Source organism: Somniosus microcephalus, chromosome 34 (genome assembly GCF_052327205.1).
Source record: "Somniosus microcephalus isolate GS21.2 chromosome 34, FLI_Smic_1.0, whole genome shotgun sequence".
NCBI classification, from domain to species: Eukaryota; Metazoa; Chordata; class Chondrichthyes; order Squaliformes; family Somniosidae; genus Somniosus; species Somniosus microcephalus.
In genome coordinates this window covers 5849054-5989959 of record NC_141020.1, presented here as the reverse complement: position 1 = coordinate 5989959, position 140906 = coordinate 5849054, and the positions used below count along the sequence as shown (strand labels likewise).

The window sequence follows — 140906 nt, the reverse complement described above, 5'->3', positions numbered from 1 at the left end:
AATTTGCGCACAGCAAGCTCCCACAAACAGCAATGTGATAAATGACCAAATCATCTGTTTTAGTGATGTTGGTTGAGGGATAAATATCACCAGGAATAACACTCCTGCTCTTCTTCAAATAGTGACGTGGGATCTTTTACATAGATACATAGAAACATAGAAGATAGGAGCAGGAGTAGGCCATTCGGCCCCTCGAGCCTGCTCCGCCATTCAATGAGATCATGGCTGATCATCCAAACTCAGTACCCTGTCCCTGCCTTCTCCCCATATCCCTTGATCCCTTTAGCCTTAAGAAATATATCTAACTCCTTCTTGAATATATTTAATGAATTGGCCTCCACTGCCTTCTGTGGTAGAGAATTCCACAGGTTCACCACTCTCTGGGTGAAGAAATTCCTCCTCATCTCTGTCCTAAATGGCTTACCCCTTATCCTTAGACTGTGACCCCAGATTCTGGATCCCCCGCCATCGGGAACATCCTTCCTGCATCTAGTCTGTCTAGTCCTATTAGAATTTTATAAGTTTCGATGAGATCCCCTCTCATTCTTCTAAACTATAGCGAATATAAGCCCAATCGACCCAATCTCTCCTCATACGTCATTCCTGCCATCCCAGGTATCAGTCTGGTGAATCTTCGCTGCACTCCCTCCATGGCAAGAACATCCTTCCTCAGATAAGGTGACCAAAACTGCACACAATACTCAAGGTGTGGTCTCACCAAGGCCCTGTAAAACTGCAGCAAGACATCCTTGTTCCTGTACTCGAACCCTCTCGCTACGAAGGCCAACATACCATTTGCCTTCTTAACCGCCTGCTGCACCTGCATGCTTACCTTCAGCGACTGGTGCACAAGGACACCCAGGTCTCGTTGCACTTCCCCTTTTCCCAATCTATTGCCGTTCAGATAATAATCTGCCTTCCTGTTTTTGCCACCAAAGTGGATAACCTCGCATTTATCCACATTATACTGCATCTGCCATGCTTCTGCCCAATCACCCAACCTGTCCAAATCTGAGACATCCACCTGAGAGAGCAGACGGGGGTTTTGGTTTAACGTCTCATCCGAAAGACGGCACCTCCGACAGTGCGGCACTCCCTCAGCACTGCACTGGGAGTGTCAGCCTAGTTTTAAGTGCTCAGGCCCCTGGAGTGGGGACTATGAACCCACAACCTCCTGACTCGGAGGCAAGAGAGGGAGAGACCCACTGAGCCACGGCTGACGCATGTTAACAGCATTTAACGATTACGTTAATACACTGAATCATTGAGCGAACTGGGGCGGGGGCCACAGCATGTTCACTCTATACTTTCGCCTCTTGTTGAGAAAATTAAGTATGAAGTGTTACTTCTCGGATATTAAGTTCTCACAGTGGATCAAAGTGATCTCCCATTGCTAAACACAAATAGCTGGCAGTGTCTGTGTGGGACAAGGAAAGCAGGTTTGTTGAGCACATGTGTAAGAGATTTCAAAGCTCTCGAGTATTTAAACTTGGAATTGTTTCCAAAGAGCGAGACGCAGAGAAAGAGGCTGCATACTTTCAAATGGAAACAAGGAAGCGAGCAGGTAAAGAGTGAGCTATGGCAGGTCTGAGCCTGTGTCCCAGACACAGCAGTCGTATCAATTAAAATTGAGTGGGCTCCCCCAGACATCATGTTACCAGACTATCAGACACGGGGTCAGAAATTGGTGTGCGTTGCAACTGTTTTGCGGGCGTGACACGTACCCATTTAGCAGTGGGATGCCCGGCACTCAATCTGCGCAGGCGTTCGTAGGACAGATAGGAAATCAGCAGGAGACTCATCACAGGTGCCAGGCAATGACCATCTCCAACAAGCGAGTGTCTAACCACCTCCCCATGACATTCAATGGCATTACCATCACCGAACCCCCCACCATCAACATCCCGGGGGTCATCTCTGACCAGAAACTTAACTGGACCAGCCACATAAATACTGTGGCTATAAGAGCAGGTCAGAGGCTGGGTATTCTGCGGCGAGTGTCTCACCTCCCGACTCCCCAAAGCCTTTCCACCATCTACAAGGCACAAGTAAGGAGTGTGATGGAATACTCTCCACTTGCCTGGATGAGTGCAGCTCCAACAACACTCAAGAAGCTCGACACCATCCAGGACAAAGCAGCCCGCTTGATTGGCACCCCATCCACCACCTTAAACATTCACTCCCTCCACCACCGGCGCACCATGGCTGCAGTGTGTACCACCTACAAGATGCACTGCAGCAACTCACCAAGGCTTCTTCGGCAGCACCTCCCAAACCCACAACCTCTTCCACCTAGAAGGACAAGGGCAGCAGGCGCATGGGAACACCACCACCTCCAAATTCCCCTCCAAGTCACACATCATCCTGACTTAGAATTATATCAGCCGATCCTTCATCGTCGCTGGGTCAAAATCCTGGAACTCCCTCCCTAACAGCACTGTGGGAGCATCTTCACCACACGGACTGCAGCGGTTCAAGAAGGCGGCTCATCACCACCTTCTCAAGGGGCAACTAGGGATGGGCAATAAATGCCGGCCTTGCCAGCGACACCCACATCCCATGAACGAATATAAAAAAAGGTCCAGAGATAATCGAGCCCCCACAAACCCTCCGAGATATGTGTAAGTCATACGTAACTACAACATGGTTGTAATTCTGAGATGCTGCATTAAGGAGGATGTCACACGTCACCAATGTTCCCTCTTACATTTTTTTTCGGTGGCGGGCCCTTTAAGGGGCTGCGCAGCCCATTTAGATTTCCGCGCATACGCGGGTTTTCTCGTACAAAAGCCGGTGAACGGCCTGCGCGGGATCTCAAGACCGCCGCGCAGCCACGCAGCTTAACGAGAACGTTGCACGGAACTACACAATGGTTGCAGTTTTGGGAGGCTCCATTAAGCGGGAGAAGACAAGTTGCAAAAATCAGCCCGGCCGCGTTGCAGCAACATTTCCAACCGCGCTCCCATCGAGCCTCACACTACCCTTTCAGTGTATCAGCACCAGCGCCGGCCTGCGCAACACAAAGGCTCAGCTTTTACCCAGCAGTGAATTCGACACCCAGGGGTGAGGTGACACTGCCGGCTCCGAGCCTTTAAATAATAGAGAAACCAGAGACTGTCGTGGAGAGCGCTGCCCCGCTTCTCCTTTCCACTTCTGCTCACATCGGGAAGTTTTTCTCTCGTCATTCAACACAACTGTGAAAGGTTTCGATGGGCTAGACGTAGAGAGGATGTTTCCACTTTCGGATGAGACCAGAACTAGGGGCCATCAATATAAGACAGTCACTAATAAATCCAAAAGGGAATTCAGGAGAAACGTCTTTACCCAGAGAGTGGTGAGAATGTGGAACTCGCTACCACAGGGAGTGGTTGAGGTGAATAGTGTCGATGCATTTAAGGGGAAGCTGGATAAACACATGAGGGAGAAAGGAATGGACGGATATGTTGATGGGGTGAGATGAAGAGGGGTGGGAGGAGGCTCGTGTGGAGCATAAACAGTGGCCTGTTTTCTGTGCTGTGAATACTGTGTAACGCAAGGCAGAAGGAAGGAGCTGAGCTGAGCTGCCTTGAATTCTGGTCACAAGTTGCAGAGCAAAAGAATTTGTTTCTCACAGGTTGTCTTTCCAACACTTCACGCCTACAAAAACCACAAGGTGCAACCTGTTGCATCCCAGAACAGCAGAACCAGAGGATAGGGCCAGCGCCTGAAGAGGAGGGTCAATTCAAAACGAATCAAGGTAAAAGCCATGGCTCAGTGGGCAGCACTCTCTCGCCCCTGAGTCAGAAGGTTGTGGGTTCAAATCCCACTCCAGAGACTTGAGCACAAAAATCCAGGCTGACACTCCCAGTGCAGTACTGAGGGAGTGCTGCACTGTCAGGGGCGCCGTCTTTCAGATGAGACGTTAAACGGAGGCCCCGTCTGCTCTCTCAGGTGAACATAAAAGATCCCATGGCCACTATTTTGAAGAAGAGCAGGGGGAGTTCTCCCCGGTGTCCTGAGGCCAATATTTATCCCTCAACCAACATCACTAAAACAGATGATCTGGTCATTATTACAATGCTGTTTGTGAGAGCTTGCTGTGCGCAAATTGGCTGCCGCGTTTCCCACATTACAACAGTGACTACACTTCAAAAAAAGTACTTCATTGGCTGTAAAGCGCTTTGGGACGTCCTGAGGTCGTGCAAGGCTTTCCTTTCTTTTTAGATTAATCACGGTATGAAGAGTGCAGCATTCAGCCATCACCTTCCGTGGTAACTTTGAACATGCTGTGGTTAGTCATACCATGACTGGGTAGAGCGCCCCTGAACCACATGCAGGATGGATGGAGTGTCTTGTGATTCTGTTTGGGGAAAACTCCCATTAACAACACAAACCGTTCCTGGTGTCGCATGACATACTGCCCTCTGGTGGTTCCTGTGCTCATTACTGCCTCATTTTCCACATTTGTGCTGAAGCAACATGTTTATTAAGGTCAATAAAATCATCTAAAAGTTCAACTTTCACAGTAAGTCTTACATTCTCAGACGGGGCAGCAGAATGTGTAACAACATTGCTGCAGTTACTGATCACTGTCGTTCATAAAACACCTTTAACATAGACAAACACCCAGGAACAGGAGGAGGCCATTCAGCCCCTCGAGCCTGTTCCGCCAATCAATTAGATCAGGGCTGATCCGCATCTTAACTCCATCCACCTGCCTTGGTTCCGTAACCCTTAATACCCTTACCCAACAAAAATCTATCAATCTCAGTTTTGAAATTTCCAATTGGCCCCTCCAGCCTCAACAGCTTTTTGGGGAAGAGTTCCAGATTTCCACTACCCTCTGTGTGAAGAAGTGCTTCCTGACATCACCCCTGAACGGCCTGGCTCGAATTTTAAGGTGATGCCCCCTTGTTCTGGACTCCCCCCCACCAGAGGAAATAGTTTCTCTCTCTCGACCCGATCGAATCTTTTAATCATCTTAAACACCTCAATTAGATCGCCCCTTAATCTTCTATACTCGAGGGAATACAAGCCTAGTCTACGGAACCTGCCAATTGTGAAAGAACAAACATTTCTGTTTGAAAAGTACCAAAAGGGCAAGAGCAGCCATCACCGTCACCTCCGAGTCAAACACCATCCCTGTGGCTGGGTCCAAATCCTGGAACTCCCTCCCTAACAGCACTGTGGGAGCACCTTCACCACACGGACTGCAGCGGCTCACCACCACCTTCTCAAGGGGCATCTAAAGATGCCCACATCCCGAGAAAGTATTTTTTAAAAACACAGCAGAGTGGGACCGGCTCGATGGACTGTCTTGCCTTTTTGTACATTGGCATTACTGCTGGGAAGCTCCTTTAAATGGCGCTGGTGGTGGGAGAGGAGGTGAAGACTTGCACCAGACACTCCACGTGTTGGGTAGGAGTGAGAATTTCCACCGTGCAGATGGAGAACCAAACGGGCATTTTTGCGAATCATCCTTTTTGAGTGAGAGTTATTTGTACGCGAGTCATTTCTCAGTCCCATGATCTACTGAACGTGGAGTGGCTGCAAAGTGTTTGCAGTTGAATCTGTTGGGAACTCCTTCTCTCTTGTGGCGATGTTCTAATGTGTAACATTGACATTAACTGAAGGAAATCAACCCAGTAATGAAGGAAACGGGAATATTGCGCAGTTTTAATGATGTTGCAATTAGTTCCCCAGATGGGTTGCTGGGTAAACGCATTGTGTTGAGTAGAGACTTGAAATCTCTCCTTTCACATAACTACATCGCCCCTGAGTCAGAAGGTCGTGAGGTTCAAGTTCCCACTCCAGAGACTTGAGCACAAAATCTAGGCTGACGCTCCCAGTGCAGTCCTGAGGGAGTGCTGCACTGTCAGAGTGGCCGTATTTCAGATGAGACGTTAAACCGAGGCCCCATCTGTAATGATCAATAACATGTCATTCTATAGTGGACACTAGGTGGAGCTGTAGAGCTGTATATAGCTGTATGTATAAGACTACACTACCCAGCTGTATAGATATTAAGACTACATTACCCATGAGGCACTAGGCTACCCACAAGGCAGCAGTCAAGATGGCAGCCTCTACAGATACTGTACCTAGTCCACATGTGCTCAATAAAAGTGTCTAGCAAAAGCTAGCTGTGTTCATAATAAGAACGTCTATTTATTAATGAACATAAGACCGTCTGCTCTCTCAGGAGGACGTAAAAGATCCCACGGCCACTATTTCGAAGAAGAGCAGGGGGAGTTCTCCCCGGCGTCCTGGCCAATATTTATCCCCCAGTTGATGTCCTTGTTTCAGTCGTCATAGACCCTCTTTTTGCCAGTTCTATTAATAAGGTCCCAATAGTTCTGGAACAGAGGAGTAGAGATTGTTCTAGGCCAGAGGGGCCTCGGCAACAAAGCTTCTGTGACAAATTTCTGAAGCTTTTCGGTGCATTGTATGCGGCTGGATTGAGTTGCAGAAATAAGGATAAGGGGTAAGCCATTTAGGACAGAGATGAGGAGGAATTTCTTCACCCAGAGAGTGGTGAACCTGTGGAATTCTCTAACTCAGAAGGCGGTAGAGGCCAATTCATTAAATATATTCAAGAAGGAGTTAGATATATTTCTTAAGGCTAAAGGGATCAAGGGGTATGGGGAGAAAGCAGGGACAGGGTACTGAATTTGGATGATCAGCCATGATCTCATTGAATGGCGGAACAGGCTCGAGGGGCCGAATGGCCTACTCCTGCTCCTATCTTCTAAATCCTGCGAGGAGGTCAATGGACCTGCTGCCTGTCGCTCCCATCCCCGGACTGTGACCAACCATCTGAGGCATCCCAGCTGGGTGTAGGGTGGTGGGGCGGAGGGGGGGGTGTAGGGCGGAGGTGGTCAGCGTATGGGGTGGAGGGATGGGATGGGGTGGAGGGTGAGGTTTGGCTCCAGCTTGAATCTCAATGTGCATTCTGATCGTGGCCGCTGCTCACATTCTGCAATCCTGCAATGTTCTGAACAGCAGTAATTTGATGTTGGAGGTACTCCGGCAACACTGACACACTGACCACCACAATCCCCCCATCCCCAGGCAGGTAGCTACAATCCTTGGGGACTCACCTCTAACCCTGGGGCCTCACCTCTAACCCTGGGGCCTCACCTCTAACCCTGGGGCCTCACCTCTAACCTTGGGGCCTCACCTCTAACCTTGGGGCCTCACCTCTAACTCTGGGGCCTCACCTCTAACCCTGGGGCCTCACCTCTAACCCCGAGGACTCACCTCTAACCCTGGGGCCTCACCTCTAACCCTGGGGACTCACCTCTAACCCTGGGGACTCACCTCTAACCCTGGGGCCTCACCTCTAACCCTGGGGCCTCACCTCTAACCCTGGGGCCTCACCTCTAACCCCAAGGACTCACCTCTAACCCCGAGGACTCACCTCTAACCCCGAGGACTCACCTCTAACCCTGAGGACTCACCTCTAACCTTGGGGACTCACCTCTAACCCTGGGGACTCACCTTTAACCCCGAGGACTCACCGCTAACCCTGGAGCCTCACCTCTAACCCTGGGGCCTCACCTCTAACCCTGGGGCCTCACCTCTAACCCTGTGGAATCCTATATAACCACAGGTGGGCAGTGATGTGCCTTCACTATAATAGCCATCTCCTTTGACACTGTCGGCACATTTTCCCCTCCGGCTCCCCCCAGTCTCACCAGGCCATCGCCCTCACTGTAGTTGAGGGGCAGAGACTGCGATGTTACAAGGCCTCTGATTTTTCTCTGGCTTTGACTCCTCCCCTATTGTTGTGTCACCAAATGTGCAAACATCTCGAAAGCAAGGAAAACATCCAACTAGCACAGCCTGGCTGTGAATCTTCTGTTCAGATCCCCTCTGCTTTAATGCTGGAACAGAACCAGAAGTATTGCATGAGCAACGAGTGGGTATAATGTGGGATTCTGATGTCGAGACTCCCCCTTTTCCTAAAGATTTACCCTCAATCCCCGAGTGTTGGTCGATGTCTGTCAGTCATGCCGTGTAACCGTGGCTACGCTGATGACAGGTGCTTTGTGTAGGACTCGCTCAGCCCCAGTGATATCGTGGATGGGAGTGGTGGGCGCGGGTTGGCTGCGATCTCCTGGACTGGTTCCCGTCGCCTGAGGGGGTCGCAGAGGAACTTTCCAGGGTATTTTTCCTGGGATTTTGTGGGCTCTCCCAGGAGATCACATGGCTGCAGAGCGCAGGAGAGAGGAAGTGTTTAGTCAGGATGCTCTGGCCATCACGGTGTGGGCAGGCTTGATGGACCAGTGGGTCTGTTCCTGCCCATCCATTTCATATGTATGTTCGTATAGTCCCCCCAGGTAACAGCTTATGCAGAAAGTCCTTCCTTTTATTAGACCCTAAAACAACACAGGCCTGAAACCATTTGTGCTTACAGTGTGATATTGGAAAATGGAATGTGCTGCATACATACATTATTTAAAATGGACTCATCTATGTCTTCTTTCCTCCTTCTAAGTTAAACTAGATCAAGGCATTCAAAAGAAGGCACCCATTGACAAGGATATAGAATTGCCTGCAGGCCAAGGGTTGAAGAGGTCTTCTAATGCAACTCCTACAAAAAAATCTTTTTCAACTCCAAAATTGTCATCTGTGGAGAGTCTAAAAGAGAGTTCAAGGATTGGTCTAAAGGAGAGATCAATGGATGGTCTAAAGGACATTTCAATGGATGGTCTAAAGGACATTTCAATGGATGGTCTAAAGGACAATTCAAGGGATGGTCTGAGGGACATTTCAAGGGATGGTCTAAAGGACATTTCAAGGGATGGTCTAAGGGAGAGTTCAAGGGATGGTCTAAGGGAGAGTTCAAGGGATGGTCTAAGGGAGAGTTCAAGGCATGGTCTAAAGGACATTTCAAGGGATGGTCTAAGGGAGAGTTCAAGGGATGGTCTAAAGGACATTTCAAGGGATGGTCTAAGGGAGAGTTCAAGAGATGGTCTAAGGGAGAGTTCAAGGGATGGTCTAAAGGACATTTCAAGGGATGGTCTAAGGGAGAGTTCAGGGGATGGTCTAAGGGAGAGTTCAAGGGATGGTCTAAAGGACATTTCAAGGGATGGTCTAAGGGAGAGTTCAAGAGATGGTCTAAGGGAGAGTTCAAGGGATGGTCTAAAGGACATTTCAAGGGATGGTCTAAAGGACATTTCAAGGGATGGTCTAAAGGACATTTCAAGGGATGGTCTAAGGGAGAGTTCAAGGGATGGCCTAAAGGACATTTCAAGGGATGGTCTAAGGGAGAGTTCAATGGATGGTCTAAGGGAGAGTTCAATGGATGGTCTAAAGGACTTCAAGGGATGGTCTAAGGGAGAGTTCAAGGGATGGTCTAAAGGACATTTCAAGGGATGGTCTAAGGGAGAGTTCAAGAGATGGTCTAAGGGAGAGTTCAAGGGATGGTCTAAAGGACATTTCAAGGGATGGTCTAAAGGACATTTCAAGGGATGGTCTAAAGGACATTTCAAGGGATGGTCTAAGGGAGAGTTCAAGGGATGGTCTAAAGGACATTTCAAGGGATGGTCTAAGGGAGAGTTCAATGGATGGTCTAAAGGACTTCAAGGGATGGTCTAAGGGAGAGTTCAAGGGATGGTCTAAGGGAGAGTTCAAGGGATGGTCTAAGGGAGAGTTCAAGGGATGGTCGAAGGGAGAGTTCAAGGGATGGTCTAAGGGAGAGTTCAATGGATGGTCTAAAGGACTTCAAGGGATGGTCTAAGGGAGAGTTCAATGGATGGTCTAAAGGACTTCAAGGGATGGTCTAAGGGAGAGTTCAAGGGATGGTCTAAGGGAGAGTTCAAGGGATGGTCGAAGGGAGAGTTCAAGGGATGGTCTAAGGGAGAGTACAAGGGATGGTCTAAGGGAGAGTTCAAGGGATGGTCTAAGGGAGAGTTCAAGGGATGGTCTAAGGGAGAGTTCAAGGGATGGTCTAAGGGAGAGTTCAAGGGATGGTCTAAGGGAGAGTTCAAGGGATGGTCTAAGGGAGAGTTCAAGGGATGGTCTAAGGGAGAGTTCAAGGGATGGTCTAAGGGAGAGTTCAAGGGATGGTCTAAGGGAGAGTTCAAGGGATGGTCTAAGGGAGAGTTTGATGGAGAGAAGAAAACACCAAAGCATGAGAGGGAACCAGGTGCATTTTTACCTGAGAAAGTCAAATTGCCTCATATGGTTAGCCCAGTTGATCCAATCAGTTCAGAGAACCAAAATAATACTATTAGTGGAAAATATGGGATTCCGAGTAGCACAAGTCAGGACATCGGTGATCCTGGCTTTGACATTTTAAGCAGCTGTGACCTGGTTAGACAACCTCTTTCCGACGGATATCAAGAACAGGTGTCAGTCACTGTAGATGCCCTGGGTAACACTGAGGAGGGCTCCGTTTGTTGTCTGATAAATCCTAACATATATTATGGTGGAAACCAAGACAACTGGAGAGAGAGTCTCCATACCCTGATCCGATTTTATGGATTCAGGTAGCCCAAAGAAACTAATGTTGCAGAGGACAGGGCTGCCACGAGACCCTTAGTACTGTTCAAAAGGTCCATTATTAGCCGAGCCCATCAGCTGTCGCATGGGCAGAGAGTCCTAAACAAGATTTCTTTGAGGAGCGCCAGGAAACGACCAGATACAAAGTTCTGGCATGTGTTCCCAATGCCCTGGCAACAGAGCTTCCTCACCGTGACCCAAGGTGGCATCAGTCAGTTTGGTGCTTTAGAACTGAACTGGTTGTCGGTTGAATTGGATGACGGAAGCCTCAGCCCCAAGCACTGCAATCATCAAATTCCTTGTCACAGCCGCAGAGGACGTGGTGAAAGACAAAAATATCATGAATAAAACGTGTACATTTAAACCGCCGGGGGATTGTTAGAATCATTGCATGCAGGTAAGCATGCAGGTGCAGCAGGTGGTTAAGAAGGCAAATGGTATGTTGACCTTCATAGCGAGAGGGTTCGAGTACAGGAGCAAGGATGTCTTGCTGCAGTTGTACAGGGCCTTGGTGAGACCACACCTTGAGTATTGTGTGCAGTTTTGGTCGCCTTATCTGAGGAAGGATGTTCTTGCCATGGAAGGAGTGCAGCGAAGATTCACCAGACTGATACCTGGGATGGCAGGAATGACATATGAGGAGAGATTGGGTCGATTGGGCTTATACTCGCTGGAGTTTAGAAGAATGAGAGGGGATCTCATTGAAACTTATAAAATTCTAACAGGGCTAGACAGACTAGATGCAAGAAGGATGTTCCCGATGGCGGGGGAGTCCAGAACCAGGGGTCACAGTCTAAGGATAAGGGGTAGGCCATTTAGGACAGAGATGAGGAGGAATTTCTTCACCCAGAGAGTGGTGAACCTGTGGAATTCTCTACCACAGAAGGCAGTTGAGGCCAATTCATTAAATATATTCAAGAAGGAGTTGGATATATTTCTTAAGGCTAAAGGGATCAAGGGATATGGGGAGAAGGCAGGGACAGGGTACTGAATTGGGATGATCAGCCATGATCTCATTGAATGGCGGAGCAGGCTCGAGGGGCCGAATGGCCGACTCCTGCTCCTATCTTCTATGTTTCTATTGTCCCGGTTCAAATACGTGATGCTTGCACCCGCAGGAGTTGCAGTTCGGAGAATTGAGGCTCCAGTGTGGGAGCCCTCCCTCTTGGAGTTACACTGTCAACTTGGTGCTCAAGTGCTTCATTCACCATGTCTTCTACCCTACTGTTTCAACAACAACACATTGCATTTATATAGCACCTTTAACACAGTAAAATATCCCAAGGCGTCATCAGGAGCGACTATCAGACAACGTTTGACACCGAGCCACATCAGGAGGCATTAGTACCATAGCAAAATACTGCGGATGCTGGAAATCTGAAATAACAACAGAAAAAGCTGGAAAAACTCAGCAGTGACTGAGAACTGTTCTGACAAAGGGTTTCGACCTGAAACGTTGACTCTATTTCTCTCTCCACGGATGTTGCCTGGCCTGCTGAGTTTTTCCAGCTTTTTCTGTTGTTATTTAAGGAAACATTAGGGCAGGTGACCAAAAGCTTGGTCAAAGAGGTCGGTTTTAAGGAGCCTCTTAAAGGAGGAGAGAGAGGCGGAGAGGTTTAGGGAGGGAATTCCAGAGCTCGGGGCCCAGGCAGCTGAAGGCACGGCTGCCAATGGTGGGGCGATGGAAATCGGGGATGCGTAACAGGCCAGAATTGGAGGAGCGCAGAGATCTCAGAGGGCTGGAGGAGGTTACAGAGATAGGGAGGGGGGCGAGAGGCCATGGAGGGATTTGAACACAAGGATGAGAATTTTTAAATCGAGGCGTTGCCGGACCGGGAGCCAATGTCGGTCAGCGAGCTCAGCGGTGATATGATGATGTCTGACACCATGGGCTTTGTCTCCTCACACGGGCTTAAAAAAAGAGTAAGGTTCTCAATGTGCAATGATTTGCCTTGCAGCCTGACAATCACCAGAAACTAGGTATTACATTTCATTTCACATCCTCATAGCTGACAGACAGAAGAGATTCTCGTCCATTTAATATGCGTTGGATTCACATCTAGTCCTACAGGTGAAGGAACGCAGCGACGATGCGCTCTGCCACCTAGTCTCAGATGTCCAGCCTATAAAGATTGGAGAGGCTGGGGTTGTTTTCTTTGGAACGGAGGAGGTTGGCGATTTAATTGAGGTGTATAAAATGATGACGGGCCCTAGATAGAGTGGATAGGAAGGACCTATTTCCCTTAGCAGAGAGATCAATAACCAGGGGCAGAGATTTAAAGTAATTGGAGAGGAGTTGAGGAGATTTTTTTTTGCCCAGAGAGTGGTGGGGGTCTGGAACTCACTGCCTGAAAGGGTGGTAGAGGCAGAGACCCTCACCGCATTTAAGAAGTGCTTGGATATGCACTTGAAGTGTTGTAACCCACAGGGCTACGGACCAAGAGCTGGAAAGTGGGATTAGGCTGGAGAGCTCTTTGTCGGCCGGCACGGACACGATGGGCTGAATGGCCTCCTGTGCCATAAATCTCTATGATTCTATGACACTGCGTCAAGTACCAGATGTGCAATTTATTGACTTCAATGGAAAGTGATATCAGGCGGGGAGTATATCAGGTCTTTCACAATCTCAGGATGTCCCAAAATGCTTTACAGCCAATGAAATACTTTTTGAAGTGTAGTCACTGTTGTAATGTGGGAAACACAGCAGCCAATTTGTGCACAGCAAGCTCCCACAAGCAGCAATGTGATAATGACCGGATAATCTGTTTCAGAATTATTGATTGAGGGATAAATATTGACCAGGACACCGGGGAGAACTCCCCCCTGCTCTTCTTCGAAATAGTGGCCGCGGGATCTTTACATTCACCTGAGAGAGCAGACAGGGCCTCGGTTTAACGTCTCATCCGAAAGACAGTGTGGCGCTCCCTCAGTGCCGCACTGGGAGTGTCAGCCTAGATTTTTGTGCTCAAGTCTCTGGAGTGGGACTATGAACCCACGACCTTTCTGACTCAGAGGTGAGGGTGCTACCCACTGAGCCATGGCTGACACAGACAGGGGGAGAGAGAGAGGACAGAACCAGAGGTACACACATCTTCAGCACCTCGGCCGAAAGACGGCATTCCCAACAATACAGAACCTCTGCAGTCCTGCACTGGGCTCGGATTCTTCACCCGAGTCTTGGAATGCAGCCTGAACCCACAACCTTCTGGCTCCAAGGCAAAGGGAGGCTATGGACCGAGCCAAGCTACCACTGCGTCCATCAGTCCCCAGCAACCCTACAACATTGGCCATTGTTGATTTAGTTGGAGGACAAGGCTGACCTCTGTTACCAGGCCTGCGATGCGACTGAATACTTTGCATAGTGATGGCTGGGGGCAGTTTCGTCCATCAGTGGAACGCTTGTGTCGAACCACATGAATGCACTGATGCGACGTCAGGGTCGCTGCTTAAAAGTGAAGAGGATTTCGACTGTTTGGACAATCTGGCTCCTATTACAGAAACAATAATCTGTACTGTGTGTCTCTGAAATGTTGGACACATGTTAAATATGTCTGCCAATAATTCATGGAACAATTCATGGGCTGGCCACAAGGCGGGGCTGTTTATCACATTCTGCTTTAGCCACAGAATACATTTTTGTGATGTTTTAGGAGCATTTAAAAAATACATTTATTAACCTCGGGGGAGGTGGAACGTTTTTTTTCTATATCTACAGTTTTACACCTTCCAACCACGAAGACTGGGATTCCATTCCAGCAGCACCTCACCCAATGGTCCTTCTCCCTGTGAGAGTGTCAGCGGGCTATCCAACTGTGGAAGGCAACACAGCCACACTCAGATCTGAACTCACCCTCCGTCTACACACGTACGGCAGGGACCAGCACACTGGGGAGGAACCTGGCAGGGGTGCTGAGGCCAATTACAACAAGCAACCGATACCTGGATGAAATTAAGAGAACTGTGTATCTCTGTCTCTCGCTCCCTCTCTGTCTCCCTGTGCCTCTCTCTCTCTCTCTCTCTCTCTGTCTGTCTCTGTCTCTCTCTTTGTCTCTCTCTGTCTGTCTTTCTCTCTCTCTCTCTCTGTCTCTCTCTCTGTCTCTCTCTGTCTCTCTCTTGCTCTCTGTCTCTCTCGCTCTCTCTTGCTCTCTGTCTCTCTCTCTGTCTCTCTATCTCTGTCTCTCTCTGTGTCTCTCACTCTGTCTCTCTCTCCCTCTCTATCTCTCTGTCTCTCTCTCCCTCTCTCTCTGTCTCTCTCTCTCTTTGTCTCTTGGTCTCTCTCTGTCTCCCTCTCTTTGTCTGTCTCTCTCTCTCTGTCTCGGTCTCTCTCTGTCTCTCTCTCTGTCTCCCTCTCTCTGTCTGTCTCTCTCTCTCTCTCTCTCGGTCTCTCTCTCCCTCTGTCTATCTCTCTCTCTATCTCAGTCTGTCTCTCTCTCTGTCTCTCTGTCTCTCTCTCTGTCCCTCTCTCTCTCTCTCTCTCTCTCTCTCTCTGTCCCTCTCTCTGTCTCTCCCTCTCTCTCTCCCCCTCTGCCTCTCTCTGTCTCTTTGTCTCTCTGTCTCTCTCTCTGTCTCCCTCTCTCTGTCTCTCTCTGTCTCCCTCTCTCTGTCTCTCTCTCTCTGTCTCTCTCTGCCTCCCTCTCTCTGTCTCCCTCTCTCTGTCTCTCTCTGTCTCCCTCTCTCTGTCTCTCTCTCCCTCTCTCTCGCTCTGTCTCTCTCTCTCTCTCTGTCTGTCTCTCTGTTCTTGTCTCTCTGTCTCTCTCTCCCTGTCTCTCTCTCTCTCCCTCTCTCTGTCTCTCCCTCTCTCTGTCTATCTCTCTGTCTCTGTCTCTCTGGCTCTCTCTCTCTCTCCCTCTCTCTGTCTCTTCCTCTCTCTGTCTCTTCCTCTCTCTGTCTCTCCCTCTCTCTCTGTATATCTCTCTGTCTCTCTCCCTGTGTATCTAAATTGGTACTTTGGGCTCCAGAGAGTTTGCATCAGACAAAATTGATGGCTTACTTGGCTCCTGAAATCAAGACTCCTGTCTATGTCCCACCCTCATCTACAGCTCAATATTCTGTGCATATCTCAGGGCCCAAACATTCCAAAACCGGGTTCAATATAGAATAACAAGCCTTACTGCCGCTCTCCACTCAGCTGAATCTTTTGACCAAACACATTAATCTCCTGCAATGTTTTCTTGCTGACTGTTCACTTTCTGCTCCTTGTTATTAGTTTTGGAGGATCTCTTTCTGTTTACCCAGACGTGTTCGAAACTCAATAACAGGCAATTAATTTACAAAAGTGATGATGATTAATGAAGACAATAAATCCAGCTTTGTTATATTCTGTAATATATTCACCAACAATTATTCAGTGTGTTGTTTCGCTATTCAAATTCCAGATTCCCAATCCATTGATTTCCTGTCGTGTTCTTATATTTCTGCTTCCTATTTGACCCAGTTGTTCATCGTCTTGGGATCTTCCTACGTGATTCATTAAATTTTTTATTTCCCTTCACTGGTTCCTGTCGTTCAGTCGCTCCCCTTTCCTCATCCAATCTCCTCAACTGTGTTTCGGTTTATCCCCATACCCATCCCGTAATATTCCCAGTCTCCTGTTCAGCAATTTTTTTTAAAGGCAACGCTGGCAAGGTCACATTTATTGCCAATCTCCTTGAACCACTGCAGTCCTTGTGGTGATAGTGCTTCCACAATGGTTTTAGCTGGGAAATTCTAGGAATTGACCCAGTGACGATTCAGGAATGGAGCTATACAGAAGGGAATTCTGGAAGTGATGGCGTTCCCATAATTTTGCTGCTTTTGTACCTCTTGGCAGTGGAGGTCACAGGGGAGGGAGGTGCTGTCGAAGAAGCCTTGGCGAGTTGCTGCAGTGCATCCTGTAGATGGTGCACACTGCAGCCACGGTGCGCCGGTGGTGGAGGGAGTGGGCATTGAGTCCATTGGCAGGGGCGCCGATCAAGCGAACTGCTCAGTCCTGGATGTTGTTGAGCTTCTTGAGTGTTTTGGTGGCCGTACCATCCAGGTGTGTGGTGAGTCTTCCAGCACACTCCTGACTTGAGATCTGTAGATGGTGGAGAGGCTTTGAGGGGTCAGGAGGTGAGCCTGTACCCAGCCTCTGACCTGCTCTTGTAGCCACAGTGTTGATGTGGCTGGTCCAGTTCAGCTTCTGGTCAATGGTGAGCCCCAAGATGTTGATGGTCGAGGACTCGGTGATGACAGTGCTGTTGAAACTCATGGGAAGGTGGCTGGACTTTCTCCTGTTTGAGGTGTTCATTACTTAACATTTATGTGGTGTGAATGTTGTCCACTCAAGTCTAGATGTTGTCTAGATCCTGCTGTAGGCTGGCATGGGCTGCTTCATTATTGGAGGAGTTATGAGTGGAACTGAAAACTGTGGCATCATCAGCAAGCAGCCCTATCCCTGACATGATGGAGGGAAGGTCATAGAGTCATAACGGCACAGAAGGAGGCCATTTGGCCCATCGAGTCCGTGCTGGCTCTCTGTAGAGCAATCCAGTCAGTCCCATTCCCCCGCTCTATCCCCGTAGCCCTGCAAGTTTATTTCCCTCAAGTGCCTATCCAGCCTCCCCTTGAAAACATTGAGTGTCTCCGCTTCCACCACTTCCGTCGGCAGCGAGTTCCAGGTCCTCACCACTCGCTGCGTAAAAAGGTTTTTCTTCACCTTCCCCCCCCGTATCTCTTGCCCAAAACCTTAAATCTGTGTCTCCTAGTCCTTGTACCATCAACTAGTGGGAACAGCCTTTCCCCGTCCAGCCTATCCATACCCGTCATAATTGTACAGGGCCTTGGTGAGACCACACCTGGAGTACTGTGCACAGTTTTGGTCTCCTTATCTAAGGAAGGATATACTTGCCTTGGAGGCAGTGCAACAAAGGCTCACTAGCTTGATTCCTGGGGTGAGAGGGCTGTCCTATGATGAGAGATTGTGTAGAATGGGCCGATACTCTCTGGAGTTTAGAAGAATGAGAGGTGATCTCATTGAAACATACAAGATTCTGAAGGGGATTGACCGGGTAGATGCTGAGAGGCTGTTTCCCCCTGGCTGGAGAGTCTAGAACCAGGGGGCATAGTCTCAGGATAAGGGGTCGGCCATTTAAGACTGAGATGAGGAGGAATTTCTTCACTGATAGGGTTGTGAATCTTTGGAATTCTCTGCCCCAGAGGGCTGTGAATGCTGAGTCGTTGAGTATATTCAAGGCTGAGATCGATAGATTTTTGGACTCTAGGGGAATCGAGGGATATGGGGATCGGGCGGGAAAGTGGAGTTGAGGTCAAAGATCAGCCATGATCTTATTGAATGGCGGAGCAGGCTCGAGGGGCCGTATGGCCGACTTCTCTTATTTCTTATGTTCTTATAAGCTTGTACACCTCTATCAAATCACCCCTCAACCTCCTTTGCTCTAATGAAAACAAATCCAGCTTCTCCAACCTGTCCCTGTAGCTAAGATCCCCCATCCCCGGAACCATTCTGGTAAATCTCCTCTGCACCCTCTCAAGGGCCTTCACACCCTTCCTAAAGTGTGGTGACCAGAACTGGAAGCAATACTCCAGTTGTGGCCTAACCAGCGCTTTATAAAGGTTCAGCATAACTTCTCTACTTTTGTACTCAATACCTCTATTTATGAAGCCTAAGATCCCATATGCTTTGTTAACCACTCTCTCAATATGTCCCGCCACCTTCAGGGACCGATGCACATTAGCTCCCAGGACCCTCTGTCCCTGCACGCGCTGTAAAACTGTGCTATTAAGTGTATATTGTCTCTCCCTGTTCCTTCTGCCAGAATGCATCACCTCATACTTCTCTATATTAAATTCCATTCTGCCACTTGTCTGCCCATTCCGCTAGCCTTTCTATGCCCTGTTGCAGTGGATTGGTATCGTTGATGAAGGGGCTGAAATGGTTGGGCCTAGAATGTTTCTCTGAGGGAGTCCTGCATCGATGTCCTGGAGCCAGATGATTGGCCTCCAACACCCACGACCATCTTCCTTTGCCTCAGGTATGACTCCAACCCCTGGAGCGTTTTCCCTTTGACCCCCGTTGACTTGGCGCCATGCTCAGCTGCCTTGACATCAAGGGGCGGCTACTCTCACCTCAGTTCCTACATTACAACAGTGACTACACTCCAAATGTACTTTGGGACGACTGGTGGTCATGAAAGGCGCTGCAGAAAGGCAAGTGTTTCTTTCTTTCTTTCTCTCCTCTGGCATCCAGGTCTTGGTTCCACATCTAGATCAAGGCTGGGATGAGGTCTGGAGCTGAGTGGTTCTGGCAGAACCCAAACTGAGCATCGGTGATCAGGCTTTTGGTGAGTAGGTGTCACTTGATTCTGTCACTGACTCCTTCCATCACTTTGATGATTGGGAAGAAGCTGATAACTGTCGGGTTAGATTTATCCTGTTTTTCTAAGGATCAGACATCATTGAGCAATTCCCACAATGTTGGGTCCCCATTGTAATACGATCTGAAACAGTAACTTGCATTGCTAAGAGCACCATTAGCATCGAAAATGTCCCATGGTATTCTTGGTAGTCCAGAACCAGGGGTCGCAGTCTAAGGATAAGGGGTAAGCCATTTAGGACAGAGATGAGGAGGAATTTCTTCACCCAGAGAGTGGTGAACCTGTGGAATTCTCTACCACAGAGGGCAGCGGAGGCCAGTTCATTAAATATATTCAAGAAGGAGTTAGATATATTTCTTAAGGCTAAAGGGATCAAGGGATATGGGGAGAAAGCAGGGACAGGGTACTGAGATTGGGTGATCAGCCATGATCTCATTAAATGGTGGAGCAGGCTCGAGGGGCCGAATGGCCTACTCCTGCTCCTATCTTCTGTGTTTCTATGTTTTTACGGTGGGGGGGGGCGCTCAATAAATGCAACTTGTTGTATCTTTCCTGCTCGGTAGTGTCTTATTCCCTTCTGTAAATTTTGCCTCTCACATCCTCAGGACGTCCCAGAGCCATTCACAGGCAATGAAATACTCTTCGAAACGCGGTCACTCTGCAAACACGGCAGCTGAGCGGGAGTTACAGGCTCTGGTGAGTTCTGAGCCAGATCCCACAACGAGTTCACCTGTTTCTGGTGGTGTTGACCGAGAAACCGGGAGAATTCCCCGTCTTCTCTGATGGGGCACTTTACGCCTGCCTGACCAGGCAAGTCGGGGCCTCGCTTTAACGTTCCATCCGAAAGACAGCACTCCCTCAGTACTGCGCTGAAGCGTCAGCCTAGATTATGCGCTCAAATTCCTACACTGGGAGTGGAACCTACAGCCTTCTGGCTCCGAGGTGAGAGAGCTACCCACTGAGCGAATCCTCTGTCTGCAGCTGCTCCACTCTCTCGTTCCCTCAGTTAGAATTCTCACTTGCGCCACAACACTCTCGAGTCACCGTACAGCCTATTTTCCTTCCTCTCTCTTCGGGCATGCTTTAAAAAAAAATAATAATCACAGATGGAGCAGGGTGCTAGCCCACCTGGGTTTGCCACTCGATCTGGGCGATCACAAGTGTTTGGGGCGGCACTTGTTAAGTGAAAGACGGTTGGCATTTTGGGCTACATTGGTGGGTGGGCACAGAAACAAACTGCAGTCAGCACAGGCTGGAGGATTGGGAGAGAGCGTTGGTCATCAGACAGGGAACTGCAGGCTGTGGGAGCTGGGATTACAGACTGTCATGAGTTTCACAAGGTTTAGGCTTTGGGCCCAAGGGACTGCCCCCCCTCCCCCCCAGGAGCAGGGGTGTGGATTATACGTGGCGATCGAGCTGTTTAAATATTGGGTATCTCACATTCATGCTCCCGAGGGATTGAGAATTCCAGAGATTGACCATTTTATGTAAACTATCATGTTTTACGAAATGCCAAAATTCCCATTTTTTTATTGTGCGATCTGCAACTGGATGCCCAAACCTGTGAGAACATCTGGTCTGTGTGAGCTAGTACTCTGCTGGGAGTGTCTCTACCCAGTCAGCCACCGAGGGAATGCAGCAAAGATTTGTTACCCCCCACCTTTATCTCTGTTTCGCCGGTTTCCCTTTTAGCCTCAGCATCAGCCATGGCACTCTCTCTCGCACCTCTGAGTCAGAAGGTTGTGGGTTCGAGTTCCACTCCAGAGACTTGAGCATAAAATCTAGGCTGACACTCCCAGTGCAGTGCTGAGGGAGTGCCGCACTGTCTGAGGTGCCGTCTTTCGGATGAGACGTTAAACCGAGGCCCCGTCTGCTCTCTCAGGTGGACGTAAAAGATCCCACGGCCAGTGTTTTGAAGAAGAGCAGGGGGAGTTCTCCCCAGTGTCCTGGGGCCAATATTTATCCCTCAACCAACATCACTAAAACAGATGATCCGGTCATTATCACATTGCTGTTTGTGGGAGCTTGCTGTGCGCAATTTGGTTGCCGTGTTTCCCACATTACAACAGCGACTACACTTCAAAAAGTACTTCATTGGCTGTAAAGCGCTTTGGGACGTCCTGAAATTGTGAAAGGCGCTATAGAAATGCAAATTCTTTTTTTCAGTTCTGATGAAGGATTACAGGCCTGAAACATCAGGATCCTCTCTTTTCTCTTTACAGATGCTGACTTACTTGCTGCATATTTCCTACATTTTCTGTTTTTATTTCAACATTAGGGAATTTTTCTGACAAGATTCCTGTCCCGGAGCAGCTAATTCCACCAGGAAGGGAAAGATGAGGTGGGGGGGCGACCTGTTAATAATAATAATTCAACTTTATTGTTATTGTACAATGCACAACGAAATGTGATCTTGCAAGCTCCCATGAGTCCAGTACAAATAACATTAACGTAAATAGCACCGTCCTGGGAGAAGCAAAGCCGCTGCGTCTGTGCGCGCCGCCATTCCATTTCCACCATTCCTCCTGTCCGACACTCTTCAGCCCAACGCCCGGGCCTGCTCACCAGCCGCCCCTCCCGGGGCTCCTTCCGTGACCTTCTCACCAACCGCCCCTCCTCGGGGCTCCTTCCGTGACCTTCTGCACCTGGTCTTCCCTGGTGGTCACCCCTCCAGATACTAACCAGACCTGGCTCTGCTTGCCAGTGACCCTGTCCCTAGTCCCAGGAACAGGTTCTTTATTTCTTTAAAATTATGAAGGGGTTTGATAGGGTAGACGTAGAGATGTTTCCACTTGTAGGAGAACCTAAAATGAGGGGCCATCAATATAAGACAGTCACTAATAAATCCAATAGGGAATTCAGGAGAAACTTCTTTCCCCAGAGAGTGGTGAGAATGTGGAACTCGCTACCACAGGGAGTGGTTGAGGTGAATAGTATCGATGCATTTAAGGGGAAGCTGGATAAACACATGAGGGAGAAAGGAATAGAAGGAATGGTGATGGGATGAGATGAAGAGGGGGTGGGAGGAGGCGGCTCCTGTGGAGCATAAACACCGGGCACTGACCAGTTGGGCCGAATGGCCTGTTTCTGTGATGTAAAGTCGATGTAATTTTTGCCACAAGTGCTGCGATGCGATTTTTGCAGTGTTGTGCTATTGTTGTGGACACTTCAGAATGGCCCCCTCAACAAGCCTACACCAAGGTCTGTGTTGTGTGCAGGGTAACCCGCTGCCAAACGCCCTTTCACTGTCGACAGCACAACTTTAAATTGCAAATGTTGCGAAGGGGAGACATTCCGAGGCCAGCCCACATCACCCTGGGGGTGAGGAGACAGGGCAGATACTTCAAACACGCTTTTGCAAAATGCAGCATTGATGAATCTTTGCAAGTTTAGAAATATTAAATCCGCGTCAGCTGCATTTCCTCCCCCCCCCCTCCTTATATATTAACTGCATGCACAACAAATATGTCTTAATAACTTAAGTTTTTTTGCAATACAGCAGCAGAGATTTGTTTGATTGGGCAGCCTGGCACGTCAATCAAGCTGATGCGGCGGCCGCCGCCGTCGGCCCCGGGCAGCTGAAGCGCGGCGCGCGCGGCCCTCTGGGGGATGTAGTCTCTCCCGTGTCGCTGCCAGCGGCGGGGGTGGGGGCGGGGACTACAACTCCCGGCGGGCGCCGCGCGGCCGGGCTCCCTGCGCATGTATCGGCTTTGCCTTGAACAGCTGAGAGCCCGGGCTGTGACAATCCAGGCTGGAGCCCTTGTTTATTTCAACACGGAAGTGGTGGCCCTTTAATCAAGAATTTTGTAATTTTTTTTTTAAAAGGAGGGGGGGGGATGCTGTTTTAGGAAATAATGCAAACCGAAGCAAAGATTGAAATTGCAATTCAATAAAATAATTGCCCATTGCACTGGGCTCTGATCCATGGAGATGAGGCGAGAGACCGCTGGTTAAGCAGCCCAGCGCTCAATGGCAAGCCCGGTATATGGATGCACAATCCAGGATTTTCTGCAATGGAGCCGTCGGGAATGAGTTGCACCCAGTCCCCTGCAGCGCAGGCTGCCACTTGCAATGGGGACCACCAGGAATCTGGCTACATCCCGTCCCCTGCCGAGTGCAAGCTCCTTCTCCAGCCTCCCCCCGGCGCCCACAGCTTCTGGACGGCGGTGTTCGACTACGAGTCCACGGCAGACGAGGAGCTGACCCTGCGGCGGGGCGACCTGGTGGAGCTGCTGTCCAAGGACGCCAACGTTTCCGGAGACGAAGGCTGGTGGACCGGCAAGATCAAGGACAAAGTGGGCATCTTCCCCAGCAACTATGTCAGCAGCCACCCGGATTACAGTCGGCTCCAAGGCAGCGAGGACTACCCCCTACCCCCGGCCATTGACTTCAGGGAGCTGCTGCTGGAGGAGATCATCGGGGTGGGCGGCTTCGGCAAGGTCTACAAGGGCATCTGGAGAAGGGACGAGGTGGCGGTCAAAGCGGCCAGGCAGGATCCCGACGAGGATATCAGCGTGACAGCCGACAACGTGCGGAAGGAAGCCAAGCTCTTCGGCATGTTGAGGCATCCCAACATCATTTTGCTGAAGGGGGTGTGCCTGAAGGAGCCCAATCTGTGCCTGGTGATGGAGTATGCCCGAGGTGGGGCTTTGAACAGAGCCCTCTCTGGGAGGAAGGTTCCTCCTCATGTTCTGGTCAACTGGGCTGTGCAGATTGCGAGAGGGATGAACTACCTCCACAATGAAGCTGTTGTCCCGGTCATCCATCGGGACCTTAAATCCAGCAACAGTAAGTAAAGAAAGCAGCATTACCCTTACTGGCCGATGGGCGAAGCTGCAATTTTAACTACATAGACAAGGCACTTCTACCAGAAGGACTTATTTCCCTTAGCAGAGAGGTCAATAACCAAAGGGCATAGATTTAAAGTAATTGGTCGAAGGATTAGAGGGGAGTTGAGGAGAATTTTTTCACCCAGAGGGTTGTGGGGGTCTGGAACTCATTGCCTGAAAGGGTGGTAGAGGCAGAAACCCTCATTTAAAAAGTACTTGGATGTGCACTTGAAGCGCCGTAACCCACAGGGCTACGGACCAAGAGCTGGAAAGTGGGATTAGGCTGGATAGCTCTTTCTGGGCCGGCACGGACACGATGGGCCGAATGGCCTCCTTCCGTGCAGTAAATTTCTATGATTCTATACCAATGTCCTTCAGGCATTTCAAAAGAGGCAACTCGAATACACCCAACTAACGCCACTCGAGAAATCACATATAAACTACCCGGACACAAAACCTTTCCCCTTGTAGGTATTCAGGCCATGTAGGACTGACTGAGGAGAAATTTCTTCACTCAGATGGTTGTGAATCTTTGGAATTCTCCACCCCAAGGCTGAGATCGATAGATTTTTGGACTCTAGGTGAATCGAGGGATATGGGGATTGGGCAGGAAAGTGGAGTTGAGGTAGAAGATCAGCCATGATCTTATTGAATGGCGGAGCAGGCTCGAGGGGCCGAATGGCCTCTTTCTACTCCTAATTATGTTCTTTTAAAAAATAAAAAATAAATGTTTTTGGTGCATTGGAGCAAAGCCAGCATTTAATTCCCCTCCAAAGTTGCCCGGAATACAACTGAGTGTCTTGCTGGGCAACATCAGAGGGCACTGAGATTAAACCATGTAGTGTTAACTTGTCACATGTAAATCAGATGGGTAAGAGTGCCAGCGTCCCTTCGTTGGGTCCGGGACTGACAACTTTAGTGCTCGTGTTCCCTGGTGCTCGGCCACAGGTTACCAGGGATGAGCGACTTCAGTTACGTGGCGGGACCGGAGAAGTTGGGATTGTTCTCCTTCGAGCAGAGATTTAATCGAGGTGCTCACAATTCTGAGGGGTTTTGATATAGACAGGGAGAAACTGTTTCCAGTGGCAGGAGGGTCGGTAACCAGAGGGCACGGATTGAAGATAATCGGCAAAAGAACCAGGGGAGGGAGCAAGTTGTTGTGATCTGGAACACGCTGCCTGAAAGGGTGGAAGCAGATTCAATAACAACTTTCAAAAGGGAATTGGATACATACTTAAAAAGGAAAAATTTGCAGGGCTTTGGGGAAAGAGCAGGGGGGAGTGGGACTAACTGGAGAGCTCGTTCAAAGAGCCGGCACAGGCACGATGGGCCGAATGGCCTCCTTCTGTGCTGTATCATTCATAAGAACATAAGATGTAGGAGCAGGAGGATGTCTTGCTGCAGTTGTACAGGGCCTTGGTGAGACCACACCTTGAGTATTGTGTGCAGTTTTGGTTGCCTTATCTGAGGAAGGATGTTCTTGCCATGGAAGGAGTGCAGCGAAGATTCACCAGACTGATACCTGGGATGGCAGGAATGACGTATGAGGAGAGATTGTGTCGATTGGGCTTATACTCGCTGGAGTTTAGAAGAATGAGAGGGGATCTCATTGAAACTTATAAAATTCTAACAGGACTAGACAGACTAGATGCAGGAAGGATGTTCCCGATGGTCGGGGAGTCCAGAACCAGGGGTCACAGTCTAAGGATAAGGGGTAAGCCATTTAGGACAGAGATGAGGAGAAATTTCTTCACCCAGAGAGTGGTGAACCTGTGGAATTCTCTACCACAGAAGGCAGTTGAGGCCAATTCATTAAATATATTCAAGAAGGAGTTAGATATATTTCTTAAGGCTAAAGGGATCAAGGGGTATGGGGAGAAGGCAGGGACAGGGTACTGAGTTTGGATGATCAGCCATGATCTCATTGAATGGCGGAGCAGGCTCGAGGGGCCGAATGGCCTACTCCTGCTCCTATCTTCTATGCTTCACGTGGCCCCTCGAGCCTGCCCCGCCATTCAACAAGATCATATCTAATCTTGGTCTCAACTCCACTTCCTTGCCCGCTCCCCATAACCCTTGACTCCCTTATCGTTCAAAAATCTGTCTCTCTCCACCTGGAATATATTCAATGACTCCGCCTCCACAGCTCCCTGGGGAAGAGAATTCCAAAGATTCACGACCCTCTGAGAGAAGAAATTCCTCCTCATTTCCGATTTAAATGGGCGACCCCTTTATTCTGAAATTATGCCCCCTAGTTCTCGATTCCCCCACAAGGGGAAACATCCTCTCTGCATCCACCCTGTCAAGCCCCTTCAGAATCTTCTATGTTTCAGTAAGATCCCATGATATGTTGAATTCATTTTCAAAACTTTGCCCTGATGGCATTTGAACTCCAGACCTTTGCATTGCTAATCCACTGCCATAGGCACTTCACGACTACATCTATCCTATTCCTCCCGCTGTAACTATTCTGTCTCATCGCAGTCGAGGAAAGCTGGAGATCTCCCAGGCTCCGCCAAGGCCACGCTATAACTCTCCAGTTACGTGGCAGAGTGCCCTAGAATGATCACCCTTCCCTGTGGGGAAATACTTGACCTCCATCCCGAGCATCTTACGTGAGACCAGGAAATAAACCCACATCCGAGCAAGCGGTGGCATGTCGGAGTCCTATGTAACTAACAATTTAAAGGAGTTTCACAAAAGTAAATGAAGGTTCACTAGATTTAGGCGGTTGGGTATCTCGGTGCGATGAGCGAGGGACTCTAGGCCTGAAAGACCAGGGTTCCAATCAATCCTGGTTTGGTTCCCCCAGTGCTTCATGGCTCCCAAGGTGGTGAAAATAATTTCAACAACAACTACTTGCATTTATATAGCGCCTTTAACGTAGTAAAATATCCCAAGGTGTTGCACAGGATCTTAAGACAAAAAATTTGACACCGAGCCACATAAGGAGATATTAGGACAGGTGACCAAACGCTTGGTCAAAGAGGTAGGTTTTAAGGAGCATCTTCAAGGAGGAGAGAGAGGTAGCGAGGCGGACAGGTTTAGGCAGGGAATTCCAGAGCTTAGGGCCCAGGCAACAGAAGGCACGGCCACCAATGGTGGAGCGATTATAATCAGGGATGCTCAAGAGGGCAGAATTAGAGGAGCGCAGATATCTCGGGTGGGGCTGGGTTGTGGGGCTGGAGGAGGTTAGAGATAAGGAGGGGCGAGGCCATGGAGGGATTTGAAAACAAGGATGAGAATTTTTAAATCGAGGCGCTGCTTAACTGGGAGCCAATGTAGGTCAGCGAGCACAGGGGTGATGGGCGAACGGGACTTGGTGCAAATATAGGTTACGGAGTGATTCGATTGAAGTTTTTAGGATTTGAAAGGAATTGATAGGGTAGATATAAACTTCTTCCGCTGGTGGGGGAGTCCAGGATAAGGGGACATAACTTTAAAATCAGAGCCAGGCCATTCAGGAGAGATGTTAGGAAGCACTTCTTCACACAAAGGGTGCTGGAAGTGTGGAACTTTCTCCCACCAAAAGCAGTCGATGCCAGCTCAATTAATCATGTTAAATCTGAGCTAGATCAAATTTGTTTTTTTACTCTAGACCAGGATATGGAGCCAAGGCGGGTGGATGGAGTTAGGTTATCAATCAGCCATGATCTCATTGAATGGCAGAACAGGCTCGAGGGGCTGAATGGCCTCCTCCTGTTCCTATGTGGGGTGAAAGCAGGAGACGAAAGGGATTTTGCCCATTGACACTCTTGACTTCAATAGAAATGGGAATCAGCACTGCACATTGAGACCGACGTCTGCTGGTACCAGTGGGCATTCAGACAGACGTCTGCCGGTACTAGTGGGCATTCAGACAGACGTCTGCTGGTAGTCTACTGCTTTCTCTGTAGTTTTCCTTCAACACATTAGAATTTGCTTTGAAACACTGACAGAAGGGCTTCACAATTTGCTGCCCTGTTGGATATAAAACCGACAGGCTGTGTCACCTCGTGTTTGCATCAAGCACTCCCAGGTCAGATAGAGCAGGGTAGAGCTCCTTGTTCCGATCACGAGCCTTAATCCCGACCTTAGCAGAGTGCCTCTACTTATACCACTGTCATGTTTCTGCTCTTTGCACAATCTCCCGGTTGCCAAATCCTGTGCTTTGGGTGACGGACATGAGGCACTGGGCTAACACTGTCCCAAACTCACTTCACACAGGATCCCGAGACAAGACGTTCATCCTACCCGTCTGAGCGGGATTCAAATGCAGGTCCTAAAAGAAAAAAACAATATATAATATTCCTCTGTGTATATATTTTCTAATATTACACTCTCTGAATTATAATCAGATTGCATTGTATGTACCCAAATTAAGAAATTCCTGCACATTATATCAAGGCATAGGCTCCCCTCACTTCAGTGTACGATGTCTAAGATATTTTGAATCACAACACAGGTTGAGTGTTGCCTTTGTAAGCCTCATCCTTCTTCTGTACGGGAGATGTCTGTTCCGACAGGGGGAAAAAAACTCGGATTGGTCGCGCAAATTATTACATCAACAACTAGCACTTATAGAGCACATTTACCAAGTATTACACAGTATTCACTGCACAGAAACAGGCCATTCGGCCCAACTGGCTAGTGCCGGTGTTTATTCTCCACATGAGCCCCCTCCCACCCCTCTTCATCCCACCCCATCACCGTATCCTTCTATTCCTTTCTCCCTCGTGTGTTTATCGAGCTTCCCCTTAAATACATCGATACTATTCACCTCAACCACTCCCTGTGGTAGCGAGTTCCACATTCTCACCACTCTCTGGGGAAAGAAGTTTCTCCTGAATTCCCGATTGGATTTATTAGCGACTGTCTTATATTTATGGCCCCTAGTTTTGAACTCTCTTCACAAGTGGAACAGAGCGGGATTAAAACGGAGTGTACTTAAACAGTGTTTTATTTGGGAATTCGGAGAAGAGGGGGAAGGAGTTGCTGCTTTTTGCCTACACTACTTGTAGTGCTTTGTGTTACAGGTAGATATTTAATTTCAGTACCCATAACTTAATCTAGATCAAGTAAGTCATCAAGAAACTACACTGTAAACTAGCTTACCTAATTACAAATTTATTTAGATGTAATTTATAAAACAAGGTCATATAGTGATGGCAGTGCAGGCAGTGTGCCGCACCTGCAGCATGTGGGAGTTTGTGGAGAGCATTGTGATCCCGGACAACCACGTTTGCAGTAAGTGCCTGCATCTTGAGGAACTTCATCTTGGAGTTTTTGAGCTGGAGTCTGAGGTGCAGACATGGGGAGAGTTACCTGGACACATCAAGGATGGGGAGTGTTACTGGGACACTTTGATCCAGGAGGCAGTCACACCTCTTGAGTTAGGTAGTGGTACAGGTCTGGTTAGTGGTCAGGGACAGGAGGGTGTGACTGCAACTCAGGCAGGTAAGGGGGCCCCAGGTGCAGTGCTGGAGGAGCCTCAGCCTTTGCCCTTGTCCAACAGGTATGAGGTTCTTGCTGCCTGTGTGGATGAGGGAAAAGCCTGCAGGATGGATGAGCAAGCTGACCATGGCACCATGGTGCAGGAGGCCATTTAAGTGGGGAGAGTGAAAAGGAATGTAGTTGTGGTAGGGGGATAGATACTGTTCTCTGCAGCCGTGAGTGAGAGTTCCGAAGGTTGTGTTGCCTGCCCAGTGACAGGGTTAAAGACATCTCCTCGCGGCTGGAGAAGAATTTGGAGTGGGAGTGGGAGGGGGAGGACCCAGTTGCCGTGGTCCACATAGGAACCAACAACATAGGTAGAACTAGGAATGAGGTTCTGCTGAGGGAGTTTGAGGAGCTGGGATCCAAATTAAAAAGCAGAACCTCAAAGGTAATCATCTCTGAATTGTTACTTGAGTCACGCGCAAATTGGCATAGGGACAAACAGATTAGCGGTTTAAATGCGTGGCTCAAAGAGTGGTGTGGGAGGAAGGGGTTTCGGTTCACGGGGCACTGGCACCAGTACTGGGGAAAGAGGGAGCTGTTCCGTTGGGACGGGCTCCACTTAAACCAGGCTGGGACCTATCCTGGCGAACCAAATAACTAGGGCAGTAGACAGGGCTTTAAGCTAATGAAAGGTGGTTGGGAGGATTCAGGAAAGAGTGAATTTAAAAGCAGCGAGAGAAATGTCAAGGCTCTAGAGCAGAGCAGAGTTTTGGGTAAAAATAAGCAGAGTGGGTCAGGAAGGGACAGAGAGAGTAACAAAGGTAATAGGGCATCAGTGACTACAGTGACATCAGGGAAAAAGAGAAATAAGTCAAAGCTAAAGGCACGAAGCATTCGCAACAAAATAGATGAATTAATAGCGCAGATAGAAATTCATAGCTTTGATCTAATAGCCATTATGGAGACGTGGTTGCAATGTGGCCAAGGTTGGGGACTAAATATTCCAGGATACTTAACTTTTAGAAGAGATAGGCAAAATGGAAAAGGAGGAGGGGTAGTCCTGATAATAAAGGATGGGATAAAGACAGTGGAGAGAAAGGATCTTAGCTCCGAAAACCAAGAAGTAGAATCAGTTTGGGTGGAGCTAAGAAACCGCAAGGGGCAGAAACCATTGGTGGGAGTTGTTTATAGGCCCCCATACAGCAGTTGTAATGTAGGGCAGAGTATAAATCAGGAAATTAGAGGCACATGTAACAAGGGTAATACAGTGATCATGGGGGACTTTAATCTACATATAGACTGGGCAAACCAAATTTACAGTAATAGTGTGGAGGATGAATTCATGGAATGTATGCAAGATAGTTTTCTAGATCAGTATGTTGAGGAACCAACTAGGGAACAGGCTATTTTAGATCTAGTATTGTGCAATGATAAAGGGTTAATTAATAACCTTGTAGTAAAGGGGCCTTTAGGGAAGTGTGACCATAATATGATAGAATTTCATATTGATTTTGAAAGTGATTTAGTTAAATCCGAAACTATGGTCTTAAATCTAAAACGTAGGTATGAGGGGCGAGTTGGCTAAGGTAGATTTGGGAAACTACATTAAAAGGTATGACGGTAGATAAGCATTTAAAGAATTAATTCATAATTTACAACAAATATACATTCCTTTAAGGCACAAAAACCCCACAGGAAAAGTGGTCCAACTGTGGCCAGCAAGAGAAGTTAAAGATAGTATTAGATGAAAGGAAGAGGCTTATAATGTTGCCAAAAAGAGTAGTAAGCCTGAGGATTGGGAGGATTTTAGAATTCAGCAAAGGAGGGCCAAGAAATTGATAAAGGGAAAATAGAATATAAGAGTAAACTAGCGAAAGACATTAAAAACAGACTGTAAAAGCATATAAGTATGTAAAAAGGAAAAGATTAGTGAAAGTAAATGTGGGTCCTTTACAGGCTGAGACAGGACAAATTATAATGGGGAATAAGGAAATGGCAGAGAAATTAAACAAATACTTTGGGCTCGAATTTCCAAGCCCCGTGGAGGCGGGTTTGGAGATGAGAGTGGGGGGAAAATTGCAGAATCGGGGGCACGAACCCTTCCCGCCCCCAACCCGCCTCCATGCCCATTTCCCAGGAGGCGGGTACCCGACCTGTGTTGGGAGCCACCTCCCCGAGGCAGGAAGGGGATTAGTGCCAATTAACTGCCTGTTAACAGTTAGTTAACAGGCAGTTTTTGGCCTAATCCCTATTTTTATCCCTGAAGTGTGGGATTCCCGACGGCTCCAAACCACGCCAAGTTAGCGAGGCGGACCGTCGGGCTGGAGGGCTTGGAGGGGTCGAGATGTCCGGTGTTCAGGTGAGTGATGGGTGCATGAGTGCAGAGGTAAGTGTGTTTGGTGTGTGTAAAGTGTTTAAATAAGTTTTACTTACCTTTACTTACTAATGCAGGCTTCCTTCCTTCAGGTCTCGGAGTCCCTCATCTCACTGGCACAGAAAGCAGAATGGCCGCGAGCTGTCAAAAGTTGCAGCATTCAGCTTTCTGTTCTGGAGAGATTTCTAACTGAGTCTGTGGAGAAGGACGCAAGTTAGAAGTCAGATTGTCAGTGTTTGATGGCTTCACAGAGCTGTCAAACGCTGATATTTCATCTGTCAAAAGCTCTTGACAGATGAAATGTCAATCCCTGACATCACCTGTAACCGAGTGTCCCTTAATTGGCCTGCTGAGCCTGCTGGGCGGGCTCAACAAGGTCAATCAAGGGAAAATCGCATGGGTTGGCCACAAATCGATGGAGGCGGGACTACAACCCAAAAAGTGGGAGTCCCGCCTCCATCACGTCTCCATTGACAAAATCCAGCCCTTTGTGTCTGTCTTCACAGAAGAAGATGCAAAAAAATTCCCGTAAATAGTGGAGAACCAAGGGTCTAGCGAGAATGAGGAACTGAAAGATATTATTATTAGTTAAAAATTAGTACTGGAGAAATTAATGGGACTGAAAGCTGATAAATCTCCATGACCCGATGACCTACATCGTAGGGTTTTGAAAGAGGTGGCTATAGAGATAATGGATGCATTGGTTGTCATTTTCCAAAATTCCATAGATTCTAGAACGGTTCCCACAGATTGGAAGGTAGCAAATGTAACCCCACTATTTAAAAAAAAGGAGGGAGAGAGAAAACGGGGTCCAGTTAGCCTGACATCAGTAGCAGGGAAAATGCTAGAATCTGTTATTAAGGACGTGGTAACAGGGCACTTAGAAAATAATAATAGGATTGGGCAGAGTCAACACAGATTCATGAAAGGGAAATCGTGTTTGACGAATCTGTTAAGTTTTTTGAGGTTGTAACTAGCAGAATAGATAAGGGCAAACCAGTGGATGTGGTGTATTTGGATTTTCAGAAGGCATTCGATAAGGTGCCACACAAGAGGTTATTAAACAAAATGAGGGCTCATGGGATTGGGGTAATATACTAGCATGGATTGAGGATTGGTTAACGGACAGAGAACAGAGAGTAGGAATAAACGAGTCATTTTCGGGTTGGCAGGCTGTAACTAGTGGGGTACCGCAAGGATCAGTGCTTGGGCCTCAGCTATTCACAATCTACATCAATGATATGGATGAGGGGACCAAATGTAATATATCCAAGTTTGCTGATGATACAAAGCTGGGTGGGAATGTAAGTTGTGAGGAGGATGCAAAGAGACTTCAAGGGGATATAGACAAGCTAAGTGAGTGGGCAAGAACATGGCAAATGGAATATAATGTAGAGAAATGTGAAGTTATCCATTTTGGTAGGAAAAATAGAAAAGCAGAGTATTTTTTAAATGGTGAGAGATTGGGAAATGTTGGTGTTCAGAGGGACCTGGGTGTCCTTGTACACGAATCACTGAACGTTAACATGCAGGTACAGCAAGCAATTAGGAAAGCAAATGGTATGTTGGCCTTTATTACAAGAGGATTTGAGTATAAGAGTAAAGATGTCTTACTGCAGTTATATAGGACCCTGGTGAGACCACACCTGGAGTATTGTGTACAGTTTTGGTCTCCTTACCTAAGGAAGGATATACTTGCCATAGAGGGAGTGCAGCGAAGGTTCACCAGACTGGTTCCTGGGATGGGGGGATTGTCCTATGAGGAGAGATTGAGTAGACGAGGCCTATATTCTCTCGAGTTTAGAAGAATGAGAGGTGATCTCATTGAAACATACAACATTCTTACAGGGTAGATGCAGGGAGGATGTTTCCCCCTGGCTGGGGAGTCTAGAACCAGGGGCCACAGTTTCAGAATAAGGGGTCGGCCATTTAGGACTGAGATGAGGAGGAATTTCTTCACTCAGAGGGCGGTGAATCTTTGGAATTCTCTACCCCAGAGGGCTGTGGAGGCTCAGTCGTTGAGTATATTCAAGACAGAGATCGATAGATTTTTGAATATTAAGGGAATCAAGGAATATGGAGATTGGGCGGGAGAGTGGAGATGAGGTCGAAGATCAGCCATGATCTTATTGAATGGCGGAGCAGGCTCGAGGGGCCGAATGGCCGACTCCTGCCCCTATTTCATATGTTCTTATGTTCTCTATGTCTACCCCTCAGCCTTCTCTTTTCTAGAGAAAAGAGCCCCAGCCTGTTCAATCTTTCCTGATAAGTTATAACCTCTCAGTTCTGGTATTATTCTCGTAGAAACTTTTTTGCACCGTCTCCAGTGCTCCTATATCCTTTTTTATAATATGGAGACCAGAACTGTTCACGGTAATGTAGACAAACATCTCCAGGGGCTTTACAGTGGCTCCTGAATAAAATGGATGCTGAGCAAAAACCTGGTGAAAGAGGTGAATTTTGAGTAGAGAGAAGGATAGAGGAACTGGAGAGGTTTAGGGAGGGAATTCCAGGGAGTGGGACCCAGGTGGCTGAAGGCACGGCCGCCAACGGAGAGGGTGAAGAGAGGAGGGGATACACAAGAGGCCAGAGTCGGTGGAATGGAGAGTTGTTGGGCTGGAGGAGGTTAAAGAGGGGGCCTGGGGTGGGGGCAAGGCCACGGAACGGTTTAATGACGAGGATATTAAACCAACCTTAGAATTGACAGATTTTAGTGGGGCTCGAATGCACTGAATGGAAAATAGATTTTTCAAGTGAAACCTACGCAGGAATATATTAACCAGATGTAATATTGCACAATAAAATATTAACTCAGTAAAAGTTGAATTTTTATATAATACAGAAATGTAACTCAATAAATCAACAACTTTCATTTTAACAGCGCCAATAACATAGTAAAACGCCCCACGCTGCTTCACAGGAGCGATTATCAGACAATTTGACACCGAGCCCCACAAGGAGATATTAGGACAGGTGACCAAAAGCTTGGTAGGTTTTAAGGAGCGTCTTAAACATGAGAACATAAGAAACAGGAGCAGGAGTCATAGAAATATAGAAACATAGAAGATAGGAGCAGGAGGAGGCCATTCGGCCCTTCGAGCCTGCTCCGCCATTTAATGAGATCATGGCTGATCCAATCTTGGCCTCAACTCCACTTTCCCACTCTCTCCCCGTACCCCTCGACTCCCTTGTAGTTCAAGTGTCTGTCAATCTTCACCTTAAATATATTCAATGACTCCGCCTCCACAGCTCTCTGGGATAGAGAATTCCAAAGATTCACGACCCTCTGAGAGAAGAAATTTCCTCCTCATCTCCGTCTTAAATGGGCGACCCCTTATTCTGAAACTATGCCCCCTAGTTCTAGATTCCCCCACGAGGGGAAACATCCTCTCTGCATCCACCCTGTAATCCCCCTCAGAATCTTATATGTTTCAATAAGATCACCTCTCATTCTTCTAAACTCCAATGAGTACAGGCCCAACCTGTTTAACCTTTTGTCATACGTCAACCCCTTCATCCCAGGAATTAACCTTCATCCCAGGAATTAACCTAGTGAACCTTCTCTGCACTGCCTCCAATGCAAGTATATCCTTCCTTAAATATGGAGACCAAAACTGTACGCAGTACTCCAGGTGTGGTCTCACCAACGTCCTGTACAGTTGTAGCAGGACTTCCCTACTTTTATACTCCATCCCCCTTGCAATAAAGACCAACATTCCATTAGCCTTCCTAATGACTTGCTGTACCTACACGCTAACTTTTTGTGTTTCATGTACAAGGACCCCCAGATCCCTTTTAAAGGAGGAGAGAAAGGTAGAGAGGCGGCGAGGTTTAGGGAGGGAATTCCAGAGTTTGGAACCCAGGCAGCTGAAGGCAGGGCCGCCAACGGAGGGGGGCGAAGGAAATCGGGGATGTGCCAGAATTAGAGGAGCGCAGATATCTCGGGGCGGTGGGGGCAGGGGGGTCGGTTTCTGGGGCTGGAGGAGATTACAGAGATAGGAAGGGGCGAGGCCATGGAGGGATTTGAACACAAGGATGCCGGACGTAGGTCAGCGAGCACAGGGGTCATGGGTGAACAGGAATTGGTGCGAGTGTATAAAATTGTAAGAATTCCCAGAAGAATTAACACCCCAGTTAATGAGTGTGTTTTCAGTGACTATGTCCTGTCTATCAGCTGTTGGCATTAGTTGAGTTTCACCCCCTCCATCCTAGACCCTCCAGTGTGGAATCCAAGCTGGTGTTTGGGACAAGAGTAGAGTTTTCTGTTGTAGAACAGCACATCACTTGATTTTGCTGGCTTGGGAATCTCGAGTGCTTGTCCCAGTGGTGCTGGTGAATATCAGGACTTGGAACCGTACAGAATAGAAGGAGGCCATTCGGCCCATCGTGCCTGTGCCGGCTCTTTGAAAGAGCTCTCCAATTCGTCCCACTCCTCCGCTTTTTCACCGTAGCCCTGTAAAATTTTCCTTTTCAAGTATTTATCCAATTCCCTTTGGAAAGTAACTATTGAATCTGCTTCCACCGCCCTTTCAGGCAGCGCGTTCCAGATCACAACTCGCTGCGTTTATAAAAAAAAAAAAAAAAAATTCTCATCTCCCCCTCTGGTTCTTTTGCCAATTATCTTCAATCTGTGTCCTCTGGTTACCGACGCTACCGCCACTGGAAACGGTTTCTTTAATTTCTTTAACACCCTAATTAAAATTGGATAATTGAGGTACTCTACTTCCTGGCAAATCTCAGTGCCAATACCGTCTTAGTTACAAGAGTGAAGGGTGGCAGGGACTGAGGGTATATAACTCCAATATCTAAACTGACGTGATCAAAATCTCAGAACCCGGCTAACCGTGTACCTATATTAGAAAACAAATTGTCTAGCAATATGTTCAATGTTTGTACACCGTCTTCACTTGAAATGGGCCCTCGTGGAGTCTCCGACCCCTTTAGCTGCATGACGTTCACCTTTATTCTCAATGCAACAGCCCCGAGCTACCCATTTCTCAGTTTCCTCCTCTTCTTTTAGTAAGCTTGCGTCATTTGCAGGCACCTACAGAATGTCTCGGGGGAGCTGTGTTTGGGCCTGTATGGATGTTTAACTCCACGGTTAATTTAAAAAAAAAAAAAAAGATTTTTTTAATGGAACATTTGACAGCCAGCTCCATCTCGCACTGCTTGAAACACGAGATCGCAAATGTTTACACACAAGCAACTGTCGCCTGCCAAATGTCCCAAGCTACAACACTTGCTCATCGCCATCTCATTCATCGGTCCGCATTGCTGCTGCTGCTGCTGTTTCTTGCAGCGCTCACCGCGTCTGACAACATCACTCGATTTGTGATGCTTGCCACAGTTCATTATTACGGGATGGCCGGACTGTCGTGTGAGGAGAGATTGGGTCGACTAGGCCTGTATTCACTAGAGTTTAGACGAATGAGAGGGGATCTCATTGAAACGTATAAAATTCTGACAGGGCTAGACAGACTGGATGCAGGGAGGATGTTTCCCCTGGCTGGGGGTGTCTAGAACGAGGGGTCACAGTCTCAGGATACGGGGTAGGACATTTAGGACTGAGATGAGGAGAAATTTCTTCACTCAGAGGGTGGTGGACCTGTGGAATTCTCTACCACAGAAGGCTATGGAGGCCAAGTCACTGAATATATTTAAGAAGGAGATAGATAGATTTCTAGACACAAAAGGCATCAAGGGGTATGGGGAGAGAGCGGGAATATGGTATTGAGATAGAGGATCAGCCATGATCGTATTGAATGGCGGAGCAGGCTCGTAGGGGCCAATGGCCGACTCCTGCTCCTATTTTTCTATGTTTCATTGGCTGATGTAGGGAAAACCTTCTACCTGCCGCACTTGTCACCCGATTGGCTTAAATGTCTTTCAGAAAACAGCAACAAACCACAACTGAGCTTCCCACAGCAGCAGTAATTAATGTCTAATTGCTAATTAGCCGAGGTGCCGTCTCCCCCAAGGAATGCAAGAGTTGAAGGTTGGGTTAAACACTTCCCCTTAGTGCTGGACAGTTTTACTTAAGACAGTTCCTTTATTTATTTATTTTTTAATTCGTTTATGGGATGTGAGCGTCGCTGGCAAGGCCGGCATTTATTGCCCATCCCTAATTGCCCCTTGAGAAGGTGGCGGTGAGTCGCCTTCTTGAACCACTGCAGTCCGTGTGGTGAAGGTGCTCCCACAGTGCTGTTAGGGAGGGAATTCCAGGATTTTGATCCAGCGACGATGAAGGAGCGGCCGATATACTTCTAAGTCAGGATGGTGTGTGACTTGGAGGGGAACTTGGAGGTGGTGGTGTTCCCATGCGCCTGCTGCCCTTGTCCTTCTAGGTGGAAGAGGTCGCGGGTTTGGGAGGTGCTGCCGAAGAAGCCTTGGCGAGTTGCTGCAGTGCATCTTGTAGATGGTACACACTGCAGCCACGGTGCGCCAGTGGTGGAGGGAGTGAATGTTTAAGGTGGTGGATGGGGTGCCAATCAAGTGGGCTGCTTTGTCCTGGATGGTGTCGAGCTTCTTGAGTGTTGTTGGAGCTGCACTTATCCAGGCAAGTGGAGAGTATTCCATCACACTCCTGACTTGTGCTTTGTAGATGGTGGAAAGGCTTTGGGGAGTCAGGAGGTGAGACACTCGCCGCAGAATACCCAGCCTCTGACCTGCTCTTGTAGCCACAATATTTATGTGGCTGGTCCAGTTAAGTTTCTGGTCAGTGGTGACCCCCAGGATGTAGATGGTGGGGGATTCAGCGATGGTAATGCCGTAGGAATGTCAAGGGGCAGTGGTTAGACTCTCGCTTGTTGGAGATAGTCATTGCCTGGCACTTCTGTGGCGCGAATGTTACCTGCCACTTATCAGCCCAAGCCTGAAGGTTGTCTGGGTCTTGTTGCATGTGGGCATGGACTGCTTCATTATCTGAGGAGTTGCGACTGGTGCTGAACACTGTGCAGTCATCAGCGAACATCCCCATTTCTGACCTTATGTTGGAGGGAAGGTCATTGATGAAGCAGCTGAAGATGGTTGGGCCTAGGACATTGCCCTGAGGAACACCTTAATACTTCCCTCGTTATTATACTACATTGTGCGTTACATGGTATATAATGGCATATTCTCTGACTTACCACCAGCAAAACGTGTTGGCCGTGGCTCAGTGGGCAGCACCCTTGCCTGTGAGTCAGAAGGTTGTGGGTTCACAGTCCCGTTCCAGAGACTTGAGCACAAATTCCTGGTTAGCACGCCCCGGTGCAGCGCTGAGGGAGCGCCGCACTGTCGGAGGTGCCGTCTTTCAGATGAGAAGTTAAACCGAGGCTCCGTCTGCTCTCTCAGGTGGACGTACAAGATCCCACGGCCGCTATTCGAAGCAGAGGGAGGGGGAGTTCTCCCCGGTGCCCTGGACCAATATTTATCCCTCAACCAACACCGCTAAAAAAAGTAGATTATTGCTGTATGTGGGAGCTTGCTGTGCGCAAATTGGCTGCTGCGTTCCCTACGTTACAACAGTGACTATACTTCAAAAAGTACTTCATTGGCTGTAAATACCTTGGGACGTCCTGAGGTGGTGAAAGGCGCTATAGAAATGCAAGTCTGTCTTTCTAGGTTGTATTTGCAGGACGATTCGCTACAAAACAAAGCACGTCATTTTGTCCTTGTACCAGACCCTGGTTCGGCCTCTGTTGGAGCACTGTGTCAAGTTTTGGTTTCCTCACATGGCGGGGAATGCAGGTACAGCAAGTAATCAAAAAGGCAAATGGAATGTTGGCCTTTATTGCAAGGGGGTTGGAGTATAAAAGCAGGGAAGTCCTGCTCCAACTGTACAGGGTGTTGGTGAGACCACACCTGGAGCACTGCGTACAGTTTTGGTCTCCTTATTTAAGGGAGGATATACTTGCATTGGAGGCAGTTCAGAGACGATTCACTCGGTTGATTCCGGAGATGAAGGGGGTTGACTTATGAGGAAATGTTGAGCAGGTTGGGCCTCTACTCATTGGAATTTAGAAGAACGAGAGGTGATCTTATTGAAACATAAGATACTGAGGGGGCTTGACAAGGTAGATGCAGAGAGGATGTTTCCCCTCGTGGGGAAATCTAGAACTCGGGGGCATAGTTTCAGAATAAAGGGGTCGCCCTTTTAGAACTGAGATGAGGAGGAATTTCTTCTCAGAGGGTCGTAAATCTGTGGAATTCTCTGCCCCAGAGAGCCGTGGAGGCTGGGTCATTGAATACATTGAAGGTGGAGATAGACAGATTTTTGCAAGATAAGGGAGGGAAGGGTTATGGGGAGCGGGCAGGGAAGTGGCTTTGAGCCCAAGATCAGCCATGATCTTATTGAATGGCGGAGCAGGCTCGAGGGGCCAAGTGGCTTATTCCTGCTCCTATTTCCTATGTTCTTATGGAATATTGAGGCTTTGGAAAGGGTGCAGGGGGAGGGGCAACAAAGATGAATTCCCAGATTAAAACATCTTCGTTGCCCAGATGGGCTCCAAGAGCTGGGTTTGTACACCTGAGAAAACTGCAGACTCTGAGGCGATTTGATTGAGGTTCATAAAATAACAAAGGGGACTTGATTTGTGTTTATGTGGATCAACCGGCTGGGTTAGGGAGGACCAGGCATCACTCTTACAGGTAATGTAAGGGCAGGACTAGGTTAGATGTCAGGAGGTGGTTCTTTGCCCAGAGAACAGTGGACCTCCGGAACAGGCTGTCGGCTATTGCGGCAGATGCCAATTCACTGAATTCCTTCAAGTGAGAGCTGGACTGGTTTCTGGGCGGGGCGGAGCTCACCCCGTACAAGAGGGAGGCGTCTGGTAATGTTCATCAGGGTCAATGTGATGATCTGGACTAGATTCCAGCACCTAAGGGGGTCGGAGAGGGATTTTTCCAGATATTTCTCCCCACCCCCAGGCCCAATTGGTCCCACTCCAGAGACTTGAGCACAAAATTCTAGGCCGACACTCCCAGTACAACGCTGAGGGAGCGCCGCACTGTCGGAGGGGCCGTCTTTCGGATGAGACGCTAAACCGGGGCGCCTCTCGGGTGGATGTAGAAGATCTCAGGGCAACTATTTCGAAGAAGAACAGGGGGGGGGGGGGGAGTTCTCCCCGGTGCCCTGGGCCAATGTTTATCCCTCAATCAACATCACTTTAAAAAAAAAAAAACAGATGATCTGGTCATTATTACATCGCTGTTTGGGGGATCTTGCTGTGTGCAAATTGGCTGCCGCGTTTCCTACTTTACAACAGTGACCACACTTTGAAAAGTACTTAATTGGCTGTAAAGCGCTTTGGGACGTCTGGTGGTCGTGAAAGGCGCTATAGAAATGCAAGTCTTTCTTTCCTTTCCTTCTTTCTGATATTTTGCCTCTCCCAGGAGATTGCACGTGTGGGTTAGAAGTGCCTGTATTTTGATGCACAACACACCACAAGTATATGGGACAGTGGCGGGACCAGTAGGTTTACTTTAACTGCCCATCATTTTCATGTTCATATGCCACAGGAGGTGGGCTGCTAATGAGACAAATGTCTGTGGAGAGTTATAAATGACAGCTACAGAATGTAAACTAGCCATGCAATGGGTTTGGTCAGTCACAGGGGAACGTGCCCTCAGTATAATACTGGCCCCTCATCTGGCAATACAGGAAACTCTTTATTATCCGGCACCGACGGGACCGGCGTGGTGCCGGTTTATCAAAAAGTCCGGATTACAGAGAGGTATAGTAAAAGGTACGAGAGCCCCGCACACGGCCACAGATCCAGGCTTCCCTGTTGCTTGGCAACAGGTGCAGGAACCCCGGCCACAAGATCCAAGCGTCCCTGTTGCATAGCAACAGGTGCAGGAACCCCGGTTACACGGCCACAGATCCAGGAACGGCCATTAATATGAAGTAAAACTTACCCGAACCTGCTCCTGAATTTTGCCGGTTAACAGAGATTTCCGGTTATTTAGATGCCGGTAAATCGAGAGTTTCCTGTAAATGGGTCTTGACGGAGTTGATGGCGAGGAATTGTTTCCACTGGCAGGAGGGTCGGTAACCAGAGGACACAGATTTAAGGTGATCGGCAAAAGAGCTAGAGGGGAGATGAGGAGAATTTTTTTTATGCAGTGAGTTGTTGTGATCTGGAACGCGCTGCCTGAAAGGGCGGTGGAAGCAGATTCAATAGTAACTTTCAAAAGGGAATCTGATAAATAATTGAAAAGGAGAAATTTACAGGGCTCTGGGGAAAAGGCAGGGGGGAGTGGAACCAATCGGAGAGCTCTTTCAAAGAGCCGGCACAGGCACGATGGGCCGAATGGCCTCCTTCTGCGCTGTATGATTCTATGAATTAGCAATCTCATTCAGGGAGGTCACAGCGTGGCTGGTGTCCGAAATGAAAAATTGTCACAATGGTGTCTCAAAGGGGATTGATTCTCTTCAGCTTGGGACTGACGCGCACTATTGAAGCATCTAACCAAACTATACCTGGCCCAGGTGTGCTCAGTGCTGACACTGGTTAGATAAAAAGAAAGACTTGCATTTCTATAGCGCCTTTTACAACCTCAGGACATCCCAAAGCGCTTTACAGTCAATGAAGCTCTTTTGCAGTGTGGTCACTGTTGTAACGTAGGAAGCCCAGCAGACAATTTGCGCACAGCAAGCTCCCACAAACAGCAATGTGATCATAACCAGATAAACTGTTTCAGTGATGTTGGTTGCGGGATAAACATTGGCCCCAGGACACCGGGGAGAACTCCCCCCCTGCTCTTCTTCGAAATAGTGGCCGTGGGATCTTTTACATCCACCCGAGAGAGCAGACGGGGCCTCGGTTTAACGTCACATCCGATAGACGTGATCTTGGCCAGAATTCTCTGCAGGAGCGATGAGCAACGGTGACTCTCCCTCGGCACCAACAATTACCACATCTCGAGCTGGAGTTCTGTACAGCAACACGCACGCTATGAGGTCCGAGACCTGTGAGGCTTGCCATTATTTTTCCTCGGAGCATTCTGTTCAATTATTCCATTTTTGAAGAGATTGGAGTTACGCGCAAAGTGACAAGTCGATTCAATTCCATGGGGGCGAGTGAGAATTTCACAGGCTGGCATTCACGGCAGTTAAATTAAAACTGATAATTCAATGAATCATCAGTTAATAGTCACCCCCCCCACCCCCCCAGAAAGTGAAGACAGTGTGAGGCTGAACCTCCACCCAGAGTAAACAACATTACAGCTGTGTTCATGTGAAACGTACTCCTACCTGTGAGACAAGGTTTTCACACCTGTGATGGAAGTGTCCAAACACACGCAGTGTCTCTGCAGTTCATGAATATCTGGTGCAGCCTCTTGTGTGATTCACAGATTCAGGAAGGTTGTTGTGCCTCTCTCTTTAATTTTCCTCTTCTGTCTCTCCCCCGCACGGCTGGGGTGGAGCCGTCGCCCTGATTTACAGACGCGACCTGTAATCCCACCACTCAGTCACAACAGGTAGAACAGCACCACGTGAAAGCAGGTTTGCTGCACGCTTAGTTAGTGAGGGACTGCGTGTGTCTGTGTCTGTCTGTGTCTGTGTCTGTCTGTGTCTGTGTGCGTGTGTCTGTGTCTGTGCGTGTGTGTCTGTGTCTGTGTCTGTGTGCGTGTGTCTGTGTCTGTGCGCGTGTGTCTGTGCCTGTCAGTGAGTGTTTGTGTCTGTGCGCGTGTGCCTGTGTCTGTGTGCCTGTGTCTGTGTCTGTGTGCCTGTGTCTGTGTGCCTGTGCCTGTGCCTGTGTGTCTGTGTCTGCGTCTGTGTCTGTGTCTGTGCGTGCGTGTGTGTGTCTGTGCGTGCGTGTGTCTGCGCATGTGTGTGTCTGCGTGCGTGTGCAGGGGAAAAATGTGAGGTTATCCACTTTGGTAGGAAAAATAAAAAAGCGAAATATTATTTAAATGGAGAGAGACTACAGAATGCTGCGGTACAGAGGGATCTGAGGGTCCTCATACATGAAACACAAAAAGTTAGTATGCAGGTACAGCAAGTAATTAGGAAGGCGAATGGAATGTTGGCCTTTATTACAAGGGGGATGGAGTATAAAAGTAGGGAAGTCTGACTACAACTGTACAGGGTGTTGGTGAGACCACACCTGGAGTACTGCGTACAGTTTTGGTCTCCTTATTTAAGGAGGGATATACTTGCATTGGAGGCAGTTCAGAGAAGGTTCACGAGGTTGATTCCTGGGATTGTCTTATGACGAAAGGTTGAGCAGGTTGGGCCTATACTCAGAGGTTTAGAAGAATGAGAGGGGATCTTATTGAAACATATAAGATGCTGAGGGGGCTTGACAGTGTAGATGTTTCCCCTCGGTGGGGGGGGGAGGGGGAATCTAGAACAAGGGGTCATACTTTCAGAATACATACTTTCAGAGTGTAAAGGCTCGGGACAATTTGGCAGAATTCTGTTAAGTCTGTGTGTTATAGTGAGAATTACTACACAGACCACAAGAGTAAATTCAACAGGTCTTTACTGGTTGGAGGTCGGACTATACTGAATACAATATTATTACACTGTGCTTATATACCGGTGTGGTCACCACCGGTATTACGTATACAGCAGCCAAAGAAAGTAGTACCTTTCTTAAGGTGGACCAGGCTTAAGTTCTCTTAAGGTGGAACAGGTTACATACACCACAATCCTCCCTTTTTAGCTTAACAGTCATATCCCCAAATAAACATAACATATATACATATATAACTTCAGGTATAACAGTTCAAAGGTTCAGTCTCTCAGGAGGCTTTCTGATTCGGCTTGGATAACGCCTTTCAGTGGTCTCTGATTCTTGTTGTTGAGGTGCCTCCTCTAGTTGGTTGCCAATGTATTGGGTGTCATCATCATCAAATACATTCTCGGCCGAGGTAGATGCTTCAGGTTCATGAACGTCTTCCACAGCTGTCTCTGTCACAACCATGGGTTCGACCCTTGCTCTCGACTCTACCAGTTGATCCGCATGACGCCTTATCACATTATGACCAATATCTATGGTGTACATCAGAGGTCCTTGTCTGGCCCGGATTGTTCCGGACTGCCATTTGTCGTTTCCATAGCCCCTTGCCATCACTGGTTGTCCTACGTCGAAAGTTCGAGTGGGCTTGCTGTTAATATGCCGAAACTGTTTGTTTTCCACTTCCCTCCGCACATTTGGTTTTAACAAGTCCAACTTGGACCGCAACCTCCTGTTCTAAAACATCATAGCAGGACTTTGGTTAGTCACGGCATGATCGGCGTTTCTATATGACATCAGGAACTTATCGACCTTGTGTTGCAGCGGAATCTGATCATCATTCATGGCCTTAATAGCCTTTTTGAATGTCTGGACAAATCTTTCAGCCAACCCGTTTGTCGCCGGATGATATGGGGCAGAGGTATAATGTTTAACTCCAATCTTCTTTAAGAATTGTTGGAATTCTTCCGATACAAACTGTGGTCCGTTGTCCGAACAGATCTGTTCTGGCAATCCGTTCCTTGCGAATATTGTTCTTAACACCGCAATTGTCTTTTCTGAAGTAGTGGTATTCATCTTGATGACTTCTGGCCATTTGGAATGTGCGTCCACCGCAATTAGGAACATGGAGTCCATGAATGGACCAGCAAAGTCAATGTGTACGCGTTGCCATGGGGCTGAAGGCCATTCCCATGGGTGTAGCGGTGCTATCGGAGGTGCATTTTGCACTTTTTGACACCCAGCGCAGCTTTTCGTTAACTCCTCAATCTGTTGGTCAATACCCGGCCACCATACGTAAGCCCTAGCAAGACTTTTCATTTTAACTCCCCCCCAGATGACCTTCATGTAGTTCTTTTAAAACTCTTTCCCTTAACTTGGGAGGAATAATCACTCTTGTCCCGTACATCAAAGTACCATGGCAGACGGACAGCTGGTCTCGCCTTGCCGAGAATGCCGGTAACAGAGGATCACCCCGTGTTGGCCATCCTTTCACTGTCACCTCGTAGACTCTGGACAGTGTCGGGTCGTTCCTGGTTTCTCTTTCAATACTTGCGTTGGTGACAGGTAAACACTCGATAATGGTCGAATGAAATAACTCAACAGGGTCAACTTTCGTCGTGTCTTCATCTTCAGGTAGTGGCAGGCGCGACAGGCCATCAGCATTGCCATGCTGTTTCGTACCTTTGAATTCTATCTGATATTGATGTGCCCCTAAGAAAAGAGACCATCTCTGGAGACGCTGTGCTGTCATCACCGAAACACCCTTCTTAGGGTTAAAAATGGACACCAACGGTTGATGGTCCGTCAGAAGTGTGAATTTTTGGCCCTGTAGGTAATGATTAAACTTCTTCACTCCCCATACAAGGCTAAGGGCCTCCCTATCGATCTGCGCATAGTTGCGCTCAGCGGAGGTCAATGATCTGGATGCAAACGCGACTGGCCTTTCCGTGCCATTTGGCAATTTATGTGAGAGTACTGCCCCAATACCATATGGAGAAGCATCACAAGCCAACCGAATAGGCAGTGTCGGGTTGAAGTGAGCCAACACTTCCTCTGAGGTGATCAATTCTTTGCTTTTGCGAAATGCCTTCTTACAGTTTTCGCCCCAGTCCCATGGTACCCCTTTCTGTAAAAGAGCGTTCAACGGATGCAGCACCATGGATAGATTTGGCAGAAATTTATGGTAGTAGTTAATTAATCCTAGAAACGACCTCAACTGAGAGACATTCTCCGGAGCGGGAGCCTTTACAGCTGCTGCTATCTTGTCAGGAGACTTATGAAGCCCCTCCCGGTCAATGACATGACCACAGTACGAGATCCACTTCTGGAAGAACTCCCATTTCTGCCGATTTACCCTAAGTCCATACTCTTTCAGTCTGTTGAGCACCAGTTCCAAGTTAGCGAGATGCTGTTCATCACCATCACCTGTGATCAGAATGTCGTCCAGGTAACATTGTGTGCCTGGAATTCCCTGTAATACCTGCTCCATGGCCCTCTGCCAAATTGCTGGAGCCAATGCCACACCAAAAACCAGCCTATTGTACCGGTACAACCCTCGATGCGTGTTGATCGTGAGGTATTGGCGTGACTCTTCTTCAACCTCCATCTGCAAGTACGCCTGCGCCAGGTCTATCTTGGTGAAGTGTTTCCCGCCAGACAGTGAAGCGAAAATATCCTCAATCCGTGGAAGCGGATACTGCGCCGTGTGAAGCATCGGATTAACGGTGATCTTGAAATCTCCACAGATGCGAACCTTCCCTGGATCTCCTGGCTTATTGTTCGCAGGACGTTTCATAACGGGAACAATGGGCGTAGCCCACTCCAATCTACTTTAGACAGTACCCCTGAACGTTCTAGTGCTTCCAGCTCCGCTTCAACCGCAGGTCGTATTGCATAGGGTACCGATCTGGCTTTAAAAAATTTTGGTTGTGCATGTTCATCAATCTTGATGTTTGCCGTAATTCCTCTGTGTTCCCAGTCCCGGCTGGAACACCTCTTTAGCCTCATCCAATATTCTGGACAATCGTTTAGGTTTGACAGCTGTTTCCCCGGAATCTACCGTTAGTGCTTTCAAGGAGTGCCAGTCCATATTCATTTTCCTAATCCACTCCCGTCCTAGTAGTGGTGGACCTCCTTCAGGTAGCACATATAAGTCCATTACTTGGCTTCCTTCGCCCTTGTGGACCACTTCTACCTCTATTTTTCCGATGGGGTACACTCTTTGCCCCGTGTACGTTTTCAATATAATCTCCGTATCCCGTAAGGGAATATGTTGGAATAACCTTCTGTAATCTTTCTTATTCATGACCGTCAATGCCGATCCAGTGTCCAATTCCATTTTTACTTGGACTCCTGCTATCTTAAGAGTGACCCAAATTGTCTGGAGGTCTGTATCCTTACCAACGTTGTGTATTCTTAAGCTATCCAGTTCATTACTGCTAGCGTCTGAATCTGACTTCTGTTCAGTCAAACTGTTCTTTGTCACCTTGTGTACCTTTGCATATTTTCCTTGCGGTGACTTTTTATTGCTGGTCTTCTTTCCTGACCGGCATACTTTAGCTATGTGGCCAAACCTGCCACACGTTCTGCATTCTTGGTTTTTAAACCAACACTGGTTCTGATCATGCGTTGTCTTTCCACAACGATAACATTTGACAGAACTCAAACCCAATTTGTTTGTACCGAGTTCCGGTGGCCGTAGCTGCATTACTGCCGTGCCTCTCGCTGCGGCCTCGTGTGCTGCTGCCATAGTGACCGCCTTCTCGAGAGACAGCTCATTCTCCTCGAGCAGTCGCCTTTGTGTATCCTGTTTAAATAAACCACACATAAATCTATCTCGAAGTGCCTCTGTCAGTCCCGTTCCAAACTGACAATATTTTGCTAGCTTACGTAATTCCATCAAATATTCAGCATTGCTTTCATTTTGCCGCTGTCTTCTATCGTAAAATTTAAATCGTTCCGCTAGCATCAGCGGCGTGGGGCTAAGATGATTTTTTAGGACAGTAACAATCTGTTCGAACATCTTATCCACCGGTTCATCTGGTGATAACAGGTGTTTCAATTGCCCGTATGTCTTCGCACCCATTAAGTTTAGTAATGTTAGTGCTTTATCTGTCTCAGGAATTTTATTTGCCTTACAATAGTTTTGTATGCGTTCTACATACATAGCCCAGTCTTCTATATCACTGTCGAAGGCATTAATGTTCCCATGTTTAGGCATCGTAGCAATTTATCGGATTTTTAATGTTATCTAAGATGGCGGCTTCCCGCTCTTGCCGTCGTCCTCCGCCCACAAAATGGCGGTTTTCCCGCGCTTGGCGGTCTTCACCCGTCCCCCGACGCTGTCTCCGCTTCACCGCGGCTCTCGCGCCTTCAGTTTCCCCAGACGCTGCGCCTTTAGCCCGAATGTGGCCCTTATCTCCGGTCGCGATCGATGTCCCGCGCTGCGCCTCTCGCTCGAAAGCGGCCCGGCCCTTATCTCTGGTCGCGATCGACCTCACCGCCCTTATTCCTCCGTCTTCCCAGCCCCGTCTGTACAGCCAACGCGGTTGACTTTCTGTCGCGCCGCTGCCCGGCTTACCCACCACGAGGTAGTAGAAGAAGCTGACAGTCGCTGATGGAGGCTTCGAGGTCAGGATGTCTTCTGCACTCCGGTTGCTCGATGCCTGCCGCTCGACGTGTCTTCCCGTAGGTGATGAGGGTGGAAACCTCTCTTCGACGTCCTGTCTGTGGACGAAGTCGCCGTGGAAATTACTGCAGCAGGGTAAGAATCAGACTCGTCGCCACTGTTAAGTCTGTGTGTTATAGTGAGAATTACTACACAGACCACAAGAGTAAATTCAACAGGTCTTTACTGGTTGGAGGTCGGACTATACTGAATACAATATTATTACACTGTGCTTATATACCGGTGTGGTCACCACCGGTATTACGTATACAGCAGCCAAAGAAAGTAGTACCTTTCTTAAGGTGGACCAGGCTTAAGTTCTCTTAAGGTGGAACAGGTTACATACACCACAAATTCGAATGGTTTGGTTAGTTGCCGAGCTCCATGTTTTTGACATTAAAAACAGAAAATGCTAGAAAAGCTCAGCAGGTCAGACAGCATCTGTGGAGAGGGAAACAGAGTTAACGTTTCAGGTCGATGGCCCTTCGTCAGAACTGGAAAAAGTTGGAGATGGAACAGATTTTTAAGCAAGTGTACGGGCAGGGAGAGGGGGAGGGGAGGAAAGAACAAAAGGGAAGGTCTGTGATAGGACGGAAGGAAGGAGAGATTAAGAGACAAAAGGGATGATGGTGCGAGGCAAAAGGAGATGGTAATGGGACAAGTTAAGAAACAAAAGATGGGTCTAGATGAGGTGTAAATTGCAATGGCAGAATCATGTTTTTGGCTACTGGTCTGTGAGCTGGATGAGGACCAAGTGTTCATGTTCATGTTGGGCACTCCCTTAAAAACATATTTCAAAATTGAATGTGAAACTGTAATCGTGCTTTATGACATTGGGTTTCAGATTATACCCATTCTGGGGTTATTGAGTAAACAGTGAATCAGTGTCAGTGAGTTGAAGCTCAGATGTTAAACCAAAGCCCCATCTTCCCTCTCCGATGGACATAAGTGATCCCATAGCACTATTTCGAGGAGCCGGGGAGTTCTTCCCTGGTGTCCTGGCCAATATTTATTACTTAACCAACAACAAAGGTAGAAGAACTAGTCATTCATCTCCGTGCTGTCTGTGGGATCCTGCTGGTGCAGATTGACTGGCACACAACAGGCACAGGCATTGCACTCTGAACGTGACTCCTCGTGTGGAGCAAGCGGATGTTTTCCTGTGTCGGCCGTGGCTCAGTGGGCAGCAACCTCGCCTCTGAGTCAGGAGGTCGTGGGTTCGAGTCCCACTCCAGAGACTTGAGCCCCTAATCCAGGATGACATTCCCAGTGCAGTGCTGAGGGAGCGCCACACTGTCGGAGGTGCCGTCTTTCAGGTGAGGCCCCGTCTGCCCTCTCAGGTAGACGTAAAAGAATCCATGTCGCTATTTTGCAGAGATGGGGAGTTCTCCCTGGTGTCCTGGGCCAATATTTATCCCTCAACCAACATCACTAAAACAGATGATCTGGTCATTATCGTATTGCTGTTTGTGGGAGCTTGCTGTGCGCAATTGGTTGCCGCGTTTCCTACATTACAACAGTGACTACACTTCAAAAGTACTTCATTGGCTGTAAAGCACTTTGGGACATTCTAAGGTTGTGAAAGGTGCTATATAAATCTAAGTCTTTCTTTTTGATAAAGATGCCATATATTAATATACGGCCAGGTATTAATATTTCTACCTTATTTTAATCCTTACCCAGCTGAATAAACAGGTACAGCAAGGATTTAAAATGTTATCTAACGAACTTAATTTTCTCAGATACAGATACATTGATTTTGATCAGCTAAGTGAGTAATGTCAGTGGATCTGCCTGAGATACCGACACTTGTAACTTAATATTAATAATGAAACATTAAACAGCTCGCTCACTTATCAGGCTGAAATCAAGACTCCTCGCTCCATCTCCTACTGTAACCCATTTATTCCCAGGACTTGAGAGCTGTGAAATTAACCCGAACCCTGTTGGGCAAGGGTATCGAGGGATATGGAGTAATGGCGGGTCAATGGAGTTGAGGTACAGAACAGCCGTGAGCTAATTGAATGGCGGAACGGGCTCGAGGGGCTGAATGGCCTCCTTCTGTTCCTTCCTCTTATAATCAGCAGGTTTTTAAAACCCAAAGTTGCTGTCCCATCATTGCTACTTGGGCGATTTATCTCATCTTCCCTGCTATCTTTTCATAGAATCATAGAAACAAACGGCACAGAAGGAGGCCATTCGGCCCATCGTGTCCGTGCTGGCCGACAAAGAGCTCTCCAGCCTAATCCCACTCTCCAGCTCTTGGTCCGTAGCCTTGTAGGTTACGGCACTTCAAGTGCATATCCACGTACTTTTTAAATATGATGAGGGTTTCTGCCTCGACCACCCTTTCAGGCAGTGAGTTCCAGACCCCCACCACCCTCTGGGTGAAGAAAGTTCTCCTCAACTCCCCTCTAAACCTTCGAACAATTACTTTAAATCTCTGCCCCCTGGTTATTGACCTCTCTGCTAAGGGAAATAGGTCCTTCCTATCCACTCTATCTAGGCCCCTCATAATTTTATACACCTCAATTAATCTCCCCTCAGCCTCCTCCATTCCAAAGAAAACAACCCCAGCCTATCCAATCTTTCCTCATAGCTAAAATTCTCCAGTCCAGGAAACATCCTGGTAAATCTCCCCTGCACCCTCTCTAGTGCAATCACATCCTTCCTGTAATGTGGTGACCAGAACTGTACGCAGTTTTCGACCTTCAGTGTGGAAGGTGAAGATGTATTGGTGGATCTAAGGAGCCGCACATTGCAGGTGTGGCGTAGCAAAGAGTAGATAAGACCAGGAAAATACTAATGAGAGTTGGAATCAGTTGCACAATGGGAAACATGAAAGGATGTGCACGATAAGAGGTTAGGGCCTGTCTATAAACACCAGAGCAGCGTTGTATAATGTAGCGTACGTTGTTCATGGTAGTTCCTGACCTTTGACTGAAGTTGAGCGAGGATAATGGGTGACTGTCACAACACAGAAAGGCAATCAATGGGAGAAACTTGAGAGATGTTATCTGAGGAAGGACATACTTGCCTTGGAGGCGGTGCAACGAAGGTTCACTAGATTGATTCCTGGGATGAGAGGGCTGTCCTATGAGGAGAGATTGTGTAGAATGGGCCGATACTCTCTGGAGTTTACAAGAATGAGAGGTGATCTCATTGAAACATACAAGATTCTGAGGGGGGATTGACAGGGTAGATGCAGGGAGGTTGTTTCCCCCTGACTGGAGAGCCTAGAATGAGGGGGCATAGTCTCAGGATAAGGGGTCGGCCATTTAAGACTGAGATGAGGAGGAATTTCTTCACTCAGAGGGTGGTGAATCTTTGGAATTCTCTGCCCCAGAGGGCTGTGGAGGCTCAGTCTTTGAGTATATTCAAGGCTGAGATAGAGGGGAATCAAGGGATATGGGGATCGGGTGGGAAAGTGGAGTTGAGGTCGAAGATCAGCCATGATCGTATTGAATAGCGGAGCAGGCTCGAGGGGCCGTATGGCCAACTCCTGCTCCTAATCCTTATGTTAGGATATAGAATGACCTACCAGAAACAGTGGTGGAAGCAAAATCTGTAATGGCATGCCATGGGGAGAGAACAAAAATCTGAAAAATTTGAAAGATTATGGGGAAATTGTGGGAGGGAATGGGGCTAAGCGCTTTCTCAGAGGTGGCACAGGTGCGATGGGCTGAATGGCCTCCTGCTATGCTGCCAAATTCTATGAGGGATTCGGACGATATAAATAGTACCAGTAGCGTATTTTATTGCTGAAGGCCCCAGCACTTTAATTGCCGTAGGGAGCTTTAGAGTAAAGTCGCAGTGGTTGGGAAACAAGTCGTGTTCTACTCGGTAAATTCATGAGAGGTCAGGTCAGGTCAACAGTCTGAGCTATAATCAGAGCAAACATCGATGTGTTGGTATTGGAAGCCTGAGACTTGATAACCCGCTTGTGCTGTAATTCAGGTCTCGTATCTGTATCATTTGCAATGTCACACACTCCTTTTTTGGGCATCCCCAGCCTGTGACACGCTGTCACGCCCGGCTTTACACACGTCTACCACTAGATGGAGCTTCCTGGGGGAAGTGGGGGCAGGGGGGGGCGGGCGGAATGCACTTTGTCGTGACTTTCTGTGGGCATCACCACAGGAGATTCACATGTATGGATTTTACAGGGGTAGTAAATTGTTGATCTTCTTCTTCTTAGGCAGTCCCTCGGAACCGAGGATGACTTGCTTCCACATTAAAAATGAGTTCTAGGGTGACTGATGAGCCCAATGCAGGACCTACAGTCTCTGTCACAGGTGGGGCAGACGGTGGTTGAAAGGGGTGGGTGGGTGGGGTGCTTGGGTTGACGTGCGCTCCTTGCGCTGCCTGCGCTTGGCTTCCGCTTGCTCCCGGCGAAGAGACTCGAGGCGTTCGGCGCCTTCCCGGATGCTTCTCCTCCACTTTGTGCGGTCTTGGGCCAGGGATTCCCAGGTGTCGGTGGGGATGTTACACTTTTTCAAGGAGGCTTTGAGGGTGCCCTTGAAGCGTTTCCTCTGCCCACCTGGGGCTCTCTTGCCGTGCCGGAGCTCCGAATAGAGCGCTTGTTTTGGGAGTCTCGTATCGGGCATGTGGACAATGTGACCCGTCCATCGGAGCCGATTGCGCATGGTCAGAGCTTCAATGCTGGGGATGTTGGCCTGAGCAAGAACACTGACGTTGGTGCGCCTATCCTGCCAATGGATTTGCAGGATCTTGCGGAGGCAGCGTTGGTGGTACCTCTCCAGTGCTTTGAGGTGTCTGCTGTACATGGTCCATGTCTCTGAGGCATACAGCAGGGCAGGTATCACTGCTGCCCTGTAGACCATGAGCTTAGTGCCGGGTTTGAGGTCCTGGCCTTCAAACACTCTCTTCCTCAGGCGACCGAAGGCTGCACTGGCACACTGAAGGCTGTGTTGGACTTCGTCGTTGATACTGAAGATACAGTGCCTGTCAGGATGTTCCAAAGCGCTTTACAGCCAATGAAGTACTTTTTGAAGTATAGTCGCTGTTGTAATGTAGGAAACGCGGCAGCCAATTGCGCACAGCAAGCTCCCACAAACAGTAATGTGGTAATGACCAGATCATCTGTTTTTAGTGATGTTGGTTGAGGGATAAATATTGGCCCCAGGACACCGGGGAGAACTCCCCCTGCTCTGCTTCGAAATAGTGGCCGTGGGATCTTTTACGTCCTCCTGAGAGAGCAGACAGGGCCTCGGTTTAACGTCTCATCTGAAAGACGGCACCTCCGACAGTGCAGCACTCCCTCAGCACTGCACTGGGAGTGTCGGCCTGGATGTTTTTTTGTGCTCCAGTCTCTGGAGTGGGACTCGAACCTTTTGACTCGGAGTGGGACTCGAACCTTTTGACTCAGAGGTGAGAGTGCTACCCACTGAGTCACAGCTGACACTGATGTTCAAACTAATTCCCACTTACTCCCATTGTTGAGAAGTTATGATCCAATCCTAAACTATTCACCAGCTGTCTAGCTGTTAATTTGATATGTGTCAGCCGTGGCTCAGTGGGCAGCACACTCTCTCGCCTCTGAGTCAGAAGGTTGTGGGTTCAAGTCCCACTCCAGAGACTTGAGCACGTAATCCAGGCTGACGCTCCCAGTGCAGTACAGGAAACTCTTTATTATCCGGCACCGACGTGGTGCCAGTTTATCAAAAAGTCCGGATTACAGAGAGGTATAGTTTAAAAGGGAGGAGAGCCCCGTACACAGCAACAAATCCAGGCTTCCCTGTTGCTTAGCAACATGTGCAGGAACTCCGGCCACAGACCAAGCATCCCTGTTGCTTAGCAACAAGTGCAGGAACCCCGGTTACACAGCCACAGATCCAGGAACTGCCACTAATATGAAGTAAAACTTACCTGAACCTACTCCTGAATTTTGCCGGTTAACGGAGATTTCCGGTTATTTTTTTAGGTGCCGGTTAAAAGAGAGTTTTCTGTACTGAGGGAGCGCCGCACTGTCAGAGGTGCCGTCTTTCGGATGAGCCGTTAAACCGAGCCCCCCCCTTGGGCAGATGTAAATTATCCCACGGCTCTCCCCTCTCGGGGCTCCTTTGGCCATGGCAGTGTCTGCAGTCGAGAGCTCGGGCAATCAGCCCCTGTCAAAGCCTCTGTCACACTTGAGCCAGCCATGAGTGATGTTGATTGAGAGATAAATATTGGCCTCGGGACACCGGGGAGAACTCGCCTTGCTCTTCTTCAAAATAGTGGCCGTGGGATCTTTTACGTCCACCTGAGAGAGCAGACGGGGCCTCAGTCTAAATTCTCATCCGAAAGACGGCACCTCCGACAGTGCGGCGCTCCCTCAGTGGAGTGTCGGCCTAGATTTTTGTGCTCTGGAGTGGGACTTGAACCCACAACCTTCTGACTCAGGCGAGCGTGCTATCCACTCAGCCAATGCTGACACTGTAAGCCATGTAAAAATGACACCGTTCAAAAGGTTCACAAATCTCCTAGTAGTTTTTCATTAAATTTATGCTGCTACTTTTTTCTGAACGGGCTGTTCCACTGAGGCACCAGGCTTGAATCTTTCCACTCATGGTATTATCCCCTTTCACCGTCTGAGTTGGCTTGGGGCCTTCAGGTCTATAAGGCTCAGTACCATCTGAGAGGAAGGAGGTGTGTTCGTCCAATACATGAGCCACTAGCCACGTGTGGCTAACTAGGCAATCCACTTGTGGCTAATTACAGTTCTGATGTTGGTAAAATGAGCAATAGACAGCATTGCTGGGCCTGCGATCTCAATATTCAGAATCGCACGGTGTGTGCGTGTGAGCTTTAAACTTTTTTGTGCGTTTATTGGCAAGATGGGAAGATGAAAAGCCGAGTGATTTTTGATTGTTGTGAGTGCTTTACTTCCTTGGTTACTGAATGGTGGATGTTTGTTAAGTAAATATACACATTTACCCGTATTGTGTGAGTGTAAGTAAGGCGGTTTCTACTAAAATTAGTCCATGAGGCTGACGCGGTGTCACCGTAGCCTCACCTGCGGCTAGCCAGAGGTTTTTATTGGACGACGCTGGGTTAGTGCTAAAGGAGTACAACTGGGGTCTCTTGGCAAGATGTAAAGTGCCCACTGTCGCCGGTCAATGATTCTGCCATTGGATTGAGCCCTCACGATGCAGAAAGTTAACAGCGTGCACTGTGGTGAAGTAGTGGCCGTGGGATCTTCTAACATCCACCCGAGAAAGCAGACGGGGTCTCGGTTTAACGTCGCGTCCGAAAGACGGCACCTCTGACAGTGCGGCCCTCCCTCAGTACAGCACTGGGAGTGTCGGCCGAGATTTTTGCGCTCCAGTCTCTGGAGTGGGACCAATTAGGGGCGAAAAATATCTGGAAAATCCCTCAGTGTTAGCCGTGGCTCAGTGGGTAGCGCTCTTGTTTCTAAGTCAGAAGGTTATGGGTTCAAGTCCCACTCCAGAGACTTGAGTACATAAAGCTAATCTGACACTCCCAGTGCGGTACTGAGGAAGTGCCGCACTGCCTGAGGTGCCGTCTTTCAGATGAGACGTTAAACCAAGGCCCCGTCTGGCGCCTCAGGTGGACGTAAAAGATCCTAAGGCCACTATTTCAAAGAGCAGGAGAGTTCTCCCCGGTGTCCTGGGGCCAATATTTATCCCTCAACCAACATAACAAAAACAGATGATCTGGTCATTATCACATTGCTGTTTGTGGGAGCTTGCTGTGCGCAAATTGGCTGCCGCGTTTCCCACATTACAGCAGTGACTCCACTTCAAAAAAAGTACTTCATTGGCTGTAAAGCACTTTGAGACATCCGATGGCCGTGAAAGGCGCTATATGAATGCAAGTCTTTCTTTCTCTCTCTCTGACCCCCCTTTGGGCGATGGAAACTAGTGCAGGAGATCACGTTGACCCCGATTGAACATTACCAGGCGCCACCCTCTTGTATGAAACATAGAAACATAGAAGATAGGAGCAGGAGTAGGCCATTCGGCCCTTCGAGCCTGCTCCGCCATTCAACGAGATCATGGCTGATCATCCAAACCCGAGCACCCGGTCCCTACACCGACAGCCATCCCACACAAGTCCTATCCCCGTAACCCCATAACCCCACGTATTTAATCCCCCCCTAACACTAAGGGCCAATTTTTTTTATCATGGCCAATCAACCTAAACTGCACATCTTTGGACTGTGGGAGGAAACCGGAGCACCCGGAGAAAACCCACACAAACACAGGGAGAATGTGCAAACTCCACACACAGTCACCCGAGGCCGGATTTGAACCCGGGTCCCTGGCGCTGTGAGGCAACAGTGCGAACCACTATGTCACCGTGCTCCGCCCCAGCCTGAACCTTCTGCATGGGGGGCAGCTCCTGGGCATTTACATTACTCAGGCAATTGGGCGAGTGGGCACCTGACAACAGAATTGAAGCATATGGAAGCACGGGGACTGAGCGCAGATAATAGCAATTGATACAGCAGAGAGGGGGAGGAGCCCGCACAGAGTGGCAGCACGGGGAGGGGGAGTGAAGACATGGGACACACACAATGTGGACCATTAGACAGGCGCACAGACCAGGATAGCCCGAGGCAAGTTACACCCTGCTTTAGGTCCAAAGAGCTCCTTAAACATACAAAGGACTCCTTGCATCTGTTATGTGTGGAACGAGGAGGGGCAGGATTCTCTGGCTGGTTGGTCACATTCCATCGGGGCTGGAACGGTGCCCACCTGTCACGTCTTAAGCAAACCAATCAGACCCCAGCCAGTACTGGTGACAGAGTAGCTTGTAAATCTAGCTCCGGCACATCAAATCCGACCTCCTTACTCTGTGGGTGTCTCTCGTTTATTTTTTAAGTCCCAATTAGTACTAATTGATGCTGGTCTTGCCTGTCTTCAGCTCATCTGTTGTCAAAACCCTCAACCATGCCTTTGTTACCTCCGGACTCGACTATTCCAACGCTTCCCCTGGCCGGCCTCCTACTTTTCACCCTCCGTAAACTCTGCCGCCCCGTGTCCTAACTCGCACCCAGTCCCGTTCACCCATCACCCCCTGTGCTCGCTGCCCCGTGTCCTAACTCGCACCCAGTCCCGTTCACCCATCACCCCCTGTGCTCGCTGACCTACATTGGCTCCCAGTCCGGCAACGCCTCAAATTTATAAATCTCATCCTGGTGTTCAAATCCCCTCTGTGGCCTCGCCCCCTCCCTATCTCTCTGGCCTCGCCCCCTCCCTATCTCTGTGACCTCCTCCAGCCCCACAAGCCTCGGACATCTCTGCGCTCCTCCAATTCTGGCCTCTTGCGATTCCCATCGCTCCGCCATTGGCGGCCGTGCCTTCAGCTGCCTGGACCCCGAGCTCTGGAATTCCCTCCCTAAACCTCTCCGCCTCTCTCTCCTCCTTTTGAGACGCTCCTTAAAACCGACCTCTTTGACCAAGCTTTTGGTCACCTGTCCTAATATTTCCTTATGTGGCTCGGTGTCAAATTTTAGGCCACTCCGTAACTCGTGCATTAGGGAAGTTGTCAATCACTGCCTCCCCCGCTCGGCCCAGACCAGGTGGCCCCTTCCCCACTCTGCACTGTTCCAAACCTCTCCCCACATTCTCTCTCACTTTGCACGGAGTCCTCTGCACATTTCTTCATTAAAATGGAGAGTGAATTGGTTGACTCAGAGACTAGGGTCCTGAATTTAAATAAAGGAAACTACGATGGTATGAGGCACGAGTTGGCTAGGATGGATTGGGGAACGTTACTTAAAGGGTTGACGGTGGATAGGCAATGGCAAATATTTAAAGATCACATGGATGAACTACAGAATTTGTTCATCCCTGTTCGGCATAAAAATAAAACAAAAAAGGTGACTCAACCGTGGCTAACAAGGGAAATTAGGGATAGCATAAGATCCAAGGAGAAGGACATATAATTTGGCCAGAAAAAGCAGCAAACCTGAGGATTGGGAGCAGTTTAGGATTCAGCAAAGGAGGACAAAGGGATTAATTAAGAGGGGGAAAATAGATTGAGAGTAAGCTTGCAGGGAATAAAAACTGACTGTAAAAGCTTCTATAGATATGTGAAGAGAAAAAGATTGGTGAAATCAAGCGTAGGTCCCTTGCAGTCAGAATCAGGGGAATTTATAATGGGGAACAAAGAAATGGCTGACCAATTAAATACATACTTTAGTTCTGGGTTCACAAAGGAGGACACAAATAACCTCCCAGAGATGTCTAATGAGAGGGAGGAATTGAATGAAATCAGTATTTGTAGGGAAATGGTGTTTGGGAAATTGACAGGATTGAAGGCCGATAAATCCCCAGGGCCTGATAACCTACATCCTAGGGTACTTAAGGAAGTGGCCCTAGAAATAGTAGATGCATTGCTGGTCATCTTCCAAAATTCTATAGACTCTGGAACAGTTCCCATGGATTGGAGGGTAGCTAATGTAACCCCACTATTTAAAAACGGTGGTAGAGAAAAAACGGGGAATTATAGACCGGTAAGCCTGACATCGATAGTGGGGAAAATGCTAGAGTCCATTATAAAAGATGTAATAGCAGAGCACTTGGAAAACAGTGACAGGATCGGACAAAGTCAACATGGATTTACAAAAGGTAAATCATGCCTGATTAATCTACTGGAATTTTTTGAGGATGTAACTGGTAGAATAGATAAGGGAGAACCAGTGGATGTGGTGTATTTGGACTTTCAGAAGGCTTTCGATAAGGTCCCGCATAAGAGATTAGCGTGCAAAGTTAAAGCACATGGGATTGGGGGCAAGGTACTGTCTTGGATAGAGAACTGGTTGGCAGACAGGAAGCAAAGATTTGGAATAAACGGGTCTTTTTCCGAGTGGCAGGCAGTGACTAGTGGGGTACCGCAGGGATCGGTGCCAGGACCCCAGCTATTCACAATATATATAAATGATCTAGACAAGGGAACTAGATGTAATATCTCCAATTTTGCAGACGACACAAAGCTGGGTGGGCGTGTGTGCTGTGAGGAGGATGCAGAGAAACTCCAGTACGGTTTGGACAGGTTGGGTGATTGGGCAGATGCATGGCAAATGCAGTATAATGTGGATAAATGTGAGGTTAGCCACTTCGGTGGCAAAAACAGGAAGACAGATTATTATCTGAACAGCAATAGATTGGGAAAAGGGGAAGTGCAACGAGACCTGGGTGTTCTTGTGCACCAGTCGCTGAAGGTAAGCATGCAGGTGCAGCAGGTGGTTAAGAAGGCAAATGTTACTTGCACTCCAGATCCAGGGGTCACAGTCTAAGGATAAGGGGTAAGCCATTTAGGACTGAGATGAAGAGGAATTTCTTCACCCAGAGAGTGGTGAACCTGTGGAATTCTCTGCCACACAGGGCAGTTGAGGCCAATTCATTAAATATATTCAAGAAGGAGTTGGATATATTTCTTAAGGCTAAAGGGATCAAGGGATATGGGGAGAAAGCAGGGACAGGGTACTGAATTTGGATGATCAGCCATGATCTCATTAAATGGCGGAAGAGGCTCGAGGGGCCGAATGACCTACTCCTGTTCCTATCTTCTATGTTTCTAAACTCTCATTGGCATCTCTTACTTTCCGTTCAAAATCGATGTGCCATGTCTCGCCCAACAACCCACACAGCGCCATAGAACAGCCTCGACAGAGAGTAACGCAAACATACTTGTGCACATAATCCTAACTGGCAGCGCGCCAAGGTTCCTCATGACCTGACCAGCTGCCAAACTCGCTGCAGGTCACGGGAATATTCTGAATTCACAGCCCCAAGTCTGCAGAACAGCACTGGGGCTCCACATCCTTTCCTCCAGAAGGTCGCGGGTTCAAGTCCCACTCCGGAGACTTGAGCACTTGAGCTGATGTGGTCACGTCTTTCTTTTGTGGGATCTTGCTGTGCGCAAATGGTACACTTTGGGACATCCTGAGGTTGTGAAAGGCGCTATATAAATTCAATGTTTCATTTCCTTCTCCCAGTTTTCTCTCTACCACCCCCGCCCACGAAGGCACTGACTCCTCCCTGGGAGGGTACAGTCACACAGGTGCCAGTCGCTCTCGGGTACCTTGCCCGGGTGCCCATTTTGCATGTCGGAACCCAAGCGCCGGCAGGATATTCGACTGTGGAGGCACCACATGCAAGCTCGGTCCGGTCCGGTCCCTGCCTACTATCCCGACCAGTGGCGGCATCCCAGCTGTCCTGGTGAGATCAGTTAACACCGCAGTCAGGTAGCTGCACTGGAACCCGTGACTAACGCGCCGGGAAATCGGAACAATCCATGGGAGTTCCTGATGGAATGTTGGCAGCAAGTATGCAAAGGTCTAAGATTAAATCTGGGCCCAGTAACCAATTTTTGGCTTCGGTAACTTTTCAGGAGTGATTATACAGCATCCGTCTTAACCTTTGGACACCATCTAATGAGTTAAAACAAAACTGTGGCAAGATTATTGCACATTGTAGACTGAAATAACCCAAGTTTGATTGATTCCATTTTGTCCTATGTTGCTGGGGGGAGGGGGGATGGGGGGGCGTCAAAGTCCACGGGCTGAGTTTACAGTTTCAGTTGAGGGTTTGTAGTGCAACAGGATCCAATCACTTCTGATTACAAAGATCAGATATTCCTTATCGCAAGCATAACTAACCCGCACCTCTGCAACAATCACTGTTCGTCCAGAACATCCAGTATTTATGGCCTGTGTGCGAGACGGTCAAATTGGGAAACAAAATAGGTTGTAAAGGTGGGGGTGGGGGGGGACGTTGAAGATTTCATTCTGGGTGGCGATTTTAACTCTTTGCACAAGAATAACTAAACACCTGCATGGAGGTTACTGCAGGATCAGTCTCTGCTGTGATGTACTCCCCGCACCCCCACCTCCCCCCCCCCAACCATCTGGACCATCGCAGGAGGGTGAAAGCTATCCTGCCCACTCGGGAAGGATTATCGCTTGTACCTGACCGGGAGCGGGGTGGAACCTTCGCGACACCATAAGGGACACTTTCTGACAGGGGGTCCCCTCACCCGCTCCGAGCGCACATAGAAAAATAGGAGCAGGAGTCGGCCATTCGGCCCTTCGAGCCTGCTCCGCCATTCAATATGATCATGGCTGATCCTCTATCTCAATACCATATTCCAGCTCTCTCCCCATACCCCTTGATGCCTTTTGTGTCTAGAAATCTATCTATCTCCTTCTTAAATATATTCAGTGACTTGGCCTCCACAGGTAAAGAATTCCACGGGTTCACCACCCTCTGAGTGAAGAAATTTCTCCTCCTCTCAGTCCTAAATGTCTTACCCTGTATCCTGAGCCTGTGACCCCTCGTTCTAGACCCCCCCAGCCAGGGGAAACATCCTCCCTGCATCCAGTCTGTCTAGCCCTGTCAGAAATTTATACGTTTCAATGAGATTCCCCTCTCATTCTTCTAAACTCTAGTGAATACAGGCCCTAGTCGACCCAACCTCTCCTCATACGACAGTCCCAGCACCGTGGGATATTGGGTGCACCGAGCACAATTTTTCTGGGTTTACGATACTCACTGGAAGGGCCTCCGCAGAGACCGCGCGATGGGGAAAGTTTCCCCTCAGATCCCCAAAGGAAGAAAGATTGTGGGGCGGGGGGGGGGGTGGATGGAATAAGGTCCTTCGTTGCACCACCCTCCTGGAATATGTGAAGCCGCTACACTTGATTGAATTTTTTGAGGAGGTAACAAGGAGGGTCGATAAGGGTAGTGCATTGGATGTAGTGTATATGGACTTTAGCAAGGCTTCTGATAAGGTTCCACATGGCAGACTGGTCATGAAGTTAAAAGCCCATGGGATCCAGGCCAAAGTGTCAAGTTGGATTCAAATCTGGCTCGGAGACAGGAAGCAGAGGGTAATGGTTGATGGGAGTTTTTGTGACTGGAAGGCTGTTTCCAGTGGGGTTCCGCAGGGCTCAGTACTAGGTCCCTTGCTTTTTGTGATATATGTCAATGATCTAGACTTGAATATACTGGGTATGACTAAGAAGTTTGCAGATGATACTAAAATTGGCTGTGTGGTTGATACTGAAGAAGGAAGCTGTAGACTGCAGGAAGATATCAATGGACTGGTCAGGTGGACAGAACAGTGGCAAATGGAATTCAATCTGGAGATGTGTGAGGTAATGCATTTGGGGAGGGCTAACAAGGAAAGGGAATACACACTAAATGGTAGGACACTGAGTAGTGTAGAGGAACAGAGGGACCTTGGAGTGCATGTCCACAGATCCCTGAAGGTAGCAGGCCAGGTAGATAAGGTGGTTAAGAAGGCATACGGAATGCTTGCCTTTATTAGCCGTGGCATAGAATACAAGAGCAGGGGGATTATGCTTCAACTGTATAAAACACTAGTTAGGCCACAGCTAGAGTACTGCGTGCAGTTCTGGTCACCACATTACAGGAAAGATGTGATTGCACTAGAGGAGATTTACAAGGATGTTACCGGGAGTAGAGAATCTTAGCTATGAGGAAAGATTGGATAGGCTGGGTCTGTTTTCCTTGGAACAGAGGAGGCTGATAGGAGACCTTATTGAGGTGTATAAAATTATGAGGGGCCTAGATAAAGTGGATAGAAAGGACCTATTTCCCTTAGCAGAGGGGTCAAAAACCAGGGGGCACAGATTTAAAGTAATTGGGGGAAGGTTTAGAGGGGATTTGAGGGGAAATCTCTTCACCCAGAGGGTTGTGGGGGTCTGGAACTCACTGCCTGAAAGGGTGGTAGAGGCAGGAACCCTAACCACAGTTAAAAAGTACTTGGATGTGCACTTGGGATGCTCTAACCTGCAGGGCTACGGACCAAGAGCTGGGAAGTGGGATTAGGCTGGATAGCTCTTTGTTGGCCGGCGCGGACACGATGGGCCAAAATGGCCTCCTTCCGTGCTGTAACTTTCTATTATTCTATGATTCTACTTTACTTTTGGCTATTTTCTCCTTTTTAAGGCATTGACCCCCCCCCCCCCCCAAAAAGCGCCCCCTCGCTGGCCATTTGCCTTCTGCTACCCAGGCCAACATCACTTTAAAAAAAAAAATTCTGATCATTTCTCACATTGTTGTTTGTGGGATCTAGCTGTGTGTAAATTGGCAGCCGCACTTCCTACAATTGCAACAGTGACTACACTGTAGTGTATGTACCCGTCTACCCTTAAGGAAATTATTGTATGTAACCGTTCACCTTTAAGGGAACTACTTTAAGTGTGGCACTACTTGTTTGGCTTCTGTATACTGTAATACCGACAGTGACCACACCAGTATATAAGTGTTGTGACAGGATAACTGGGGCAGATTCGCCCGGACCTTCGAATAGTAAAGACCTGTTTGTTTGTTACTTCTGAAGTCTGTGTATTTATTAACTGCACAACTCACAGACTTTACAGTGGCGACGAGTCCGATCGTACCCTGCGGCAAGATTACCAAAGCAAGAAGAGCGTCGAAGAGAGGCAACCGCCCTCGTCGTGCTGCTGGAAGAACACACGAGGCTGCAGCAGGAGAAAGGTGGAAGACTTTAGCAACAAAAGCTTCCGTCTGCAACAGGCACTGACTACCCTTCTACCACGGTACAGAGTGAGCCGATCAGCAGGAAACAAGGCGGCCGAAGAGACTGTGAGTAGGGGAAGGTGTAGAGAATATCCGGAGGATAAGGGCAGAGCACTCGACCTCGGTCGAGGGGGAGCTGAGCCGGTCAAAAGTCGGGTCCAACGGCGTCGGGTGACAGCCGGACCGCGATCGGCGGGAAAAATCCGGGCAGCGACCGCAGCCACGAAGCGCTGAGCCTGTGAGTAGGCGCGGGAAGAGAAACCCAGCCGCAGCCGGGGAGGGAAACACCGGTCTGCGAGAGGGCTGGGGAGGCGAACGGGAACCGTGCGGGTGAGAGCCGGGTGCGGAGAGAGAGACTGCGAGGAGCCAGTCCAGCGGCTGAGCTGTTCTCCACCAACGGGGTACTCAGAGCCGGCAAAACCGAACGTACGGGAGTGGGAGAGAGACACAGCCGAAAATGGGGTGAGAGACTGCGCGAGAGCCAGTCCAGCGGCTGAACTGTCCTCCGTTAACGGGGTGTACCCAGCGCCGGTAGAGCCGTGCGGGCGGGAGGAGAAGACAGAGCCGAGTAGGGGGAGCTGTGCGAGAGCCAGCCCAGCGGCTGAACCTGTCCGCTGCGGGGAAAGCGTACCCCTTCCACCAGGAAGAAACGCGGGAAGCCGCCATTAGGCGGAGGAGCCGACAGAAGCGGGAAACCGCCATTGAAGTGGGCGGGGAGAGAAAGGAAGAGCGGGAAACCGCCAAATTCGCGGGAAAAGCCGCCATCTTAGAAAAAAAAAATACATAAGAATTTAAAGAAATATTTGTGTTGTACCCAAAGAAAGGAAGATGCCTAAGCGTGGGGACAGCAACGATTTTAACTCCGAAATAGAAGACTGGCCCACGTACGTGGAACGTATTGAGATACATTGTAAGGCTAACAAAATAGCTAAGGAGGAAAAAGCTGTAACCTTACTTAACATGATGGGTGCGAAAACATTCGAGTTGTTGAAACATCTTCTCTCTCCAGCTAAACCGACGGATCAGACTTTCGAGGATATAGTAGCGGTGCTGAAGGATCACTTGAACCCCACACCGTTGAAGCTGGCTGAACGATTCAGATTCTATGCGAGAACGCAGAAGAAAGACGAAAGCAACGCGGAATACTTGGTCGAACTGCGGAGGCTAGCGAAACACTGCCAGTTCGGAGGGAATCTGACAGAGGCACTGCGAGACAAGTTCGTATGTGGATTGTCCAAAGAAGGGACGCAAAAGCGACTACTGGAAGAGAACAACCTCACACTTGACAGGGCTGTCCTTATAGCCGCATCATACGAAGCCGCAGCAAAAGGAACGGCGGTAATGCAGCGGAAGGCGGTGGCACTAGGGGTGGACCACATCACCTTGAGGACTACGAAATGCTATCGTTGTGGGAAGACAACACACGACCAGAAGCGTTGCTGGGGTAAAAACCAAGAATGCCGGAAATGTGGCAAGATCGGGCACATAGCTAAAGTGTGCCGGTCAGGAACGACGTACAACAATAACGAGTCCTCACAAAAATGGTACAGAAAGGTACAAGAGGCGACTAGGAAGAGTCTGAAGGAACAGAAGTCGGACTCACACTCCAAATGCAAAGGACTGGACAGTCTGAGAATCCACAACGTGAGCAATGAAGCTGACCGACAAACTATCTGGATAACGCTACAGATTGCAAAGGTCCAAGTAAAAATGGAAGTGGACACCGGATCGGCGTTGACGGTCATGAATAAGCATGACTATAAGAAATTTTTCAAGCATATTCCACTACGGGATACGGAACTAGTACTACAGACATACACGGGGCACAAAGTATTCCCCATCGGAATGATAGAAGTCAAGGTGAGATACAAGGATAAAGATCATCACCGGTTGGACCTGTATGTATTGCCTGAGGGAGGACCACCACTCCTGGGACGGGAGTGGATCCGAAAAATAAAATTGGACTGGCAGTCCCTAAACACCATGACGGTGGATTCCGAAAAAGAGGATGTCAAACCTGAACGGTTGTCCAGAATATTGGACGAAGCTAAGGAGGTATTCCAGCAAGGACTGGGAATGCTGCGAGGTATTAAAGCAAAGGTTAAGATTGCAGAAAATGCAAGCCCAAAGTTTTTTAAGGCCAGATCAGTTCCTTACGCAATACGACCAGCGGTGGAGGCAGAACTGGAAGAACTTGAACGATCAGGGGTTCTGTCAAAAGTGGACTGGAGTGAGTGGGCCACGCCCATTGTTCCCGTCATGAAGTCCTCACCGAGTAATAAGCCTGGGGGACCGGGGAAGGTCCGTATCTGCGGAGATTTCAAGATTACTGTGAATCCGGTGCTTCACACGGTACAATACCCGCTTCCGCGGATTGAAGATATCTTTGCTTCGTTGGCTGGAGGGAAACATTTCACGAAAATAGATCTGGCTCAAGCATATCTACAGATGGAGGTCGAGGAAGAGTCACGCCAGTACCTCACCATCAACACTCACAGAGGCTTGTATCGCTACAATAGACTGGTCTTTGGGGTAGCTTCGGCGCCAGCAATTTGGCAGAGGGCCATGGAACAGGTGTTACAAGGAATTCCAAGCACGCAGTGCTACTTAGATGACATTTTAATCACGGGAAAAGATGAGGAAGAACACCTCACGAATTTGAAACTGGTACTCACCAGGTTGAAGGAGTATGGCCTTCGGGTTAATCGCAAGAAGTGTGAGTTCTTCCAAAAACGGATCTCATACTGCGGTCATGTCATTGACTGAGAGGGACTGCATAAGTCACCCGAAAAGATAGAAGCGGTTGTGAAGGCCCCCGCCCCAGGAAACGTATCACAGTTAAGATCATTCTTGGGGTTGATTAATTACTATCACAAGTTTCTGCCAAATTTATCCACGGTACTGCATCCGCTGAATGACCTGTTGCGGAAAGAAACACCATGGAAGTGGAGTGAGGAATGCAAAAAGGCTTTTAGCAGAAGCAAGGAGTTGATTACCTCTGAAGAAGTGTTGGCTCATTTCAACCCAGCATTACCCCTTCGTCTAGCTTGCGATGCTTCCCCGTACGGAATTGGGGCAGTACTCTCGCATAGGCTACCAAATGGCTCGGAAAGGCCAGTGGCTTTCGCGTCCCGATCATTGACACCCGCGGAGCGAAATTACGCCCAAATAGATAGGGAGGCCCTCAGTCTTGTGTGGGGCGTGAAGAAATTCAACCATTACCTACAATGTAAAAAGTTCACATTGCTGACAGACCACCAGCCGTTGGTGTCCATATTCAACCCAAATAAGGCCGTTTCCACCATGACAGCACAAAGGTTACAAAGGTGGTCCGTGTTACTTGGGGCACACCAATACGAAATTGAGTACAAAAGGTCTAAACAGCATGGAAATGCTGATGGGTTGTCACGCTTGCCATTGCCGATGGTAGAAGAAGCGAGTATAGTGGACCCAGTAGAGTTGTTCCACTCATCCATAGTGGAGTGTCTACCGATAACAAACTCAATGATTGAGAATGAGACAAGGAATGACCCGACTCTTTCACGAGTCTATGATGTAATGGTGGAGGGATGGCCAGCACAGAGCGAACCAACACTGCAAGCATTTGCACAGAGGAAAGAACAACTGTCAGTGTGTCGAGGAACCCTGATGTGTGGATCTAGAGTGGTGATTCCACCCAAACTCCAAAAGAAGGTGCTAAAGGAGCTGCACGAAGGACATCTGGGGGGAGTAAAGATGAAAAATCTAGCAAGAGCGTTTGTGTGGTGGCCAGGCATTGATAGAGACATAGAGGAGATCACGAAGAACTGCCTAGGATGTCAGAGGGTTCAGAATGCGCCACCACAGGCTCCTCTGCACCCATGGGAATGGCCCTCATCTCCCTGGCAAAGAGTACACATCGACTTTGCTGGTCCATTTATGGACTCGATGTTCCTAATAGCGGTAGATGCCCACTCCAAGTGGCCAGAAGTAATTAAGATGACCACCACCACGACGGAAAAAACCATCACGGTGTTAAGGACTATGTTTGCTCGGAATGGCCTGCCAGAACAGATCTGTTCTGACAATGGACCGCAATTTGTATCTGAGGAATTTAAGAAATTCTTAAAGAGCAATGGGGTTAAACATTACACGTCAGCCCCATACCATCCCGCCTCCAATGGATTGGCTGAAAGGTTTGTCCAGACCTTCAAGAAGGCCGTAAAGGCCATGAGTAACGAAGACATAAGTTTACAGCATAAGGTGGATAGTTTTTTGTTGGCATACCGAAATGCAACCCATGCGGTCACGAATCAAACTCCCGCGATGATGTTTTGTAATAGACGCCTACGATGTCGGCTGGATTTACTCAAACCAAACGTCAGAAGGGACGTAGAGAACCGGCAATTCCAGGGCATGAACGAAAGGGCCACTAGATCCTTCCAGACCGGTCAACGAGTTTTGGCCCGGGACTATCGTACTGAGAAATGGCAGCCTGGAACGATTGGAAAAAGGCTAGGCCCGTTGATGTACACTGTGGACATTGGAGACAATATAATAAGGCGCCATGTTGACCAGATCACAGGGTCCGCCACAAATGGGCCCCCGACTTCACCACCTTACCCGGATAAGGTTGAGACTGAGTTACCCAGAACACCTACGTCCGATCTGGTAGTTCTGGAGTCAGAGGAACCTGACACTGTGCTTCGAGCCGATTCAACTTTACCAGAAACACCTACTAGCCCGCTTGGAATGACGACACCACTGCGGCGTTACCCAGACAGAATCCGGAAACCTCCTGAAAGACTGAATCTATGAACTGTCTTAAATAAATCTGTATATATATATATGTGATAATGTATGTCCACTATGGACTCAGTATGTTGAAAGCTAAAAAGGGAGGATTGTAGTGTATGTACCCGTCTACCCTTAAGGAAATTATTGTATGTAACCGTTCACCTTTAAGGGAACTACTTTAAGTGTGGCACTACTTGTTTGGCTTCTGTATACTGTAATACCGACAGTGACCACACCAGTATATAAGTATTGTGACAGGATAACTGGGGCAGATTCGCCCGGACCTTCGAATAGTAAAGACCTGTTTGTTTGTTACTTCTGAAGTCTGTGTATTTATTAACTGCACAACCCACAGACTTTACATACACTCTCTAAAAGTGTAAAGGGCTTAGGGACGTGCTGAGGTGGTGAAAAACGCCACAGACTTGCAAGCTCCCTCCTTCTTTCCTTCATTCCATTCTTCCTTCTTTCCTTCCTTCTATCCTAAGCGTGTCCTCCACCACCTGACCCTGTGCCCTCTTGCCTTGGTGCCCTTGTGTAGCCAAAAGTATTTTGGTTCTTCTTGGCTGCGATGGGTCTTGCACTCAATCAGCTGCTGACACTCACTGCTGAAGGAAAGAAAGAATTGCATTTCTATAGCGCCTTGCATGACCTCCCAAAGCGCTTTGCAGCCAATTAAGTGTTTTTGAAGTGTAGTCGCTGTTGTGATAGAAACATAGAAGATAGGAGCAGGAGTAGGCCATTCGGCCCCTCGAGCCTGCTCCGCCATTCAATGAGATCATGGCTGATCATCCAAATTCAGTACCCGGTCCCTGCCTTCTCCCGGCTACCGACCATAGAGCACATATACCAGAAACGCTGTTTACGGAGGTCACGGTCCATCATCAAAGACCCTATCCACCCCAGCCACAGTCTGTTCGCCCTCCTGCCATCTGGGAGACGCTACAGATGCATTCACACCTGAACGACCAGATTTAGGAACAGCTTCTTTCCCAGGGCTGTCATCCTACAGAACTCCACAAATAAACTCTAAAGCCTGCACATCTGCCAATGCACTTTATTATGGTTCTGTTTATGTTAATGTATTACAAGCCAAATGTATGTTGAATGTTTAAATGTCTTAATCTAAATGTACACTCTCGGGAGCCGCAAGCCTACAATGACAATAAAGTTGATTATGATTATGATATCCCTTGATCCCCTTAGCCTTAAGAAATATATCTGGGGTGATGTGGGAAACGCGGCAATTTGGGGCAAGGCAAAAGAGGGCCTGGTGTTTAGGGCCCGCAGAAACAAAATCGCCAGCAGCATCGAGAGGAGAGGAAGATGATGAGGGAGGCGGGGAGCTGACTGCTGCTAATGACAAGGTCATCGGTTATGAGCTCTGAAAGGTGTCAAGGCTGAACGAGCAAAGATGCAAGCAAGCTTCAGCGTGACCTTAAAATTAGAGTCAGGCCATTCAGGGGTGATGTCAGGAAGCACTTCTTCACACAAAGGGTTAGTGGAAATCTAGAGCTCCCCCACCCCCCAAAAATGGTTGGGGGGGTCAATGGAAAATGTCAAAACTGAGATTGATAGATTTTTGTTGGGTAAGGGTATTAAGGGATATGGAACCAAGGCGGGTAAGTGGGGGTTAAGATACAGATCAGCCGTGATCTAATTGAATGGCAGAACAGGCTCGAGGGGCTGAATGGCCTCCTCCTGCTCCTAACAACAAGACGATAAATTTAAAAAAAGTTTGAGGAAAATGTTGACCCAATTCTCGGGTGGAAATTGCAGGTCGCCTCTGCGGAGGAGGCCGGCGAGCTCTCGGGGCGTCTCGAGAACCCAGGTGTTCCAAACCACCGACGCACGCAAGCAGGCCGGGGATTTTTGCAGCGAGGAGCTCGGGGGGGCCTGGTTTCTGCTGTTCAGTGAGCCAGGCATTTTCATACCTCCTGGAATCTGTCCAGCTCGCCTGAATGAGGCATCTGATCCCTGAAAACAATTTGCATAGATAAAAACATGTGCAGCCAGAGTTCTTTAACAGACAAACATCGTATTTGTTTAGTGCAGCTTGGGTTTTTTTTTGTGTGTGTGTGTGCTAGCCTTTGCTGAGTTTTACTCGCACAAACAAACAACACACAGAGCCGGTTTAACCCTTCCTCTGCCCGTTCTGCTAATCCCACAATCCCCCCCCCTCCCCCCCTCACCCCGAGATTCTGGCACCGACATAGTTCCACTGCACCTGGAGCAGAGTCTGAAAGCTTCGGGATGCAAGGTGCAGAAACCAGGATGCAATATCCTGTGCGTGCGCCCAAGTAGGGGATAAGTCATGATATAGGTGAAATAGTTCACAGGGCGACGAGGCGAGATCGCGCCATAACAGGCATTGCGATTGGTTTTTTTTTGTGGTGCGCAATAGATTCCTAACTGGTCCGGCATCGCAACGGGCCAAATTCTTTCCTGGAAAAAACAACCGCGGGTTCACGCCGCCACTCGCGCACAAATCGCCCGGCAGGTTCGGGCGATGCCGAGATACGCCGTGAGTTGCGAATCTCCGGAGCTCGCCGGTCAATTTACGCCGCTCCCACCGTTTGCTTCACACACACAATGCATCTCGCCCTCAACCTCCCCGTTATTTTTAAGAACCTGCGCATTAAACTCGCAGCAGAAATTGAGGGTTGGTATTTAACAGTGCAAGTACCCTTTTAACAACGTGACAATTGTTAATGCAACCCCAATGAACCTTTCTGGCCCAGAAACGGAACAATTTAAAACTGTAGAGTCTCATTCCTGCAGGTAGTAAATTTTACATGGAGGTTTAAAATATTTTCTTACTTTTCCTTTCTGTCTCCCTTTTCTCTCTCTCTTAATCCAATCTTTCTTTCCCCCTCTCTATTTCTCTTTCTCTACCTGACTTAGTGATTCGCCAGTCAGTGGCTGTGACACCTCCCAGTTTTATTCGGTTTCGGATGCAGGACTGGGGGAGCGCGTCCTCGGGAACCAGCAACGCCTTGTTTGACCAAAGTGTCAAATATACCAATTGGTAATAAAGTTCAGGGGGAAAAAAAACATGCACTCTAATAAGATCTTCACATACCATTCAACCCCTGGTGAATCTTTGGAATTCTCTTCCCCAGAGAGCTGTGGAGGCTGGGTCATTGAATATATTTAAGGTGGAGATAGACAGATTTTTGAACGATAAGGGAGTCGAGGGTTATGGGGAGCGGGCAGGGAAATGGAGTTGAGGCCAAGATCAGATCAGCCACGATCTTATTAAATGGCGGAGCAGGCTCGAGGGGCCGAATGACCTCCTCCTGCTCCTACGTCTTATGTTCTTCTAACCCTGTGCACGAGCTAATTTTTACACAGAATGTACAGCACTGAAACCGGCCATTCGGCCCAACCGGTCCATGCTGGTACAAAAAGAAAATACTGCAGATGCTGGAAATCTGAAATAAAAAGAAAATGCTGGAAACACTCAGCAGGTCAGGCAGCATCTGTGAAGAGAGAAACAGAGTTAACGTTTCAGGTCGAGAAAGAACAAAAGGGGAGGTCTGTGATGGGTCTGGTCCATGCTGGTGTTCATGCTCCACACGAATAATTAAAACTCCCGTCTGGCAGAGGATTCGAGTTGTATTCTGGCTCCAGGCCTTCCCTCCCTCCTGTGATTTCACTTCCATTAGTACCGATTCTTGGCCTCGGTGCGTTTGTACATTAATCTATCAGTCAGCCCCAGTCCCAGGCCTAGTAACGTGGCTGTAAAAAGTGTCAACGCTTAAATTTGACGCATCAACTGCAATTTTTGGACAAGGTTCAGCGTGAGATTCGGCGGGAAGACTGAGTGAGTCAGCACACAGCCCACATGAACCACGTCCCAGAAACCTAGACAGCTTAAAAGGCAGGTCCAGCAATGCCTCGAATTTAAAATCCCCTCACCTGTGTTCAAATCCCTCCACGGCCTCACGCCCCCCTCCTCTATCACTGTAACCTCCTCCAGCCCTACAACCCTCCCGAGATCTCTGCGCTCCTCCAATTCTGGCCTCTTCCGCATTCCCCGATTTCCTTCACTCCACCATTGGCGGCCATGCCTTCAGCCACCTGGGCCCTAAGCTCTGGAATTCCCTCCCTAAACCTCTCTGCCTCGCTCCCCTCCTTTAAGACGCTCCTTAAAACCTACATAACAGTCGTGGCACTTGAAAAGTAGTTCATTGCATGTGAGGCGCTGAGGGATGTTTCCGAGGGCTTTGATGAGATGTTACATAAATACAAGTCTGTCTTTCTCCTCTCTGAAGGCTGCGGTTCCTCTAGTTTTAATAGAGGGCTTTCACTTACTATATGAATGCTGGGATTGCACTGGGTACATATCGTTCTCCTGGTGGAGTCCAAGACAAAGGCAGGGAATTACTATCCCGATCCATGGAGGTGTGAGATCAGACTGCGGAGGTCGCACAGTCCCCATGGGAAGGCTGGTCGATCTGTTCCAATTATTAGCAGTTAGTGTTGGTTAACTAGTCATTGGTAGTTAGTGCTAATCAACTAGTGCCAGACATGAACACAAATCTGGATAGTCATGAGGCTTCCATATTCTCAACATAACAAGCCCTTGAAGGGAGTGGCTCTTCATCGCTTATCACAGAGTTACTGCTTTCATGCTGTCCCAGGTTTGAGCCTCAGTCAGTGGGCAGCACCCTCGCCCTCTGAGTCTGAATGTCGTGGGTTCGAGTCCCACTCCAGAGACTTGAGCATAAAAATCTAGGCTGACACTCCAGTGCAGTACTGAGGGAGTGCTGCACTGTCGGAGGTGCCGTCTTTCGGATGAGACGTTAAACCGAGGCCCTGTCTGCGCTCGCAGGTGGACGTACGAGATCCCACGGCCACTTGTTTCGAAGAAGAGCAGGGGGAGTTCTCCCCGGTGTCCTGGTCAACTCCACATCACTAAAAACAGATGATCTGGTCATTATCACAGTGCTGTTTGTGGGAGCTTGCTGTGCGCAAATTGGCTGCCACGTTTCCTACATTACAACAGTGACTCCACTTCAAAAAAGTGCTTCATTGGCTGTAAAGCGCTTTGGGACGTCCTGAGGTTGTGAAAGGTGCTATAGAAATGCAAGTCTTTCTTTCTTTTCTCTCTTTGGTTGATCTTCGCTGGGGGAGCAGTCAGTGGGAGGGAGCTACCACTGAGGGCAGAGCCTCTGCATTGGGTAACAAAATAAATCAGTTGCTGCTTTCACATGGAACTGGGATGAGAACAATGCGACGCCGCTGTAGTCGAATAGCCCGCCAATTTTTTTTTTTAAGGGTGGCCACTTAGCCGTGAGATGCCGGCCACCTGTGGAATTGTAGCCGGGTGAGGGAGCTAACCCCTTCAGTAATGGAAGGGAGAAAACTGGAGCACGCAAGGCGGGCAGGCGAAGAGTTAATTCTACCCTGGTTTCAGGCTGAAGCTGAACAATGGGGGAGCTTGTTCCACTTCCTGTATTTGGTTTCAGGGGTGGGACTGATCCTTATCAGGTGACCTTGACATTTGTCAGCCTATCTCTAGCCAGGGTTGGTTTAATGTTGCATTTTCTCTCCCTCTCTCCGCTCCCAAATAAACAAACCCTTTTGAAACCTGCTGCAGCCGTTCTCCAGCAGCGGCACAGCTGCCGTCCACACCAGCCGACCGCACTGACGCGGAGCCGAGGTTTCACTCCCCACCCTTCTGAAGGTCATCGGGAGATGCGCTATTTTTCATTCTTTTACTCGCCGTGGCACCTCTGGTGCCTCACCCAAGGGAGCTCATTATTCATGTGCGGGGCTTGGCGATGAGCCATCAGTTGGCATTTCGACTGCCAATGCAGCCCGGGTTTGATCCTGCCTTCGCCTGATGTCCAGTCGGGCCCCTCAGTGATTGGGAGAGAGGTGGCGGGGGGAGGGGGGACAACATTCAAGAACTTTCAGTTCCCGAAGCCAGAACTGGTTGACCAATCGTTGAAATTCCCCCCAGCATTGGCTGAGATCACAGCACCAAACCTGGCATTGACATCTGGGATCTTCCCATGCCCGACGGCTCCGTATCACACTTGGGAGGCGCACTTACCTACCGGGCCATTGCAGGAGCTCATCTATAAGCTTGGTCGCGCACTCTCCTCCGAGTCAGAAGGTCGTGGGTTCAAGTCCCGCTCCAGAGACTTGAGCACTGTCGGAGGTGCCGTCTTTCGGATGAGACGTTAAACCGAGGCCCCGTCTGCTCCCTCAGGTGGACGTAAAAGATCCCAGGGCACTATTTCGAAGAACAGCAGGGGGGAGTTCTCCCCGGTGTCCTGGGGCCAATATTTATCCCTCAACCAACATAACAAAAACAGATGATCTGCTCTTGCTACAGTTGTACAGGGCCTTGGTGAGACCGCACCTTGAGTATTGTGTGCCGTTTTGGTCACCTTACCTGAGGGAGGACGTTCTTGCCATGGAGGGAGTGCAGCGAAGATTCACCAGGCTGATACCTGGGATGGCAGGAATGACATACGAGGAGAGATTGTGTCGATTGGGCTTATACTCACTGGAGTTTGGAAGATTGAGAGGGGATCTCATCGAAACCTATAAAATTCTGGCAGGTCTAGACAGACTAGATGCAGGAAGGATGTTTCTGATGGCCGGGGAGTCCAGAACCAGGGGTCACAGTCTAAGGATAAGGGGTAAGCCATTTAGGACAGAGATGAGGAGGAATTTCTTCACCCAGAGAGTGGTGAACCTGTGGAATTCTCTGCCACAGAGGGCGGTGGAGGCCAGTTCATTAAATATATTCAAGAAAGAGTTGGATATATTTCTTGAGGCTAAAGGGATCAAGGGATATGGGGAGAAGACAGGGACAGGGTACTGAATTTGGATGATCAGCCATGATCTCATTGAATGGCGGAGCAGGCTCGAGGGGCCGAATGGCCTACTCCTGCTCCTATCTTCCATGAATCTATGAATTATCACAGTGCTGTTTGTGGGAGCTTGCTGTGCGCAAATTGGCTGCCGTGATTCCTACATTACAACAGTGACCACACTTCAAAAAGTACTTCATTGGCTGTAAAGCGTTTTGAGACGTCCGGAGGTCGTGGAAGGTGCTGTAGAAATGCAAGTCTTTCTTTCTCATCTGAAAGACAGCACCTCCGACAGTGCAGCACCCCCTCAGCACTGGCACCGGGAGTGTCAGCTTGGATTTTTGTGCTCGAGTCTCTGGTGCGGGACTTGAACCCACGACCTTGTGACTCGAGGCAAGAGAGAGTGCTGCCCACTGAGCCACGGCTGACACCTCGTGTGCTGAGCGGCTCCACTTATAAACCGGTTTTGTCGGTCTCCAGGTCCTTGTGTGAAGCGCTCGAGTGTGTTGGGGGCCATGTGACGAGGCGAGGTAATATAAACACAAGCGTTAACTTTTTTGATTTATGTTTTTATTAGACCCCAGGGAAAAAGTGGCAACACGGCAACCAATTTTTAGAGTTTAAAAAAAAAAAATAGGTGACAAACCATCGGATTAAACCCCGTATGAGCCTCCTGTAAAGACTGCAAGGACACCCTGGGGCAACAAGCTGTGCCAGAGCCCGACAGAACCGGTTTGTAAATGGAGCAGAGTTTACATGCAACAGGAATTCAGTGCTCTTGAAATGAAGAGGGTTAGAACTGGCAGGTGGGGCCTAGGTCCCCACCCAGCCTGTTTCCACGGCAACCTCGGTCACCAGCCATACCCTCAGCGAGGCCTCCCTCTGTCGGCCAGTAGGGGCCCCAGCTGAGCACGGCCTGGTTCTCCGAGGCTGCTCCTTCAGGCAGAAAGGGCCTGTTGCCCACAAATTGCAGCACAGAAAAACAAGCCATTCGGCCCCACGGGTCCGTGCCGGCGTTTATGCCACACACGCGAGCCTCCTCCCCCACCCCTCTTCACCCTTTTAAATGCATCTACGCTTGTTACATAGTTATGTTGGGACTACATTGTACAAGTGTACTAACACTCAAATCAAGTGTAGCAGCACTACGATGCTGGGAAAGTAGTGCGCAGGCGCCGCACAACGCTTGGAAATATCACCCCGCACCATGCGGCAGGCAGCCATTACAACACAAATAAAACAGTAGTTATAAATACAAACTACCGAGTCCAGAGTCGTCTTTACAAAGCACTACGAGCGCTAGAAGACATAACAACGCTGTTCACCTCTCCTACTCCTTTGTAGGTAGCGAGATCCACATTCTAACCACTCTAAATATTGTGGGCATTCTGACCCTTTCCCATCACTCAATAACACTCTACAAGGGTTCACGGCAATGGATTACTTTGCCGGTGTTTTTTGCGCGCGCAGCAAGATCCCACAACGAGCAGTGAGTGGAGTAATCCTCTTCAAATAGGAAGTGCCATGGGAACTTCTAATCCGTCTGAACAGGCAGGTATGCTCGCTACCTTATCTGACGGATGACAGCTCCAGCACTGCGGCACTCCCTCAGTACTGCAGACGGGGCCTGGGTTTAACGTCTCATCCACATTCTAGCCACTCTGTGGATAAAGTAGTTCCTCCTGAATTCCCATTGGATTTATTAGTGACTATCTTTTATATTTTTGGCCCTTAGCTTTGGACTCTCTTCACAAGTGGAAGCATCTCTACGCCTACCCTATCGAACCCCTCCATAATTTTAAAGGCCTCTATCAGGTCACCCCTCAGCCTTCCCTTTTCAAGAGAAAAGAGCCCCAGCCTGTTCCGCTTTAAGCATTGGGTTTGCAGTACCTTTATTTATACAGGACTGGGACCACTTTGGATCGAAGCACTGCTGTTTGCTGTTTTGGCGGTGTCGGGAATCTGCAGCATTCACATTGCACAGACCCCAGTTGTAGGTTGAATTTATTTCACGGTTCCCAGTCACCCAAGATTGAATGGAAAAGAGTAGCTTTAAGATTTTAAATACATTATGCGCATCACCTCAGCTTTCATTCGCCCCATTATCCGTGCTCTGGTCAGCACAGCCTGTCTCAAATTGTGATGATTTGAGAGAGTCCTGTATTATATTTATAACCAGGGTGTCCAAACTCTATCTTCATGAAATACTTGCATTTCTATAGCGCTTCTCACGACCTCAGGACGTCCCAAAGCGCTTTACAGCCAATGAAGTACTTTTTGAAGTTGTAATGTAGGAAACGCAGCAGCCAATTTGCGCACAGCAAGCTCCCACAAACAGCAATGTGATGATGACCAGATAATCTGCCTTTTTAGTGATGTTGATTGAGGGATAAATATTGGCCCGGGACACCGGGGAGAACTCCCCTGCTCTTCATCGAAATAGTGGCCGTGGGATCTTTTACGTCCACCTGAGAGAGCAGACGGGGCCTCGGTTTAATGTCTCATCCGAAAGACGGCACCTCCAACAGTGCAGCACTCCCTCAGCACTGCACTGGGAGTGTCGGCCTAGATTTTTGTGCTCAAGTCTCTGGAGTGGGACTCGAACCCACAACCTTCTGACTCAGAGAGTGCTGCCCACTGAGCCACAACTGACATTTATATCATACCTTTAATGTAGTAAAATGTCCCAAGGCGCTTCCCAGGAGTGTTATCAAACAAAATTTACACCCTTGCAAATGTTACACCCTTGTTCAAAAAAGGGTGTAAGGATAAACCCAGCAACTACAGGCCAGTCAGTTTAACCTCGGTAGTGGGGAAGCTTTTAGAAACAATAATCCGGGACAAAATTAACAGTCACTTGGACAAGTGTGGATTAATAAAGGAAAGCCAGCATGGGTTTGTTAAAGACAAATCGTGTTTAGCCAACTTCATCAAGTTTTTTGATGAGGTAACAGAGAGAGTTGATGAGGGCAATGCGGTTGACGTAGTGTACATGGATTTCCAAAAGGCGTTTGACAAAGTGCCACATAATAGGCTTGCCAGCAAAGTTGAAGCCCATGGAATAAAAGGGACAGTGGCAGCATGGATACGGAATTGGCTAAGTGACAGGAAACAGAGAGTAGTGGTGAACGGTTGTTTTTCGGACTGGAGGAAGGTATAAGTGGTGTTCCCCAGGGGTCGGTACTAGGACCACTGCTTTTCTTGCTGTATGTTAATGACTTGGACATGGGTGTACAGGGCACAATTTCAAAATTTGCAGATGACACAAAACTTGAAAGTATAGTGAACAGTGAGGAGGAGAGTGATAGACTTCAAGAGGACATAGACAGGCTGGTGGAATGGGCGGACACGTGGCAGATGAAATTTAACACAGAAAAGTGTGAAGTGATACATTTTGGTAGAAAGAATGAGGAGAGGCAATATAAACTAAAGGGTACAATCCTAAAGAGGGTGCATGAACAGAGAGACCTGGGGGTATATGTGCACAAATGGTTGAAGGTGGCAGGACAGGTTGAGAAAGCAGTTATGAAAGCTTATGGGATCCTGGGCTTCATGAACAGAGGTATAGAGTACAAAAGCGTGGAAATTGTGATGAACCTGTATAAAATCCTGGTACGGCCTCAACTGGAGTAATGTGTCCAATTCTGGGCACCGCACTTTAGGAAGGCCTTAGAGAGGGTGCTGAAAAGATTTATGAGATTGATTCCAGGGATGAGGGACTTCAGTTACGTGGATAGACTGGAGAAGCTGGGGTTGTTCTCCTTGGAGCAGAGAAGGTTGAGAGGAGATTTGATAGAGGTGTTCAAAATCATGAGGGGTCTGGACAGAGTCGATAGAGAGAAACTGTTCCCATTGGCGGAAGGGTCGAGAACCAGAGGACACAGATTCAAGGTGATTGGCAGAAGAACCAAAGACGACACGAGGAAGAACTTTTTTACGCAGCAGGTGGTTAGGATCTGGAATGCACTGCCTGAAAGGGTGGTGGAGGCAGACTCAATCGTGGCTTTCAAAAGGGAATTGGATAAGTACCTGAGGGGGAAAAAATTTGCAGGGCTACGGGGAAAGGGCGGTGGAGTGGGACTAGCTGAGGTGCCCCTGCAGAGAGCTGGCACGGGCTCGACGGGCCGAATGGCCTTCTTCCCTGCTGTAACCATTCTATGATTCTACGTAAATTTGACACCAAGCTAAGAAAGATTGATCCTGGTATATTCTAAATGGTAAGAAAAGGCTAGGAACTGTGGAGGACGGGAGACCTTTTATGGGGTCCTTGTACGGAAATCGCTAAAAGCTAGTGGGCAGGTACAAATAATAATTAAAAAGGTTAATGGAATAGAATCTTAAAGCACAGAACGAGGCCATTCAGCCCATTGTACCAACACAGACACGTATGGGCCGAATAGGCCTCCTTCTGTACCGTAAACTTCGATGATATGATTCTGTGAATATACGGCACAGAAACAGGCCATTCGGCCCAACCAGTCCATGCCGGCGTTTATGCTCCACTCGAGCCTCCTCCCGTCTTTCCTCACCTCTCAACATAACCCTCTATTCCCTTCTCCCTCATATGCTTGTCCAGCCTCCCCTGTAACCTGTACGATTCACCTCAACCACTCCCTGTGGTAGCGAGTTCCACATTCTCACCACTCTCTGGGTAAAGAAGTTTCTTCTGAATTCTCGATTTGATTTTTTTTGGTGACTATCTTATATTGAAGGCCTCGAGGGCAATTGGGGGTGGGCAATAAATGCTGGCCTTGCCAGCGACGCCCACATCCCATAAACAAATAAAAAAAGAGTGGGAAACATTCTCTCTGTATCCACTCTATCAAAACCGTTCATAATTTTTATAGTCCTCTATTAGGTCACCCCTCAGCCTTTTCTTTTCAAGAGAAGAGAGACCCAGCCTGTTGATCCTTTGATGGTAGGTTAAATACAGGGAAATCAGCAAGTGAAACAGGGCGAGGCCTGGTATGCAGGGCAAACCTGACCATGTCCCGATCTAGTTACTGGCCTTTCAAATTCAGCCAGAGAGGAAAGTGTCCGCTCAGGATCACAAGTCAGGCCCTTTGTCCAGAGCAATACAGAGGTTATGCTTGGCAAAAGCCACCATTCTGGGTAACTTTTCTTTTTAAAAACTTCCTAACTTTGATTTTAGTAAACCATATCTTCCCCCCCCCCCCCCCCACACCAAATAAAAACCCCTAGCCCCTCTCATATTCCGTGGCTATCAATCGTGGCTTTATCTCCCAACCAAGCATCACTAAAATCAGATTATCTGGGTCATTGTCGCATTGCTGTTTGTGGGAGCTTGCTGTGCGCAAAATGGTGGCCCAGTTTCCCTTGCTTTACAACAGTGACTCCACTTCAAAAGTAATTAATTGGCTGTAAAGCGCTTTGAGACGCCCTGAGGTTGTGAAAGGCGCCGTAGAAATGCAAGTCTTTCTTTCTTCACTATGTCAATCCCCGGTTTGTCTCACTCACTCAACTGCTTCTCTCTCTCTGTGGGAGGGGGTGGAACTCCCGCAACTGCAGTCATAATTTTGCTCAGTTGCAGGGTAGATGCTGAGAGGTTGTTTCCCCCTGGCTGGAGAGTCTAGAACTCGGGGTCACAGTCTCAGGATAAGGGGTCGGCCATTTTGGACTGAGATGAGGAGGAATTTCTTCACTCAGAGGGCGGTGAATCTTTGGAATTCTCAACGACTGTGGATGCTCAGTCGTTGAGTATATTCAAGGCAGAGATCGATAGATTTTTGGACTCTAGGGGAATCGAGGGATATGGGGATAGGGCGGGAGAGTGGAGTTGAGGTCGAAGATCAGCCATGATCACAGAATCACAGAAACCCCACAGTGCAGATAGAGGCCATTTCGGCCCATCGAGCCTGCACCGACACATATCCCACCCTATCCCCGTAACCCCATGTATTTAATCCCCCTAACACTAAGGGTCAATTTATCATAGCCAATCAACCTAACCCGCACATCTTTGGACTGTGGGAGGAAACCGGAGCACCCGGAGAAAACCCACGCAAACACGGGGAGAATGTGCAAACTCCACACAGACAGTCGCCTGAGGCCGGATTCGAACCCGGGTCCCTGGCGCTGTGAGGCAACAGTGCTAACCACTATGCCACCGTATTGAATGGCGGAGCAGGCTCAAAGGGCCGAATGGCCAACTCCTGCTCCTATTTCTTTTGTTCTTAAACCATCCTTGGGGTTTCTATCTTCCAGATGGGGGTGGGAGGGAGAAGGGCAAGGGTCACGCCACGGGCAGGATGAGAGGCGTGACATGGGGAGGCTCCATATTCCAGCTGCTGACAATTCATCAACGTTGCCCAGGATCGCAAGCCCCGCGACTTGAATAGGGGCAAGTTTTATTTTAAATGCTCACTCTTTCACGCAGGAAGTCTAAACCGGCTACGGTTTAAATTCCCCACACAAAGCCGCAGGCAGAAAGCCGGTCTTCAAAGAGCTGGACTGGCAGTCTCGATGAGTTGTTCCCTCTCTTTGATGACACTCGACAGCAAGTGGAAAAAGATGGGACCGTCTTTGACATGTTGGATATTAAAAGAAAAAAAGACAGACTTGCATTTCTCCAGCGCCTTTCACCACCTCAGGACGTCTCAAAGCGCTTTACAGCCAATTAATTACTTTTGCAGTGGAGTCACTGTTGTAATGTAGGAAACGCAGCAGCCAATTTGTGCACAGCAAGCTCCCACAAACAGCAATGTGATAATGACCAGATAACCTGTTTTAGTGATGTTGGTTGAGGGATAAATAATGGCCCCAGGACACCGGGGAGAACTCCCCTGCTCTTCTTCGAAATAGTGGCTGTGGGATCTTTTACATCCACCCGAGAGAGCAGACGGGGCCTCGGTTTATTGTCTCATCCGAACAAAAGCCTTCTGAAAAACAGTCAATCCAGACTGTCCAGTCCAAAATCGGTTGGACAGCGAGTCCAAATCGGGACAGGATGGCCGGTTTGGCGGGGAGGGGGGGGTGCAGAGGGAGGAAATTGGGGCTCGAGTTCAAAGGGCTGCCTTACCACTGGTGAACGGTCATCGCAAACGTTGACGGGGATTGTCCCCACGTGCCAAAACACAGCAGTAAATGTGGGGGAATAGATTCCACTCTCAAAATCAACAATAAATCAGATGTCTGGTTTTCGTTTTAAAATTTTCCGGAAACCCCACGTTTTTTTTAAAAAAAAGAAGAAAAAGATTATCTGCTCCAGAGCTGGATCAGTGGTGACTGGAGAGATTCAGGATACATATAAGGAGAGTTGACAAGCTTGACAGCTGTCTGGGGCAGTAAAGGCAGTGAGCGCGCAATCATTGCTTCCTTCAGTCAAGCTGCGAGCAGCGGAGAATCAAGTGGGACACTCCGTTCCATCCCCCTCCGTATCGCGGTGCTTCACCCCTTCCTGCACTCCCTGTTCCACGGCACACTCCGCCAGTGTGAGAGAGTGTGGTCAGAGTGTGTGCAGAGTGTGCGCATCCCCAGCCATGGCCCCTGAACCTCTGGGACATCACTTGGGTCAGGAGCACCTTCGCCACACGGACTGCAGCGGTTCAAGAAGGCGGCTCACCACCGCCTTCTCGGGGGCAACTGAGGATGGGCAATAAATGCCGGCCTTGCCAGCGACGCCCACATCCCATAAAAAGAAAAATTCAACCCTCATCCAAGAGAAAGTCAGGGAATTTCTAATGGGGAAGCAGGGATGCCCCCAGTATCCGTGGAGAAACACTCTCTTTAAACCACAGAATCTCCAGCATCGGTTTGGCTCACTTGCTTGCACACTCTGAGTCAGAGAAAGAAAGACTTGCATTTCTATAGCGCCTATCACGACCACCAGACGTCTCAAAGCACTTTACAGCCAATGAAGTACTTTTGGAGCGTAGTCACTGTTGTAATGTGGGAAACGCGGCAGCCAATTGCGCACAGCAAGCTCCCATAAACAGCAATGTGATAATGACCAGATAATCTGTTTTTGTTATGTTGATTGAGGGATAAATATTGGCCAGAAGGTTGTGCGGTCAAGCCCTGCAGCAGGAACATAAGCTGGACCCAACACTCCAGTGCAGTGCTGAGGGAGTGCTGCACTGTCGGAGGTGCCGTCTTTCGGATGAGACGTTAAACCGAGGCCCCATCTGCTCTCTCAGGTGGATGTAAAAGATCCCACGGCCACTATTTCAAAGAAGAGCAGGGGGAGTCCTCCCCGGTGTCCTGGGGCCAATATTTATCCCTCAACCAACATCACTAAAAAGCAGATGATCTGGTCATTATCACATTGCTGTTTGTGGGAGCTTGCTGTGCGTAAATTGGCTGCCGCGTTTCCTACATTACAACAGTGACTACACTTCAAAAGTAATGAATTGGCTGTAAAACGCTTGGGACGTCCTGAAAGGCGCTTTAGAAATTTAAGTAACTTTGTTTCTTTATGTGGATGAGCGATTGCAGATAAGACGAAGAATGACTGAAAACCCCTTTAAAATCGGCGGAGCTGAGCCTGTTTGTTGATGGAGTTGGGAGGCCACTCTTGCAAACCTCTGACGGGCGACAGCAGAGACCTGGGTAGGGACAGATCGCTTGCCCGCCCGCCCACCTTCCTTGAACTAGGAATTGGTGCGTCTGAGATTGGTGGACAAGAGCGAGGAGGAGAAAATGTGGGACAAACTGTTTGTTGTCTACAATGAAACTCTGCCAGATGGTTGTCTCCAATTATCTGAGACTCGCATCTCTGTCTGGAAAGTTTGGCGACCGAAAGCACTGAAGCTGAAGACCCAGACTGACTGGATGGAAGTCCTCTTCCTCCTATGGGATGAATTCTTGGGCAGTCTCCATCCGGTTATGAATGGACAACAGGTCTCGATTTCAAAGATGAGGGAGGATGTAGGTCGGGACCATCAGAGTTCAGGAGGAACAGGAGAGGGAAGTGGTGGCCTCCCAGCGAGATGTGTGTGTGTGTGTTTTTGTTTTCTAAATTAATTTTTCTCTTCTTGTATTTTTCAGTTTTGATTCTCGAGAAGGCGGAAGATGACGACCTCGCCAACAAAACGTTGAAGATCACGGACTTTGGGTTGGCACGGGAGTGGCATCGAACGACCAAAATGAGCGCCGCCGGGACCTACGCTTGGATGGCTCCTGAAGTCATTAAGTTGTCCTTGTTCTCCAAAAGCAGCGACGTGTGGAGGTAATGGGGACACTGGAAACCGGAGCTGGACTTTACTGTGCAAGTATTCCAGCTTTCCCCGACGGCCAAAGCCTTTCCGTCACTAAGACCCCCTACTTCCACCTCCATAGCATGGCCCGTCTCCGCCCCTGCCTCAGCCCATCTGCTGCTGAAACCCTCATCTCTAGGCTCAACGCTCTCCCGGCCGGCCTCCCCTCTTCCACTCTCCCGTAAACTTGAACTCCGCTGCCCGTATCCTAACTCGCACCGCCACCGAGTCCCGTTCACCCATCGCCCCCTGTGCTCGCTGACCTACACTGGCTCCCGGTCCGGCAACACCTCGATTTTTAAAATTCTCATCCTGGTTTCCAAATCCCTCCATGGAACCCCTGCAATTATCCTCCAGCCCTACAACCTGCCGAGATCTCTGCGCTCCTCCAATTCTGGCCTCTTGTGCATGCCATAGAAACATAGAAGATAGGAGCAGGAGTAGGCCATTCGGCCCCTCGAGCCTGCTCCGCCATTCAATGAGATCATGGCTGATCATCCAAATTCAGTACGCTGTCCCTGCTTTCTCCCCATATTCCTTGATCCCTTTAGCCTTAAGAAATATATCTAACTCCTTCTTGAATATATTTAATGAATTGGCCTCTACTGCCTTCTGTGGTAGAGAATTCCACAGGTTCACCACTCTCTGGGTGAAGAAATTCCTCCTCATCTCAGTCCTAAATGGCTTACCCCTTATCCTTAGACTGTGACCCCTGGTTCTGGACTCCCCCGTCATCGGGAACATCCTTCCTGCATCTAGTCTGTCCAGTCCTGTTAGAATTTTATAAGTTTCAATGAGATCCCCTCTCATTCTTCTAAACTCCAGTGAGTACAAGCCCAATCGACCCAATCTCTCCTCATATGTCATTCCTGCCATCCCATGCCCCACTTCCATCGCTCCACCATTGGTGGTCATGCCTTCAGCCGCCTAGGCCCTAAGCTCTGGAATCTCCTCCCTAAACCTCTCCGCCTCTCCTCCTTTTAAGATGCTCCTTAAAACCTACCGCTGACCAACCCATCCTAATGTCTCCTCTGTTGGCTCGGCGTCAATTTTTGTGCAATTTACGCCCCTGTGAAGCACCTTGGAACGTTTTCCTACGTTAAAGGCACCGTATAAATGCAGGTTGCTGTTGTTGCAGCACGGATAGTAACCCAGTGTGGGACTGAAACATACAGCCCAGGGATGTCCTCTTGTGTTCTCCAAAGGTTTTGATTCTCGCTTTCTTCCTCAGTTTCGGAGTCTTGTTGTGGGAGCTGCTGACCGGCGAGGTCCCGTATCGTGAGATCGACGGGCTGGCTGTAGCTTACGGAGTGGCCGTGAATAAACTGACCCTCCCCATCCCATCCACCTGCCCCGAGCCCTTTGGCAAGCTCATGGAAGGTAGGTGCCCCGTGCACGTGATCCAATGACGACGCGTCTCAAACGTTACCGCACAGACAGGGTGAAAGATTCCCCCGTCAGTAATTTTACAACGAAAATGCCCAGCACAAGGGCAAAACAGAAATCTATTAAAATTACCGCCACGCAGGATTCCATCGCCTGAACCATGGCTGGTCACGGAAGTCATCTTCTGGGAGGTCTTACGTGTCGCATCGATGTCTTTGCTCTTTCAAAGAGCCGGCACAGGCACGATGGGCTGAATGGCCTCCTTCTGTGCTGTATCGTTCTATGATCTGAATGTCACAAAGTGTGTTGGCGTACTTGCACTCACAGACTGGAAAGATGCGGATCCATGCCCAGGATTCCCAAATTGACTGGCCGCAGATCTGAAGGGTAGGCATTTCTCCACAGGGACAAGGGGACAAAATCGGAGCGAGTCCACTCAGGTCATTGTTGTGCATCTCCACGCTTTTATTTTTTTCCAGGTTCCCACCCCTGCATGACCGGGCAAGTGGGCAGCCTTTGATGTGGTTGGGCATTTCCTCAATAACCAGAGGAAAGGTGAGCGAGAATATCTCGGGGTGATTTTCCCCCAACTCTGGAGGGGGAAAGCAGCCAGACTTTGTGCCTCCCTCTGACAGTGAGAGCAGGAGCCCACAATATAGTAAAGCCCGAGGTAGAACCAATCTGCGGCATGGCGCAGTTGGGTTATACCACAACACCCTTTGGCCATGTTAAAGACCTTTCGTTTTTTTAGCGTAACTTGGACCCCCATACTGAACTGGATATTCTTCTCCGAGGAGCACGGGGGGAGTTGCAGTGAGCGCTGGGTGCAAATCCAGCTCAGACTGATGGGAATAAAGGTCTCGTCTGGTCATTAGGCTGCTATATGGCTTGAGTTTGCACAGTCTCAGTCCAGTGCGGTGTGGGCACAGCTTACAGCGCACAGCGGCCCCCCCCGCCCCACGATTGGCAATGCCGCTCAGACTGGCTTAAGGATGGTTGGTGTAGGAAGTGGAATAAATGTCAGATTGGTGCAGGGCAGAGGGAGCTTTGATTTGCTTCTGGCTGTGATTCAGCTGACCTCCGAGTGTTGGGTGCGGACCAGGGTGCCTGAAATGGAAATGGTTCCATTCACCAGCACCGACCTCCTTCGCGCTTGACGGACACTAAGAGGGAACAAGAAGAAAACTCACTTTGCTAGCGTTCAGATTTCCATCATTGTGATACAGGAACAGAGCAGAGAGAAAAAAACAAACGCTTGCATTTAGATAGCACCTTCCCCATCCTCAGGATGTCCGAAAGCACTACACAACCAGGCAAGTATTTTGAAGCAACAACAGAAAATGCTAGAAAAACTCAGCAGGCCAGGCAACATCCGTGGAGAGAGAGAAACAATCAACGTTTCGGGTCGAAACGTTTCGGGTCGAAACCCTTCGTCAGGACTGAAAAAACACAGGAAATGAAACAGATTAAAAGGCCAGTTTGGGGGCTGGGAAATGGGGATGAAAGAACAAAAGAGAAGCGAAGAGACATTAAGAGGTATTCAAAACCAGACGAGATGGTGATAGGACTAGTAAAAAGACAAAAGACGGCTCTAGATGAGGTGTGAAATGCGCTGGCAGAATGGGAGACAGCTGCCATGTGGGAGAGAGAAAAAAAGGGGGAAGGCCAAAACAAAGGTGTGGATAAAAAATATATATAAAAATTTTGAAGTGTAGTCACTGCCGTAATGCAGAGAAATAACCATTTTGCACACAGCAAGATCCCACAAACAGCAATGCAATAAATGACCAGACAATCTGTTTTTCTTTTACGGAGGTGTTGATTGAGGGATAAATGTTGGTCAGGACATATGAGAGTTATCATTTTTTGTTAAGCTTTTCTAGAACAACAAAGGTTGGAAATGGACCAATTAGCCCAACATCTTTTGTGGGACATTTAACATCATCTGAAGATCACTGAGCCCAGAAGGGGTCATCAGCTTGGATTTAAAACAATCGGCCAATGTTTTTGAAGATGTAACTAAATTAGGAAACATCCTCCCTGCATTCAGTCTGTCTAGCCCTGTCAGAATTTTATACATTTCAATGAGCTCCCCTCTCATTCTTCTAAACTCTAGTGAATACAGGTCTAGTCGACCCAATCTCTCCTCATACGACAGTCCTGCCATCCCAGGAATCAGTCTGGTGAACCTTCGCTGCACTCCCTCTATGGCAAGTATATTCTTCCTTAGGTAAAGAGACCAAAACTGCACACAGTACTCCAGGTGTGGTCTCACCAAGGCCCTGTATAACTGTAGTAAGACATCCTTGCTCCTGTACTCAAATCCTCTTGCAATGAAGGCCAACATACCATTTGCCTTCCTAACTGCTTGCTGCACCTGCATGTTTGCTTTCAGTGACTGGTGTACAAGGACACCCAGGTCCCTTTGTACATCAACATTTCCCAAATGTATCACTATTTAAATAATACTCTTCCTTTCTGTTTTTCCTACCGAAGTGGATAACTTCACATTTATCCACGTTATACTGCATCTGCCATGTATTTGCCCACTCACTCAACTTGTCTAAATCGCCTTGAAGCCTCTTTGCATCCTCCTCACAACTCACAATCCCACCCATATTAGTTGGGTTTTCAAATGGACTTCACCAAAAACAAAGTTAAAATGAAAGTTCACCCTTCCGTATTATTCACAGGTTAGTGAATCGTAGATCGCGATCAATCGAAGAGTGCGTGTCATTGCTTGAAACTAGATTACAGAGAGGCACAGTCAGAGACAAAATTCTGATGCTCGAGTCTAAATGGATTCCGGTTTCCAATACTGGATGCAAGGGGTCAAAAACTGGAGGCAAAATGCAATGGGGTTCTGCCCTTAATGACTTCGATGCACACAACCTGTGAAAGGCAGATAGTCACCATTGAACATAGCAGGAGAGAAGATGACTCCAATCCAACCGTGGTGTTCGGTGATGTCCAGAGTGAGTTTTCAAAGCCTGTAGCTTGTAGGAGGAAAGCTAGACCAAGCAAGGTAAGGGGTTTCAAGGTCTTGCAAAGCAGTGAGTTAGAGTTAGAGTGCGGTGAGTTGTCATTGCAATACAGTGAGGATGACGTGGGCAGGCAGATAGGATTTGCAGGTGAGGAGCTACCAAGGGAGGAACATTCAGAAGAGCCATGACCATATCGGTATCAATACAACAGAGACGAGCGAGATTGCGCTGTAGAGAGACTTTTGAAGTTAGCGGTGATAGAAAGATCATCCGACGGAAAGGTTTTCCTTGCATCCTGTCCAGGAATGAGATGCTGGAATAGGGCAGTGGAAGAACATCAATACTGTGATGGGGTCTAATTTGGACAACTTCAATCCCTTCTCCAATTGGGATGTCCAACACTCTACTGGACATTGGCTGTAAACCCCATACTGAACACTACGAGCAGATAATGGACAACTTCTAATTCTTACATTACGTGGTGGTTAGAGAAGTAGAGTTTCTTACTGTGAATGTGTTTGCTGACAGATTGTTGGAACTCGGATGCGCACAGCAGGCCCTCGTTCATGGTTATCCTGGCGCAGCTGGTTGCTATCGAGCAGTCGTCGCTCTTTGAGATGCCTCTGGAATCATTTCACTCCCTGCAGGAGGACTGGAAGCTGGAGATCCAGCAGATGTTCGACGAGCTACGGACAAAGGAGAAGGTAAATGAGCACGCGGACTGGTGGGTCCCGGGACAGGACCAGTTCCACCCTCCTTCCCTGGGGCACGGAGTTAGGTCCGTCGGGCTCATCTCCTTCTAGGTTGGCCGACAAATGATCTCGCTCGTGCTCCCAAGAGATGCCAACAGGCTGGACCTCCTGTGGAAAGCCTGAGTGAGGGAGCAATGGGGTGGCAGAGAAAAGAGAGGCCACTGAAGTAAATACAATCAAACGGAGCTGAGGTGGATCAGGGTGCTAACTGACCCTTCTCCATCACAGAAGCTCTGGAACCTAGAGTGAGACTGTAACGTTATGTAGACATTCATATAGGGCCGTCCTACCCCAATGCAACAGCAATTACCCCGTGTAATTCAATATTTTATCCAAATATGTTTCTCTTTCCCTATTTAGACCCTGCCCAAAGATGGCAAGCAAAGCTGTTGCCCGCCTTAGAGCTGACTGCCTAGAAAATCAGGCCTTCCCTTGACACCCTTCCTACTATCCTACAATTATAAATACTAGTTGATCTGTGGCATTGCAGAGGGGGACTCGAGCAACTGCGGTGGGGTTAGAGGGCAGAGGGAATAATTGCACCAGGGTGCACAAATATAATTAAGTCCCCATTTAAAAGTCATACATTCTGTCCGTGTTCTTGTGTAATACCCTGATTATTTATATAGTTACAAAGCTTAGGGTGGTTTGGAAAGCATTCATTTGAGCATTGGAGTTTCTCTGCAGTACAGGCTAAGGAGCTGGGAGGGATCAAAATGAGGTGCTACAGCGCCGCCACTGGTGGAAGGATGTAATTCCAGCGTGACGTGTTTACATAGAAAAGTTCCATTATAAACGTGGAAACAAGGAATTGTAACGGGGAAAAAGTTGACAAAGTGTGACAACGGAAAGTAAGGTTTTGTTGTGTTGTGTCTTCCCTCGGAGAACAGTGTGAAGTAGTGGGAGGATTCACGGGCTGACTAACATAGTCTGACAGGCCGACACGTGAAGGCTCCTTCCATGACCATAGCCATCTTTATACCTGCTGATAGGGTGGTTAGCCCTATACGGGTGGGGGGGAGGGGAGGGGTTTATGGGCTCCCACCACCCATACGATGAGGCGCGGGTCATACCACACCCACCGAATGCAACTGTCCCGCTGAACATCAACACAGAAATCCGAGGTGGTCTCCACCCGCCCAGGACTGTCTGTAGTGGGGCTCGAACCCTTCACCTTCTGACTCGGGACGGGAATGCTATCCCTGAGCCAAAGGCTCGGTCCGAAAGGATTTGTAGACAGGATCGACCATCCCTCTTGTATATAGCGCAAGGCGGTCACAATTAGCACAGGCCCCTACATCCTCTCCCTTGGGTTGCAGGAACTGCAGAGCTGGGAGGAGGAGCTGACCAGGGCCGCCGTCCAGCAGAAGAACCACGAGGAGGTCCTCCGGCGAAGGGAGCAGGAGCTGGCGGAGCGCGAGATCGACATCGTCGAGCGAGAGCTCAACATCATCATGCGGCAGCTGTACCAGGAGAAGCCCAAAGTCAAAAAACGCAAGGGCAACTTCAAGAGAAGCCGCTTGAAGCTAAAAGACGGAAACCGGATCAGCTTACCGTCAGGTGTGTGCCTCGTTTCAACAAGGACCACGCGTGGCTAAGGGATCGGTTATTTAAAAATAGACTTGCATTTCTCCAGCGCCTTTCACCACCTCAGGACGTCCCAAAGCGCTTTACAGCCAATGAAGTACTTTTTGAAGTGCAGTCACTGTGGTAATGTAGGAAACGAGGCAGCCAATTTGCGCACAGCAAGCTCCCACAAATAGCAATGTGATAATGACCGGATCATCTGCTTTATTGATGTTGGTTGAGGGATAAATATTGGGCCCCAGGACACCGGGGAGAACTCCCCCTGCTCTTCTAAATAGTGCCGTGGGATCTTTTACATCCACCTGAGAGGGCAGCACTCATTCAGGTTCCCATTTTCTTTCTCTGTCTCTTTCTCTCCCCCTGTCCCTCTTTTCCCGGAGCCCATTCCTCATGAACCTAGACAAATGAAGCCTAGATTTTCCCAATCAGGCTTATTTTGAATAAGTTAACTCCTGGCCTTAAAATAACACTGACTGGAAAAATCCAAGCTGTATTTGTCAGTAGGCTATTCAACTATGGGGGGGTATCGTAGCTGAGTCCAATTTCTCCGAAGTGCACGGGCCTGCACTCTCTCAAACCCAAATCAGCAAAGACAAGGAATCAACCCAGGGATCTTTCTGTTCTGAGTAAGCCCAGTTCCACACTGGGCAGCGAATTGAGTCATGGAATGGTTGGGGGTTGTGGTGGGGGGGGGAGAAGCCATCTTTGGTTTAATTACACAGCAGAATAAGACACGGATATACTTTGTGCTGAAAAGTAATGTGAAGGCTTGCGTCTCTTCACTAGGGTTTGAGCACAAGATCACGGTGCAGGCCTCTCCGACTGTCGACAAGAGGAAAGGTCAATCGAGCGATGGATCGAGCCCCCCTGGGAGCCCCATCGTCATCCCCAGGCTCAGGGCAATCCGCTGTGAGTATCTCGGTCAATCCGGGGCCTTTACATTAATCAGGAGCATTAGTACAGTAACAAGTTCAAATGAGCACGGTGGCATAGTGGTTAGCACTGTTGCCTCACAGCGCCAGGGACCCGGGTTCGAATCCGGCCTCGGGTGACTGTGTGTAGTTTACACATTCTCCCCGTGTTTGCGTGGGTTTCCTCCGGGTGCTCCGGTTTCCTCCCACAGTCCAAAGATGTGCAGGTTAGGTTGATTTGGCTATGATAAATTGACCCTTAGTGTTCGGGGGATTAAATACGTGGGGTTACAGGGATCGGGTGGGATATGTGTCGGTGCAGGCTCGATGGGCCGAAATGGCCTCTATCTGCACTGTGGGGTTTCTGTGATTCTGTGATTCTGTGTGAGATCATAGCGTAAGAATTAGGAGCTGGAGTCGGCCATTCGGCCCCTCGAACCTGCTCCGCCATTCAATAAGATCATGGCTGATGTTCGACCTCAACTCGACTTTCCTGCCCAATCTCCATATCCCTAGAGTCCAAAAATCTATCGATCTCAGCCTTGAATATTCCACAGCCCTCTGGAGTAGAGAATTCCAAAGATTCACCACCCTCTGAGTGAAGAAATTCCTCCTTATGTCAGTCTTATCCTGAGACTGTGCCCCCTGGTTCCAGCATGAAGTCTAGTGCACCTGGGTAGGTTCGCCTTCATTCCAGAGCGAAAGTGTATTCAGCTATTCATCAATTCTCAGAATTATAGTTGGTAAATAAGCAAACTTATCCCCACCCCTCCTATCTACTCCTCCTTAAAGCACCGATTACGCTGGAGTATGATTACACCAGCACCACCAATAGACCTTGCCTCAATGGCCCCATGATTGTCAGAAGGCTAATCGACTTTGGAAGGTATCACATTTGAGGCCGCTCGGAGTCCGCGTTTTCCAGGGTGTGGGCGGGGGGGGGTGCAGGTCACTGGTTAGTTATGTGAAGCAGGCGTCCTGGCTAATGTTTTACAGGTTCCTAGCCCCAAGGACGCACAGTCATCGTGCCCCCCCCACCCCCGACTCCACCGCGAGTCTGTGCCTCACCCGCCCATTCACACATATGTGCTTTTCAGCAGGGTGGTAATATGAGGGTCAATCAGGAGCAGGGTCGGCGAATGACCTTTGCCCTCTGATCCCAGTTACCGTGCCCCCCTCACCCCCCCCCCTCCCTCCCCCCCCCCCCCCGGGCGACGATCAGCGGACAGCCCAGGGGTGGGTCTGTCCTGCACGGAGGGACGCTCTGCCCCGTATTATCCCCAGTGATTGTCCTGAAACTGAGCATTAATAGATGATCCCTCGTCGATGTTGCCCCTCCGTTTGAGTACGTCGTTTACAGGCGTTCCCTGAATGAGGTGCTGACGCTTTCTGGGGTGCACTTCCAGTCGCCCTTCATAAGAACATAAGAAACAGGAGCAGGAGTCGGCCATTTGGCCCCTCGAGCCTGCTCCGCCATTCAATAAGATCTGATCTTCGACCTCAACTCCACTTTCCTGCCCGATCTCCATATCCCTCGATTCCAAAAATCTATTGATCTAAGTATTGAATATACTCAACGACTGAGCCTCCACAGCCCTCTGGGGCAGAGAATTCCAAAGATTCACCACCCTCTGAGTGAAGAAATTCCTCCTCATCTCAGTCTTAAATGGCCGACCCCTTATCCTGAGACTATGCCCCCTAGTTCTATGCCCCGACTTCAGTGCCTCACCCAAGTGACCAGCCTCCAGGTGCGGGCAATTCAACTCTGGAGGGCATCACAGTCCAGCCTGACGCTGCCCTTACCCGACATCCGTACAGAAGCACCTTCCAGTCAAGGGCAGGACGGCAAATCCTCTGGTGTAAAATGCAGCAATGCCGCCCTCTTGTGGCCTCTACATGCGTGTGCCTGAATTCCAAATCTGTGGAGTCTTTACATAAACGCTGTGAAAGACCTCAGGATGTCCCAAAGCGCTTTACAGCCAATGAAGTACTTTTTGAAGTGGGGTCACTGTTGTAATGTAGGAAACGCGGCAGCCAATTTGCACACAGCAAGCTCCCACAAACAGCAATGTGATAATGACCAGATCATCTGTTTTAGTGATGTTGGTTGAGGGATAAATATTGGCCCCAGGACACCGGGGAGAACTCCCCCTGCTCTTCGAAATAGTGGCCGTGGGATCTTTTATGCTCACCTGAAAGGGCAGACGGCCTCGGTTTAACGTCTCATCCGAAAGCCGGCACCTATAACATAACAGACAGACCATAACATGATAGAATTCTTCATTAAGATGGAAAGTGAAGAAGTCCAATCCGAAACTAAGGTCTTAAATCTAAACAAAGGAAACTACGAAGGTATGAGGAGTGAGTTGGCTATGATAGATTGGGGAGCTTCATTAAAAGGCATGACGGTTGATAGGCAATGGCTAACATCTAAGGAATGAATGCATGAATTGCATCAGTTATACATTCCTTTCTGACGCAAAAACACAAAAGGAAAAGCGGCCCAACCATGGCTAACAAAAGAAATTAAGGATAGTATTAGATCCAAAGAGGAGTCATATAAAGTTGCCAGAAAAAGTAGCAAGCCTGAGGATTGGGAGCAGTTTAGAGTTCAGCAAAAAAGGAGCAAGAGATTGATTAAGAGGGGAAAAATAGAGTATGAGAGTAAACTTGCAAGGAACATAAAAGCTGATTGTAAAAACTTCTACATGTAAAAAGCAAAAGATTAGTGAAGACAAATGTAGGTCCCTTACAGTCAGAAACGGGAGAATTTATAATGGGGAACAAGGAAATGGCAGAGCAATTAAACAAATACTTTGGTTCTGTCTTCACGGAAGAGGAAACAAATAACTTCCCAGAAATGCTAGGGAACCAAGGGTCTAGTGAGAAGGAGGAATTAAAGGAAACTAATATTAGTAAAAAAAAATAGTGCTGGAGAAATTAATGGGACTGAAAGCCGATAAATCCCCAGGGCCTGATAATCTGCATCCCAGAGTACTAAAAGAGGTAGCCATGGAAACAGTGGATGCATTGGTTGTCATCTTCCAAAATTCTATAGATTATGGAACAGTTCCTGCAGATTGGAGGGTGGCAAATGTAACCCCACTATTTAAAAATGGAGGGAGAGAGAAAACAGGGAACTACAGACCGGTTAGCTTAACATCAGTCATAGGGAAAATTATTATAAAGGATGTGATAACGGGATTAGACAGAGTCAACAGGGATTTATGAAAGGGAAATCGTGTTTGACAAACCTACTGGAGTTTTTTGAGGATGTAACTGGTAGAATAGATATGGGAGAACCAGTGGATGTGGTGTATTTGGATTTTCAGAAGGCCTTTGATAAAGTCCCACATAAGAGGTTAGTGTGCAAAATTAAAGCACATGGGATTGGGGGTAATATACTGGCATGGATTGAAAATTGGTTAACAGACAGGAAACAGAGAGTAGGAATAAATGGGTCTTTTTCGGGGTGGCAGGCGGTGACTAGTGGGGTACCGCAGGGATCAGTGCTTGGGCCCCAGCTATTCACAATATATATCAATGATTTGGATGAGGAAACCAAATGTAATATTTCCAAGTTTGCCGACAACACAAAACTAGGTGGGATTGTGAGTTGTGAGGAGGATGCGAAGAGGCTTCAAGGCGATTTAGACAAGTTGAGTGAGTGGGCAAATACATGGCAGATACAGTATAACGTGGATAAATATGAAGTTATCCACTTCAGCAGGAAAAACAGAAAGGCAGAGTATTATTTAAATGGTGATAGATTGGGAAATGCTGATGTACAAAGGGACCTGGGTGTCCTTGTACACCAGTCACTGAAAGCAAACATGCAGGTGCAGCAAGCAGTTAGGAAGGCAAATGGTATGTTGGCCTTCATTGCAAGAGGATTTGAGTACAGGAGCAAGGATGTCTTACTACAGTTATACAGGCCCTTGGTGAGACCACACCTAGAGGACTGTGTGCAGTTTTGGTCTCCTTACCTAAGAAAGGATATACTTGCCATAGAGGGAGTGCAGCGAAGGTTCACCAGACTGATTCCTGGGATGGCAGGACTGTCGTATGAGGAGAGATTGGGTCGACTAGGCCTGTATTCACTAGAGTTTAGAAGAATGAGAGGGGATCTCATTGAAACATATAAAATTCTGACCAGGGCCAGACAGACTGGATGCAGGGAGGATGTTTCCCCTGGCTGGGGGGGTCTAGAACGAGGGGTCACAGTCTCAGGGTACGGGGTAGGACATTTAGGACTGAGATAAGGAGAAATTTCTTCACTGAGTGGTGAACCTGTGGAATTCTCTACCACAGAAGGCTGTGGAGGCCAAGTCACTGAATATATTTAAGAAGGAGATAGATAGATTTCTAGACACAAAAGGCATCAAGGGGTATGGGGAGAGAGCGGGAATATGGTATTGAGATAGAGATCAGCCATGATCATATTGAATGGCGGAGCAGGCTCGAAGGACCAAATGGCCGACTCCTGCTCCTATTTTTCTATGTTTCTACCTCAGACAGTGCGGCACTCCCTCAGCACTGCACTGGGAGCGTCAGCCTGGATTTTTGTGCTCAAGTCTCTGGAGTGGGACTTGAACCCACAACCTTCTGATCCGGAGGCGAAGGTGCTACCCACTGAGCCACAGCCGACATCTAAAGGAAATGAATCTGTCTCGATCGGCGCTGTGTTGTTGAGACGGTCCGATGCAGCGTGGAGCCACCGGTTGTGCGGCAGCGGAACATGACCGCTAACGGTAACTGGATTGTTTCTCTCCACAGTGACTCCTGGGGAAGGCAGCCAGACCTGGGGCCGCAGCGCCGTGTACAAGCGCGAAGAGTTCGAGGGCCACAAGAAGAAAGGGCGGACCTGGGGGCCGAGCTCGACACAGCAGAAGGAGCGGCTGGGCGGGGAGGACAGGTGAGAGACCAGTGGCTGCCTGGCGGCACTTCGGCCCAGTCCCCACCACCACTGCCAGCCAATAACAACCGTCCCGATGGTGCCCATAAGTCGGAGGTCAAATGTGGGCCGACATCCCATTAGCCCTCTAACAGACCCGACGGTGTTAGGCGGCTGGGAGGGCGGAGTTGGGAGCGCGTGGGTCTGTACCTGAGCACTGCTACTCCAGCACCTTAAACTACTCAAATCTGCAGCACCGAATGACACCGGGGATAAAAGAGTTAAATTACGAGGACAGGTTTCACAGACTGGGCTTGTGTTCCCTCAAGTATAGAAAATTAAGGGGTGATCTGATCGAGGTGTTTAAGATGATTAAAAGATTCTGAAGGGGATCGACAGGGTAGATGCTGAAATTGTTTCCCCCTGGCTGGAGAGTCTAGAACCAGGGGCACAGTCTCAGGATAAGGGGTTGGCCATTTAAGACTGAGATGAGGAGGAATTTCTTCACTCAGACGGTTGTGAATCTTCGGAATTCTCTGCCCCAGAGGGCTGTGGATGCTCAGCCTTTGAGTATATTCAAAGCTGAGAGCGATAGATTTTTGGACTCTAGGGGAATCGAGGGATATGAGGATCGGGCGGGAAAGTGGAGTTGAGGTCAAAGATCAGCCATAATCTTATTGAATGGTGGAGCAGGCTCGAGGGGCCGAATGGCCGACTCCTGCTCCTAATTCTTATATTCTTATTTGAGAGGGTGGATAGAGAGAAACTATTTCCTCTGGTGGGGGGAGTCCAGAACAAGGGGGCAGAACTTTAAAATTAGAGCCAGGCCGGTCAGGGGTGATGTCAGGAAGCACTTCTTCACCCAAAGGGTAGTGGAAATCTGGAACACTCGCCCCCAAAAAGCTGTTGAGGCTGGGGGGGTGGTGGGGTGTCAATTGAAAATTTCAGAAATTAGATTGATAGGTTTTTGTTGGGTAAGGGGATTAAGGGATACGGTCAAGGCGGGTCGATGGAGTTAAGATACGGATCAGCCATGATCTAATTGAATGTCGGAACAGGCTCGAGGGGCTGAATGGCCTCCTCCTGTTCCTATGTACAGTAAAATCATCTTCAAATGACTTATAGACTTCATGGTGAAGTGAAGGAGACTTTACCACACCAGATATGTTGCTCAGTCAGGGAAGGTCTAAAGGGAGCGTTTGCTCATAATGGAACACAAGTTCTTATATAATATTGGTCACCAGGCCACATTCTGTTTCTATTCGAAATTAAGAATTGGGTATTTTTATGCTCAAGGTGAGGCGTCTGAACTCCCAAACTCAAACACTCCCAGGGCAGGTACAGCACGGGTTAGATACAGAGTAAAGCTCCCTCTACACTGTCCCATCAAACACTCCCAAGGCAGGTACAGCACGGGTTAGATACAGAGTAAAGCTCCCTCTACACTGTCCCATCAAACACTCCCAAGGCAGGTACAGCACGGGTTAGATACAGAGTAAAGCTCCCTCTACACTGTCCCATCAAACACTCCCAAGGCAGGTACAGCACGGGTTAGATACAGAGTAAAGCTCCCTCTACACTGTCCCATCAAACACTCCCAGGGTAGGTACAGCACGGGTTAGATACAGAGTAAAGCTCCCTCTACACTGTCCCATCAAACACTCCCAGGGCAGGTACAGCACGGGTTAGATACAGAGTAAAGCTCCCTCTACACTGTCCCCATCAAACACTCCCAGGGCAGGTACAGCACGGGTTAGATACAGAGTAAAGCTCCCTCTACACTGTCCCATCAAACACTCCCAGGGCAGGTACAGCACGGGTTAGATACAGAGTAAAGCTCCCTCTACACTGTCCCATCAAACACTCCCAGACCAGGTACAGCACGGGTTGGATACAGAGTAAAGCTCCCTCTACACTGTCCCATCAAACACTCCCAGGGTAGGTACAGCACGGGTTAGATACAGAGTAAAGCTCCCTCTACACTGTCCCATCAAACACTCCCAGGGTAGGTACAGCACGGGTTAGATACAGAGTAAAGCTCCCTCTACACTGTCCCCATCAAACACTCCCAGGGCAGGTACAGCACGGGTTAGATACAGAGTAATGCTCCCTCTACACTGTCCCATCAAACACTCCCAGGGTAGGTACAGCACGGGTTAGATACAGAGTAAAGCTCCCTCTACACTGTCCCATCAAACACTCCCAGACCAGGTACAGCACGGGTTAGATACAGAGTAAAGCTCCCTCTAGACTGTCCCATCAAACACTCCCAGGGCAGGTACAGCACGGGTTAGATACAGAGTAAAGCTCCCTCTACACTGTCCCATCAAACACTCCCAGGGCAGGTACAGCAGCAGAGCGCCTGCCCGCTGTACCAGTGTGACATTGTTAATCTCATGCCAGCCACCCTGTTGCCTTTGCGGGAGATTCCCAGCTCAGGGCAGTTTTGTGCATTGTGCCCAGTGTTCACCAGGACCTGGATGGTGTCTCAATCTAGTGACAAATGAACATGGACCCATGTGTCAGATACACAGAACGTTTCATAACAGCAAGTGGGGCCGGAAAAAATTTAACTTAATGAAAAGTAAATTAAAACCGCTACAAGGAAGATCATTTTAAAATCAGACTAAGAATAGTTGGACACGGTTGTAGATGCGATTTAGAAGGCGGTTAAATTGCAGTTGGTGATGGGTTGCAATAGTTGAGGTACCAAGGAGTGAGTTTTGATGGGCCGAAAGGCCATTTCTCGCGACCTTTCACCCAGCCGTCCCGCGACCTTTCACCCAACCCTCTGCCATTCTCCGCCACCGTTACTTTGCTTTGTTGTGTCTCCAGGTTGAAGTCTCTGGGGGACGGCAGCAAGTTTTGGTCTTCGAGTGCGCCAAGCCTGGGGAAAACTCCCCGGCACATTCCGATCACCATGGGATTCGCCAGCCTCACCGAGATGGGTAGGTGGTCAACTTTCATTGAATATTGAGCGCGAGAGAGAGAGAGAGAGAGGACATGAAGATTTCTGAGCTTCCCCCTCCCCCTAGTGCCCTGGACTCACGAGGGACGTTGGGAAGTCTTGCAGTTCACCTCAATATCCCTGGCCGAGGGATTGTGGATAGAAAGCAACTCGCCCAGAACTCCCCATAGTTAGCGAGTGACTCCCAGCTTCAAAGTGTGGGTGTCGGGGGTGCGTGCGGAGAGACGAACATTGCATTTCTATTGCGCCTTTCACAAGATCAGGACGTCCCAAAGCGCTCTACAGCCAATGAAGTACTTTTTGAAGTGTGGTCACTGTTGTAATGTAGGAAACACGGCAGCCATTTTGCGCACAGCAAGCTCCCACAAACAACCAGATAATCTGTATTTAGTGCTGTTGATAGAGGGATAAATATTGGCCTCAGGACACCAGGGAGAACTCCCCCCTGCTCTTCTTCAAAATAGTGGCCGTGGGATCTTTTACGTCCACCTGAGAGAGCAGACGGGGCCTCGGTTTAACGTCTCATTCGAAAGACGGCACCTCAGACAGTGCAGCACTCCTTCAGTATTGCACTGGGAGTGTCAGCCTGGAGTGGGACTTGAACCCACAACCTTCTGAATCCGAGGCAAGAGTGCTACCCACTGAGCCATGGCTGACCACTTGTCAAATCCGTTATTGGCTGTAAAGTGCTTTGGGATGATAGTAGGTTGTGAAAGGTGCTATATAAATGCAGATAATATGTTTTTAGTGATGTTGATTGAGGGATAAATATTGACCAGGACACCAGGGAGAATTCCCCTGCTTGTCTTCGAAATAGTGCCCTGGGATCGATCTTTGAGTCCTGTTGTAGAAGGCTTGCGGGTGCTGTGTAGAATTAGCACAGTCAGAATGGAACCTCACACCGACTCCATCTTTCTACAGAGGGCCAGAGTCCGAGCGGAGGGGGATACCAGTCGCAATTCGCGCTCGGCTTCCACGAGAGCGAGGGCAGTGCCACAGACGACAGCCCGCCTGTCGCCTACACACTGAGTGACAGCCTCAAGCGCTGCTCCCAGCGCAAGAAGAGTGACCTGGTGCTGCTGGGCTATGCCAGCATCCTGAGCTCGGTGGCCCTGGGCGGCGACTTGCTGGAGCTGGGACGGCAGCAGCTGCTCCAGGACGAGCAGGAGGCCAAGGAAGAGCGGAAGAAGCGGGAGGGGATCTTCCAGCGCACCAGTCGCTTCCGCAGCTCCAACAGCCCCCCCAGCCGCCTGGCGCCCCGGAGGGACGAGTCGGTCATCCCCTCCCTGGAGGGCTCGTCCTCCGTCACCCTGCTCTCGCTCTCCTCCATCTCCGACTGCAACTCCACCCGCTCGCTCCTGCAGTCCGATAGCGACGAGCCCAGCGCCTCCGAGACGCCGGGCGGGGCCGAGAGCCTCTCGGGGACGCCCGTGGCCGCCCCAACCGCCAACCCGCTGGTGGACCTGGCGGTGGAAAGCTTCAAGAAGGACCCCAAGCAGTCGCTCACCCCTACCCACGTTAGCGTGGCGTCGGCCGTCAAACGGGGACACAGGCGGATCCCGTCGGACAGCGCCATCCGGCAGCAGACGCAGACCCAGACCCAGACACAGACACACAGGAGGACTCCGTCAGACAGCAGTACGCAGAACCTAATGGACGACGGTAAGATGTCATGTACTGCCTCCGGTAATAATGGAGTACACCTGGAGTACTGTGTGCAGTTTTGGTCTCCTTACCTAAGAAAGGATATACTTGCCATAGAGGGAGTGCAGCGAAGGTTCACCAGACTGATTCCTGGGATGGCAGGACTGTCGTATGAGGAGAGATTGGGTCGACTAGGCCTGTATTCACTAGGAGTTTAGAAGAATGAGAGGGGATCTCATTGAAACGTATAAAATTCTGACAGGGCTAGACAGACTGGATGCAGGGAGGATGTTCCCCCTGGCTGGGGGGTGTAGAACGAGGGGTCACAGTCTCAGGATACAGGGTAGGACATTTAGGGCTGAGATGAGGAGAAATTTCTTCACTGAGGGTGGTGAACCTGTGGAATTCTCTACCACAGAAGGCTGTGGAGGCCAAGTCACTGAATATATTTAAGAAGGAGATCGATAGATTTCTAGACACAAAAGGCATCAGGGGGTATGGGGAGAGAGTGGGAATATGGTATTGAGATAGAGGATCAGCCATGATCATATTGAATGGCGGAGCAGGCTCGAAGGGCCGAATGGCCGACTCCTGATCCTATTTTTCTATGTTTTCTATGGACACCGATGGGTTAAGAACATAAGAACATAAGAAATAGGAGCAGGAGTAGGCCAATCGGCCCCTCGAGCCTGCTCCGCCATTCAATAAGATCATGGCTGATCTGATCCTAACCGCCAATCCACTATCACAGAACCATCTCCTGAATCTAACAGAATTAGACACACGAAATAGGAGCAGGATCAGGCTACACGGCCCCTGGGCCCGCTCCGCTACCCACAGGGCCATGACCGATCCGAACCTAGACTCATGTCCAAATTCCTGCCCGCTCCCCGTAACCCTTAATTCCCTTTACTTCTAGGAAACTGTCTATTTCTGTTTTAAATTTATGTAATGATGTAGCTTCTACAGCTTTTTGGGGCAGCATATTCCATGGACCTACCACCCTCTGAGTGAAGTAGTTCCTCCTCATCTCAGTTTTGAAAGAGCAGCCCCTTATTCTAAGACTATGCCCCCTAGTTCTAGTTTCACCCATCATCGGGAACATCCTCCCCGCATCCACCCGATCCAACCCCTTCACAATCTTATGTTTCAATAAGATCGCCTCTCATTCTTCTGAACTCCAATGAGTAGAGTCCCAATCTACTAAACCTCTCCTCATATGTCCATCCCCTCATCCCCGGGATTAACCGAGTGAACCTTCTTTGTACTGACTCGAGAGCAAGTATGTCCTTTCTTAAGTATGGACACCAAAACTGTACGCAGTATTCCAGGTGCGGTCTCACCAATACCTTGTACAACTGAAGCAATACCTCCCTATTTTGATATTCTATCCCCCTAGCAATGAAAGCCAACATTCCATTGGCCTTCTTAATCACTTGCTGCACCTGCATACTAACCTTTTGAGTTTCGTGCACCAGGACCCCCAGATCCCTTTGTACTTCAGTACTTTCCAGTTTCTTGCCATTAAGATAATAACTTGCTCTACGATTTTTCCTGCCAAAGTGCATAACCTCACACTTTCCAGTATTGTATTCCATCTGCCAAATCTCTGCCCACTTACTTAGCCTGTCTATGTCCCCTTGCAGGTTTTTTATGTCCTCCTCACTCACTACTTTCCCTCCCATCTTAGTATCATCTGCAAACTTTGATATGTTACACTCGGTCCCCTCCTCCAAATCGTTAATATAGATTGTAAAGAGTTGGGGACCCAGCACTGACCCCTGCGGAACACCACTAGTTACTGATTGCCAGTCTGAGAATGAACCATTTATCCCAACTCTCTGCCTTCTGTTAGATAGCCAATCCTCTATCCATGCCAGAATATTACCCCCAATCCCGTGATTTTTTATCTTAAGCAATAATCTTTTGTGTGGCACCTTGTCAAATGCCTTTTGGAAGTCTAAATACACTACGTCCACTGGTTCCCCTTTATCCACCCTATACGTTACTTCCTCAAAGAACTCCAGCAAATTTGTCAAACATGACTTCCCCTTCATAAAACCATGCTGACTTTGTCCTATTAAATTATGATTATCCAAATGTCCTGTTACTGTCTCCTTAATAATGGACTCCAAAATTTTACCTACCACAGATGTTAGGCTAACCGGTCTATAGTTTCCAGCCTTCTGTCTACTGCCCTTTTTAAATAAGGGTGTTACATTAGCAGTTTTCCAGTCTGCCGGGACCTTTGCCGAGTCCAGGGAGTTTTGGAAAATTATTACCAATGCGTCCACAATCCCTACCGCCACTTCCCTCAAGACCCTAGGATGTAAGCCATCAGGTCCAGGGGATTTATCCGCCTTGAGTCCCATTATTTTACCGAGTACCACTTAATGGGATCACGTCACCCCCTGGAAAAGGTCACCGAAGGGTGGTTCAGGTGAGGGTCTGGGCCACACAAATCAGGGGGGGAAAAAAACCCAGGCTCAATCCCTGGCCTGTGCAGTGTTGGCTGAGTCAGCATCTGGACTTTAAAATTGGCCTCAGCATCTTTCTTTAGGCTTCAGAGCCGGGGGGGAGGGAGGTGGCAGGGGATGGGGGGAGTTGGTTGTGGAGAGAGAGAGACGCACAACCCAGGGTTCCCATTCCTGACCTATCCAGAGGTCCCAGCTGGAAACATAGAAGATAGGAGCAGGAGTAGGCCATTCGGCCCCTCGAGCCTGCTCCGCCATTCAATGAGATCATGGCTGATCATCCAAATTCAGTACCCTGTCCCTGCCTTCTCCCCATATCCCTCGATCCCTGGGAGTGCGGAGGTAGAGAAGATGTTTGCACCTGTGTAGAGAGTCCAAAACTTAGGGGTCAATAAGACAGTCACCAATAAATCCATTAGGGAATTCAGGAGAAACTTCTTTACCCAGAGAGTGGTGAGAATGTGGAACTCGCTACCACAGGGAGTGGTTGAGGCGAATAGTATCGATGCATCTAAGGGGAAGCTGGATAAACACATGAGGGAGAAAGGAATAGAAGGTTATGGTGATGGGGTGAGATGAAGAGGGGGTGGGAGGAGGGTTGTGTGGAGCATAAACACCGGCACGGACCAGTTGGGCCGAATGGCCTGTTTATTTGCTGTAAATTCTTTGTAGTCTATCCTCTGGTCATTTTGCCAATTATCTTAAATCCATATCCTCTGGTTACTGGCCCATGAATAATTCTGGTGTCACCCCCGTTGTCTAGTCCACCTCCTGCCACTCACTGATTTTTCTTTCCATTCACTCCCAAGGCATTCCCAAGGATTCCTCCTCCGAGATCCCGCGTCTGCCAGATCCCGCCTCCTTCCTGCCCCCGATTCTGCGGCGGAAAACCTCAGAGAAGGACACGGCGCTGGAACGGCCAAAGACCCTGGAGTTTGCGCCCAGGCCCCGTCCCTCAGCCGGCCGCCCGCGGATCGACCCCTGGCGCTTCGTCTCCTTCACCCGGACTCTCAGCTCCTCGCCCGCCAGCAGCACTGAGACCCCGACCAACACTGACTCCGGCGGCAGCGCGGCCGACGAGCGCCTCGGGACCGCTTCGGACACGGGCTGCGGCCGGAGCTTGCTGGACATCGACATCGAGGGGCAGACAGCGGACGGGACGGTGCCGCTCTGCCGGGCTGACCTGGCCCTCCACAAGGAGTCGATTTACAGCGTCGAGGACGGCCACATGCGCTGAAACCACTAGGCCGCAAACCCATTGCCCCTGGCAACCAGCCACGCGACCTGTGACACCTCGGCCCTTTGACCGCGGCTTGTCAAGAGCCAGTGTTCTGATTGGACGGTTTAAAATTTGAACCATCCAATCTGTAGGCAAGACCAAAAAAAAAAAGAAATCCAACTACCTGATTGGATGAGGGAGTCATCCAATGACAGGGCTTAGCTTCACTGCTCAAATATTCAGCCCCAAAGTTACAGAAATGGCCTCGAATGGTGCAATAATAAACTTTCTGTAACCCTCCCGGTGGGGAAATATTTCCGCACAATAGCCTTCCAAAGCAGTTAATAATTGTGCGGTGTATCTAGCGTTGGCAACTCTCGATGGACCGAGTCCTTGAGGTTTCATCGTGTGACCCACCCGGTCAAACAGCCTCCCTCCCTCCCACCATCTCCAATATTTTTATTATGAATCAACCGGAGTTCAAAGAAATTAAAAACACAATTTTTTAAATGGTTCCCCCCCACCTCCTCTTATGATTTTTTCCCGGGGATTTTGCAGTGTCCCGGGCAGTCCTAGTGGGTTGGCAACCCTAGATCTATTTACTGTGGGTGTGAAGGTTAGCAGCCTCCTCTTCCCTCGCTCTACCTTTCTGCACCCACCAGAAAGGTGAGAACGAGATACGACGTCAATGCAGCACCCGGGGCACTTTGTGTTGCGGAGGTGTTTTATCGAATGGACGAAAGAAGCCAATCTCGACAGCATGATCTGGTGAAGCATTTCTCCCCATCCTGGTCCATGGGTCTCCATTGCCGTTAGTCTGTACCGAGTTAGCCCATTCCCAGTTGGAATGGGGTGGGGCTAAGGGGCATTACAGTTGGTCTCCACTTGCCTGGATGAGTGCAACTCCAACAACACTCAAGAAGCTCGACACCATCCAGGACAAAGCAGCCCACTTGATTGGCACCCCATCCACCACCTTAAACATTCACTCACTCCACCACCGGTGCACCATGGCTGCAGTGTGTACCACCTACAAGATGCACTGCAGCAACTCGCCAAGGCTTCTTCGGCAGCACCTCCCAAACCCGCAACCTCTTCCACCTAGAAGGACAAGGGCAGCAGGCGCATGGGAACACCACCACCTCCAAGTTCCCCTCCAAGTCACACACCATCCTGACTTAGAAATATATCGCCGATCCTTCATCGTCACTGGGTCAAAATCCTGGAACTCCCTCCCTAACAGCACTGTGGGAGCACCTTCACCACACGGACTGCAGCGGTTCAAGAAGGCGGTTCACCACCACCTTCTCGAGGGCGACTAGGGATGGGCAATAATTACCGGCCTTGCCAGCGACGCCCACATCCCATAAGCAAATTTTTTAAAAAGTTGGTCTCGGTGACTGTGTGTGGGAGGTTGCGGGGCTTTGTGTTGAGCGCAATGCGACTCGGGTGTGGTGTCTCCATCTCGGTCAAACAGGAAGCTGGCGCTCACTGTTTAGGTTACGAAGAGTAACCACCCATAATCGGAGGGCTGCTGGCACCTGTGAAACCGTACCCCTCGAGTCACTGCCTCGGGAAGGGGAAAGGCTGTGGGGGTGGAGGGAAGAGAAGAGGTCATTGAGCTAAGAGGAGGAGAGGAAGCTAGTTGGTGCAGCGCGCATCTCCGTGAGGGCAACTGGGGTCATGCACAATTGGAGAAATGCATCATGAGAGAGAATGCTTTTCAATTGGCATGGAATCGGGGTCTTGTGATCTGTTGGGTCCAGAGATTTCAGATCAGCTGTCCAAGTGTGTCTTCCAATCGAGGCGGGGGAGGGGGAAACGCTCACAATTTAACTTGGGCCTCAACAATCTCGTGTACACTTGTAAAGTGCCAAGCCTTTCACATGCTCAGGATTAGACCCGTGCTCTTGGCCACGCCCACTGGTTTATCTCCCAGAAGGTCATTGGAGGAAAGTTGAACAAAGTCGCACTGACTCGAGTGAACAGGGCTGCTAATTAAAAGGGAGGACGCCGTTCATTTCTCATGCGAAAGGGACACGCCTGTACAGAGCCCTGGTGCCTTTCTGTCCACATTGGGTTTAAGGTTGTGGGTCAGAGGATGGCTGGGGGCAGCCAGTATGTGCTGAATTTTCTCTTCAGTGAAATCACGAGCTCCCAATTTCCGAGATTGAAACGAAACAGAAAACGTAGAGAAGTACAGCAGAGAATCGAGCAGGAAGTGTGGAGGAGAGCTGTAAAAGGAAATAAGCGGGCAAAGAGAGAGTACGAGAATAGATTAGCAGACAACATAAAAGGGAACACCAAAAAAGTGTTTTATAAACATATAAAGAGTAAAAGGATAGTTAAAGGAAGGGTGGGGCCAACTAGGCACCAAAAATGAGATCTTCGTGTGGAGATCGAGGGCATGGCTGAGGCACGGAATGAGGACTTTGAATCTGTCTTCACAAAATTGAAGAGGATGTTGCCAATGTCACAGTGAAGGAGGAGGTAGTAGAGAAATGAGATAGGATAAAAATAGATAAAGAGGAGGCACTTCAAAGGTTGGCCGCGCTCAAAGTAGAAAAGTCACCCGGTCCGGACGGGATGCATCCTAGGTTGCCGAGGGAAGTAAGGGTTGATGCGCCATCAATTACTCAAAAGACTGAAGTTGAGCGAGTAACAATCAGGCTTTTATTAACTAAAGAATGAAGGTCTTGTCTCGAGTGGTCGACCCGTCCAGAATACTAAGGGACTGGGAGGTAGTCACTTATATACCTGGAATAGTGGGAGGAGTCAGCCGAGGCATGTCCAGACCTGTACCTAGTGGAATACACATACAGACACAGACAGGTATGACAGTGGTTTACCACATTCACCCCTTGTTTAAAAATGAGTCCGGCGGGGTGAAGTGTATTTAAAAGTTCGTGTATTGGAGTCTCTCCGGAGGTCTTGTCTGCCGCTGTGATCGACGTGGCGACGGCAGGGGTGGTGGAGCTTCCGGCGTCGCGTCCCGTGTAGGCTGGGGCCCTGGAGTGTAGTCCTCATGGGTGACGGTCCAAGGCGAGCCGGCTGCTGGGGTTGGATATCGGGTCGTGGGGGGGGGTGGTAATGGGTAGTGGGTTACAGCGGTCCCCGAGGGTGCGAGGTCTCGTATGGAGACTGTGTCCTCCCGCCCGTCCGGGTACGCAATGTAAGCGTACTGGGGGTTGGCGTGGAGGAGGTCGACCCTCTCGACCAGGGGGTCCGTTTTATTGGCCCTCACGTGTCTTCTCAGTAGTACCGGCCCTGGGGACGTCAGCCATGGCGGTAACGATGTCCCCGATGTGGACTTCCTTGGGAAGACAAACATTTTCTCGTGAGGGGTGGCATTGGTGGCAGTGCAGAGAAGTGACCGAATCGAGTGGAGCGCATCGGGGAGCACCTCCTGCCAGCGGGAGGTCGGAAGGCCCCTAGACTTTAAGGCTAGTAGGGCAGCCTTCCAAACAGTTGCATTCTCTCTTTCCACCTGTCCGTTCCCCCGGGGGTTGTAACTGGTGGTCCTGCTTGTGGCAATACCCTACTCGAGGTTTGCGTCATGGTCCTGCAAGTCATGGCCGCAGATGGTCACATTATCTAGGTAAGGGAAAGTGGCCTGCAGCTCGTTTTGATCGACCATCCGGTCCATCTCCCTTTGGAAGACGGAGACCCCGTTGGTAACGCCGAAGGGAACCCTAAGGAAGTGATAGAGGCGGCCGTTTGCCTCAAAAGCAGTATACTGGCGGTCTTCAGGGCTGATGGGGAGCTGGTGGTACGCTGATTTCAGGTCAATGGTCGAAAAGACGCGGTACTGCGCGATCTGGTTGACCATGTCAGCTATGCGGGGGAGTGGGTAGGCGTCCAGCAGGGTGTAGCGGTTTATTGTTTGGCTGTAGTCGATGACCAGGCGTTGTTTCTCGCCGGTCTTAACGACCACAACCTGGGCTCGCCAGGGGCTGGAGCTGCCCTCAATAATCCCCTCCTTCAGGAGCCGTTCCACTTCGGTTTTGATGAAAACCCTGTCCCCGGCACTGTATCGCCTGCTCTTTGTGGCGATGGGCTTACAGTCAGGGGTGAGGTTAGCAAACAGTGGGGGGGGTGGGACTCTGAGTGTGGAGAGGTTGCATCTAGTGCGCGGCGGGCAATTTGGAGGCTGCTGGCTGCGGACTGTGAGTGGGGGGAGGGGGCCACCGTACGCCATCGTAACGCTTTTGAGGTGGCACTGGAAATCCAACCCCAGTAGAACGGCAGCGCAGAGGTCGGGCAGGACCAGGAGTTTAAAATTATTGAACACAGTCCCGTCTACTACTAGTGTCACCACGCAGTAGCCGCCAATGTCCGCTGACTGGGACTCGGAGGCCATAGAAATCCGCTGGTGCGCAGGCAGGACTGGGAGAGAGCAACGCCGCACCGTGTCGGGGTGGATGAAGCTCTCTGTGCTCCCGGAGTCAAAAAGGCAGTTTATTGCATGGCCGTTTACCTTAACGTCCATTTTGGACCGAGCTAACTGGTGCGGTCTCGTTTGGTCCAGCGTCACAGAGGCCAGCGTAGGGGTCGGTGTGTCGCTGCGAGTATCAGATGGGTGGGGGTTGGCGGTCTGCTGCGTCCCGGCTGGTGTCCAAGATGGCGGCGCCCATGATTCCCATGTGGCTGGAGTCGTCCAAGATGGCTGCTGCTGCGGTGGTTCGCACATGGCTGGGGAGGCCCAAGATGGCGGCTCGCACGGCCCACACGCGGCGCTGCTGGCGTTCGGGGTGGCTTTGGCCTTGCAGACGCTGGCGTAGTGTCCCTTTTTCCCGCAGCCCGAGCAGGTTGCATTCTTCGCCGGGCAGCGCGCTCTGGGGTGTTTGGCCTGGCCACAGAAGTAGCATTTCTGGCCTTGGGATACTGCTGTCTGGCTTTGGGACACTGCTGCGGTAGTTGGGCCGTTGTTGGGCTGTGGCTGGGGTGGCACGGTGCTATGGGGCTGTCCTACCGTGTCCCAGGTTGTCGTTCCCCGCGGCGTCCACGGTGCAGAGGAGTAGGCATCCATGCCCCGGAAGGCTGCGTCCAGCGTTAGTGCGATGTCGGAGGCTTTGTCGAGGGTGAGGTCACTCTGCTCCAGCAGTCGCTGTCGGGTGTAGTTGGACCTGTGGCCCGCTACGAAGGCATCCCGGATCAGTTCCTCCGTGTACTTAGTGGGCGTTACCGCCTTACACCCACAGGCCCGGCCAAGCACGGACAGTGCTTGGAGGTATTCCTCAGTCGATTCCCCAGGTTGTTGCTTGCGACTCCCCAGAAGGTGCCTAGCGTAAACTTCGTTCACAGGGCGCGTGTACTGGGTCTTGAGGAGCTGGAGGGCGGCTGTGTACGAGGTCGCATCCCGGATGACTGAGTACACTCGGTGGTTCACCTTGGAGATCAGGACAGACAGTTTGTCCGCATCCGTTTCGACCGCAGTGGAGGCAGTCAGGAATGTCTCGAAGCACGTGAGCCAGTGAGCAAACTTGGTGGAAGCGTCCGCTTCCCGACTGTCCAGGTCCAGGCATGCTGGTGTGAGGATCTTCTCCATTATAAAAAATTTAGTTAATAAAATTGATGCGCCATCAATTACTCAAAAGACTGAAGTTGAGCGAGTAACAATCAGGCTTTTATTAACTAAAGAATGAAGGTCTTGTCTCGAGTGGTCGACCCGTCCAGAATACTAAGGGACTGGGAGGTAGTCACTTATATACCTGGAATAGTGGGAGGAGTCAGCCGAGGCATGTCCAGACCTGTACCTAGTGGAATACACATACAGACACAGACAGGTATGACAGTGGTTTACCACAAGGGTGGAAATGGTGGAGGCTCTGGCCACAATCTCCCAATCCTCCTTGGATATCGGAAGTGGTGCCAGAGGACTGGAGGGTTGTAAATTTTACACCCGCGTTCGAGAAAAGGAGAGCGGGATAAACCCGGTAACTCCAGGCCAGTCAGCCGAACGTTGCTAGTGGGGAATCTGCTAGAGACAATAATCCTGGGACAAAATTAATTTTCACTTGGAAGAACACAGCTTAATTAATGACGAGGGCAATTTGTCTGTGACAAACTTGATTGAGCTCTTTGATGAAATAACGGATGGTGGATGAGGGTCGTGCAGTTGATGTTCTGTATATGGACGTTCAAAAGCCGTTTGATAAAGTGTCACATAGTAGACTTGTTAGTAAAACTGAAGCCCATGGGATTAACGGGGCAGTGGCAGCACGGATACAAAACTGGCGAAGAGACAGAAAGCGGAGAGCAGCGGTCAATGGTTGTTTTTCAGACTGGAGCGAGGTGCCCAGTGGTGTCCCCCAGGAGTCGGTTTTGGGACCACTGCTCTTTCTGAAGTATATTAATGACCTGGACACTTTGGGCCATAATGTCAAAAGTTACAGATGACTAAACTTGGAAATGTAGTAAACAGTGAGGAGGATAGTAGCAGACTTCAGGAGGACATGGACAGACTGGTGAAATAGGTGGACACATGACAGATGAAATTTAATGCAGAGAAGTATAAAGTGATGCATTTTGGTAGGAAGACTGAGGATAGGCAATATAAAGGGTACAATTTTATAGAGGGCGCAGGAACAGAGAGACCTGGGGGTGTACGCACACAAATCTTTGAAGGTAGCAGGACAAATTGACAAAGCTGTTTTTAAAAAGAAAATATGGGATCCATGGCTTTATAAATAAATAGAGGCAGAGTACAAAAGCAAGTAAGTTATGCTAAACTTTTATAAAACATTGGTTAGGCCTCAGCTGGAGTATCGTGTCCAATTTTGGGCACCGCACTTTAGGAAGGATGTCATGGCCTTGGAGAGGGGGCAGAGGAAGATTTACTAGAATGGGACCAGGGACCTCAGTTATGGGGAGAGACTGGAGAAGCTGGGGTTGCTCTCCTTAGAGCAGAGAAGGTTGAGGGGAGATTTGACCGAGGTGTTCAAAATCATGAGGGGTTTTGACAGAGGAGACACTATTCCCACTGGCAGGAGGGTCGGTAACCAGAGATTTAAGGTAATTGGCTAAAGAACCAGAGGGGGAGATGAGGAGAATTATTTTTTTTTACGCAGCGAGTTGTTGTGATCTGGAATGCGCTGCCTGAAAGGGCGGTGGAAGCAGATTCAATAGTAACTTACAAAAGGGGAATGGGATATCATAGAATTATACAGCACAGAAGGAGGCCATTCGGCCCATTGCGTCTGTGCCAGCTCTTTGAAAAGAGATGTATACTTGAAAAGGACTACGGGGAAGAGCAGTGCGAGTGGGATTAATTGGATAGCTCACATGGGAAGGGAGGGAAAGGCAATTGAATTCAAGGCAATATTATCCCCCATCTTAAAGGAAAATACCAGGATTAGGCCCTACACTGTGTTAATCATTGAACCTGTGGGGCGTGTGCCCCTTTAATCGACAAAAATATAAAGACTGTGTTAATTTTCACACGGCGAGAATCACCCCCCCTCCACCCCCGGTGTGCTGTCATTGGAGTTGTTGTTTCTGGAGCTGGGGAATGATGGAGAGTCTCAGCTCACAGCACCTCCTGCTGCTCATCGCCAGCACTGTGACTCGGTGTAGATAAGGGACAAGGTTGGTGGCACGAATATGAAGGATTTCTCGAACAAGCTGGTGGGACAGCCGGCTCCCGCTGCCTGTGCAGTCTCAGTCAGGAAACAGTAATTAATTGTGTAAATGATGTAAATGGCGGTAAATAATATGTGACCATCCACTCGCAGAGCCATGACACATTATCGTGGATGCAGAATATCTAACAGATGTAATAAACTGGTCAAGAAGGATGTTTAAACTTTTATCTCTATGTAAATACCTGTAAATTATATAAAGAATTTGCCAGGTTTAAATGGCTGATTTATCCTTAAGTTATGCAGTGAGGAGAATGGTGATTTTGTGATTTGTAGAGGAAATTAAACCTATTTGTCAATGTCTGACTCTTTTATTTTAAATTCTGCCCCCCCCCCCCAGTTTATTAATTGCCCGCAACGTCCCATGTTAGAGTGGCAGCAGATTAACAAGGAAGAGGTTCAGCACCAATACAAGGGAGCAGGAGGAGAATTCAGCCTGACCACAGGGTGGCAGCGTGGAGGCAGCGCTGGGGATCTGTTCAGGAAGAATCAGAAAGACTTGCATTTCTATAGCGCCTTTCACCACCTCAGGACATCTCAAAGCGCTTTACAGCCAATGAAGTACTTTTTTGAAGTGTAGTCACTGTTGTAATGTAGGCAATGCGGCAGCCTATTTGCGCACAGCAAGCTCCCACAAACAGCAATGTGATAATGACCAGATCATCTTTTTAGTGATGTTGATTGAGGGATAAATATTGGCCCCAGGACACAGGAGAGATCTCCCCCCTGCTCTCCTTTGAAATAGTGGCCACGGGATCTTTTACGTCTACCTGAGAGAGCAAACGGGGCCTCTGTTTAACGTCTCATCCAAAAGACAGCACCTCCAACAGTGCAGCACTCCCTCAGCACTGCACTGGGAGTGTCAGCCTGGATTCTGTGCTCCAGTGCCCCCCGGGTCATTAAGGCACCCACACAGCTAAGGCATTAAGGGATTAAATCTGGGAACACATCTCAGTCTCACACCGGGCAAAACTACAGAACTTGTCACCAACCGTGGTAGTTAAAATCGGGGTATCTTATTGCTATAGCTGTGGCTCAGTGGGTATCTCTCACTCTGTCTCTCGCCTCTGAGTCATGAAGGTTGTGGGTTCGAGTCCCACTCCAGAGACTTGAGCACAAAATCTAGGCTGACACTCCCAGTGGGGTACTGAGGGAGTGCTGCACTGTCGGAGGTGCCGTCTTTCAGATGAGACGTTAAACCGAGGCCCCGTCTGCTCTCTCAGGTGGACGTAAAAGATCCCACGGTCACTATTTCGAAGAAGAGCAGGGGAGTTCCCCCCGGTGACTTAGCCAATATTTATCCCTCAATTCAACATCACCAAAAAACAAGTGATCTGGTCATTGTCACATTGCTGTTTGTGGGAGCTTGCTGTGTGCAAATTGGCTGCCGCGTTTCCTACATTACAACAGCGACTATACTTCAAAAAGTACTTCATTGGCTGTAAAGCACTTTGGGACGTTGTGAAAGGCGCTGGAGAAATGCAACTCTTTCTTCTCTCTCTACTGTTTGTAACCTTGACAGTGTTGTGGAGTATAGGCCTTAATCTGGACTTTTAAAAACAAAATGAATCAATCTACGGTCAGGTGCGAAAAATACAGGATTCCCGGGAATCTCCAGCCCCGAGGCTGATGTCACCTACAGATAGGACAAGGAACACTGCACAGTCCCAGGCTGTGCTGCATGACACGCTGGGATAAGTGAGACGCTTTGACACCAACCAATCGAGCAAGCTGTTCAGCCGCTTAGTAACCCTAGCAACACACACACCAGAGCTATTTTTGGACAGAATCACAAAATGCAGCCGACTTAAAAAAAATATATCAAAATGGAGGCTTGTGATGTACCGCGGGGAGAGGAGGCAACCCTGCACAGCCCCTCCAGAATGGAGTCTTCTGGGTCGAAATTGATACGCATCGCGCCGGTTTTTCGGCCGTAGGGCGGACGCGCTGGTCCCACTGCTAAATTCGAGGGGCCTGTTTTTTTAGGCATTCTGGGAGTCGGGCACCTTTAAATATGTAAATTAGCAGCCCAAGACCTGTTAAAGGAAACCCTTTGAAAATTTATCAGCGATGAGCCAATCAGCTATTGGTCTTCAGGATTCAGCAGCAAGCATTCCCCTGCCACCACCACCCCCTGCCCACCCCCACTCCCCGATCACCCAACAGTCCTGAGGACCCTTGCCATCTCCCACTTGGCTCCTTCCCCTCCCTGTCCTCATCATCATCTCCCCTACTCCCACCCTCCCCACCCCACCTCACCACCCAATCGCCTCCGAGATCTCCACGCTCCTCCCCATTTCCATCGCTCCACCATTGGCAGCCGTGCCTTCAGCTGCCTGGGCCCTGAGCTCTGGAATTCCCTCCCTAAACCTCTCCGCCTTTCTACCTCTCTTTCCTCCTTTAAGATGCTCCTCGAAGCCTACCTCTTTGACCTATGTTATATCCTTTCCCATCACCGAGACCGCCTATTTCCACCTCCGTAATATCGCCCATCTCTGCCCCTGCCTCAGCTCATCTGCTGCTGAAACCCTCATCCATGCCTTTGTTACCTCCAGACTCGACTATTCCAACACACTCCTGGCTGGCCTCCCACATTCCACCCTACGTAAACTTGAGCTCCTCCACAACTCTGCTGCCCGTGTCCTAACTCATAGAAACATAGGAAAATAGGAGCAGGAGTCGGCCATTCGGCCCTTCGAGCCTGCTCCGCCATTCAATATGATCATGGCTGATCCTCTATCTCAATACCATATTCCCGCTCTCTCCCCATACCCCTTGATGCCTTTTGTGTCTAGAAATCTATCTTATCTCCTTCTTAAATATATTCAGTGACTTGGCCTCCACAGCCTTCTGTGGTAGAGAATTCCACAGGTTCACCACCCTCTGAGTGAAGAAATTTCTCCTTATCTCAGTCCTAGTCGACCCAATCTCTCCTCATACGACAGTCCTGCCATCCCAGGAATCAGTCTGGTGAACCTTCGCTGCACTCCCTCGATGGCAAGTATATCCTTTCTTAGGTAAGGAGACCAAAACTGCACACAGTACTCCAGGTGTGGTCTCACCAAGGCCCTGTATAACTGTAGTAAGACATCCTTGCTCCTGTACTCAAATCCTCTTGCAATGAAGGCCAACGTACCATTTGCCTTCCTAACTGCTCACACCCAGTCCCGTTCACCCATCACCCCCTGTGCTCACTGCCCCGTGTCCTAACTCACACCCAGTCCCGTTCACCCATCACCCCCTGTGCTCGCTGACCTACACTGGCTCCCGGTCTGGCAACGCCTCGAATTTTAAAATTCTCATCCTGGTTTTCAACTCCCTCCGCGGCCTGGCGCCCCCCTCCCTATCTCTGTCTGATACCGCAACGGCGAAGTGCCTCGGGAACGTTTTACGCAGTAAAAGGCGCTATATAAATGCAAGTTGATGTTGGTTTACTCTCCAAATCCCAGCCCGCCCGAAGGAGAACGAGACCCTCGTGGGGGGGAAGAAACAGCCTTCCATTGTGCGGCACAGTGGGTCTTCGATCACAAAGCCTCCACCACCATAAAAGACGTGGATCAGGGCCTCACGACAGTCCGCACCTAAAATGTCGACTTTACGTACACCTGCCTGACTTGCCGCGCGATTCCAGCTCGTGCCGCCGCGACCGAGACTCGGGGACGGGGCAGATCCGGGGCTGTTCAAACAATAAATGAGATCATTGTTGATGAAATGGACAGGACCCCAGTTTAGACAGTTCACGGGATAGAGGTCGAGCCAAGCTCCCCTTGCTCTGCGCAATATTTCAACTTGAGAGAGCCTTACAGCACGGAAGGAGGCCATTCAGCTCCATTGTGCCTGTGCCGGCTCTTCGAAAGAGCTCTCCAATTAGGGCTTGACAGGGTAGATGCAGGGAGGATGTTTCCCCCTGGCTGGGGAGTCTAGAACCAGGGCCACAGTCTCAGAATAAGGGGTCGGCCATTTAGGACTGAGATAAGGAGAAATTTCTTCACTCAGAGGGTGGTGAATCTTTGGAATTCTCTACCCCAGAGGGCTGTGGAGGCTCAGTCGTTGAGTATATTCAAGACAGAGATCGATAGATTTTTGAATATTAAGGGAATCAAGGGAAATGGGGATCGGGCAGGAAAGTGGAGTTGAGGTCAAAGATCAGCCATGATCTCATTGAATGGCGGAGCAGGCTTGAGGGGCCGAATGGCCGACTCCTGCTCCTATTCCTTATGTTCTTATGTCCCACTCCCCCATGCTCTTTCCCCACAGCCCTGTAAATGTTTCCTTTTCTTCAAGTATTTATCCAGTTCCCTTTTGAAAGTTACTATTGAATCTGCTTCCACCGCCCTTTCAGGCAGCGCGTTCCAGATCACAACAACTCGCTGCATAAAATAAAAAATTCTCCTCATCTCTCCCTCTGGTTCTTTTGCCGATCACCTTAAATCTGTGTCCTCTGGTTACCGACCTTTCTGCCACTGGAAACAGTTTCTCCTTATTTACTCGATCAAAACCCCTTCATGATTTTGAACGCCTCTATTAAATCCCCCCCTTAACCTTCTCTGCTCTAAGCAGAACAACTAAGGGGAGCGGAAGCTATGTTCCCAGGTGCTGTGTGACATTAAGGAAGATTGTCGAATGTGCTTAAGACCAAATGGAGCTGATAACGTATCACACACAGTTACATCGTTAACATTTCCCACCTTCGCTCCTGCAATTTATTCCTCTTATTTTTGACTCTGGTTCAAATGCATGAAAGCAGGTGTCTCTGTTACCGTGGCACAATTACCATGGTGCCCATCCCTATGGTTACTGGTAAACAACACTCCTAATGTCCTCCCCAGGGACTGATGTTGATCTAGTTCAATATTATCATGCGTATTTTTTTAATGATATTATGTAAGGTCGTAAAAAAAATCCAGGTATTTAAATTTGGTTCTGGGTCAATGCCTTTTTGCTTATCGAGGTTAGGTCGGTAGGCCAGTCTTAGGAAAAATTATTAGCTGTTTATCCTCGGTGTCAGAAACATGCGCTCTCGGGACAGGTAGAGCGTGGGTTGGGTACAGACTAAAACGCAGATACAACACAGCAAATACACGTCCTCTCCCTGAACCTCAGAAGACTCAGATTGCACCAATATTGCACTCAGATTGCACCAATATTGCACTCAGATTGCACCAATATTGCACTCGAATTGCACTCAGATTGCACCAATATTGCACCCAGATTGTACCAATATAGCACCAATATTGCACTCAGATTGCACCCAGATTGCACCAATATTGCACTCGGATTGCACTCAGATTACACTCAGATTGCACCAATATTGCATCCAGATTGCACTCAGATTGCACCCAGTTTGCACCAATATTGCACCCAGATTGCACTCAGATTGCACCAATATTGCACCCAGATTGCACCAATATTGCACTCAGATTGCAGCCAGATTGCACCCAGATTGCACTCAGATTCCACTTCAATAATAAGTTTAAAATAACACTTCAAAAGTAATTCACTGTATGCGAAGCACTTTCAGACATCTTTATAAGACATGCCAAGGCGCTCTGTAAATGTAACACTTTCTTCCATTTCTTGTATCAGCCAATCTTTTGGAATCACTCACCAATTTAATGCCAATTAGAATCAAATTATGAGCAGTTCCGTGCCCACTGGGAATTGGATTCAGATGTAAATGGAACACATTAAAGCTCCATTACTAATATCCCACAGCACACTTTCCACCCCCAAGTCTTAATCTAATTCTGCATTGAGAGACAGATAAAATGCTCCTTGCCTGAGTACTTAGCTGCCCTTTGATTTATCAAGCGCTTCCGTACAGGGCAAGCGGTGGATATTTTCATTGTAAGCAGGAAGCCATCTCACTGTAACAGGAATGTCATCTGCTTCAGCTAAACTGCTCTCCAGCTGTGCTCACTAACTGGGAGTGACTTTAGTTTCCCTCCGTTCACACTTAAAAATGGGGCATTAGTGGGACCCAGATAACACGTACTGATGACACCCAGATTGCACCTAGATTGCACCCAGACTTTTTTTAAAATTTGTTTATGGGATGTGGGCGTCGCTGGCAAGGCCGGCATTCACTGCCCATCCCTAATTGCCCTTGAGAAGGTGGTGGTGAGCTGCCTTCTTGAACCGCTGCAGTCCGTGTGGTGAAGGTGCTCCCACAGCGCTGTTAGGGAGGGAGTTCCAGGATTTTGACCCAGCGACGATGAAGGATCGGCCGATATATTTCCTAGTCAGGACGGTGCGTGACTTGGAGGGCAACTTGGAGGTGGTGGTGTTCCCATGCGCCTGCTGCCCTTGTCCTTCTAGGTGGTAGAGGTCGCGGGTTTGGGAGGTGCTGCCGAAGAAGCCTTGGCAAGTTGCTGCAGTGCATCTTGTAGATGGTACACACTGCAGCCGTGGTGCGCCGGTGGTGGAGGGAGTGAATGGTTAAGGTGGTGGATGGGGTGCCAATCAAGCGGGCTGCTTTGTCCTGGATGGTGTCGAGCTTCGTGAGTGTTGTTGGAGCTGCACTCATCCAGGCAAGTGGAGAGTATTCCATCACACTCCTGACTTGTGCCTTGTAGATGGTGGAAAGACTTTGGGGAGTCAGGAGGTGAGACACTCGCCTCAGAATAGCCAGCCTCTGACCTGCTCTTGTTGCCACAGTATTTATGTGGCTGGTCCAGTTAAGTTTCTGGTCAGTGGTGACCCCCAGGATGTTGATGGTGGGGGATTCGGCGATGGTAATGCCATTGAATGTCATGGGGCGGTGGTTAGACTCTGGCTAGTTGGAGACTGCACCAGATTGCAATCAGATTACACTCAGATAACACCCAGATTGCACCCAGATTGCACCCAAATTGCGGTGAGATCCTGCTGGTATAAGTCGGTGAAGGATAGAGTTCTAGAGCCCAGTCTTTAGTTGCTTACGAGCCTTTATTTACAGAGACACGTTACATACTCTACACCAATGTTCCCTCTAAAGACCGACCTTTCCAAAGAGACCGTGCACTCCTAAAAAATTTGGGGAACATTGCTGTGCAACTCCCCCCTCCCCCAAAAAAGCTTCCCCAGCCTACTCCCAGGTATATATAAGTGCACGAGATGCCCCAATTAGTTCCCACCACTTGAATACAATTAACACTGCTCTTTCCCATTTTAAGGCGGACCTTAATCCTAGTGGCCCAATCCCCCCACCCCACCCCACCCCCGCCAGAAACAGGGCAGCCTCGTGAATACACATCACACTTACGACATACTTACGACCCCCGGCGCCATTTTTGCCCCTGAAGTGAGGAGGCGGCCAATTTGGGCGTCCAGTAATGAGATCCGGAGCTGCAGTCAGGGGGGAAGCAGGATTCAGGTTTGGTCACTCGATTTTACCGCAGCCACTTGGAGGTTTTGAGCCTTAAAGACTTTCGGCTCCGGCTGCCTTGCTGCTGTGGGAGCTGCAAAACCTTTGCCTGCTGCTGGACAGACTTGCATTTCTATAGCGCCTTTCACCACCTCAGGCCATCTCAAAGCGCTTTACAGCCAATGAAGTACTTTTTGAAGTGTGGTCACTGTTGTAATGTGGGAAACGCGGCAGCCAATTTGCGCACAGCAAGCTCCCACAAACAGCAATGTGATAATGACCAGATCATCTGCTTTTTTAGTGATGTTGATTGAGGGATAAATATTGGCCCCAGGACACCAGGGGGAGAACTCCCCCTGCTCTTCTTCGAAATAGTGGCCTTGGGATCTTTTCCGTCCACCTGAGAGAGCAGACGGGGCCTCGGCTTAATGAAGCATCCGAAAGACGGCATCTCCGACAGTGCGGCGCTCCCTCAGTACTGCCCCTCTGACAGTGCGGCACTCCCTCAGCGCTACATTGGGAGTGTCGGCCTGGATTAGGTGCTCAAGTCTCTGGAGTGGGGACTCGAACCCACAGCTAATAACTAAAGCTTCCTTTCACTCCCGACGCCTCCTCCCCTCCCCTCCCCTTTAAGGTGCTGCTGTAGAGCCTTAAAAATCGGCTGCCCCCTCCCCCCACCACCTCCCCCCCAGATCAGCGAGCTGCCTTCGGGTAAATGAGGCCCGGCTATGAAAAGTCCTTAGGCCCCTATGCCAAGTCCGTTAGATGGGTGTAGCACGTGCCTCACTCACTGCCCGCCCGATTTACGCTGGGATCCGAATTCACTGTGCATTTTATGCTCCCATACGGGTTGCTGCTTGAGTCCTCTATTCAGCACGCAGCTTGCTGAATCACTCATCGGCAGCTTGAGTGGATTGCACGGTGCGCTTGTTGCTACACGGCACGGTGCCACTTGTACCGGTGCCACTTGTACTGGTGCCACTTGTACCGGTGCCACTTGTACCAGTGCCGCTTGCAGTGTATTCTGCCATGAGGTGACCAGACGGAGTTTTTCCTACGGCGGTTCAAGCAACCGATTCCAATCCCGCCTGATCGGGGTGACATGGGGTTGGGTCGTGTAGGGGGTTCGAATGCAGTTCTGTCACCTCTAGGAACACATGAACAGGAGGAGGCCATTCAGGCTCTCGAGCCTGTTCCGCCATTCAATGAGATCGCGGCTGATCTGCATCTTAACTCCATTTACCCGCCTTGGTTCCGTAACCCTTAATACCCTTTACCCAACAACAATCTATCACTTTACAGCCATCCAACCTCAGCATTGAGTTCAACAATTTCAGATCATAATCACCACTCACATTTTTTCTAGACAGCAGGTGCTGATAATGGTTCTGCCGTTGCCATTTACACCTCCTCTAGTCCCATATTTTGTTTCTTTACTTGTCCCATTACCACCCCCTTTTGCCTCGCACCATCTTCCCTTAATCACTCCTGCCCTCCACCCGATCACAGAAGTTCTTTACTCCCTCCTCTCCCTGCCTCTGTACTTGCTTAAAACCTGTTACATCTCTAACTTATTCCAGGTCTGTCCTGAAACGTTAACTCTGTTTCTCTCTCCACGGATGCTGCCTGACCTGCTGAGTGTTTCCAGCATTTTCTGGTTTTATTTCAGAATTCCAGCCTCCGCAGTGTTTTGCTTTTGCCTTAGCGAGGCGGAGAGGTTTAGGGAGAGAATTCCAGAGCTCAGGCAGCTGAAGGCACGGCCGCCAATGGTGGAGCGATGGAAATCGGGGATTCTCAAGAGGCCTGAATTGGAGGAGTGCAGAGATCTCGAGGGGTTGTGGGGCTGGAGGAGGTTACAGAGATTGGGGGGGGGCGGTGGTGGGGGGGTGGGGGCGTGCGAGAGGCCATGGAGGGATTTGAAAACAAGGATGAGAATTTTAAAATCGAGTCGTTGCCGGACCGGGAGCCAATGTAGGTCAACGAGCACAGGGGGTGATGGGTGAACGGGGCTTGGTGCGAGTTAGGACACAGGGCAGCAGAGTTTTGTTACCAGCCCAAGAGCAGCATTGAAGGACAGATAGAGAACGCTGATCCACCCGTCTTCGATGGGCATTGTAAGGGGCACAGGGGGAGCTATCTTCTAATTTCCCAGTTGTGATGGAGCCTCACTGTGCAGCCAACCAGCCAGTTCCCACCACAGCATGTTGGTGCGTCTTAATCTACGAAACAAGGTGCCTATCTCAACGTTTACTCGCCTGTGATTAAGGGCAGGGGACCTCTTTTTGTGCAGGGTGGGTTCTTCCAGCTCGTAGAGGCCGAAGATCTGTCTGACACTATGGTGCGTGTCACTTGCAATATTTTCTCTCCTCCTCTCTTCTGAAGATGCTGACTCATGTTGGGCGGCGCTCACCTGCCAGTACCTCCCCAAGCGACCATTCTTCACGCGCGATCCGAGACAGCGAGTAGGCTATTCCATCACATGAGGCCAGTGGATAGCAGGACCTCTGCCTGGTTCCTCTCCTTCCCAACCCAAGGACGGTGATGCCAAGTCTAATAAGCTGCCATAGCTGAAACTTAGTACAGACCTGGCATTGAACATGGGTCATAGAACCATAGAAAAATAGGAGCAGGGGTCGGCCATTCGGCCCTTCGAGCCTGCTCTGCCATTCAATATGATCGTGGCTGATCCTCTATCTCAATGTCATATTCCCGCTCTCTCCCCATACCCCTTGATGCCTTTTGTGTCTAGAAATCTATCTATCTCCTTCTTAAATATATTCAGTGACTTGGCCGCCACAGAATTCCTCAGGTTCACCACCCTCTGAGTGAAGAAATTTCTCCTCATCTCAGTCCTAAATGTCCTACCCCGTATCCTGAGACTGTGACCCCTCGTTCTAGACCCCCCCCAGCCAGGGGAAACATCCTCGCTGCATCCAGTCTGTCTAGCCCTGTCAGAATTTTATACGTTTCAATGAGATCCCCTCTCATTCTTCTAAACTCTAGTGAATACAGGCCTAGTCGACCCAATCTCTCCTCATACGGCAGTCCTGCCATCCCAGGAATCAGTCTGGTGAACCTTCGCTGCACTCCCTCTATGGCAAGTATATCCTTCCTTAGGTAAGGAGACCAAAACTGCACACAGTACTCCAGGTGCAGTCTCACCAAGGCCCTGTACAACTGTAGTAAGACATCCTTGCTCCTGTCCTCAAATCCTCTTGCAATGAAGGCCAACATACCATTTGCCTTCCTAACTGCTTGCTGCAGCAGCATGTTTGCTTTCGAGGGGGGGGGGGGAGGTCGCTCGGCCCGACTGCTGGTCTCTTCCCCGGTTACGTTCTCGCCCGGCTGTCCCTGGAGATGGAGTAGGCGGTGTCCGCCGGCGCGCTTGTGGCCTCCGGCGACCGGTCGGACTGGAGTGCTTCACCACCAGCAACCCCCGCCCCCACACCCCAGAACCAAATTTTAATTTGATTTTGTTAAGCTTCCTTTAAGTTATATTTAATTTACAATTTATGGGTTGTGCCCCTTCAAGAAGGGAGTGCTTGCTACCTTTTCAATTAGTGAAGACACTAATTGAAAGTAATTAGCATAAAAGGTAGAAACAGAGGTAGAGAGGTGGAGAGAGACAGAGAAAGGGAGTAGCAATACAGAGGTAGAGAGAGTTAGAGAGCAGTGTAGGCAAAGAGATAGATTTAAAGAGAAGTGAGACTTGAACTCACAACCTTCTGAAGGCAGGATTTTTTAAAATTTGTTTATGGGATGTGGGCGTCGCTGGCAAGGCCAGCATTTATTGCCCATCCCTAGTTGCCCTCGAGAAGGTGGTGGTGAGCCGCCTTCTTGAGCCGCTGCAGTCCGTGTGGTGAAGGTGCTCCCACAGTGCTGTTAGGGAGGGAGTTCCAGGATTTTGACCCAGCGACGATGAAGGAACGGCCGATATACTTCCAAGTCAGGATGGTGTGTGACTTGGAGGGGGACTTGGAGGTGGTGGTGTTCCCATGCGCCTGCTGCCCTTGTCCTTCTAGGCGGTGGAGGTCGCGGGTTTGGGAAGTGCTGCCGATTGCTACCACTAAGCCACGGCTGACACTTGGATGAGCAGAGTGCACCATAGGGGACTGATATATCACTCATACCACCTAGAAGGACAAGGGCAGCAGGCGCACGGAACACCACCACCTCCAAGTTCCCCTCCAAGTCACACACCATCCTGACTTGGAAATATATCGGCCGATCCTTCATTGTCGCTGGGTCAAAATCCTGGAACTCCCTCCCTAACAGCACTGTGGGAGCACCTTCACCACACGGACTGCAGCGGTTCAAGAAGGCGGCTCACCACCACCTTCTCGAGGGCAACTAGGGATGGGCAATAAATGCCGGCCTTGCCAGCGACGCCCACATCCCATAAACGAATAAATAAAAATTCGGGTTTGAGAAGGTAAGTAGTGAATTCTCACTGGATGCATCAAGGGGAAATGAGAAGAATGTTCCTTCACACAAAAGGCTGTTAGGATATAGAACGTATCAGCAAAAGTGACGTCAAGTCAGGCACGATATTTAAGGAGGATACAGAAAAAGAAAAATATTAAAGGGTGCAGGAGATTGGATTGGTGTAGGAGACTCCAGCACGAGGGGCTGGAATGTCCTTCAGTGCTGAAATTTCTCTGATTATCAGTGACATGAATCAACTGAGCGGCCTGTGGGTGGCGCTGTCCAGGGAGAGTATAAATACTCAGGCACGGGCCCAGCTTGCTCAGGACATTCTTTAACAGGAACTAGTGAAGGACACAACTAGACCTCCATGTTGTGAAACAGTTGATTAAAGCTTTGTTTAACGCTTAGACCAAGTGCCTAGTAGTTTTCTTATGTCAATCAGGTCTTCCCAATTGTAGATTAATCTTTGTAAACACTGTTCTCAAAGTATACCCTCCTCCTATAATGGTGCCTTTTCCACTTCTACACCAATTACACAATCCTGTTTTACACTTGCTGTCAGAACAAAAATCAAAGCACAAACCTAAATTACCAAGGCAAAATCTTTAATTCTGATCATTTTTGGATCGTTTATTAAAAGTATAACATTCTGGGATATCGCATTCTGAATATAAACCTTCAAGTCTGCGGGCACTTCCTTTCCTCCACGGATAGACGCAGTGATGATGTCACGAGTCGACGCTCGTCAGTTTCCTCCCGTTATCCGCTCGACCAATGACATTGTTTAGAGAGAGACGGCCCATTTTTTTTTGAGGAGGAGTAATCTTGGCAATGAGTTTCCGAAAGGATCAAATCCCGGGGTTCGGCGAAACACCCATCAACCGTTAGAATTTTTAAGGATACGTCGCTCACGCGGGGATTTAGCTCAAAACACATTCGGGATCGCTTTGGAGCAGAAATTGTGGCTGATTTACAGACATGTTGCGGTCGTAAGGGAAGTGGCGGTCCACAGTTTCTTTTGAGGGAGAGCTGTTGTGTGAGGCATGCTCTATGTCACCTTAAATTGGCAGCTTTAAAAAAAAATAAGAGCAGTTTCCCCCCCCCCACCCCCCTCAGCTTTTCTCCCCCTCCCCCCTTGCCACAATGTAGCAGCCTCCTCCTCAGAGAGTGAGGACAATCCAGAAGATCGATGACCACATTGTCACCGGCTTGAGAACGGGGGGGGGGGGGTTGCGGGGGGCGAGGGTTAGGGTTGTGGATGAGTGCAGGGGGTGGGGTTGCGGGGGGGCGAGGGTTAGGGTTGGGGATGAGTGGGGTGGGGTTGCGGAGGGGGCGAGGATTAGGATTGGGGATGAGTGGGGGGGATTGCGGGTGGGCGAGGGTTAGGGTTGAGGATGAGTGCGGGGGTTGGGGTTGCGGGTGGGCGAGGGTTAGGGTTGGGGATGAGTAGGGTGGGGTTGCGGAGGGGGCGAGGGTTAGGGTTGGGGATGAGTGGGGGGTTGCGGGTGGGCGAGGGTTAGGGTTGGGGATGAGTGGGGTGGGGTTGCGGAGGGGGCGAGGGTTAGGGTTGGGGATGAGTGGGGGGGTTGCGGGTGGGCAAGGGTTAGGGTTGGGGATGAGGGGGGGTGAGGTTGCAGAGGGGGCGAGGGTTAGGGTTGGGGATGAGTGGGGGGGCTGCGGGGAGGGTTAGGGCTGAGTGCGGGGGGGGGGGAGAGTGTGGAGAAAATCCACGTTTGCATGTGTGAAATTGGGCAACTTTGCTCTTCAAATCGGGAGCCCTCGCCGTGGGGCGCAAAGGTTCCACTTTGGTCCTCGTGGGGTCAGCTAACAGATCAGGCCATTCCAAGCGGGCTGGTGGCGTCTGGAGGGCGACGTCGCATTCGTTGCATGCACTGGGGCCGCATGCACTGGGGCCAGCAGTCACAGGGAGAAGTCCACGCTTCACGCCAAGTCAAATCTCACCCCGAAACTTCGAGGTGGGGGCCGATTTTTGCGGCGTTTTCTCGATCAGAAAGAAAGACAGACTTGCATTTCTCCAGCGCCTTTCACCACCTCAGGACGTCCCAAAATGTTACAGCCAATGAAATACTTTTTGAAGTGTGGTCACTGTTATAATGTGGGAAACGCGGCAGCCAATTTGTGCACAGCAAGCTCCCACAAACAGCAATGTGATAATGACCGGATCATCTGTTTTTAGTGATGTTGGTTGAGGGATAAATATTGAGGGAGAACTCCCCTGCTCTTCTTCAAAATAGTGGCCGTGGGATCTTTTAAGTCCACCCAAGAGAGAGCAGACGGGGCCTCAATTTAACGCCTCATCCGAAAGACGGCACCTCTGACAGTGCCGCACTCCCTCAGTACTGCACTGGAGTGTCGGCCTAGATTTTGCGCTCAGGTCCCTGGTGTGGGACTTGAACCCATGACCTTCAGGACAGAGTGTCACTTTCGCTCTCCACCTTCCCCCACCCAAGAACTAGCGACAGCTCGTCCCCCTGGGGCAAGAGGCTGTTGACCACGGCATGCGGCCGCGTTCCTTGAGCGTGCAAGCCTCTGGTCAAGGAGCGGAAAGAGAAAGCCTCAAGTTCACAGTGACACACCAATCCTGCTTTGTTGATAGGTCAATAGTCTCCGTGTGCAACCAATCTTCAACCCCCACCCCCCATCCCAGGCCCCCAGGCCTCCCCCATTCCCCAGAAACATGGGTCTGTCTGCTTGTACTGAAAATAATGCCCAAAGATTGATGCTTTCGTTAAAGTTAGTTCTACTCTGCACTGACGGAAACAAATGTCCATGGGAGTCTTGCACTTTGTTATCCAATCATCTCCTTGCAGCCCTCTTGCTCCCTCTGGTTGGATCGGTTCCTCTTTATCTCTGTCAGTTGGATATATCTGAACACGTTCGTATCTGTGAAGACAACAGAGGGGAGGCGATCAGTTCAGTCACACGCCAAACCTGACACAGCAACCGTCTACTAGTACGATAGCAAAATGCTGCAGATGCTGGAAATCCGAAATAACAACAGAAAATGCTGGAAAAACTCAGCAGGCCAGGCAACATCCGTGGAGAGAGAAATAGAGTCAACGTTTCAGGTTGAAACCCTTCGTCAAGACTAAAGAAGCACAGGAAATGAAATACATTAAAAGGCCAGGCTGGGAGAGAACAAAAGAGAAGAGACATTAAGAGGTGTTCAAAACGAGACGAGATGGTGATAGGACTAGTGGAGACAAAAGATGGCTCTAGATTAGGTGTGAAATGCGCTGGCAGAATGGGAGACAGCTGCCATGTGGGAGAGAGAAAAAAACGAAAGTGGGGGGGGGGGGGGAAAGGGCCAAAACAAAGGTGTGGATAAAAAAATATAAGTAAAAATGTAATAGGGGCCGAGGTTCACACTTTTTAATTTATATTTTTTATCCACACCTTTGTTTTGGCCTTTCCCCCCTCCCCCTTTCTCTCTCCCACATGGCAGCTGTCTCCCATTCTGCCAGCGCATTTCACACCTAATCTAGAGCCGTCTTTTGTCTCCACTAGTCCGATCACCATCACGTCTGGTTTTGAATACCTCTTAATGTCTCTTCACTTCTCTTTTGTTCTCTCCCAGCCTGGCCTTTTAATGTATTTCATTTCCTGTGCTTCTTTAGTCTTGACGAAGGGTTTCGACCTGAAACATTGACTCTATTTCTCCCTCCACGGATGTTGCCTGGCCTGCTGAGTTTTTCCAGCATTTTCTGTTGTTATTACAGCAACCGTCCTGTTTCCCTTTATGTACCATGGTAGCTTTTCTTTTTCCCTATTTTTCTTTAAACCCAGCCTTTCTCCCTCCCTCATATTTACGCCTTATTTAGGGAGGGATATAATCACGAGGTTGATTCCTAGGACGAAGGGGTTGTCTTATGAAGAAAGGTTGAGCAGGTTGGGCCGACACTCATTGGAATTTAGAAGAATGAGAGGGGATTTTATTGAAACATATAAGATTCTGAGGGGGCTCGACAGGGTAGATGCTGAGAGGATGTTTCCCCTCGTGGGGGAATCTAGAACTCGGGGGCACAGTTTCAGAATAAGGGGTCGTCCATTTAAGACGGAGATGAGGAGGAATTTCTTCTCTCAGAGGGTCGTGAATCTTTGGAATTCTCTTCCCCAGAGAGCTGTGGAGGGGGAGTCAGTGAATATATTCAAGGCTGAGATTGACAGACATTTGAGCTACAGGGGAGTCGAGGGGTATGGGGAAAGTGGAGCTGAGCCCGAGATCAGATCAGCCATGATCTCATTGAATGGCGGAGCAGGCTCGAGGGGCCGAATGGCCTCCTCCTGCTCCTATTTCTTGTGTTCTTATAACATTTTGGGATACGGTAAAAGAGTAATTTGAGACATGATGTGTGGTGAGTGTAGCATAGCTTGGGAGGTGACAATGGACCTCTCCACCACTGGGGGTTTTCCTCACCTCATGTCTGGGTCTGTTGTAGACTCAGTGATCCATTATCGTTGTGTCGTGCGACTACCAGGACGGTAGAAGGTGAACTCAATGGAGCTCCGGTCCGGTAATATGCTCCAGTGAAGGAGGTCAGTAACATTTTAGGTGATCTGTACATTGCATGGATGGGCTCAAGAGCTACTGATGGAGGAATACAAGGTTGTGTGGTCGTAGGATAGCACTGATTGTTACCTCATCCGCACACAAACCCGCAGAGTGAGATTGCTGTTTTAACAGGTCTGGGCCACGCTAAGTGGATGAGCATCTAACAAAGGCGGTGTTGGGTCTCTGCAGGGTGGGGGGGGGGGTTCGAAGAGGAATGGAAGTCAAAGGGATGACCTGTGCCTTGCAGTCCTAAGTACTTCCTGTTGGTTTGCTACAGGGGTCATTGGCAATGTTCTCGAAGAAGCTTGGTGGTCCAGCTTCTGGCCAACAGAGACTCCCAGGCTCAGCAGAATAACGGTGGGAGATAGCTTATCAAAGGGGGAAAATTACATGGAAAGTCTGTTCGCAAACATGAAATAATGTGCGTTAATACAGGGAAAACAATGTGCATTTATACAGCACCTTTAACGTAGTAAAACGTCCCAAGGCGCTTCACAGGAGCGATTATCAGACAAAAATTGACACCGAGCCACAGAAGGAGATATTAGGACAGGTGAACAAAAGCTTGGTCAAAGAGGTCGGTTTTAAGGAGCATCTTAAAGGAGGAGAGAGAGGCGGAGAGGTTTAGGGAGGGAATTCCAGAGCTTAGGGCCCAGGCAGCTGAAGGCACAGCCACCAATGGTGAGGCGAAGGAAATTGGGGGATGCGCAAGAGGCCAGAATTGGAGGCGTGCAGAGATCTGTGAGGGTTGTAGGGCTGGAGGAGGTTACAGAGATAGGGAGGGTTGTAGGGCTGGAGGAGGTTACGGAGATAGGGAGGGTTGTAGGGCTGGAGGAGGTTACAGAGAGAGGGAGGGTTGTAGGGCTGGAGGAGGTTACAGAGATAGGGAGGGTTGTAGGGGCTGGAGGAGGTTACAGAGATAGGGAGGGTTGTAGGGGCTGGAGGTGGTTACAGAGATAGGGTTGTAGGGCTGGAGGAGGTTACAGAGATAGGGAGGGTTGTAGGGCTGGAGGGGGTTACAGAGATAGGGAGGGTTGTAGGGCTGGAGGAGATTACAGAGATAGGGAGAGTTGTAGGGCTGGAGGAGGTTACAGAGATAGGGAGGGTTGTAGGGGCTGGAGGAGGTTACAGAGATAGGGAGGGTTGTAGGGGCTGGAGGAGGTTACAGAGATAGGGAGGGTTGTAGGGCTGGAGGAGGTTACAGAGATAGGGAGGGGTGTAGGGGCTGGAGGAGGTTACAGAGATAGGGAGGGTTGTAGGGCTGGAGGAGGTTACAGAGATAGGGAGGGGTGTAGGGGCTGGAGGAGGTTACAGAAATAGGGAGGGTTGTAGAGCTGGAGGAGGTTACAGAGATAGGGAGGGGTGTAGGGCTGGAGGAGGTTACAGAGATAGGGTGGGTTGTAGGGGCTGGAGGAGGTTACAGAGATAGGGAGGGTTGTAGGGCTGGAGGAGGTTACAGAGATAGGGAGGGGTGTAGGGCTGGAGGAGGTTACAGAGATAGGGAGGGTTGTGGGGCTGGAGGAGGTTACAGAGATAGGGAGGGTTGTAGGGGCTGGAGGAGGTTACAGAGATAGGGAGGGCTGTAGGACTGGAGGAGGTTACAGAGATAGGGAGGGTTGTAGGGGCTGGAGGAGGTTACAGAGATAGGGAGGGCTGTAGGACTGGAGGAGGTTACAGAGATAGGGAGGGTTGTAGGGGCTGGAGGAGGTTACAGAAATAGGGAAGGTTGTAGAGCTGGAGGGGGTTACAGAGATGGAGGGGAGGAGGTTGTGGAACCTGTATGCAATGAGAGCATTTCATTTAGCAAAAATGGATAAAGAAAAAGAAACCGGTTTGTGATTATCAACAATTGTATCAGAGAGAATCTCCTGTCAGCAAGTCCAATCAAGTCCCAGAGTCCATCACAAGGGAATTTGATTACAAGTTGAAGCAGGGTTTTCTGATTCAATCAAAGCTCTCGTTCTGTATCAAATAAGGAAAAGGTTTTTTTAAAAATTATTCTTTGTGTCTTTAGATTGAGATAAATATCAGTTTAAAGTTGGTTCCAGCCAAGCATAAAAAAAAAGACTAACATTTCTATCGCGCCTTTCACAACCTCAGGACGTCCCAAAGCACTTTACAGCCAATGAAGTACTTTTTGAAGTGCGGTCACTGTAGAAAACACGGCCGCCACAGCAAGCTCCCACAATGAGATAATGACTGGATCATCTGTTTTCGTGATGTTTGTTGGTCAGGACTCGAGCTGAAGAAGAGTTCTTTGGTCTCAGTTCGGGGAGAAGTCAATACGTCAAAGTGGCCCAGAGTTAAGATGGGAACTGACTTCACCAACTTATAGAAACATAGAAGATAGGAGCAGGAGTAGGCCATTCGGCCCCTCGAGCCTGCTCCGCCATTCAATGAGATCATGGCTGATCATCCAAATTCAGTACCCTGTCCCTGTCTTCTCCCCATACCCCTTGATCCCCTTAGCCTTAAGAAATATATCCAACTCCTTCTTGAATATATTTAATGAATTGGCCTCTACTGCCCTGTGTGGTAGAGAATTCCACAGGTTCACCACTCTCTGGGTGAAGAAATTCCTCCTCATCTCAGTCCTAAATGGCTTACCCCTTATCCTTAGATTATGACCCCTAGTTCTGGACTCCCCGGCCATCGGGAACATCCTTCCTGCATCTAGTCTGTCCAGGCCTGACAGAATTTTATAGGTTTCGATGAGATCCCCTCGCAATCTTCTAAACTCCAGTGAGTATAAGCCCAATCGACACAATCTCTCCTCATACGTCATTCCTGCCATCCCAGGTATCAGCCTAGTGAATCTTCGCTGCACTCCTTCCATGGCAAGAACATCCTTCCTCAGATAAGGTGACCAAAACTGCACACAATACTCAAGGTGCGGTCTCACCAAGGCCCTGTACAACTGCAGCAAGACATCCTTGTTCCTGTACTCGAACCCTCTCGCTACGAAGGCCAACATACCATTTGCCTTCTTAACCGCCTGCTGCACCTGCATGCTTACCTTCAGCGACTGGTGCACAAGAACACCCAGGTCTCTTTGCACTTCCCCTTCTCCCAATCTATTGCCATTCAAATAATAATCTGCCTTCCTGTTTTTGCCACCAAAGTGGATAACCTCACATTTATCCACATTATAGTTCATTTGCCATGTTTCTGCCCAATCACCCAACCTGTCCAAATCGTACTGGAGTTTCACGACATCCTCCTCACAGCACACCCTCCCACCCAGCTTTGTGTCGTCTGCAAATTTGGAGATATTACATCCAATTCCCTCGTCCAGATCATTAATATATATCATGAACAGCTGGACCCATCCCTGCGGTACCCCACTAGTCACTGCCTGCCACTCGGAAAACGACCCGTTTATTCCAACTCTTTGCTTTCTATCTGCCAACCAGTTCTCTATCCAAGTCAATACCTTGCCCCCAATCCCATGTGCCTTAATTTTGCACGCTAATCTCTTATGCAGGACCTTATCGAAAGCCTTCTGAAAGTCCAAATACACCACATCCACTGGTTCTCCCTTATCTATTTTACCAGTTACATCCTCAAAAAATTCCAGTAGATTAGTCAAGCACGATTTACCTTTTGTAAATCCATGTTGACTTTGTCCGATCCTGTCACTGCTTTCCAAGTGCTCTGCTATTACATCTTTTATAATGGACTCTAGCATTTTCCCCACTACCGATGTCAGGCTTACCGGTCTATAATTCCCTGCTTTTTCTCTACCACCTTTTTTGAATAGTGGGGTAACATTAGCTACCCTCCAATCCATGGGTACTGTTCCAGAGTCTATCGAGTTCTGGAAGATGACCAGCAATGCATCTATTATCTCCAGGGCCACTTCCTTAAGTACCCTAGGATGTAGATTATCAGGCCCTGGGGATTTATCAGCCTTCAATCCAGTCAACTTCCCCAACACCATTTCCTTACAAATACTGATTTCTTTCAGTTCCTCCCTCTCATTAGTCCCTATGTTTCCCAACATCTCTGGGAGGTTATTTGTGTCCTCCTTTGTGAAGACAGAACCAAAATATGTATTTAATTGGTCTGCCATTTCTTTGTTCCCCATTATAAATTCCCCTGATTCTGACTGTAAGGGACCCACGCTTGACTTCACCAATCTTTTTCTCTTCACTTAAAGATGGAGACCTGGAGACAAACTGGCTACGTTGGCAGCCGGGCCCAGGAGTTCGATCTGTAGATCGGCCAAGATGCAGAAGCCCTGCCTATTGGCCAATGCATTCTACTGTGTCGATACACTCCTTGTGCGATGCTCTGATTCATCAGCTCGTATGGGTGAATGGGACTTGGTGCGAGTTAGGATACGGGCTACAAAGTTTGGGATCAGCTGAAATAAACCCCATGGATAAGGAATGATCAAGTGCCCAGATAAGACAAATCTCCCAGTCATCATCTCGGATTAGGGGAAGGTAGAGGAGTAATGAAATACATCTGGTCTTCTTGATAAGGTCCCGCATAAGAGATTAGCGTGCAAAGTTAAGGCACATGGGATTGGGGGTAAGGTACTGTCTTGGATAGAGAACTGGTTGGCAGACAGGAAGCAAAGAGCTGGAATAAACGGGTCTTTCTCCGAGTGGCAGGCAGTGACTAGTGGGGTACCGCAGGGATCAGTGCTAGGACCCCAGCTATTCACTATATATATTAATGATCTAGGCGAGGGAACTAAATGTAATATCTCCAAGTTTGCAGACGACACAAAGCTGGGTGGGCGTGTGTGCTGTGAGGAGGATGCAGAGAAACTCCAGTATGATTTGGACAGGTTGGGTGATTGGGCAGATGCATGGCAGATGCAGTATAATGTGGATAAATGCAAGGTTATCCACTTTGGTGGCAAAAAGGAAGGCGGATTATTATCTGAACGGAAATAGATTGGGAAAAGGGGAAGTGCAAAGAGACCTGGGTGTCCTTGTGCACCAGTCACTGAAGGTAAGCATGCAGGTGCAGCAGGCGGTTAAGAAGGCAAATGGTATGTTGGCCTTCATAGCAAGAGGATTCGAGTACAGGAGCAAGGATGTCTTGCTGCAGTTGTACAGGGCCTTGGTGAGACCGCACCTTGAGTATTGTGTGCAGTTTTGGTCGCCTTATCTGAGGAAGGATGTTCTTGCCATGGAGGGAGTGCAGCGAAGATTCACCAGACTGATACCTGGGATGGCAGGAATGATGTATGAGGAGAGATTGGGTCGATTGGGCTTATATTCGCTGGAGTTTAGAAGAATGAGAGGGGATCTCATTGAAACTTATAAAATTCTAACAGAACTAGACAGACTAGATGCAGGAAGGATGTTCCCGATGGTCGGGGAGTCCAGAACCAGGGGTCACAGTCTAAGGATAAGGGGTAAGCCATTTAGGACTGAGATGAGGAGGAATTTCTTCACCCAGAGAGTGGTGAACCTGTGGAATTCTCTACCACAGAAGGCAGTGGAGGCCAATTTAATAAATATATTCAAGAAGGAGTTAGATATATTTCTTAAAGCTAAAGGGATCAAGGGATATGGGGAGAAGGCAGGGACAGGGTACTGAATTTGGATGATCAGCCATGATCTCATTGAGTGGCGGAGCAGGCTTGAGGGGCCGAATGGCCTACTCCTGCTCCTATCTTCTATGTTTCTATGTTTCTCAAGATCTTGTCTAAGGATTAGGGTAATGTAACACACATGGAGGAAATCCTAATGGATTTGTCTTACCTCGGTGATCTCTTGTCTTGCTTTTCAGCCTACACCCTCACTCCTCCAACACTGGATTCCTTTTCATCCCTCAGTCCCCTCAATGGCAGCCTTTCATCCAGCCATTGCACTCCCACCCTCTGGAATTCTCTACCCAGTTCGCTTCCCCTTGCCGCATCTCTTCCCGTTTTCCAAATCCTTCTATTCGATGGTGCTCCTCAATTCTCCATCCTAGTCTCTCCGATCCCCTGCTCCCCCTTCCAATTGCTTGGTGCCCCTTTCAGCTTTCCTTTCCTCCTTACTGTAAAGTCCTTGAAGATGCTGTGCTGCACGGGAGGGGCGCTGTCTAAATGAAAGTTGTTTTTTTTTTAGTTGAAAACAAAATGTAGAAATAGCCGCGCATCCCTTACCTGTGGGTTCTCGGTCTTTTGCTCCTTTTAAGTACTGCAGGGCACTCTCGCAGTCCCCCAGGTGATAGAAGGCAATACCTGCTCTGTACATGGCTTTGAAATTGTCCTTGTGTTTCCCAAGAATTTTCAAACAGTACTCTTTCACTCGCTCGTAGTTCACCAGCTCTGACTGTAGAAGGCACGCTGCCAAGGAAGGGGGAGGAGAGTCAGATTCTGAGAGATTATATCTACATATCAAGAATGGGGAAAGGCTGTCAGTCCCACACATGGGCGCCAACTACCCCTTCCCTCCAATGACAACAACAACTTGTATTTATACAGCGCCTTTAACGTAGTAAAACGTCCCGAGGCGCTTCACAGGAGCGATTATCAAACAAAATTTAACACCGAGCCACATAAGGAGATTGACGTAATAAAACTCACTACACACTTGGTTTGAGTATAAAGCAAGGCTTTAATCAACTTGTTTCAGAACATGGAGGTCTAGTTGTACTTCACTAGTTCCTTGTCTTACAAAATGTCCTGGAAAAGCTGGGCCCACGCCCGAGTATTTATACTCCTTGGACGGCGCCACCAGCTGGCCGTCCAGCGTTATTTCATAAGTAGTTTCTTGATGATGAGATTTATAACAGAGGTATTAGGGCAGAAAGAGGAGCGTCTTAGAGGAAAGAGAGGCAGAGAGGTTTAGGGAGGGAATTCCAGAGCTCGGGGCCCAGGCAGCTGAAGGCACGGCCACCAATGGTGGAGCGATTAAAATCGGGGAAGCTCAAGAGGCCGGAATTGGAGGAGTGCAGAGATTTCGGAGGGTTGTAAGGCTGGAGGAGGTTACAGGGACCTGCTGAGAGACAAAAAAACTAGTGACCTGCAGCCAGTCCTCTGTCAGAAAGTCCTCTTTGACTCATTATGTGTCATCAGGCAATCCCCAGCCAGTCCCAAACCCATCAATTATTATCCAGAATGATTATTCGGGCTCTTGTTCTAGGAGCTCAAATTCTGTAAGTTTTCCCCTTTCTTTAAAGAAAGACTTGCATTTCTATAGCGCCTTTCACCACCTCAGGACATCCCAAAGTGCTTTACAGCCAATGAAGTACTTTTTGAAGTGTAGTCACTGTTGTAATGTAGGAAACGTGGCAGCCAATTTGCGCACAGCAAGCTCCCACAAACAGCAATGTGATAATGACCAGGTCATCTGTTTTAGTGGTGATGGTTGAGGGATAAATATTGGTCAGGACACCAGGAAGAACTCTCCTACTCTTCTGCGAATAGTGCCACAGCATCTTTACGCCACTTGAATGGGCAGAAAGGGCCTCGGTTTAATGTCTCATCCGAAAGATGGCACCTCCGACCGTGCGGCGCTCCCTCAGTACTGCCCCTCCGACCGTGCGGCGCTCCCTCAGTATTGCCCCTCCGACAGTGCAGTGCTCCCTCAGTACTGCCCCTCCAACAGTGTAGCACTCCCTCAGTACTGCCCCTCCATCAGTGCAGCACTCCCTCAGTACTGCCCCTCCGACAGTGCAGCACTCCCTCAGTACTGCCCCTCCGACAGTGCAGCACTCCCTCAGTACTGCCCCTCTGACAGTGTGGCGCTCCCTCAGTACTGCCCCTCTGACAGTGCGGCGCTACCTCAGTACTGCCCCTCCAACAGCGCGGCGCTACCTCAGTACTGCCCCTCCGACAGTGCAGCACTCCCTCAGTACTGCCCCTCTGACAGTGCGGCGCTACCTCAGTACTGCCCCTCCAACAGTGCGGCGCTACCTCAGTACTGCCCCTCTGACAGTGCAGCACTCCCTCAGTACTGCCCCTCCGACAGTGCGGCGCTACCTCAGTACTGCCCCTCCGACAGTGCAGCGCTCCCTCAGTACTGCCCCTCCGACAGTGCAGCACTCCCTCAGTACACACCCTCCGACAGTGCAGCGCTACCTCAGTACTGCCCCTCCGACAGTGCCGCGCTCCCTCAGTACTGCCCCTCCGACAGTGCAGCGCTCCCTCAGTACTGCCCCTCCGACAGTGCCGCGCTCCCTCAGTACTGCCCCTCCGACAGTGCCGCGCTCCCTCAGTACTGCCCCTCCGTCAGTGCAGCGCTCCCTCAGTACTGCCCCTCCGACAGTGCCGCGCTCCCTCAGTACTGCCCCTCCGACAGTGCAGCGCTCCCTCAGTACTGCCCCTCCGACAGTGCGGCGCTCCCTCAGTACTGCCCCTCCGACAGTGCAGCGCTCCCTCTGTACTGCCCCTCCGACAGTGCCGCGCTCCCTCAGTACTGCCCCTCCGACAGTGCCGCGCTCCCTCAGTACTGCCCCTCCGTCAGTGCAGCACTCCCTCAGTACTGCCCCTCCGACAGTGCCGCGCTCCCTCAGTACTGCCCCTCCGACAGTGCCGCGCTCCCTCAGTACTGCCCCTCCGACAGTGCAGCGCTCCCTCAGTACTGCCCCTCCGACAGTGCAGCACTCCCTCAGTACTGCCCCTCTGACAGTGCCGCGCTCCCTCAGTACTGCCCCTCCGACAGTGCCGCGCTCCCTCAGTACTGCCCCTCCGACAGTGCAGCGCTCCCTCAGTACTGCACTGGGAGTGTCGGCCCGGAATTTGTGCTCAAGTCTCTGGAGTGGAGACTTGAACCCACAACCTTCTGACTCAGAGGCGAGAGTGTTACCTTAAATGAATCTATGCTGTTCGCCTCAACCACTCCATTCAGTTCCACATTCTCACCACTCCTAAATTGAAATCCTAGTTAACCCAAAAAAATTCTTGTAAGATTCTAGATTTCTCGGGATTCAATGTGTTTAAAGGTGAGGATTAAACATAAACCCTCACGTTATTATTGACTGTTTCAGTCAGTGACTCAATCTACTTTGTCACTTCCTTTTCTCCAACTCCCCTACAAGGCTTAATTACTCTCTCTGTCTCCACAGCAACACGCTGTCTGATCTCGCCTCACACAGCCCCTGTGTCATGTTGGCAAATCCATTTTGTATTTTGAAAGGTGTCTTAAGACAGAGATTTTAAAATCGCAAGTGTTTTCTGACTGCCTTTTCCCACCCGGCCTTTAATAGCAAAGAAAGCTGAGGCACCATTTAAAATGGAGGCCCAAATAAATTAAATAGCAGTGAATCTGAAATAAAAGCACGAAAATGCCGGGGATTCAAATGCAAAATACTGCGGATGCTGGAAATCTGAAATAAAAACACGGAAATGCTGGAAACACTCACCAGGAACGTTGCGGGGGGGCTTGCTGAGCAGCATCGGACAGAGAAAATACCCTCGATCAGAACCCATAAACGTTCACCCGTCTTCTCTCCTTCGGGCGTGGAGTGACCTGGCAATTTGCGCACAGCCAGATCCCACAAACAGCAAGGTGATAATGACCAGATCATCGGTTTTAACGGTTGAGGGATAAATATTGGCCCCCCCCCCCCGCCCCCCGCCCCCAGGGGAGAACGCCTTCCGTTGTCGATCCGGCGGCACTATCCGAGAAGGATTTGCCTCTCAACTGACGCTTTAACGACCATTTGTCTCGTCTTCTGTTTGTGGGGGTCTTGCTGTGCGGACAATGGCTGCTGCATTTGCCGACACAGCGACAATCACTGCGCGCCAGAGCAATTACTTGTATGAGTGCTTTCGAATGTGATAAGACGCCTTATATAAATATATAAGGCATTCTCCCTTCTATCAAACAAAGTACGTCGCGATGGATTTGTCTTCAACTTGCTGACACGGTGCAGAGGTCCTTTCTCCCAAATAATTTATACCAATAACTATCCTCCCCCGCAGAACTCACACACACACACACGCAAAGCTCACTTCAGTTCATTTTAGCTTTTGAAATATTTACACATGCTCAGATCGTCTGTCGAGGTGCAGGATCTGAGTCTGGAAAATGGCACATTTCCTTGTGTTTTTCTTTTACCGTGGCCCCCGCAGCAAGTACACTGACGACACGAAACTAGGTGGGATTGTGAGTTGTGAGGAGGATGCAAAGAGGCTTCAAGGCGATTTAGACAAGTTGAGTGAGTGGGCAAATACATGGCAGACACAGTATAACGTGGGTAAATGTGAAAGTTATCCACTTCAGTAGGAAAAACAGAAAGGCAGAGTATTATTTAAATGGTGCTAGATTGGGAAATGTTGATGTACAGGAAACTTTCGATTTACCGGCACCTAAATAACTGGAAATCTCGGTTAACCGGCAAAATTCAGGAGTTGGTTCATACTTCATATTACTTGCCTTCCTCCATCTGTTGCTGTGCAAGGGTGTGGCTGCAGCTGTTGCTAAGCTACAGAGACGCTTGTAAGCTGTGGCCATTGTTCTGAACCTGTTGCTAAGCAGGATAAAAAAAAGTTTCCTGTACAGAGGGACCTGGGTGTCCTTGTACACCAGTCACTGAAAGCAAACGTGCAGGTGCAGCAAGCAGTTAGGAAGGTAAATGGTATGTTGGCCTTCATTGCAAGAGGATTTGAGTACAGGAGCAAGGATGTCTTACTACAGTTATACAGGGTCTTGGTGAGACCACACCTGGAGTACTGTGCGCAGTTTTGGTCTCCTTACCTAAGAAAGGATATACTTGCCATAGAGGGAGTGCAGTGAAGGTTCACCAGACTGGTTCCTGGGATGGCAGGACTGTCGTATGAGGAGAGATTGGGTCGACTAGGCCTGTATTCACTAGAGTTTAGAAGAATGAGAGGGGATCTCATTGAAACGTATAAAATTCTGACAGGGCTAGACAGACTGGATGCAGGGGAGGATGTTTCCCCTGGCTGGGGGTCTAGAACGAGGGGTCACAGTCTCAGGATACGGGGTAGGACATTTAGGACTGAGATGAGGAGAAATTTCTTCACTCAGAGGGTAGTGAGCCTGTGGAATTCTCTACCACAGAAGGCTGTGGAGGCCAAGTCACTGAATATATTTAAGAAGGAGATAGATAGATTTCTAGACACAAAAGGCATCAAGGGGTATTGGGGAGAGAGCGGGAATATGGTATTGAGATAGAGGATCAGCCATGATCATATTGAATGGCGGAGCAGGCTCGAAGGGCCGAATGGCCGACTCCTGCTCC

The 140906-nt window shown here is 49.2% G+C and overlaps 2 protein-coding genes and 1 pseudogene across 2 annotated transcripts in view; 2 read left to right on the top strand and 1 right to left on the bottom strand.

Annotated features, from left to right (window-relative positions):
- Nucleotides 1-9735: 9735 nt before the first annotated feature.
- On the top strand, nt 9736-10836 carry LOC147096686 (uncharacterized; annotated as a pseudogene).
- An 11726-nt stretch (nt 10837-22562) lies between these two features.
- On the top strand, nt 22563-106275 carry map3k10 (mitogen-activated protein kinase kinase kinase 10). The gene is made up of 10 exons (XM_085973271.1): nt 22563-23630; nt 84733-84913; nt 86173-86321; nt 89840-90015; nt 91383-91623; nt 92437-92559; nt 97338-97476; nt 100291-100403; nt 101345-102085; nt 105351-106275. Exons 1-10 carry the CDS (start codon nt 22832-22834, stop codon nt 105776-105778), a joined length of 3090 nt encoding a protein of 1029 aa, XP_085829397.1. The 5' UTR covers nt 22563-22831; the 3' UTR covers nt 105779-106275.
- A 21581-nt stretch (nt 106276-127856) lies between these two features.
- Nucleotides 127857-140906, bottom strand: part of ttc9b (tetratricopeptide repeat domain 9B) — a 29473-nt gene continuing 16423 nt past the window's right edge. The window contains exons 2-3 of the mRNA XM_085973270.1: nt 135859-136041; nt 127857-128077 (exon numbers count right to left, since the gene is read on the bottom strand). Of these exons, the coding sequence (XP_085829396.1) occupies nt 127983-128077; nt 135859-136041 (278 nt within the window). The 3' untranslated portion in view covers nt 127857-127982. The remainder of the gene's footprint in view (nt 128078-135858; nt 136042-140906) is intronic.

Excerpts from the sequence above, each read along its gene's own strand:
- map3k10 (XM_085973271.1), top strand. The coding sequence starts at position 22,832 with ATGCACAATCCAGGATTTTCTGCAATGGAGCCGTCGGGAATGAGTTGC. Across the intron at positions 84,914-86,172 it reads AAAAGCAGCGACGTGTGGAG|TTTCGGAGTCTTGTTGTGGG; the intron begins GTAATGGGGACA and ends TTTCTTCCTCAG. Across the intron at positions 97,477-100,290 it reads CGGCTGGGCGGGGAGGACAG|GTTGAAGTCTCTGGGGGACG; the intron begins GTGAGAGACCAG and ends TTGTGTCTCCAG.